Source organism: Staurois parvus, unplaced genomic scaffold, assembly GCF_062004578.1.
Source record: "Staurois parvus isolate SC_StPar_1 unplaced genomic scaffold, SC_StPar_1.0 ptg000719l, whole genome shotgun sequence".
In the NCBI taxonomy this organism is placed as follows: domain Eukaryota; kingdom Metazoa; phylum Chordata; class Amphibia; order Anura; family Ranidae; genus Staurois; species Staurois parvus.
Window position 1 is genome coordinate 7,608,438 of NW_028318515.1, and position 123,173 is coordinate 7,731,610.

Sequence of the window (123,173 nt, forward strand, 5' to 3'; positions counted from 1 at the left end):
ACAACACTGCATAATTTTCTGCCAAGGCCACGCCACGCTCGCTGTCTGTACAGCAATTTGTCACTCCAGGGCTCTTTTCCAGCATCATACTAATAAGTAAGAGAACTTTGGTGGGCAATGGTGGCCTTGTTCTGTCTCACTTAATATGTACAGTTGAAGTTTTTCCCTGCAGCTGCAATATAGTATTCATCACATGTAGCTAATATGCTAAGCAGTGTCAGTTTAAACCCAGTGGTTAATAATTATATACCTTTCTGTGGTGCATATTCGGCTGAAGATTTTTCTGCTGCTACCTAAAATTGCACATCTAATAATTATAGTCACAAAGGTAACAAATCCAACTAATAGCTAGGATTATGTAGAAAAGCAATTAACCACATCATTACCAGGCACTTTCACCCCGTTCCCATCCAGGCCGATTTTCAGCTCTCAGCGCTGTCACAATTTGAATGACAATTGCGCGGTCATGCAACAGTGTATCCATATGAAATTTGTATCCTTTTTATCACACAAATAGAGCTTTACTCAATGATATTTAGCCCTCATGCACACTGGATGTTTTACAGCTGCTGTTTTTGGCTTTTGACAGTTTTTTTTCTACAGCCAGTAAACCCCCCAGCATGTTATCCTATATGTCCATGCACACATAGACTGTAATCAACTTTTTTTGGCAGGGGAGTTTTTTGGCTGGGAAAAAACCCCAGAACTAGTGGGTTTCTAGTGGAGTTTTTCAGCTGTAAAATGCTGAAAAATGTGGCAAAACACAGTAAAACTCCGCAAACCAGCATTTTTAGATGTTTTTTTACCCCCCAAAGAAATTCGGGGGTAAAAAAACGTTTTTTAACGTGACTTTACACAGCTAACATTTCCAGCGTTATCAAAATATCCAGTGTGTATGAGGGCTTAATCACCACTGGGGTTTTTAATTTATTTGCTAAACAAATGAAAACAAAACAAAAAAAAAAATGTGAAAAAACACATTTGTCTTCATTTCTGTTTCATTCTGTTTTCAGATAAAAACATCTTTCTTCATAAATTTAGACCAAAATGCATTCTGCTACAGTTCCATGGTGAAAGTAACCCAAATCAATGTTTATTATTTAGTTTTTATGAAAGATATAGAGTCTACCAACTATGGGATATATCGGAGAATTGATCAGTCCTGATATACTGACGGCCTATCTCATTTCTTGAGGCTCAGAAATGCCAGGACAGTACAGGCCCTGTGCTGATCACATGTGCTCTCCCAAGAAAAAAAAACCTCTCTGTATCAAATGGTCATTTCCTTCTCGCCTAAGGGTAAAACAAATCTAAATGCCTAAGCACAATTTTGCAACGTTGACATGTGTTAGTAAAACCGTACATATCATCACAACTACTTTGTACATCCAGGTGAATTATACCACCTTTTTTTCAGGACAAATTGGGCTTTCATTTGCTGGTAAATGGTAATGGATATCCCCTGATTCTTTTTTCATTATCAAAGGAAAACTGGCCCAAAATAGTAAAACAAAAATGAATTTATTTTATTTAGCTGTGTGTTTCTTGTTACTACCATAACCTACCACCAAAGAACAACCCATAATAAATTATCCAGCTCTTGATGATCACAGCAATACCATATATGTGTATGTTAGTTGTTGTTTGTATCGGTAGTACAGCCCAGAAACAATAGTGCACATTTTGTTTTTGTCTTTTTTTTACCTAAAAACACACTGACATTGACACTAAGTGACACTGATGCCAATTTTTTTTAAAATCCTGACCTTTACCCCTGACCTTTTGAACTTGATCTTTGACCCTGACCTTGACCCAAACACTAACCCTGGCGCTGAACTAGATCAAACCTTGATCTAGGTATTTTTTCTATTATTTTTTAATATGTATTTATTTATTTATTTTATAAACATTCGTTTCCCCCTATGCCAGGAGTTAGAGAGATACAATGTATATCTCTCCTCCATTCATAGAGAGAGAAAAATAACAAGGGGGCCGGGCTGCACAGTGACTGATCACTGTGATAGCCAATCAGAGACTATCACAGCGATCATGTGACCTGGAATTGGGAGTCCCAGATCCTGTTCGTGCTCTCAGTGACACCACGGTCTTTGCGCACTCCCAGCACAAAGACAGGTACGCAAATATGTGGACCCACGGAAAAAAGCCCAGTTCTGTGAGGCCGCATATTTGTGTTACATCGGCGTCAAGGGGTTAAGCTGAATTGCAGGTATGGATTTTTTGCATAGTTATATTGGTCCAACCTGGAATGGGACTGCCTGCACACAGACGCCTTGAACGCCCGTATACCCTGTGCAGGCAAAGCCGGCCCTTCAGACAGATGTACACTTAAGTATGCTTGTATGAATGAGACCTAAAAGAGCAAGTTTTTCTGCATATTGTTCTGTGTGACTTTACTGTTGTTCATTCAGTCTTTACATGCCTTTTTTGCCTGTTTTTGCTCTAGACAGCTTCTGTTAGTCTTAATCTAGTCTTACATGGCTGATAATTTAGGACTATACACTGTAGATCATTGTAATTAGAATTATAACTACTAATATAAATAGCATTCCGCTTTAAAGCAAATTATCTTCCAGACACAGGGGCACTGACCCACATTCAAATTAGTAGCCCTTTATTCATAAATTTGTATTCGTCTAACTTGTTCTTTAATAAGGTGCATTGTAAAAATGTGCATTATTTATTATGCAACACAGCGCTCACATTCTTGGTCCAAAGCGTTCGCCAGGTCCCCAATGCTATTACCAAAGCTCTTTCCCTAATAAATATTGTCAATATTTGGACAGTTGAAAACAAACAGCAGACTATTTTCTGTTCTTATTCCCAACACCCGCCAGTTAGATGGTTATCCATTTGCTTTGTACAATGGTTCCCTCTTCGGAGACCTTGCTTAGTTAAAGTGAGCTATTATCAAAATGAAGAACTGCAGAGAATTGCCAGTTTCAGTACTCTGCGGCATCAAACTAACAAATCTTCTTCATAGGCTGTAACTGGATTACCCATCAGTTTTCATACACAGTACTCTGAAGTGAGTTACATGTGCACAAATTATTCTCCAGGCTGAAAGTAGGTTCCCTGTAGGGAGGCCAATGATGTGGCAGCCCACATACGTCTTAAATAGACTACATCAATCAAGTGTTTTGGACAAGTTTCACAATCTTTGCAATCAGCATGAAAAACTAGAAATAGATGGTAAAAAGAGAAGAACCACATTTACTTAAGCCAGAATGAGAATATTTCTTCTTTTACTGTTACTTACAAAGGCAAACTAAAAGCAGAAAAAACTGCTTATTATTGGTTAATTTAATACAAATTTACTTAACATTAAAAAAAATTGTATATCATCTGTTATAATACATTATAATTGTTGATGTTAAACCATGGCTTTAAAGCCTGTGTCTTGTATTTTAGGAATAATCATTAGATCAGTGGTTCTTTACCTTTTTTTGAGTCACGGACCCTTTTAAGAATCTGATGAAAGCTATGGACCCCCTCCTCAGATATATTTGCATAAACATAACTTTGCATGCAATGAATATATGTGTTTTCTGTTGAAATTTGATTGCCTCATACTGTACATATATGACATACACAAAGTTTAAATAAAGTGAACAGTCTTGGAAAAAAAAAACTCCTTTCATGCAGAAAGTAATGGCCACTTATTACGACAATGAAATACAATTATCTTGCACAAATTAAACAGAACAATTATAATTCTGCTCCAATCTACTACTACTACTACTATTAGAAAATGAGAATTAGCACTTGCTATTATGGAGTGGCACAAGATGATGGTTGTGCAGAGAATGTTGACTCAAATTTAAATGGTAAACATGGGATAACAGTCAAGAGATGCTTAGTGGTCAGCCCTATGAGCAGTGGCAGGGTATGTTTTCTTTAATTTTTTTAAATGGCAAACCATTGATTGGGATAAGGGGGAGGGCTGTATAGTGAATGTAAATGTTTTTTTTTTTAATCTGATAAAACCACTTCTATGGCTGCCTATGTGTTGCTCCGAGATAGATGCACATGCAGCAAAAAGCAGCTCACAAGGAAGACAAGTCTCAGCACCTGCCTGAATAATCCCTTGAAAAGGGCATGCACTTTATCCAAGGTTATTTGATTTTTACGGGCTACTAAACAATTTTGCCACAATTATCCAGAGGTGGACAGAAGAGAGAAACCAATTAGGAAACCATCATAACAATTTGTACATTTGAGTCCTGGCCCTGCCCTCTCTTATCCTGCTGTTGGCACTGTGCTTTATGATAAATTGGTCCAAATCCATGGTTGATTTGTCTAGTAGAAATAAACAGGTCACACACTGATGTAAAATCAGCTTTAATATAATGAATAGAGGATACACAACATTTAGTTTCACCTGTCCACCTCCCGCTCCAATGTGTTTCACCCCACAAAGGAATTAATCATGGAGACTAGGGTCTATGATTAGTTGTGCGTGTACTCCCAAACATTGAAGTACCTTAACTAGCCCTATAATTGTATTCATAAGGTTACTCCAGTAACTTAAGCTGGCCATAGATGGAGCTATTTTCTTTCCTGCAGCCACAGATTTGCAGAAAATGAAATAGCTCGATTCCCCAGAACAGACAGTGTTGGTGGGGGAATCCCTCCAATGGAGCTATTGTGTTCTCCCGGCGGGGGGGCAAGGAGAGCCATCCCTGTTGACAGAACTATAATAGCCACTAGCAATAATCACATATATAATCCAACAGACTGGTTGTACTCAAGTTGATCAATCGACATTCAGTCTGCCCATACATGGTTAGAATCTTCAGTCCCTGCTGAACCGACCAAAATTCAAACTGTCTATGGCCCGCTTTATTGTTACCATCTGTAAAAAAACCCAAGTGATTGTTTATTCATGGAAACTTAGAAAGCCTGCATTTTATTAATCACTCATATGCAGTGTGGATAGCACTGCTCTCCCTTTTTAAATACCGCACTTAGTTCCCCTCTTAATATATATTTAGTCTAATCTCTTCCCACTCTTTCACCCTTTCTATAACAATCCAGACTCCTACCACACCTTACAAGCCACATTATTGTTGTGCTTTCGAGTTGCCTATGCCAGGAGAACCTAAAATAAATACAGGATCCCACAAGATCCTCATTTGTAGAATAAAACTACTATTGCCACCATCAGCAGTGATTCCCCATGATTAAACAATCAAGGTCATAACAGTGAAACAGGAGAAGCTTGCTAATTAATATTGTTTCCTTCTTTTTAGTCCCATCTTTGGAAAGCTTAAACTCTGGAGCCATCTAGCTATCCTCAAACAGCTCCCACAGGAAGAACCAACCTTGTTCCTCCTCCCAATGAAGCTGATGGATGAGTGTGACGCAGGTAGGCTTGGGTAGTGAAAGCTGTGTTCTATTTTCTCTTTTGAAATGAGAACTAATTATTGATCACAAAAAATGCAATAATTTATGCAATAAACACTGATTCAGTTTATTGAAAATGCCTATTACTCAACAATATACAACCTATCACCTAAAATACTTAAAGCGGATCTTCACCCATAAATTGAAAGTCTCTCTTGTCCATCCCTCCTCTTCTCTGCTACCTATATAGAGGCTTTTTTTTGCTTACCTTTTCTTCAGAAAAAGGGTTCGGTCCTGCCTCCAAATGATGTTTACTGTGCCCGCTGTGCCTCCTGGGATATGTATGTCACTTAGTCACTTAGTAAGGCCTTAGTGTTTCATTCACAGAGGAGGAGGAGGGCAGGCCTAGCGGTGCATCATCGGGAGCCCTGCTGGCTGCAATGAATTGAAATGAATGGGCTGCCCTATATGTGATGCAGCAAAAGGCGTAAACACACGTGTACTGTTGCACCTGTATAGTGTGAATGGAGCCTAAGATCAATAGTGTTTAAAGTTTAGTGTTACCATATCAATAATTTTGGCCACTACAGATCTTAAGTCAGATTGGCCACTACAGATCTTAAATCAGATCGGCCACTACAGATCTTAAATCAGATCGGCCACTACAGATCTTAAATCAGAGGACAACATGGGCTGGGAACTGCAGTCTACATTACGCTGGGTGGCGTCCCTGGTCTCCGAGTCACAGACTATGTAGTACTTGTAGTATTTGCTAAAAAATTGCAGCTTGATTTAAACATTTCCCAATCTAATACTCAAAAGTATTATCAATGTAGCGCTACCCCTGCAGGAGCTGCTTGGTAGATTGGTTTCTCTGTTCTTCTGCTTTGAGTCTGAGAACAACGTCAGCCCCACTGACACGATAGGTTAGGCAAATGGATAGTACAGTGCTACAGGGAGCACAAATACAGATACCCTGCACACAACTAAGGTTCGGTGTCAAAAAGCAAACATCAGACTGATTATAATCATTAGTGGTAAATTAACCCATAATATTGTCACAAGTTGTAGTAAAAAGCAGTATGCACAAAAATGCAAAAGTAAAAGATAGGTCAAAGTTTACTAGACAATATGTTTACTAGGCTATAGCAGCAGAGAATGGAGTTCTATGAAGCTAAACTAGAGTAAACCTGGTAATCCTAAAATGAGTAATAAGTAATGGCATTAGGAAACAGGAACAAAAATAATAATCAATACTGTGATATTTGCTCTGTGTAGGCTATATCCACTTTTGTGCACACTCTATATGAATGGCAGTGATGAAATGTAAAACTCCCCAAAGAGGAAGCTCTTACCAGGGCCAGGACAAGAGGGGGCTGGAGGGGCTGATGCCAAGGGGCGCCTATAGCATGTGAGGTGGGGGGGCACAGTCAGGACAATTTCTGCCATTACAAGCTGACAGGAGTAGTGACAGCAGCATCACTACTCCTGTCAGCTTAGTGCTGGATTACACATGCCAAATCTTTAAAGAGTTTGTTTACCCACCCCTACCCACAATCTTTGCTGGGAGGAGATGGGACGGGTAAGCAAATTGTAAAGTCCCAATTTGACAGTCTCAATGCTCAATGTAAGAGCACCACAGTGACAGCAGTGTGAAGGAGAGACCCAGAAGCAGGCGCAGGATGTGCTCTCCAGCTTCACATTCCTGTCACTGTAGCGCTCCTCCTCCCGGCTTTCCCCTTAACACTCCTATCACTGTAGCTCTCCTCCTCCAGGCTCTCTCCTTCACACTCCTATCACTGTAGCGCTCCTCCTCCCAGCTCTCTCCTTCACACTCCTATCACTGTAGCGCTCCTCCTCCCACCTCTCCCCTTCACACTCCTATCACTGTAGCGCTCCTCCTCCCCCCTCTCCCCTTCACACTCCTATCACTGTAGAGCTCCTCCTCCCAGCTCTCTCCTTCACACTCCTATCACTGTAGCGCTCCTCCTCCCCCCTCTCCCCTTCACACTCCTATCACTGTAGAGCTCCTCCTCCCAGCTCTCTCCTTCACACTCCTATCACTGTAGCGCTCCTCCTCCCACCTCTCCCCTTCACACTCCTATCACTGTAGCGCTCCTCCTCCCCCCTCTCCCCTTCACACTCCTATCACTGTAGCGCTCCTCCTCCCAGCTCTCTCCTTACACTCCTACAGTTTGCTTACCTGCCCCATCTCCTCCTAGCAAAGAACGTGGGTATGGGTGGGTAAACAAACTCTGTAAAGTTCCAATTTGACATCCAGTGGTGTCCCGAGCCACTTTTCATACCCCTTCAGCAGCGGCATCTCTCCTGCCAGATGCTTTTGCAATGGGTTAGATATTGGCCTCTCCTAGGCTCCTCAGCAGCTCTGACATGTCAAGATGAGGAGGAGCCTAGGCTGAAGGGCTTCAGATAGCCATGTGCCATGCTGTATCTGAGGTCTGTGTTTATAAGGGAAGGGAGAATTGCACTGGGGATAGAGTATTAAATATTTGTGCAGGAGGGGTACAAGAGATGTGCTAAAATGAGTGACTTGGGTACTTTTTCTGGAGGGGGGGGAAGAAGATTTGAGCTAGGAAGGGTGAGGGTGTGTGCGAAAAGGGTGATTTTTTTCAGGGGGGGAGTTGTTCTAGCAGGGGAGATTTAAGGAGAGACTTAACCTTAGAGGGTGGATGGGGGGAAGATTTGTACTGACAGAAAGGAAAATTTCTGTTTGGGGAGAATTTTTGGTTTGCAAAGAGAATTTATGCCTAGGGGCTTAACATGCCGATTAGTGCTTTGATTTTTTTTTGGGGGGGTGGGGGCGCTAGAAGACCTTGTCCCAGCACTGCCTCTTATAATGAACAATAGGCAAAGTTATTGTGAAGCAGCTATCTGAGTAAGCAGTCTTTAGCCCTAGTTCTTCATCTGGCTAGTGTTGAGGCCCAGTCTTTATGGTGGTGAATATGAGCGCAGCCCCAATAAAGCCTGCATGCAGTAAATAATGCTGCTAGTTAGATTGTCAGTCTCTATATGCTCCATCTCCACTAGCAGCAACAGATTAATGGCAGCAGTGCTCTCTCACCAGTCCCAGCGATACAGCAACAGGGGTCACACTGTTCAGATGTCAACTCAATTCAGGATCTGCCTGGAGTGACTCCAGTCTTCAGCACGTCTTCAGGCTAGTAGCAGGTTGATGTGCACACCTTGGTCTCCTCACAGCAGAAAAGGAAATCCTTCTGTATTCAGCCTGTGAAAATACAGCTTTGGCTTGCATTGGGACTCGTAGTCCAATAGTCCATTAACTGCCATAATAAAGTTTCTTTCTTGAATTTCATCTCCCATGATTCAATGCTGCCAACCATCAAGTCTCTTAAGCCCTAGTGTTAAATGTCACAATGTTCTGAATCGCTTTCTGTCTCTAGCCAAGCACCTGGCTAGAATTATCCCCCTGACCACTTTCTAAAGAAGAACATCAGGATGTTTAGGTATGAAGCCATGAGAGGATAAGTATACTGTGTAAAATACACTTACCTCTGTAGTACCTTTCAACTGTAAAAGTTTGGCTTCCTCCACTTGCCTAGCACATTGCACATATATATTATATCATGTGCATCATATGGAAAGTTTCCATAGACTCTAGGGGCTGCCTATTTTAAATGAAACACTGCAATGTGGAGAAGGTAAAGGAAGCCAGATTTTAAGCTGCATACCTAGTGAAGTATGACATGAAGATATATGTGACTTACAGTATGTGTATAAAATCATACAGATACAACTTTCAGTAATACTGTTTCCATCAATGCAGTTACATACTATACCTCCCAACTTTCTGAAATGACAAAGAGGGACACCTTTTAGCATACAGGCGACAATTCACAAAGCGGTATCTTACTGCATCCAAGTATATGGTATTATCCTGCACACATAGTTTATTGGCATTCACTAAAAATCACTACTAAAATACCGCATGAGTTATTTTATTAAGTCATGTGGTATTTTAGTAGTGAAAACTTGCAGTAATGTAACCAGTCATCAGCTGTCAGCGAGTTCCCCGCTTACAGCTGAATGTAAAAAAAATAATTGCCGGCAAATAAAATTAAGACAAAAAACAGTGTGACAAAAAACAGACCCTTCAGGTCTGGTATGGATTTTGAGGGGAACCCCCACGCCAAAAAGTCCATACCAGCCTTATCCGAGTATGCAGCCTGGCAGGTCAGGAAAGGGGGAGGAAGAGCGAGCGCCCCCCTTCCCCCCTGAACCATAATAGGCCATATGCCCTTAAAATGGAGGGGGGGTCCTCCCCAAAGCACCTTGTTTCCATGTTGATGGGTACAAGGACTTTTTCCCCACAATCCTGGCCGGTGGTCTGCGGGCGGGGGGCTTATCAGAATCTGGTAGCCCCCTTTAACAAGATGGCCCCAGATCTCACCCCCCATGTGAATGAGTATGAGGTACATCATTAAAAAAAACAAAAATTAAAAAAAGTCTCACCCACCTTTTTTTTCAGTGAATGAGTAGGGGTGTCATGTACTCCATACTCATTCACATAGGGGGTGGGATTTTGTTAAAGGGGGCTTCCAGATTCCGATAAGCCCCCCGCCCGTACACAATAGAAAATATAGCAGTGTGACAAGGGCAACACTGCCTACAAAAAGTGGTTAATTGAAAATCCAAGCAGAGTAATGTAACTGCATTCAATAGCTACAAAAATATTTTATTTGATCCCATGGATCGTAAAGAGCTTGGACATGGACACGGTGAACAAATCAAAATAATATTACAAAGTTAAAAGCATTTGGCGTCTTCAAATCTGGATAATTATCGGCAAGCAGGAATCCACATAAGGTAATGGAGTTCCCTAACTACGTGATCATAGGTTTCCATATATTTCCGCATTGTATCTGGATAAGGAAAAGATTCTTCAAAGATATTCTTTGGTAAACACCACAATAAGCGGAATGACTTCCTATAATGGAAACCAAAAAAGGATCATAGTAGTGGAAACATAAAAATAATGTATGCACAAGTCATATACTAGAGCAAGGCAGCCAAACAAAATAGTAAACTAATGATTCCATTACCTTCTCATGAGCTTGACTGTCATGACAAAATGGTGAATGCAAGGCCTTCCTGGGTAACCACCCCAAGTGGAAATGAATCCACAATAACAAGTGATTCTGAGAATGTATAAACATAAATCGTGAATATCAGACAAAATACCTGAATGGAGTAGATATAAAGGTAAAAAGTATATATTACCATAAGTAGGATCAAGGAGACTTCACCTCACTTGAAATGAGATCAGGTCTTTGTGTTTCCAATAGTGAATATGGGGGTGGAGAGCCAGGTGGTCTTAGTATATAAAATCCAGGCTGATTGTAACAGGCAAAATATACCCCCGCCCGTACACCCTCACAACCACCCTGCCCCACAGCACCCCCCCCACGTTGACTGCATGCTGTCTAGTATGGTTTGGGGGGGCTCACTTATCCCCTCGCTTTCCTGAACTGCTAGGCTGCATGCTCAGATAAGGGTCTGGTATGGATTTTGTGGGGACCCCATGCCATTTTTTTTTTATTTTAGCATGGAGGTTCTCCTCAAAATCCATAACAGCCCCGAAGGCAATTTTTTTTTTACATTCAGCTGACAGGTGATGACTTATTGGTTATTAAGGATGCAGCAATTGCCTACTCCTTAACAACCATGACAGTTACTGGTTGCTAAGGACACTCCTTAAGAACCATGCTATTTAATTCCCTAAATAACGTATGGCTAGATCACGACTTATCCAACAAATTTATTTATTTATTTAGCTTTGTGAACTGACTTTAAAGTCAGTTTATGCAATATTTACAGTGCATTTTTTACTTGAGCGGTAAATACAAGATAAATTGATTGTGAATTGACATTTTGAATATATCGCATGAAATAATTGGAAAAAACGTGTCATGTGATCAAATTATCTCATGTGATCTTCTTTAGTGAATTGAGCCCACAGTATGTAGGCTAAGGACATGTCCCTGCCAAAGCCCAGGTTACATGGACTACAAAGATCTGATATGCAGAAAATAATTGGCTAAACCACACTTTTGCTATTTGACCTCTTTTTCTTTATAAAAAAGTTTAGTGCAGCATAATACTTTTGGTAGTAAAATAGCACTGTACATTTTGTATAGATGTACACATCAGACCAAAAAGAGGGAAAACTGAAGCTACAAGAGGGACAGAGGGATTTGGTCCCAGCAGGCTAACCAGGAGCAAACATAAAACAAATCTGAAAGAAAATAGTAGGAAATTACATTTTCTTTAAAAGAACTGGAAATCGATCTATTACATTTGAACTATTTCCCCAAAGATTCACACCCAAACTTTCTGCATGTGTTTTATGTGGAAATCCACCCTTGTGCCATGAAAATTCTGTTTCAAATGTTTGCAAAGCTGTTCAGTTTTCATGGATTCCAGGCACATGGATAAAAAACAAAAATGATACAATTCCATTGGTAAATGACACATAGGGGTTGATTTACTAAAAGCAAATTGGCTGTTCACATGTGGTAAAGTTGCACTTTGCAAAGAATAACAAGAAAAATTAAAAAAACTGTATTTTTGCTTTGCACGTGAGATGATGGGAGTGAGCAGATTTTCAACTCATTAACTAAGCTAATTCAAGCTAAGGGACAATTTTCTGGCAAAGTGAACAGACTATTTACCTTTAGTAAATCAACCCCGAAGCCTCCAGAGCAGGACTGGGAGAAGGAAGGGTGTTGGGGCCCTGGATTTGGCAGATGTTGGCACCAAGCTGTACAAGTCCTGCATCTTCTTGAATGGAGCACCCCACATACCTGTCCTTGTGGCCCAATTTCTCCTAGCCAGAGGCCTACTCACAACTGGGCCTGAGGCCTAATAGTTGATATAAAAGAATGTCCACATTCAGATGAATTTTCAGACCTTTACTGTAATTACTCTTCCCCAGTTGATACATCAACATGCTGGCAGAACTTGATGCAGAATATCAATAACATTCACATGTTCGCAAAGAAGTCTTATCAGTGCAAAACATAGTGATTCATCTTTATCCATATTCTCATTAGTCCTCTCCTAGGGAGCACCACAAGAGTTGGAGCCTCTTCCCCAAAGGTATGCTAGTTCTTGAGTCCATGGCCATTTCACACGACAGGACAAGCAGCTGAGGGTCAGGATTGGTAAGGTTCCTCCTTCAGCATACCACCACTCTCACAATGTCCCCTCTGTAACTCTGTCCAGCTGGACATGTTCCCTAATGTTCCCTAATGTTATCTGCTCCCACGTGATCAGATCCCACTCATTCTAGAGGACTCTGACACAGGCCACAAGATGATACGCACCAAGCTACAGGACCTTCAGAAGAGGGTCAGGGGTAGACAAGGTGACTCCAGATAGTCCTCACATATTCAGTACCACTCTGTCTGGGAGTTCAGCAGGGCCGTTTTATCCAACAGGCACCCCTGGGCACTGCCCAGGGGCCCCAGGTTTGCTGAGGCCCCATCAAGGCTGGCTTGGGGAATGCTGGGTGGCATAGTAACACCATGGGTAGCACTGCACACCAATTGAGCTGTCAGTGTCACCTCTCTTTGATCATTGCTGGCAGCTCCGCCTCCTCTCTCCACCTAGTCGGGAGTCTGTCTGGGAGTGGGTGCACAGTGCATTGTGCTGTCTGTGGCTGTGCCGATCATGTTACCTGGTATCTCACTCACACAAATACTGTGAGTGAGATATTGAGAGATAGGATGAGGAGTGAACAGCCGCAAGGGTACTAAAAATGGCTTTTCATTTTTGCAGCCTCTGTGTGATTCAGTCAATCCCTGATTTTCCTCCATCAGCAGCCTGATCCATACTCCACTCGCTGATGTGGACACACAGACACATCCACATAGCTGTGCTGGAAGTATGGTGGAAGGTGTGCAGCAGGCAGAAAGTTGACACACACAGTAGAAGCTGCAAAATTGGTGAGTTCCCTGTTCAAACACCCCCACACCTCATCTTGTCAATTGCATATGTCCCTCAGTATGCTTTCTGATTGAAAATGACTGCCACTCCTCTGAAAAGCAATCTACACACTGATTGCTTTTCAGAGCCATTTGACAGGCATCACCATCTGTTTGCACTCTCTAAATGTTGCATCATCCCCACCACAACCATGTGCATTGCACACTATTGTGTGGAAGTTGCAGCATGGACCTTTTTATTTGAATGGGTTGAGTTTAGTGAGCAGTAGTGCCCACCAAATGTAACTGGGGATATAATTCTTGCCATAGTCATGAAGCAAACCATTGTGGCAGCAGCATGTGTAGACCACCAGCTGCATGCAGTACTTTTTTTTCAACATGCACCACTGAAGCGCAGTGGGGTGAACTGGACATACAGTCCCAATACATCTGGTATGAATATACCTTAACCGCTTGCCACCAATTCATAGTAGTTTTATTGAGGGTGGCGGCAGAGGCAGGCAAGATAACATACCCTATGTCGCCCTCTGTCTTTCGGGTTTTTGGGGTGTGCACACGTGCACCTTGCCAACCCATGGTTAGACACAGCACAAATTAATCAACAGGTTGCAGCCAACGATTTTGGCTGAAATCTGCTGATCGCCTGTGTTTACATACAGGGCTCTGTACACAGAACAGTGATCGATTGTTTCTTCTCCCTGCAAAGCAGGGAGAAAAAGCAGCCAGATCTGGAAGTAAAAGCAGCACATATTACACATGGTTAGGCACACAGTAACCCCTTAATTGCCCCTTGATGTTAAAACCTTCCCAGCCAGTGTCATTAGTACAGTAACAGTGTACAGCATTATATCTGATCACTGTATTATTGTCATTAGCGATGTCAGTGTCAGTTAGTGTAACTCTCAATGAAAGTCTGTCACCAGATTGCCCACCACACTATCACAGTCCCACTAAAAGTTGCTGATCACTGCCATTACCAATATAGCATCATACCTATGTAAATTCCAGTATATATACTATAGTTTACATACACAAACCAATTAATATGCACTTATTGGCATTTATTTTTACCAAAGATATGTAGCAGAATAAATTTTGGCCTAAATTTATGAAGAAATTTTATTTGTTTTCTTTTTATTTCATGTTTTATAACAGAAAGGAGAAAATATTGTTTTATTTTTCAGAATTGTCAGGATTTTGTCTTTTATATCATACAAAATAAAAAAATCCAGTGGTGATCAAATACCACCAAAAAAACTCTATTTGTGGGAAAAAAAGTTATATAAATTTCATTTGTGTCCAGTGTTACATGACCAAGCAATTGCCAGGTAAAATATTGCAGTGCTGAATAGCAGCAAATGCCTTGGTCATGAAGGGGGTAAAGCCTTCAGGAGGTCAAGTGGTTAGAGGAAGCAGTAAAATCAAGACTCAACTGAATGACTCTACGGCCCCCAACCACATGACTCCTGAAAAAAAAAAAGTAAAGTTGAAGAATGGATGAGAAATGCTGGCCTATGCATGTGCTTTTCATTGTGTGGTTAGAGGAAGCAGTAAAACCAAGACTCAACTGCATGACTCTACGGCCCCCAACCACATGACTCCTGAAAAAAAAAAGTAAAGTTGAAGAAAGGATGAGAAATGCTGGCCTATGCATGTGCTTTTCATTGCAGCTATAAGGAGATGTAGGGAAGTAAGAGAAGAGAGAAAAAAATTATAATGTGTTTCTTATTGTTTTAAAATCAATTTTATTGAAAGTACTAAGAAATGTATGTTCAAATCTATCAATTATTTATCCTTTAATTCATGAGAGTAGGTGAGTAAATTGGGGCAGGCTTGTAGGGGCCCCAGTGCCCAGGGGCCCATGATGCTAATAAGATGGCCCTGCTGTGCACGGTTCTTTACAGTGAGTTCTGCACACCTTAAAGGGTCAGGGTATTCCAGTTCCTATACCCTGTTCTCACTGGACCCCACCCACGGCTGATATTACATGGGCACTAGCTCCACCCATGACATCACTACAGCCGGGGCAGAACTTAAGGGGACACTACACCTGCTAACAAGGGCAGCTCTATATGCCAAACAGACTCTACTCCATTACAGTGCTTTAGTCTAACACTGGGAGCTTTCTGACAATAGACGGGAACAGAGATAGGGTAATGTCCTCATCAGTGTGCTACTGCTCCTTCATGTAGTATATTATGTTATATATATATATATATATATAATGTGGTGTATTCTCAAGTTATTGACCAAGCCAGAATATGACTGAGTTAGATGTATTTTACTCAAAAAAAGCAGCCCAGAACCCTTTGCTATGTTAATTTTATGCAAGATAACCTGAGCACTCAGGGGCCAACTTGTTACTTTCAAAGTAGGTAATTTGCAAATTTGCAAGGGTGATAAAATGCAGATAGCTCAGTCAGACTTGAAAGGAGTTGGCCAACAGAGGTATTAAGTATGGTAAATAGCATTCTTCAAAGGGTAACTTGTTTATCTAATTAATAGTAAAAGAATGCAGTTTAGGAAATATCTAAACTTTACTTCAGCTGTCAAGCCCAAAAGGCATTACCTGTCACCCAGAAGATCAAATGGCTCCTAAAAGTGGCCAGAGTGCTTGCCATTGTACTGAATGGGAAAAATGTGTATATTAAGGAAGCTTATTTTTGGTTAAATGTGACAGGACACAGGAAGGTTCTCTGAAGGGTTCTAATGATTGCATGAATATTCTAAGTATCCTGTTATCTGCCCTGTCTGTACCTCTGTCTTATGAACTTTCGCTGAACTGATTAAATGCATCTCTCTGGAAAAGAACTGTTAGTTACTGCAGGAAAAGTACATATATAAATATACACCATGGTCATCCTGAGAAGGGCTGGATCTCCATGTTTGATATGAAGTATCTTTTAATATTTACAACTATTCACCTGGATTTATGCTGGATGGATGTCTCTCTGGAAAAGAACTGTTGTTATAATCATATATGATAAGACAACACTTCATTGCCCAATCATCAAGCTGAGGAGCCCGTTCCAAAGCTGTGCCACCTGACTGTAGTGCAGAAAAGTGACGTAATCAACCTGTATACTGTGTTTAGCTAGATTCCTGAATCACAAAACTAATTGAACATAATTTTGTGTATTTAGCTATTTGCCGGGAATTTAGCTTTAATAGTTTTATTACTACTGAACTCTGTGGTCCTGTTCTTGCAATTCTGTAGTCCTAAATTCCAACACTACACTTTTTATTTAATCACATCCCCACCACAGCTCCTCTGCTTAGGAAATCTCCAGCAATGAGACTAAAATTTAAAATTCCAGAGTGGGACAGTAGCTTTAAATGTTTCAAGTGGAGTGTTAAAAGGGGGGTATTGCAGGAATGGGATATAGATTGTGTAAAGGTAGGTCCTCTTAAAACATTATTCAACTCTCACAACTACACCCAAAAAGATATTTCAGCTATTGGTGGATGATTGAGGGATTAATCACCTACTGTCAGCTTTCCACTACCCCCTCGGCCATAGAAAGACACTCATCTTCATCTCCAGACTTCCCCAGAATGAGAGTCGGGCTCTACATACACCATTAAGCAGCCCACAGCCTCTCTCGGATCCCACTTGATTCCCATGGAGCACGTGTCCCTTCTTTTATCCCTTCTGTGGGGAGGTGCTGCCCCCCTGAAAAATGCCGCCCTAGGCAAGTGCCTTGTTTGCCTTGTGGTAAATACGCCCCTGCGCTTAACCCTAACGCAGGTGGTCAGGCACTATTGTTAGCTTCTGTGTTCTTCACCTATAGCAGCCCACTTTCCCATAAGGCAAGCAGGCCTACCGGTACTCGGTTGCCCCCAGGTCTTATACTCAATGATTTAGTGTCTGGCCACCACACTGAAGCAGACACAAACTGAGCACAGCAAGCAGGTACTTGCTAGAGACATGATTAACCCTTTTATTGCTATCAGATGCTTTCTGGTTGTACATAATTAACCCCTTCATTGCTAGCAGATCCTTGTTGACTGGACATTGTTGGTATTCTTACCAACTACTTTCAATGATCATTTGAAGGATGTATGATAGTGGACGTTTTTAGTCCCCAGCACTACGCACACAGCAGACGGGACTGTGCTGTAAACAATGTTGTTGTGACAAGTGGCACCCCACTCTCCCCTTCCAGACAAACTTGCTGAGCGATCCTGGCTACAAGCTCCATCATAGACAGCTCTCACCACACTCCCACCGGCATCAACAGCTCGGCATCAACAGCTCTGCCAAGTTCACATAGCCAGCTGGAGCCCCGACACAGACACTTTGTCAGCCACTGACACCCTCACAAATACTCACCTCTGTTCACTCTCTTTGCAGCCTGAGTGATCACTGCTGTGGGGGAGTTGGTGGGGGGAGGGATCTGCCTGGCAGCACTCCAGTGAGCTCACAGAGATTCTCAGCTTTCCTTGCCTGTCTGTGACCAGCCGTCATTTCCGGGATGGACCCCGGGACAAGGTGTTGTCGGGACATACTTTAGGAATTCGTGAGTGTCCCAGACAATACGGGACAGTTAGCAACTATGAGTTTACCAAACACCTGTGCAAAGCTAGAGATCACCTGGGAAATGTTGAAGTGACATCATCACTGGGCAGTACATAGTCTGTGCAAAGAGCAGAGCTTTTGGAGGGGATGGGAGCAGGCCCAACCACCACAGGCTGGCTGCAGAAAGCTACAAATGAGCAGGTACAAGATCCGTCACTCAGCACAAGAATGGAGGGCAGCAGTGACTAGAGTTTTTTTTACAGGAAAAATACACATTCTTGTATGTAGGCTCTATTTGTTAAGCCAAAAACTAAGTTTTTGATAACAGCAGATACAGTATATAAGCTTATCTTTCTGCCAGCCCATATCCTGAAACTCCACTGCATCGCAGATCTCTGTCAGCTGCAAGTACCCAAAACTTTTGGGTATTGCAAATGCCTGCTCCCCAATGCAGAGTTTGGTTCCTCCCACTGCCATCTATGCCCTGTAGTGATGTGGGAGCTGGCAGGAGGAACCACAGGGAGTGGTAGGGGAGCTAGTATTCCACTTATCCAGAAGTGTCAGATGCCGGTGGTGACTTGAGATCTGCAATAGCAGACTGCTAGAAAGGCAAGCATAAATGATCTTCTTTTACATGGTGGCTTTGTTTAAAGTGTTACTAAACCCACAACAGTAAAATCAGTCTGTATATGCAGTAAAGCATGCTTGTTATACTCACTATGGAACCTAAGGGGTAAATCCTCTGCATTGAGTAAAAAGGCTGTTTGATCCTGTCTTCTCTGCCCCTCCTCTTGTTGAAATGACTACCTGATACAGACTGAATCCGTAGTCACATACACATGCTCAGTTTGGTGTGTATTGCTAGAGAGGTTGTTTTTTTTTTTGTCGTTGGAGAGCACATGTGATCTGCACAGGGCCAATCAGCACTGTCCAGATAAAGGGTCAGGGGGTTTCACATCCTCCTAGTGCAGAAAGAAAACTCCTCCTACAAGCTTAACCAGTGCTCTGCTGAAGTCACAAGACTGCTCTAACTGCTGATGAGAAAATGTATTTAGTAGTTTATATTTGCTAAAATAATTGCATTTCCGTGCACTGTGGGAGATCAGATATAGTGAATGCAAGGTCTTAGGTTTAGTATCACTTTAAGCTGTACTTCTTAATTACAGGGTCACTTTTAACATGCTAATGCAATTTTAAAAGTAATTTGCAATATTTTTAAATATGCAGCTTTCAATAAATGTTGTCTAGTGATCCTGCCAAGTAAGTCATTATTCTTCCTGTTATAGGTGACAATGCTCTGTCCCTGTCTCTCATTTGTGTTCCTACATTGTTACCCTTTCACATGGGCCTCCAATAGAAACTACAAGAGGCAGTGTCAAGACACATTATGCAGGCGTGGCCCACTGTTGTCACAATCAGGTGACCCGCAGCCATTACTGGAGTTCACGTAGGAAGTGGGTCCTGATCTCCTTGGGTAGGAAGTGGCTCCTGATCTCCTGCCAAGCTGCAACAGAATCAAAAAAGTTTCAAGGAAGTTTTTTATTATAAGGAAAATGGCACTTGTTTAGAATACACAGTGTTTTAGGAAACTAAATGTCATTCAGTCAGGGTTTACAATTACTTTAAATATTTCTCTCCTAATTTAAAATAAATTTGCTTCCTGAAATCCTGCAAAGACATTTAATAGGGGCACTTAGTAAGGTCTATTACATGAGCACCCTTTACATATTTTGCCTAAATCCCTGAGAACAGGATCAGAAGAGCCTGATACGACTGGAGAAATTTAATATGCTTCACATCAAACTTTTATTGCTTCTTTATTTTAAATGTGAAGTTCCTTGGTGATATACAATGCAATTTTAAAATGATTAAACTGGGTTTAAATATTTCAGACACTTTAAATATTTGGTCAATGAGGGAAGTAATGACTGCAGGCTATAAACTAAATACAAGGATTTACTCCTGCTATAGTTTCCAAAAGATAATGGCTAAAGTTATATTCCCCAATAAACCATATGTCTGCTTAAGATTCATGGTCTTTTCCTTGGCAAAACTGCAAATAGTATAACAGCAAGTCCCGAATGATGGAGATATAAAGGAATATTATTGAAAAAAAATACAGGCTCTTCTGATTTGTGCCATTAATGTTTGACCTTTTTTGTCATTTTAAACATGGCAAGAAAAACGTACTAGCTAAGTTTCTTTCTAGAAGCCAAGCAAAAGGAGCTCTAAATATGAAATATTTGCTGTTCTAAGCCATTGCATCACATAGTTTCCTTAGGTATACCATTCTGTCTGTTGAATCACAGGTGAACCAGTAAGAAATAGATGTTGATCTTTTAGACTGTGGGGGTATTTAGTTGGAGAGTGCAAAATCTGGTGCAGCTCTGCAAAGAAACCAATCCGCTTCCAGGTTTTATTGCCAAAGCTTAACTGAACAAGCTAAACTTAGAAGCCGATTGGCTACCATGCACAGATGCACCAAGTTCTGAGTGCTCCAGTTTTAGTAAATCTCTCCCTATGCCTTGCATTACAAATCATATTCCTTGTAAGTTGGAAATGGTACAATCAGGCCTTTTTTGCAGCGGGAACGCAGTTCTGACACCTCCACCACTGAATGTATGTGATGGCAGGATGTGCTGTGGTGTGCTTGAGGGGCTATTGATGCTGACTGCTGGGGGATCTACTGTTGTTTGGGGGGGTCTATTGTTGCTGACAGGAGATCAACTGTTTCTAAGAGAGGTCTGGGGGGTATTGTTCCTTGGGGGTGTGGCAGGGGTGATCTATTTCACTCCTTCTTTGTTATTATTAACAAATAACATACAAATTACTTAGCGTCACAAAATGATACTTGACTCTGTATTCTCTGAAAAGGGCAAGTGGGTGGGAGTTGAACAAAGAGACGGTGCTTGGAGGTGGGTAAGGGGTAGAGACCAGAAGTAATTTTGAAATGGGGAGTACCGCACCTACACTCTGAGAAAAAAAGCCCTGGGTACAATGTACCATATAACGCACCAAAGAATTCATACCACTCTGAAATCAGAGAATGAACCCCTGAAGAAAAAAAAAAAAAGGCAATAACAATAGACATTCTAGAACAAGTTCAAATTTAAACTCCAGCTAAAACACTCTGATTAGGTTTAGGCAGAGCACAGAGAGGTTAGAACCTCCTTCAGTTTTGTATTGCCTTTTTGAGTCCCTTTTTGAGAGAGTTTCCCTCACTAATTAGATCTGTGCTACCCATCGCCAGCACAGGAAGTGAAGGTGAAACTGCACAAAAAGGATACGGTCAGCAAAGGGTTGTTCCTAACCTACTCCATCTAACCACTTCAGTCTCAGCAACGTACCTGTACATCACCAGGTTGAAGGGTTATACCTGGACGATGTCCGCAGCTACAGGCATCATCCTGGAATCTTCTTTTAGCTGGCGATGGGCTTTATTGTAAAAGCTATCCTATTTTCTAATTAGTTGCTGGGTCGCTTTTACAGGTGGTGAAAGTGGGAAACCCTCCCCCCCAATTTCCGGGCTCCCTGGTGGGCAGGAAATTGGAGGGGAGGGTTTCCCACTTTCACCACCTGTAAAAGTGATCCAGCAACTAATTAGCCGCTAGGATCGCTTTTACAATAAAGCCCATCGCCAGCTAAAAGAAGAAAACTGAAGCTAGCTGACCATAGAGATGACCAAGGACTGGAACGTCTCAGATCATCTGCATAGTCTAAGAAACTGGAATCAATGAGTATTTTGTCACATCTGGTTTTCGGCCTCATGTAAACAGTTACTGGCCTGTTCAAGCATCAGAACAAATCGATCTGGGTTTGATCTGATGCTTTTAAGGGCAGATGAGAGATCTGGAGTCTAATAGACCACAAATCTCTCCATCGGGAGGACCTGTCACTGCTCCAGCTATCACAAGGGATGTTGCTCAGTTCCGTGAAGACGGAGACTGAGCTCTGCAGTCACTTTTGCAGTAGTTGTTTTCTTATTCTGGGTCACAGTCCTGCGCAATGTCCTTTTGTCTCTTTTGGTCAGTTGACCATGTCGACAGTGCTTATGCTTATCAGATGAAGTTTTCCCGGAAACTGTATATGCCATCATAACCTTTCATGCTGTACTTCGCGACACGGCAAATAAATTGGCAACTTCAGTCACAGAGGCATGCAAATCATATAGTGTTTCCATTTTTTTCCATCCCTTGTATATATATGTTGCTGCTGCTTTATTCACCTTGATGGGATTTCTTCTCACTTCATCACTTCATGTTCTGTCCCAGATCTGGGACCAGAAAAGGAAGGGAGCTTAAATGTATCCAACAGAATCACAAACATCAACCAAACCTAACAAAGGTTTTTACTTTTCCCTACTCGTAAACTAAAACAAGAATGTTTTTGTTGAAGCGTTAAGGCTCATTTTAATGGTGGACACCACACCACAGCAGCCTACTCAGCGGTTATGGAACCAGAGGCAGTAAAAGGCAACCCACCAACCAAACAGACACAAATAGGCAGAGACTGAGCGATAAACTTTTTTCTTTCTCCTTTAGTGTAAATCAGCCTCTCTCAACCGGGGTGCTGCCTAAGGTACTCAGGGGTATTCTGACAGCAAGCTTTAATGCACCATAGTTCATTGAAAGCTACAAGCCCACGTCCACTAAGGCTGTTGGGACTTGCAGTTCATTCATTCACAGATGTCTGTGGATGAATGACATGGCCGTGTGGGCAGAGTCAAAACAGAGTCAGTTTTCAAATCTGACAGACAGTACGGGGAAACTTCTAGAGGTAGAGGGGGCAGCGGGTGAGGCTGCAACTATGGGAACATGTTACATGTTCCACCCTAAAAATGGGTGAAACATGTAACATGTTCCCAAAGGAGAACTTATCCTTTAATATACTTTTCAAGGGCGCCCCAACTGGAAAAAGGTTGACAAACACTGGCGTAAATGCATCAAGAACTGCACTGCTCAAAAATATTAAAAGAACACTTTTTAATCAGAGTATAGCATCAAGTCAATTAAACTCCTGGGATATTGTTAAGTTACAGAGAGAGTTGTTAATCAATTTCAGCTACTTTGGTGTTAATGAAATTAACAACAGGTGCATTAGATGGGCAAAGATGAGATGACCCCCAAAACAGGAATTGTTTTACAGGTGGAGACCACTGACATTTTTTTCCTACTCATCTTTTCTTACTGTTTTTCATTCGTTTTGCATGTGGCTAGGGTCAGTGTCCCTGTTGGTAGCATGAGGCGATACCTGAACCCTACAGAGGTTGCACAGGCAGTCCAATTCCTCCAGGATGTCACATCAATACTTGCAATTGCCAGAAGGTTTGCTGTGTCTCCCAGCACAGTCTCAAGCGCATGGAGGAGATTCCAGGAGACAGGCAGTTACTCTAGGAGAGCTGGAGAGGGCTGTAGGAGGTCCTTAACCCATCAGAAGGTATCTGCTCCTTTGTGCAAGGAGAAACAGGATGAGCACTGCCAGAGTCCTACAAAATGACCTCCAGCAGGCCACCGGTGTGAATGTCTCTGCCCAAACAATCAGAAACAGACTTCATGAGGGTGGCCTGAGGGCCCAACATCCTCTAGTGGGCCCTGTGCTCACTGCCCGGCACCATGGCATTTGCATGGCATTTGCCATTGAACACCAGAATTGGCAGGTCTGCCACTGGCTTTTCACAAATGAGATCAGGTTCACCCTGGGTATATGTGACAGATGTGAAAGTGTCTGGAGAAGCCATGGAGAATGTTATGCTGCCTTTAACATCGTTCAACATGACCATTTAGGTGGTGGGTCAGTGATGGTCTGGGAAGGCATATCAATGGAGGGACGCACAGACCTCTACAGGCTAGACAATGGCACCCTGACTGCCATTAGGTATTGGGATGAAATCCTTGACCCATTGTCAGACCCTATGCTGGTGCAGTGGGTCCTGGGTTGCCCGGACCCATGTGGCGAGAGTGTGCAGGAAGTTCCTGGAAGATGAAGGAATTCATACCTTTGAATGGCATCCAAGCTTGCTGGACCTAAATCCAATAGAACACCTCTGGGATATCATGTTCCGGTCCATCCAACGCCGCCAGGTTGCACCTCAGACTGTCCAGGAGCTCAGTAATGCCCTAGTCCAGATCTGGGAGGAAACACCCCAGGACACCATCCGTCGTCTTATTAGGAGCATGCCCCGATGTTGCCAGGCATGCAAATAAGCACGTGGGGCCATACAAACTCCGGAGTACCATTTTGAGTTGCTGCAATGAAATTTCAGCAAATTGGACTAACCTGCTGCATAATTTTTTCACTTTGATTTTGGGGTGTCTTTGAATTCAGTCCTCTGTAGGTTGATAATTTTTATTTCCATCAAACAATGGGGCATCCTCATGTTCCTAACACATTACCCAGTCCATATCAGTATAGATATCCAGCATGATATTTTTCCCTATTGAGATCTGATGTGTTTTCAAAGTGTTCCTTTAATGGCTTGTGAGCAGTGTATACGTTTTTCATGTCTATTGTCAGCAATAGATTACTGCAAACAATGTTTTCAGACCTTACAAAACATAACTCGTTCATCTTCTAAGCAGTTATAAAACAGACTAATTTGATTTGTATAGTGAGCCACTTGCTGTAAAATTAGACATTTTAGAAAACCAATGAGTTCTTTGATGCTTTAGCTGCAATATATTCTAGCTCAGAACCTGTTAGGACTCCATTTAATGTCAGAAACCTCATCTGATAGGATGCTCACAACACACACACACACACACACACACACACACACACACACACACACACACACAGACACCAGGGGCGGACTGACAACTCATGAGGCCCCCAGGCAATAGGGGATCATGGGGCCCCTGTGTCCTTGCCCAAACTCAAAAAAGCCTATGAAAAATGTACCAGGGGCATCTCATGGGGCCCCCTACTGACCCGAGCTTCCAAATGGTCAGTCTGCCCCCGATATATACAATGGGGCAAAAAAGTATTTAGTCAGCCACCAATTGTGCAAGTTCTCCCACTTAAAAAGATGAGAGAGGCCTGTAATTGGCATCATAGGTAGACCTCAACTATGAGAGACAAAATGAGAAAAAAAATCCAGACAATCACATTGGCTGATTTGGAAAGAATTTATTTGCAAATTATGGTGGAAAATAAGTATTTGGTCACCTACAAACAAGCAAGATTTCTGGCTTTCACAGACCTGTACCTTCTTCTTTAACTAGTTGCCGACCGCAGATAGCCGAATGACGGCTGCACTGCGGCCGGCCAGTTCTGAGTGGACGTCATATGACGTCCTCCCAGAACGCGCTCTCCTGCGCGCCCCAGGGGGCGCGCACCCGGCGATCTCCGTGATCGCTGTGTCCTACGGACACAGCTGATCACGTGATGTGGTAAAAGGCCAATCACAGCGGCCTTTTACCACGTGATCAGCGGTGTCCAATGACACGCTGATCAGAGGGAAATGCAAGTGCCGGTTCTCGGCTGCACTTTCCTCACGCTGTCAGATCGTGAGGAAAGTACTGCCGAGAACCGGCAGTTGTCAGAGCGGGGATCGGCACCGATCATCAGGGCACTGATGATCAGTGCCCTGATGATCGGTGCCCAGCAGTGCCACCCGCAAGTTCCGCCCACCTGTGCCCTGCAGTGCGCCCACTAGCTCCGCCCACCTGTACCCAGCAGATCACCCGCCTGTGCCCAGCAGTGCACCCACCTGTGCCCAGCAGTGCACCCACCTGTGCCCAGCAGTGCACCCACCTGTGCCACTCTGCAGTGTCACACACCTGTGCCCAGCAGTGCACCCACCTGTGCCCAGCAGTGCACCCACCTGTGCCACTCTGCAGTGTCACACACCTGTGCCCAGAAGTGCCACCTACCTGTGCCCAGAAGTGCCACCCACCTGTGCCCACCCACCTGTGCCCACCAGTGCCACCCACCAGTGCAGCCCAGCAGTGCTGCCAGTCAGTGCCACCAGTCAGTGCCCAAGGGTTGTGCCAGTCAGTGCCACCAGTCAGTGCCCAGCAGTGATGCCAGTCAGTGCAGTCTATCAGTACCCATCATCAGTGTCACCTATCAGTGCCGCCTATCAGTGCTGCATATTAGTGCCGCCTATCCGTGACACATCATTAGTGCTGTCTATCAGTGCCGCCTATCCGTGCCACCTCATTAGTGCTGCCTATCAGTGCCCTTTAGTGCCGCCTATCAGTGCCCATCAGTGCTGCCTTATCAACGCACATCAGTGAAGGAGAAAAAATACCTGTTTGAAAAATTTTATAATAGAAACAGACACTTTTTTTTTTTTCAAATTTTTTGCACTTTTTTTTATTTATAGCGCAAAAAGTAAAGTGCCCAGCGGCGATTAAATACCACCAAAAGAAAGCTCTATTTGTGAGAAAAAAAATTATCAAAATTTCATATGGGTACAATGTTGCATGACCGCGCAATTGTCAATCAAAGTGCAACAGCGCTGAAAGCTGAAAATTGGCCTGGTAAATAAGGGGGTATAAGTGCCTGGTAGGAAAGTGGTTAACCGTTTCAATACCGGGCAATTTTACACCTTCCTGCCCAGGCCATTTTTCAGGTTTCAGTGCTCTCACACTTTGAATGACAATTGCGCGGTCATACAACACTATACCCAAACTAAAATTTTATCATTTTCTTCACACAACTAGAGCTTTCTTTTGGTGGTATTTAATCACTGCTGGGGTTTTTATTTTTTGCTAAATTAACAAAAAAAGACCAAACATTTTGAAAAAAAAAACACATTTTTCTTTGTTTCTGTTATAAAAGTTTACAAATAAATAACTCATCTTACATTGTTTACAGCAATATTAATATCTTCATTGCTCCGTTGTTGTACTACACTGTTGGTGCAAGTTGAAACAGCCTTGCCCAAGTGGCTTTGTATACCAATTTATTTTCTTTTCCTTCCTATTTGGTTTATGATTTAATAATGCTATTCCTTATTCACTCCAGGTACTTTTTGTCCTTTCTAGTGTCTACTGTATCTCCTTACGACTTTGATATCTCAGCGTAATTGTTTGGTGCAGTGAATGTAGTTTAATGAGGCTTTCTTGCATTAACTACTTTAATGTGCTGAGAACTTGAAAATAGCATCCCAACAGTGACATGTGGTGGTGGCAGCTTAACTCTGTGAGGGTGTTTTTCAGCAGCAGGGACTGGGAGACGAGTCAGGGTTGAGGGAAAGATAAATGGAGCAAAGTACAGTGATATCCTCAATGAAAACCTGTTCCTCAGAGCTCAGGACCTCAGACTGGGCCAAAGGTTCACCTTCCAACATGACAACAATCTTAATCACACAACATATGAGTGGGTTAAGGACAACTCTGTGAATTTCCTAGAGTGGCCCAGCCAGAGCCCTGACAAGAACCCTATTGAACATCTTTAAAGAGACCTGAAAATGGCTGTCCACCAAAGGTCCCCATTTTCAAAGAATAATGGTGCAAAATCCTCCAATCCAGATGTACAAAGCTTGTCATGTCATACTCAAAAAGACTCAAGGCTGTAATTGTTGCCAAAAGAGCTTCAACAAAGTACCAAGTAAAGGATCTGAATACTTAAGTACATGTGGTATTTCAGTTTGTTTTTTTCTTTTAATAAATCCACAGGCATTCCTAAATTTATTTTCACTTTGTCATTATGGGTACTGAGTGTAGATTAATGAGAAAAACAATTAAATTAAAAAAAGTGAGAGAGTCTGAATACTTTATGAATGCATTGTACCATTGTAGGATCTCTACTAAATGTAGCTGGTTAGAAGGTCTACAAGATGTCCTATCTGGCAACACCCATGCCATGGCCTCGTCATCACAAAACCACATCCTTTTTACCCCATAACAGCAAGCAAATGTGTCACCTACAACGCTTTTGATGTAGTAATTTCCAAGATATTTCCCAGTTACTTTCTCCATTATTTTGCTCAATAAGTTTAACTAATAAAAAAAAGTTAGAGTTCAAGCTACAGTAATGAAGAAGCACGTGTTGTCTTCTAGAGCACCAAGTTCAGGTGCTCTAGCAATTACTTCAACTGCTTACAGAAGAAGGGATTTGATTGTTCCCAATTTTCTTGAGTCACTGGTGTGCAGTTTAGTAACTGGAAAGAGATTAAGCAAAAGCTTAGCACAACAAAATGTGTCCTATTGCTTGAAATTGAAGTGCAGAATTAATCTTCATAAAACTTTCATATCGGCTTGTACATGGAATCAGGCCAAGACATAGGAAATGAATCATGATAAATCACAAATTGAGAATTTGCTCTGAGGAAAAAGGTCAGAAAAATATTCTTAACCACAAACATTGCACACATATGGGGGGAAGTATGTAGGGATAACAGGATATCCCTATTTGACCCTCATAAATTGTCCATACTTACACTGACAGCCGTGTTTTGTGGATGAATCATCTCTGGGAGAAGAAGAAACAGGCAGGCGGTTAAAATTGTCAGAAGCCCTAACCCAATTTACTAAAAGTGTGTTTTTGTTTCTTGCTCTTTCCCCATTGGGATAGATTTCTTATTACAAACACTCCTGACAGGAAGTGTATGAAAACTGTTACATAAAGAACACATACTACAATAAATATTTGACAGAAACTCCAACTCTTCTATACCCCATTCAAAACATTTTTTTTGGCTAGAGTTAAGCTTTTATCTTTGCCACCTGACCAATATAATGGGTCTGGCAGCCAATAGAAGAGAGACCAGAAGCCATGAAAAGGAGGCAGCCTTAGCAAGGGTGAAGTATACACAATTTTGAAAAACCCCATTATAAAATATGATCAGTTTTTGTGCACCTAATGGCCTATGCTTGTGGATGACGCTATAACCCATGAGTTCTAAATCAAAGGCTGTGTCCTCAATGAAATCAGAAATTAATTTTGTGAGAAGTGCAAAAAAACAAACAAACTCCAAAACAAACATTATTATGCTTACCAACAATTGAATGCATGTGTAGAGAGCAACCACAAATATCAGGACTGTTATGCTTTCCTAGAGTCACAAATTATTATAGCTGTCCTGTATTCCAAGACTTTAACCACTTGCCCTCCTGAGGATTTACCCCCTTTCCTGATCAGGCCATTTTTTGTTACAGCGCTGCATAAATTTAACTGACAATTGCGTGGTCATGCACAGGGGCGGACTGACAACTCATGGGGCCCCTGGGCAATAGGGAATCATGGGGCCTCTGTGTCCTTGCCCAAACCCAAAAAAGCCTATGAAAAAAGGTACCAGGGGCATCTCATGGGGCCCCCTACTGACCCCAGGCCCTCCAAATAGTCAGTCTGCCCCTGGTCATGCAACGCTGCACCCAAATGAAATTTATGTCCTTTTTTCCCCCCACAAATAGAGCTTTCTTTCAGTGGTATTTGATCACCTGTGCCATTTTTATTGTTTGTGCTATTAAAAAAAAAAAAAAGTAAATTTGATTTTTTTTTTTAATTTTTACTAGACATGTTTAATAGCAAAAAGTCAAAAATATTGTTTTATTTCCTTCAAATGTCAGAAATTTAGGTCAAAATATATTCTACTACATGTCTTTGCTATAAAAAAAAAAAAAAAAAAAAAAAAAAAAAAAAAAAAAAAAATCGCAATACGTGTAAATTAATTGGTTTAAGTGAAAGTTAGAGCATTTACAAATGGTGGTATATATGCACTGGGATTTTTATTTTAAGGAGTAATGGCAGTGATCAGCGACTTATAGCAGGACTGCAGCAGGCATTCTGACACTGGGGGGGGGGGGGGGGGAACAGACTTGGTGACATCCCCAGTGACACCAATACAGTGATCAGTGCTAATAAAAAGCACTGACACTGTACTAGTGGCACTGGGCAGGAAGCGGTTAACATCTAGGGCGGTCAAAGGGTTAACTGCGTGCTGTTTTACTAACGGCTGTGTGTGTGCTTCATTGTAAGCACACTGCTATGTATGGCTCTGTTATGCAGAGCCATGCAAAGCAGTGTGCAGGAGCGAGAGAACTGTATTGTTTACATACAGTTTTCTCCCTCCGCTGGGAATGCTCCTGAATCACCAGCTGGGACCCGGTGACTGACAGCCAAGGCTGCAAATAGCAGCATGGTTAGTGAACATGTGTGCCCCCTACCGAGAAATGCAAAATAATGTATATACACATGATTTTGCACAGCCCTGCCACGCTGTAGCAGTATATCTGGTTAAAGTGAATGTAAACAAGCTTTTATTTTTATTTTTCTCCTCCTTCATAGTTACCAGCTCTTCGCAATGGTTATGCACAGAGCAGCACCAATCCTCTTGTCAGGTACCCCTCTGGCACTCCCAGCTGCACTCAGGTTTTTTTGTTTTTTTTTTATCTTAATGCAGAGAAGGGATATTAAAGCTTCAGATTTTTTTTTTTAAACCTATACTTACCAGCTCTGTGCAATGGTTTTGCACAGAGCAACCCCAATCCTCTTCTTGGGTCCCCAGGCAGCCCTGCCGGCTCCTCCCCCTTGACCAGTGCCCCCAATAACAAGCCACTTGCTATAGGGACACTGATGTGTGCTCGCTGCTGAGCCCCACTCCATGCGTCTATAAGACAAACCAGTGGCTCAGCCCCACCCCCCCAACTCTCTCCTCATTGGCTCACTGGCTGTGATAGACAGTAGCGGGTGCCAATGAGGACAGAGACCCCGAGACAGCTGAGGCTCCCGTGCACATTGCTGGATCAAGAGGGGGTAGCACAAATTTATTTTCATGCATAAAAAGGTAAAAAAAAAAAAACCTGCAGCCTTTACAACCCCTTTAAAGTGGAGCTATACCCTTCTTCAATCCAGTGATGTGCTGTCCCAGAACTCCCTGCCGACCACTGACATCTTCGGGCGGCTAGCTTCTGGTTCTTGATTGTCAGCCACTGTCATTGACCTCTTAACAGCCAGCTTTAACCACTTGAGCTCCTGAGGATTTACCCCCCTTAATGACCAGGCCTCTTTTTGCTACTCGGCGCTGCACTAATTCAACTGATAATTGCACGGTCATGCAATGCTGCACCTAAAGGAAATTTACGTCCTTTTTTTCGCACAAATAGAGCTTTCTTGCGGTGGTATTTGATCACCTGTGCGCTTTTTATTTTTCACGCTATAAACAAAAAAAGACCAAATATTTTTAAGAAAAACAATACTTTTTACTTTCAGCTATAAAAAAAAAAAAATAGTAAACTCAGTTATAAATTTAGGCCAAAATGTATTCTGCTACATGTTTTTGGTTAAAAAAAAATCCCAATAAGTATATTGATTGCTTTTTGTGAAAGTTATAGCGTCTACAAACTATGGTATAGATAATGGAATTTACATACTGTAGCTTTTACTTTATGACTGCCCATCACATTTCTTGAGGAGCTAAGATACCAGAATAGTACAATCACCCTCAAATGACCCCTTTTCAGAAATTAGACACCCTAAGCTATCTGCTGAGAGGCATATTGAGTCCATGGAAGATTTATTTTTTTTTTTACCACCAGTTTCTGTGTGTAAAAAAAAAAAAAAAAATTTTTTTCAAAGTTGTCATTTAAATGATTTATTTCTCGCACAAGCCATGTGGAATTACACCCCAAAATACATTCTGCTACTTCTGCTGAGTATGGGGATACCACATGTGTGAGACTTTTTGAGAGCCTAGCCACATACAGGAGCCTGAAATCCAATGACCACTTTGAAAGCATGAAGGTGCGTAACTTCCTCATTACACTTCCTCACTACCCATCACAGTTTCGAAGGCCCTGACATGCCAGGATAGCCCCAAACCTTCAGGCTGGCAGAAACACCGGCTGCATTCTCAGGTTCCCCTGATGGCACGGGATTGCCCAAGAAGGCCGTGGAAGGCAGCGGGGAGGGGGGGGCATCATCTCCCACTGCTTGTAAAAGCAATCTTGCCGCTAATTAGCCACTAGGATTGCTTTTACATGAAAGCAGATTACCGGCTGCAAAAAGAAAAAAACCAACACCAGGATGATGCCTGCAGCTGTAGGCATCATCCTGGTATAACCATTCAAATCCAGTGATGTACCAGTACATCGCTGGTCCTTGTTGGTTATATATGCTATGTTTTTTTTGTATGCAGCCTGTGGACTGAATGAAAAAAAAGAAGAAATCTCTGCCAGAAAGTGTGGTATGCCCACCGCCCTGCATCCAACCACTTCTAATGGTGGGCACACTAGGTCACACTTTGCCACAAGTGCCAGTTCCAAGATTGAATAAATGTCTAAATAGTGGCATGCTTGAATAAAAATTGTCCACGTATAAGTGGTACCCCATATGGAGAAATGATGACACCAAGTCCCAAACTATCTTGCCACTACTCCCCATGTAGTCTGGGCATCCGGGCGGGCTCCACATGACTCTTTTCCCTCGTAAACCCAAAACTTATAAGTATAGCCTGTTGTCCTCTCACAGGTCTTCTACATCTTTTTTTTTTAATTTAAATATTTGTTTTCAAATATAGCAATATAAATATTTCCCACACAAGAAGTAATAAAATACAACATAACAAATTTCTTCTAAAAAACACTTATTGCCTATCATTTTCTCCCCTTAACCCCCTTCCGTCAACCCCCCCTCCCTCCCACCCCTCTTCAATAAACCCCTGACATCTGTCCGATTCCCATCTTTATTCTTATTCACTGAGTAACTTCTTTCTTCTTTGCTCTAAATTCCTCCCATTTTGTATAATAAACCTCCATCTTGTCTTCCTGTATATAGTATAGTTTCTCCATTCTAACAATCTGATGCACTCTGTCTATCCAGTCACCTACCTTCGGTGCCTCAACTTTACGCCAAAACCTAGGTATCAATCCTTTAGCTGCATTTAAGTAGCACTCTATACCCATATCTTTAAATTTTTTCATTGATATTTCTGTGATATGAAAAAGGCATATTTCAGGGTCCAAACCAATTTTGATTTCAGTGATATTCCTAATTTGATTTATAACCTTTCTCCAGTAAACTTGTATTTTTGGGCACCCCCACCATACGTGATACGTTGTGCCCCCCTCTCCACATTCTCGCCAACACCCAGGTTGTTTCTCACCACTCATTTTGTGCTCTACCATCGGAGTGATATACCACCTACTTAAACATTTATAGTTCAATTCCACCTCCCGCATGCTAACATTTCCATGTACCATTCTATATATTTTTCTTTGTGTATGTTCCTCCCACTCCACCCCCAAATCCCTTTCCCATTTTTCTATATATCTTAATTTTACCTTACTATCTAAATCAGTGAGAATTTTGTATGTTTTAGCAGTGCTGTTTCCCCCATCACCTCGAACTTCAAAAAATTTCTCAAATAAATTCCAATCTTTTCTAATTCTAAGGGGCTTCGTCAGTTTCCCCACGAATTGTTTAAATTGATTATACCTCCATATATCTATCTTAGTGAAAATCCCTCCCTCTTCCCTTTTCAAATCCTCTAGTGTTCTTAAGTTTACCCCCTCCATTACGTCTCTCAACTGAGCATCCTCTTTCTTTTTCCATTTACCCGTAATTTCCTCTTTACCTGGGGGGAAAAAACTCTGAATTTCTTAATGGCATTAACAGTGAGTTAAAATCCCAATTCCTCTGTTTGTGCAATCTATCCCATTCTTTCAAAACAATCCTAGTGTATGGACTTGTGCTCTCAGCTAATTCTCTAATTAGTAATTTCTACTTAGCACTTCATGTGATACTCTAGAACAATTAAGCAAATGGTAACAAGATATATATGGAAAAATAAAAAACCTAAAGTATGTCCCTGGGAGTTTAATGGGAATCATTTGGAGTTTATACAAAACCTTAGGGAGAATTACCATTTTTTTTTAAGTTAATACGACCTAACGATGAAGGATTTCCTCCTCCGATTCTCTTCAATTCCTCCCTAATCTCATTTAACAATGGTATATAATTTGCTTTATAAAGATTTTTCTGTGAAGTAAGTTAGTTTCACTCCCAAATATTTTATTTCTCTATCTTTCCATATAAAGGGGAACTCTCTCTGTATCATTTCTTTTTCGCTCTTTGGAAGATTTATATTTAATATCTCCGTTTTACTCGGATTAATTTTTAGGTTTGCCAATTCTCCATATTCCTTCAATGTCTTCATTAGGTTAGGGAGCGTTATCCTAGGGTTACCAATATAGAATAGGTCATCCGCGAATGCGGCAACCTTGTGCTCTCTCTTTCCTACGTTAATTCCCTTTATATCTATATTTTTCCTGATTGTTAATAGCAAGGGTTCCAATGACAAAACAAACAACAATGGGGATAGTGGGCAACCCTGTCTAGTTCCGTTTGTCATTAAAAAAGACTCTGATCTCTCTCCATTTACCATTATCATCGCGGAAGGTCCTTCATACAGTCTTCCAATCCATCTCCTCATCCTGTTACCCAGTCCCAAAGCCTCTAGCGTATCCATCATGAAGCTCCAATTAACCCTATCAAACACCTTCTCCGCGTCTATTGAGAGCAACAGTACTGGATTTTTTCCCGTTCGACTTTTCTGAATAAGCATCAGGGATCTCAACCCATTATCTCGACCCTCCCTTCCTCTGACGAAGCCCACCTGGTCCCCATGTATCCAATCTGGCATCAGATCCCTCAACCTATTCGCCAAAACCTTTGCATACAACTTCGTATCTGTGTTCAGCAATGATATCGGTCTATAACTTGAGCACTGGGAGATATCTTTACCTTCCTTATGTATCAAAACCACCTGGGCCTGTAGGGATTCCTGTCTCATCTCCATCTCTCCTCCCAATGCATCCATATATCTCTTTAATTTAGGTAGTAGTAAGTCACTATATTTTTTATAGTACCTCACAGTATACCCATCTGGGCCCGGGCTTTTCCCCGACTTAAAGCTTTTTAATGCTGTTTTTAGTTCTTCCTGTGAGATTTCAGATTCTAAGGAGTTTAATAATTCTTCGCTTAAATTTTGGTAATCCTGCATTTCTTAGATATTCTCTTCTTTTCGATCTTATTTGTAGGGTCGTTGGGGGTAATATTATATAATTTACTATAGTAATCCTTAAAAACTTTTTCAATTTCTTTAGTTGAGTGGACTAATTCTCCCTTGAAATTTTTTATTTTATCTATATAGTTTCTATTTTTTTTCTTCCTCAGAGTTCTCATCAAATATTTTCCCCGGTCTATCTCCCCATCTATATCTATCTTTCTCCCGTGATTTTATAAAAAATTCTCGTTTTTTCTTCCTCCAATACTTTCTCTAATTCTTCCCTCTTTTTTTATCATTTTTTCTTCTCTTTCATTATATTACTTTTATGTAGGAGTTCCAACTCAGCTATTTCCTTTAAAAGCTCACTAATCCTCTCTCTCCTTTCCCTTTTTTTCTTTGCCCCAATCGCAATTAGGATTCCTCTGATGTATACTTTGTGCGCCTCCCACACTGTAGCCCTTGATACGTCTCCAGTTTCATTTTCCTCAAAAAATCTCCCTATCTCCTCCTTAATTTTCCATTCAGTATCTTGATCCATGAGAAGTGCCTCGTTCAGCCTCCATGTCAGTCCTCCCGACGACCTCCCTCCCCATCTTAATTTTAATGCAACGGGGGCATGATCCGAAAGGGTCATTACTTTATCTTAACACTAGACAAATCTTCGATGAGACGATGGTCTATCAATATAAATCTAATCTGGAGTATGTTTTATGAGCGTTAGAATAAAAGGTATAGTCTCTGTTTCTGTTATTTGCTATTCTCCAGCTATCCACCAATTGGCTCTCTCTCATCACCTTCTTCAATATTCTCATCGACTTGTTTCCCTCTCTCGGCACTGTAGAAGTTGTGTCTATTTGTGGGTCCATACATAGGTTGAAGTCTCCTGCCACTATTAAATAACCCTTCGAGAAATCCATCAATTTCTTCAGAACCCCTTTCAAAAACATCTCTGGTTTCCTATTAGGGCAGTATATATTTGCTAGCTTATACTCGATATCTTGCAATTTGCCTTTCAAAAACAGAAACCTCCCATCCGGATCGGTATTCCTATCTTCTAGTTCAAACCTAACATTTTTTGCAAATCCTATAGCCACCCCCTTCGCTCTCTTAATTGGGGAATCCGCATAATACCAAACCGGATGGTATCTAGATTTCAATTTAAGATTTTTTTTTAACTCGAGGTGCGTTTCTTGCAAGAATACCACTGAGACCGCTCTATGCTGTAGTTCTCTAAATAACCTAAATCTTTTACTTGGACAGTTCAACCCATTTACATTATGAGTTATGAACTGTATTTCCTCCATATTTTGTTTATTTGTCGTCTTTCTATTTTACCATCTCCTTTCTTCTTCCATTTCCCTCTCTCTCTTCTTTTATGCCAGATGTCAGTTTTAAAAAAACCCTCTCCCCCCTCCCCTTCCAATTCCCTCCCTCCCGCTTTAGGCCTGTAGCTTGCCTTCCCCCCTCCTCCCTTCCTCCCACCCATTTTAGACTTGTAGTTTGCCTATAAATCTGTTGAGGATCTAAACCCTTCATAGATTTTGTACCTTGGGGTTGAGCTCCTCCCATGAACGGCCTCTCCCACCTCCCACCCCCCCAGATGCCCCTTGTCTATTTCATAAACTCAAGATGATTCCACTAAGATGTACTTCATTCGAGCGAACAGGAAGTAGGGAAAAAAAAAAATCCTCTATCTCCCTCTCCGAATTAACGGCCAGTCTTCCTTTACTCTGGCCCCACTATCTCCTACCTCCTCCTCCCAACCAGAAATTTCTATAATTTGCAAATCAAGTCCATCACAAAAGTCTCTTAAATCCTCAGGAAATCTCAAGTTGGCTGTAACTCCATTCTTCCATCCGATTAGACACTCAGGAATACCCCATCTATAGTGCACATTTTGTTTTTTCATTTGCTCTAACAGGGGTTTCAGAGATCTTCTTCTCCTAAGTGTCTCTGTTGTCAAATCTGCAAATATCTGTATATTTATTTCTCCATATTTAATATTTGATCTTCCCTTAATCTTTCTCCATATCTCTTCTTTATCACACATCTTTTGGAATTGGACAATTATGTCTCTGGAATTCTTTTCTCCATTTCCATATTGAATCCTTCCAATTCTAAAAACCTCTTCCAGGTTCACCTTTTCTGTTTCTGGTCTCTTATGGAGTTTAGGATTTTACAGATAAAATTTCTCACTTCCTCTCCCTTTACGGACTCCGGGATACCTTTTACCCTAAAGTTCTTCCTTCTCTCCCTGTTTTCCTGTACTTCCATCCTATACAGCAGTCTTTTTTGCTCTTTCTTAATATCTTTTGTCCTTTTTTCTAAAGCAGAGATAGATTGGGCGTGATTTTTAATTCTTTCCTCTGTCTCCTCCATCCGCAATAGCAACTGCCCTAAATCACTCTGTATGATTGTCAGTTCTTGTTTTTTCTAGACTTTTGAACATATCTGCCATCTCTCTTATTTGGTACTTGTAGTTCACTTTCCAGATCTTTCCTCTCCACATTCTCTGATATTTGTTGGCTATTATGCTTTATTCCCAGGGAGAGTCTCAGGCTAGCTTCCAAGCTCGTTTCTAACTCACTTTTATCACAGATATCTTGAGATCTTTCTGGCGTAACATTACCTTGAGACGTATATTTTTTTTTATCGTGCCTACTTGGGACCCCTTTAGCCCACTACTTTTAACGGTTTTATTCTTCATCTCTTCTGTGGGTTTTATTCAGTTAAATACAGGAACCACCTTTGTTTACCAGCTACAGACCAGGTACCTAGATTTCAACACGTGCTTATTTTCCACTTTCCCACTATGCTCTCCTTCTTCCAGGGCTGCTAGTTCCTCTTATACTCAATCTTCCCCAGAGAGTCTACCCCTCTTTAAACATACAGTCACCATATAATCACAGTTTGCTAGGTCGTGCTGCTCACACTCACCCTCTGGTTGCTTTTCTTCTGGTGAGGCAGCCACGAGTCACCAACTGCTAGCTTCAGCTTCCCACTGCTCTCTTCAGGGGGACTCCTCTGGGTCTTCTTCCTCAGACCCTCCTCCCCGGTGTATAAACTTAACACACACGGGGAGCAGGTCATCCATTAAACAAGTGGCTTCTCCTGTATGTTGCAAGGGGGGAGCGAGCCGGCGTCCTCACTCTCACTTAAGATGCCGGCCGGCTTTCTCCCCTTCCCAGTAGTGCTCTGCTGTTTCCCACGTGTCTGCTCCGTGACGCCCCGCACGTCAGTCCAGACCTCCTGCAGCAAGTCCCGCCGCCCAGCACACCTTCCTCTCTCCACTCCCGGGCCGCCGGAGCTGCTCTAGAGCCGTCGCTCGTGGGTAAGTCCCCGGATCACTCTTGTGCAGGCATCTGGGATGGTGTAGGTGATTCGGAGAGCACCCGCTCCGTGCTCTCCTACGCCGCCATGACAAGGCTCCTCCGAGCTTGTTCATTTCAGGTCTTCTACATCTTGACCCCATATCTGGCATGCTTGCAGGGGAGAAATTGTTTGAATGCAAGGTGGCCAGAAACATTAAGGGACTCAACGCAGATGTTTTGCTGGGGAGTATAGACATCTGCACATTTTAGGTTAAGGTGATTTGCGAGGGACTGAATTTTGTGGAGCCGGTCAAATACAGGGTTACCCCGAGGATGACAGTGTATTGTCGCTGAAATGCATAAAACATTATACTCTCATATCTATGCCTGGCCATGGCAGCAGAGAACACGGTATATGATGAATCGGGTCTGCAGACCAATACAACCGCAATTCATTTCTTTTAGTTTTGCCCATGTTGAGGGTTAGGCCCAAAAAAAAAAAAAAAGTAAATTTGAAAACCGAAATGAGGTTTCCATGCAAATGGTCTGGCAAGGTTTGAATTTGGGTTGGCGGCGATAAATTGTTGTGCATATAAACTGCTTTGATTTACATGAAAGTTATAGAGTTTATAAATGGCGGGAAAGATACTGGGATTTAAATTTTTTTTATACTAATAATGGCGGCGATCAGCGACTTATGGCAGGACTGCAGCGTACATTGACACGGGGGGGGGGGGGGGGGGGGTGAAAAAAAAACCACTGACACTGTACTAATGGCACTGGGGAGGAAGGGTTTACTGTGTGAGGGGAGTGTTTTACTAGGGGGCGGGGGTGTGTGCTGGACAGGGACAGGCTGAAGAGGGAGAGAAGAGTTTCTCTCGATCAGCTTGTCAGGAGCTGTCAGGGAACTGACAGCAGGACTGCATTGTTTATACGCAGCCCTGCTGTCAGCGATCACTGCGAATCGCGGGGAAACGGCTGGTAATGACCAGCGGAGACCCGCTGCCAACACCCGCGGGACAGGTAGGGCGGGCGGGCACGCACCCCCTACCAGTTTTGCAAAACCACGTTTTCAAAAGTGGTTTTGCGCAGCTGTACATATGCAGTGGCTGGGGCTGAAGAGGTTAAATACTGGAAACCCGCAAGGGCTGTGCACATTTGCACTGCAGTCCCATGCACTTGAACAGGTTGTGTTCAGCAGGCGATATGGTTGAGCTACCTTTTTGCTTTACTGCTTTGGCAAGAATTATTTTTTTTAACCATTGCCAAATCGCAAATGTAAATAAAATAAGCCCTAAATCATACTAGAACTTTCTGTGCTCTCTGCCTGTGCTCTAGTTTTATCAGTTACATTGTTCTCAGTTATCTATAGAACCCCACCTATATGGAGAAGAGGGTGAGGTGTTTAAACGTCCTCATTTTTGTTACTTTTCTTTATTGAAAGTGGTCGCCTCTGTACGGTTAGCTACAGAATACTAGATCTCCAACTGGTAAGCAAGTCAGTCTGTAATAAAAATTAACAATCCCTTTCCCCAGGCATTCAGATACTGCACCAGATTATCACAGCTGCAGTAGTAAGGACAATATGAGCTGCTGGACCTTATTCATAAAAGCTATAGTACTGTCCTGAACTGAAAGGGTGCTCTATAAATTGAGGGTGGGCAGATGAATAAAAGGTTTCAAATGAAGAGAGCAGGCACAAGCAACACTTTTAGTCACCAAGTACCACCCCTGATGCCGATTTAAAGTGTTGCTTGTGCCTGCTCTCTTCCTTTGAAACCTTTTATTCATCTGCCCACCCTCAATTTATAAAAGTGCCCTTCAGTGCAGGACAGTAGTATAGCTTTTAATGAATAAGGTTCAGCAGCTCATTGTCCTTACTACTGCAGCTGTGATAATCCTGGTGCAGTAAGGACAATGAGCTGCTGAACCTTATTCATAAAAGCTATACTACTGTCCTGCACTGAAGGGCGCTTTTATAAATTGAGGGTGGGCAGATGAATAAAAGGTTTCAAAGGAAGAGAGCAGGCACAAGCAACACTTTAAATCGGCATCAGGGATGGTACTTGGTGACTAAAAAAGTGTTGCTTGTGCCTGCAAACCTTTTATTCATCTGCCCACCCTCAATTTATAGAGCGCCCTTTCAGTTCAGGACAGTAGTATAGCTATTATGAATAAGGTCCAGCAGCTCATAGCTTTTATGAATAAGGTCCAGCAGCTCATATTGTCCTTACTACTGCAGCTGTGATAATCCTGGTGCAGTATCTGGATGCCTGGGGAGAGGGATTTATTTTTTATTTTGTTAATGCTTTCCCCCCTTAACTGTGTGCTGTTTTTTTTTTTTCTCAATATGCACTCACTTTAAATTGGCATCAGGGATGGTACTTTGTGACTAAAAGTGAAAGATTAGCTATAATTTTTTTTTCTTCCTCCATCTATCCCACCCTCTCCTACAATTAAAAAATAAAAAATCAATGGATACCAAATCTTGTACCATCATAGGTTATTTTAAAATACTATAAGACAAAACACTTACAAATGAAAATAATTTTATTTTGACAATACATTAAAAAAGTTCACTACTCAAAAAAGGCAAGAAACAATGTAAAACAAAATACAGGTATATTTCTATATACATATCCAAGCAATAAAAAAAAAAAAAAACATCTCAGTTTATATTTTGTGCAAAAGAGACTTAAGCAAATTACTTTAAAACCCTGACATTCAGCATTAATCAAGTCAAACTTACAAACAATTACTGTATATTGTTATTAAGTGTTTAAGAGTACATATTCATAACTGCAAAATGATATCACATGATGGAGCCAGCAAGATTTTAAATTGTAATATGCATTAAACATACATTATAGGATTTATTTTAAAATAGGAAAAATTTTAGTACTGGTTCCGGCGACTTTTCCCTTAGCCAATGGTAGCAATATAAAAAGATCCACAAATAGCATGAGGGCTTCTATTTTTCTGTGATAGTCTGCCTTTCAGGCATTTCTACCATTAATGTGTAGCGGAAGTGTACCAGTCTCAGCCCATCACTGGGAGACAATACCTCCGAAATCTGGTTGGGGCATTCAATTTTTTTCTTTATTAGGTGAAAGAGGACAGACATTTATGAATGAAAGCAATAGGTTTTTATAGAACCACTAGATTTTTCCTGGCAAAAATTCAGTTAAAAACACACCAAGAAAACCCAATGACAAGGTGGCAGTCAGTGGAGAAGGAAATCCCATTTCTGAGCAGCCTTGTTAAAAGCAAGAAAAGCCCTTTCAAAATCATATGTGGCTACTTATGAATTTGTCTGGCACATATCACATTTAATTTTCTGGTTATGGTTAATTTTAAAATACATTTAATAAAAAAAAGCAATTTTGTACATCATGTCACGACTGCTACAAAGAAATCGAAACATTGAGAACTATTCATTTTTGCATTACTATGCTACTTGCAGTACAGAGGAACATCTCATCTGTAATAGAGATGGACAAAGCATGAGCAATAATTAACATTTTTTCATATTTATTCATTGGTCGCAGTTCAAGGACTTGCTCCTGAGGAGTAGAGTGATGCCGATCCAGACACCAAACCCATGATGTAACAGACAACTAAAACCAGGGGAGTGTGTTTTAGGAGAGCTTTGGTGGTGCACATAAACATGTTGCAGTGGTTAAGGTGCAGTGTACCATTCAGCCCTCACTTTGGATGCTATGTGAATTGCCTGGCCTTTTCTCTGTATGTTTAGCTATACCAAGTTTGGTTTCATAGAACTGCAAAGACCAAACAAAACAAAAAGCCATTACAGCATCTGTGAACACCAACAGGTAATTTAGAAATTCAATGCGAGCACAAAGAATGTTCAAAATATCTCAAGTTGATAACCAATTTGATTTCAGAGCCACATTGAGTGTGAACCAAGGCTTGGTGATCTGTAATCAAAGCTGCTGGTCAGTGAATTCATGTTGGCTTGCTGGATATCCGTTCAACTTCACACACAGACATCTATGCAAGTTGCACATGAAAATCAGCAAAAATGCGGTATGGCACCGATTTTTGAAAAAAAAAAAGAAAAAAAAAAAAGGTTCCTGCACCAATTTGAACAGTTTCATAGGCACAAATAGGGTGCGACTTGGCATGTGATTTGGAATTGTAAAAAAAAAAAAAAAAAAAAAAAAAAAAAAAAAATAATATTAAAAACCACACTGGTGTGAACCAGGGCTACAACTGATCAGTGAAAAGAGGAAATCTGAATATTGTACTTGTGCACCGTACCTCACCTTTATGAATAGCCAGGTATGTCTGGTCTGAGCAACACTAAATATATATTTACATCACCAGAATACTAAAAAGTACCATGAATATTCTATGATAAGCATAAGCCAGGTTATTATTGCTGGTCAAAAACTAATACAGGATTGAGATCAGCATTTAACCACAAAAAAACTGCTTCAAGTCAGTATATAGACCACCTTGCAGACATTTATCTTAATCATTATTTAGCAAAGTACAACCGTTAGAAGAACACAAGTTATATAGCAACTGTAGTCAAAGCTCAGATGTAGCTAATCCTGACAAGGAGTTCAGGTAAAACCATTACCCCTAAAACACCATAAATACATTCACTTTGCACAGTTTACCTTTTTGATGTAGCTTTTTTTTTTTTTTAAATCAACTGCAAAGAGGATTAATGGGGAGATGGCTAAACAGCAAATGGAAAGATCTCCATATGCTGAATATAAAGGTTTTAACAGAACAGATTTCCCGTAACTTCAAACATGTATATGGGCAGGTTGCATACTATGTGAACAGAACAAAAATACTTTGTATGGGACATTTTTTCTTCAGCATTTAGGGGTTGATTTACTAAAACTAGAATGTGCAAAATCTGGTGCAGCAGTGCATGGTAGCCCATCAGCTTCCAACTACAGCTTGTTCAATCAAGCTTTGCAAACAAAAAAAAACAAACAAACAAAAACCACAAACAAAAACAAGGAAGCCAATTGATTTCTATGCACAGCTGCAGTAGGTGTTGCACTCTCCAGCTTTAGTAACATCAACCCCTTAATGTACAGAATTACTGCTGTATATAAATACTCAACAGGACAGAAACAGACCTTTAAAAAGTAGAAAAGTTTTACAATGGCACGCCACTCTGCTAAAACATATATTGGCACTTTGAGTGTAATTATATAGGTGACAGACAAAACTGCTCTTACAGCTGTGTAGTAGCATATTAAACAGTAATTTATGCTTACCTGAGAATACCTCGATTCACAAGGCAAAGTGAAATGAATTTCCCACATGGAAGAAAACTTTAATTTTGGCCATATTCTATATAGCAATATATTTGGGAAGACTATTTTTTATAGTATTTCAAATATATGGCATGTTGAAATGTGTTATTACAAAATAAATTAAAATTTTAAAAAAAAACTTAAATATATACTGTGTCTTTTAAAAACATTTTAGATTTTCGGAATGTATTTACAATGTGTAAAAATATATTTTAAAATGACTTATAGGTTAAAAAAACTCCATTTATATAAAAAAAAATATATATATATATAAAATATATTCGTTTTTAACATCTAAAAAAGTCGTTTAGCATATTTTTACACATTTGTAAATGAATTTCAAAAATGTAGAATGTTATTTTTAAAGACAGTATATTTGAAATAAAGTGTAAAATTTTCATATATTTTGTAATAAAAACACATTTCAACATGATATAGAAAATATATAGAGATATTTATTTATTATGGCCAGAATTTTAGTATTTCAAATATGGCAATATATCTTAAAAATATTCTTCCCAAATACATTTTTCTTCCATATATGGGTGGGTTTAGATTTTAGGTTAATAAGAGTTTAATTCTGCCCCATCTCACATCTCAGTGAAAATGCAAAGTTTTCCTAGTCTAAAAAACAACCTTAATTATTTTTGCTTACCAGGGCAGTAGGGTAAACTTACTACAAAAATGCAAACTCAAGACTCCTGTCCCACCATAGGCTATGTTTGCTAGAAGGACCAAAGCTGTATAATTAGGAGTGTGTGAAATTGCCACGGATGACGAATATGATCTCGGTTCACCCAAGGCACTGCTAAAATTGACATCACTATATCTTCGGTGTAGGAGCTCTGCTCTAAATCATCCTCACTCTGCTACCTCTCACCTAAGGATATGGTTTAGGTTGGAAGATTAAAAAATTACAAGGATTTTACTATTAACAAACCAAAGTGTCAAAAACCGTGAATATGGCCACAAACCAAAATTGTGCAGATTCCCAATAGCATTATCTCAGAATTCACCAGTTATGCAGGAGTATCATCTTCGACCCCACCAATTATTATGCAGTGACCCAACGGCCCAGTAGTAGAATAAGATATAAAACACACAAGATATGTTAATGTCAACACCAGTCATTCCAAAAGACGGCATTGTAGATACCTGCAGGTCTGCAAACAAAATTCAGTGCTTTCTAGAGGCTTGGAACAATCCTGCAGTATCCAAGTAGTGCAAAGTAAGTGACCTATAAAATAAAGTCTCCACTTTCCAAAAGGGCACTTGAAACGGTGTACACAAAACATGGACATCACACATACTAGGAAGAACATTGCAGGCACTTTTTAAAGTCAAACTGCCCACGTGCTCCATATATCGTTTAGCTTCTCACAAAAGCTCACAGCTTTCCATTTGATTTGCTTTGTTGGCGCTCATATTTCACAGAAATGATGAGAAAGAGTAGGAGTGTCACTGCCTGCACAGCAGCCAGCAGGAAGAAATAATAGTTCAGATGACAGTCATTGATGTTACCTGGAATCAAAGAATAAAAATTAAGTTACACAAACCTATTTAAAACAAACTGGATGTTAAATAAATAAATCCATTCTTCAAAATCGGATGTTATATAGGTGACTGACAATTAAAAAAAAAAAAAAATCTACATCTGATGTAGATTTGGTGCCCAGAGCCAGTTAAACCATTGGAGGTGGCCAAACACTGACTTTTGGCTGGTTTATTAGGAACCACACAATTTGATCAATGGGTGGCCCCACCTCTACCCAACATCCTTCATTTGAAAACACTGAACAAGCCAAGCGGAAAATAGAAAGAAAAAAAGAACCAAGGTAAATCCTTGACCCTCAAAAACCAAAAAGCGTTGGTCGCGATATACCTTTAAACCACCACAGGTTACACAAAAAAGACACTACCTAGATATTCCAAGTGGCTGGGTTCTACATGACTACTGGGATTGGTCATCACAGCGATCAAGTGGTCTTGTTTACAGTGCTGGTCCCTCCTTATAACAAGGGGACGGAGAGAAATCAGTACTTCTGAATGTTTACAACAAAATGAAAGGATCCGCAGCCACCGATCATTTTATTCGGTGATGACAGGGTTGGTTTTCGAATCCTTTCATGCCCCCCCTCTCCTAAACATATCTCCAATGCTGTCTCTACGTGACCTGTATATTAACCCTTTCACTAACCTTATCCTACACAATTGAATACTATCCCCTTCGTCTCAAGACGCCACTTTGTGACCTGTATTTTAACCCCTTCACTTGCACCTCCCTCAGTGTATGACCTGTATAATTCATCTATTGCCCCTTTCTCAAGCTCCATGTCAAAAGGTTTGGTCTTTATTATGACTTAAATAAACCCAGCGGTTATTTGCTTTATTTTTTTTTCCCCAAGTACCACCAAAAAGGGAGCGCAGTCTCAAAAAAATAAATTATAAAATTGTCAAACTATATAGTGGTGAAAGCTGAAAAATTAGCTATGGAGAAATGTGTAGGAGAGGAAAAGTACATAAAGTGTGAGTACTTTGTCCACGGAAGTTGTGTGCTGCTTTTAAAAGTATTGTTCTTTATCATCGTTATTTTTATCTTTAAACACACTTACCTTGATCTACATGACTGCTCATCCATCCAATAGAGGGTAAAGACACCAAGGCTAGCAGACCAGAGCCCACAAATGATCCAATACCAGAAAAGAAAAAGAAAAGGCCCATAATAGCACTCTGCATAGATTTAGGTGCTGCAGAGTAAGCAAATTCCAGGCCTGTAGAGAAAAAACAAAAAACAAAGAATAGCATTAATCTTTCTATATCACATCACTAATATTGGCTTGGCTATGACACAGTAGAATGTACAACATGTAGCAACCAATGAGAATTCCCTTTAGTGAAGCTAGACCAGCACATGACCAATCTGTTGGCTTGTTATATGCATTGCAGGTTTTATCAGAGAACCCAAAATCAAGTAAGCTACATTGAAACACTGCAGAGAGAAGAGCAGTTCTTGGCAACAAATATAGTTCATAAATTACTGAAAAGCATAACGCCTCTGCTACAGGAGAAGAAAAAAAAAATGATAATCAGCTACCATTTGTCACTAATGTCACTCCGTTAAGTGTTTTCACACCATTAACTGCTGTTTGTGTCCGAAACAAGCTAATGGCATGTTTATAGGGAGTGTATCAATGAAATACTAATTATAAGAGCTGCAAGCATATACACTGCAGAGGAATTAATGGACATTTTGACATTAATTGCAAGTACCTACACAGCATTACATTTTCTGTTTCAAAATGTGCAGAAACCCGTCACATTTATGTCTTTTCTGTACAGAGAAAGGGTATACCTCTTTTCAACAGGGGAAAAAAAAAAAAAAAAAAAACACGCACAACCCCCACCTCCAAGTGCATATGCCTATAAAACAGATTTATTAACTATTCCAAAAGATAAAAGCAGCACTCACATGGCTGAGCTTGTCTTGTCCAAACCATTCAAGCCTTGTGAGTGTAGTCTCTCACTTTGTGCGTGGACACATTTTTACGCATGCTAAAATTACTATGCATTTTGCAGGTTATTTAATCTGACATCACATCCTGTTTGTGGGTTGGGTGGAGTGAGGGAGAGAGACAGACCAACACATTTGTGTTTTAGAGAGGTACTGGCAAACGGGATATCTAGCTTTACAACCCTAATTATTGTGATTGCGCAGATGAGAAGACTGGGACAAGCCAAAAACTGCATTGCCTGCACAACATGAGAGTAAAGGTCAGTGAATGGGCTGCCCTACGCACATAAGTGTCAGAACGCAATGGGGCCTTAGACCCCCACTCTATGTGCATACAAAACTGCTCACCAGAGCTCTCTTGCCAAGGAGGAGACATGTCCCTTGAATTTTCAGTTCGGCTTAGGATTTTAAAAATGAGTCCTGTTTAAGTGATCTGCATTCCAACATGCCCAGAGATGTCCACTGACAGACAATCGTCTCTCGATCTATGGTCTTTGGTATACTACAAATAGGGGCATTAAAACTGGGGAATACACAATCTGGAGCAACTATGTGCCTACCAATTTCCTTATATTGTCTACTAGTACCCATGGTAGTCTTCAAATCCATCCCTGAAGTACCACTGGATCCTAGGCTCAGATTGTACATGAAGATTTGACTTAAGTCAAGATTAAGGCTGCCAAATTCCTGGGTCTAGGATCATTTCTGATGCCAGCACAGTCTATTTGAAGACCATCACAAGTACTTGAAGGTACCACAAATTGCCTGTCCTTTAGCACTCTGAGCTTAGCTGGACCTGAATGTTCAGATAACTTTACTTTGGCATAATTACATAGCGTATCAATCTTTAATGTCACCAGCTACACGTGTGAAATGTTTCTTACAGTTAAGTCATAGCGGCTACTAACTGGCCTTTCTGCAAAACCCATCATGTTTCAAAAAGAATTACAAAGTGAACATGATAAAATATGCAGAACTACTGTGTAACTATGTACACGAGTTTCACTTCCTCAGCCATTACATACTTTCAGTGCATTTTGGCCACTATTATGAACTAAGTAAATAAAGACTTACCCTTGTTCAGGATCACATGCTAACAAAACGGAAAGAATACATCACTAAAGACACAATCACGAGGTTTACATTTCCTATATGAAGTCTACACATGATATTGCATCTTGCAAAAAATAATCAGAAAAAGGTGAGGAAATTAAAATACTTCTACAACTCATTACAAGTTATCTTCTTCGAATGCCCACGGTTCTTCAGTCTGTCCTTTTATTAAAAAGTCAGCAGATGCAATCATTTTTTTTTTCACTTACCTGTCCAGGGATCCAGCGCCATCCTCACCCAGGCCAGTTCAATAGTCTTTGGGTGCACTGTGCCAGCATCTTTAGTGCAGGAAGCCGACTGACTTCTTGCGGCTTCATAGCCAGCTTCCCATTGCGCAAGCATGATCCTCGCTGTATTTTGTGACTGGTCTCACAGCCTTCTGGGACCTGTGAGGTGTCCCAGAAAGCAGCAGAGAGGGAGGCGCGAGTGGGAGCAGGTACCCACTCTCAGACCACAGACATGTGCTCTAGCTTTCAAACAGAAAAACTTATAGAGGTATGAGTTGAAAGCTGGAGGACATACCTGAAGGAGCCTACATTGCACCTGTGATCTAATGATTCCAGGCTCCTGCAGGAAAGAAAAAAAAAAAAAAAAAAAAAGAAGAAGGGGGGGGGGGGGGGGGATTATTTCACTTTCTGTAAAGGTGAAAGTGTCTTTTAAATACTCAATGTGTTTGGCAACTTGTGATTCAGCGGCATTTCAGAGAAAAATTATTCATTAACCAACTGGAGTGGTCCATCCTGTGCTTCATGAACATTAGAAGGATGCAACTGGCAAGGATGGACACAAGAAGCTTGTGGGTATATCAGTCAATGGATACAAGCTAAGAGCTACAGATGTTAGCTGACACCATGAACTATGATCTCCACCTTTATTTTTGTAGCAAAGTTCCCCTACAATGCCACCTGAACGGTTGCCCTATAATGTCCAGGGCCTGTGAAGTCTATCATTGGGCTTGGCATTGTCATATGACAGGCAGAAGGATGTTTTTATGGATATGACAGGCAGAAGGATGTTTTTATGGATATGAAAACAGGAAATTAAGGAGTCTCTAGCTGCATAGCCACTTCAGGTCAGCAGGTAGCACTACAGAGGGGCACAGATCTGAACGACAGGAGGTCACAGTTTATTCTGCAGGCTCAGAGGTCAAAGACACCGACAGGTTAAATTGAAAGAAGTCGTCCAGGTTTCAATTAACAATAGTTTGTTTAGGTCAGTCTGGCCTGAAAACGCAGCTGCTATATGTGCTGTAATATACCATAATAGAATCAGTGGCATACAAAACATAACCCTGTGTTCTGGTATACACACTTCCGTTCTGCTGCTGGAATTAAAGAGTCGAGCTGGACACTTCTCTGCCATTTAGTAGAAGCCTTGTATTTTAAGCAAGGACTACAAGGCTTCCCTCCCTTACTGGCCGAGGTGGACAGGAGGGCAGATGACATCATGAATGCCACCTCGGGCCTATCAGAGGAAAGCCTTGTAATCAATGATAAAAATACAAAAGCTTCCCTGAATGGTAGAGAAACTCAGCCCAACTTGAATTCTGGCAGCAGATGGGAAGTCACCTGTTCTGCTGCCGGAAGACGGTGCCACCTACTGTACGTAGCTAATACTATTACAATCTATTATAACAGATCAGCCGCATTGTTTAGTAATGGAAATAGTCTGAGCCTTCTTGGAGTGTATTATATGCACAACTGTATATGCAGTTTTCAGGTTTGCGTATTTTACATTAGCCAATGGAGAAATGTGTTTTTCAGGCTCTCCCATTGAAGTCTATAGGAAATTTAAAAAAAAACAAAAAAAAACAGTACTTTTTCCAGCTACAAGCAACACAGTACTTAGTTTTGAATTACATCTACCATAAGACACGATAGCAATCCTCAAGTTGGAGGTAGAAAGCGCTTCCAGAAAAAACGCTCAATACTGAGCCTTAAGCAGGTTAGACAAAATAATGCTAGTCTGGTTTGAAATATGAGCAGATTTGCATAATAGCTATCCTTTAATCCTTTCCCGCCCAGCCTGGTGATACTTTAAAAAAAAGTTATGAACGCTGGAGGGGGTGGGAAAGAACAGCCGATCAAGAGACCACTGTTTGGATGTCACAGTGGTCACATGATTGGAAGCCAGTCCTGCTAGCCATCGATAATTAGCGGGCACAAAGCTATTTTTCAAAGCTTCTCTGCTGGGAAGCACAGTGAGTAAACATCAGCTGCCCAGTGATTCATATGTGCAGTGTGTGGGCCTTAAAGACTACCCTTTTGTCACCAAACATATGTGTTTGGCAGTCATAAAGGGGGAAATGTAAAAAAATTTGACAAAAACAATTCTACCCTAAGGAGACTATAGAAAAATTTGTTTGTAAGAAAAAAAAAAAATTTTACACTTGACAGTATAATCTAGAAATGGATTAAAAAGTATTCCTTTGATTTTTTTTATCAGTTTATTCTGGGTATAAGTAACAATAGGGCAAGTGAGTGCAAAGACAGACAAGAAAACACAGCAGCTAGCATACAAGGTAAACCTCAACACCTTAGAACTACGAAAAACATACAAACAAGGTATGCAGCGCTAAACAGATGCTATAAAGGGGGACACACACACACACACACGGTTCCCAATGGTTCTGTAGGAACAAAATGATGATGTTAATAGCCTGTCCAAGATCCCAGTATGGTAATTAAACCATGTAGACTTGTAGGAAAAAATGTTAACAGCATAACATCAGCGTGCAATCCTGAAGATTGCAACAAAATTATGCGCTTACCACAAGGGCATACAAACTGAGCGTTGTATGTATATACTCAGGTGTGTCATCAATGGAAAGAGGAGCCTGGTTCACACTGCGGACAGCATCCGGTCACTAGGATAAGCACTCAGGGGATGTCGGCACACGCTCTGGGGGTCACATCCAGCTCACCGGTAGGTCCAACGGCGTCCAGCCTCACGGTATATACTCCTCCTATGGTGGTCCACCTTTCATGACTGTCAAATAAAATCCTTTAGTACTGCACACTCAGCACACCAGTTGATCCCTAGGGCTTCCATCTTTTCCCGGTCTTCATTTGAGGTTTGCACTTTGTCCATTCAAATGGACAGCAGGCTGATGAAACGATAATTGGCTTTAAAAAAAACTTGATCTCCAGGGAGCAATACTCTGCAACACTTTGCTGCTCTTGATTCCTTCATGTGTATTGGTCAGCAGGCCCACATGTGAGCACAATCACTCCCAGAGCAAAAGCGCTTTATGCTGGTTTATAATATTAGCATTTAGCTCTGATTATTCTCCCTGCCTGGCAGCAATATACTGTGAGCTGCACATGCACTGCACAGAGTACGTTTATGGTCGTGCCCTGATAAAGTGAAACCAGAGCACATTCAAATGGACAAAAAGAGCAAACCTCAAATGAAGACCGGAAAAAGATGGAAGCCCTAGGGATCAGCTGGTGTGCCGAGTGTGCAGTACTAAAGGATTTTATTTGACAGTCATGAAAGGTGGACCACCATAGGAGGAGTATATACCGTGAGGCTGGACGTCGTTGGACCTACCGGTGAGCTGGATGTGACCCCCAGAGCGTGTGCTGACATCCCCCGAGTGCTTATCCTAGTGACTGGATGTTGTCCGCAGTGTGAACCAGGCTCCTCTTTCCATTGAGGACACACCTGAGTATATACATACAACGCTCAGTTTGTATGCCCTTGTGGTAAGCGTATAATTTTGTTGGTATCTTCAGGATTGCACGCTGATGTTATGCTGTTATTAACATTTTTTCCTACAAGTCTACATTGTTTAATTACCATACTGGGAACTTGGACAGGCTATTATCATTTTGTTCCTACAGAACCATTAGGAACAGTGTTTTCTTTATAGCATCTGTTTAGCGCTGCATACCTTGTTTGTATATTCTGGGTATAGCATCAAGTCAATTAACTGACCAGATCAATATTCCAGGAGCTTAAGTAGTAGACAGGGTTGTTAGTTTCAGGTGCTTTGGTGAAATTAAGAGGTGCACTAGATGGGCAACGAGACTACCCCCAAAACAGGAATGGTTTTATAGGTGGAGGCCACTGACATTTTTTTTTCCCTACTCATCTTTTCGGAGTTTAACTAGTTTTGCATTTGGCTAGGGTCCAACTCCTCAGGATGGCACATCAATACTTGCCACTGCCAGGTTTGCCGTGTCTCCCAACAAAGTCTCAAGAGCATGGAGGAGAATCCAGGAGATTACGACCCATCAGCAGGGCCGGTATCTGCTCCTTTGTGCAAGGAGGAACAGGATAAGCACTGCCATAGCCCTACAAAATGACCTCCAGCAGGCAACTGGTGTGAATGCATCTGAACAATCAGAAACAGACTTCATGACTGTGGACTGAGGGCCAGAGATCCTCTAGTGGGCCCTGTGCTCACTGCCCAGAACCAGAGAGCTCGATTGGCATTTGTCATTGAACAGAATTGGCAGGTCTGCCACTGGCACCCTGTGTTTGTCACAGATGAGAGCAGGTTCACCCCGAGTACATGTGACCAATGTGAAGAGGGTCTGGAGAAGCCATAGAGAAAGTTATGCCACTTGTAACATTGTTCAGCATGACTGTTTTGGTGGTGGGTCAGTGATTGTCTGGGGAGGCATATCCATGGAGGGACTGCACAGACCTCTATATGCTAGACAGTGGCCTATAAATGATGGTCCAGTGAGAATCATCCAATTCGGTACACATTGGAATGAAGTACGCAAGATCTTCAATAGGCATTGGCACATATTGACACGTTTTAAGGTTTGCAAGCAATTGAGGGCCCAAGACCCTTTAAAAAGGTAGCCAAGAGGGCCAAAAACCTAAAATGATATGCTGGTACAGTCCGAGTCCGTTAGAACAGGCAGAACCTGGCTAACTGACCTCCGAGAATTAAAAGGAATGTTTCCTTGGACATGGAAATATTTGCAAATTTGTGCAAAGAACTAAGCCGTTCAGACTCTGAAGGGAAGAAAAGCTACCAAATTGGACAATTTAAACTGCGCCACAACTAGGGCATTTTATATTCTCGAGTGCCCATGTAAAAAAAAATAAATAATATTACGTGAGCAAGACAAGAGCGCCAACTTCGTATTAGAGTTGAGCACTTTAAAGAGTCATAGGCTAAATGAGGCTTTGGCCCAACATTTCGCTGTATTTCATGAAGGTCAAATTACAGGGTTGAGGGTCAAGGGCTTTTTTTGCCCTCAAAATGTCTCACAGAAAAAGGACACATTAATACTGTGTGTTACTGAAAAAATAAAAAAGGAGCAGGATATTCAAACTTCCAACTCGGATTCCCCAAGGACTTAACAATGAAATGAGTTTAAAAAGTATTCCTGGAACCATGACCCCACTCTTTCCTTTCTAATTAAAACTTTAATTTCAAAAGTCCCTACATAAGGGTATGCTCTGTGTTATGTTAGATTAAATATCCCTTTTAATGTCACGGATGTTTATGTCCAGTTTAGAATGAAAATGTGATGTTGAATGAATAGTGTACTTCGGCTATGTATTTGGTCTATGAGTTTTGACAGCCTTCTGAGACATGTTAGAATCCAAATGTCACGTGGTTTATTGGTTTTCCCTTTCAATACCATTTTTATATTCTATGACTGCTGTTTTTAAACATGGGACCACCCTTGGCCACTACAATTGGTTGAAAAGGCTGTCAGTCCCTTTAAGACGCCGGTGAGGTGTAAATCCAGACAAAGCACACAATCACCTGGGAGAAACGTGTTGACATAGGCAGCGTCAACTAGCTGGGCACCACCACCCACCGACAGCGATGTTCCTAGCCGCCCATCGCTAGCATTACTATTGCTTTCCCACTCATGAAGATTTTTGGATCCCTTTACCGAGCTACCGCTTGACAGCAGGTTCTCGAAACTTTTGGCTGGCATATAGAGGTGAACTGGAAAGCATCAGCCGCACAAAAGCACCACATTCGCTTCCAAAGTGCCACATCCACAGTAAGGAGGACTGGATATCACCGAGGGGAGCCTAACTTGTACACTGGAGTGTGAGAGCCCACAGGCATTTTATGCAGCGTAGCTGCTACCGTGCCAACATCACCAAATATAATCTTTGGTCATTGGACCCTCCACACTATACAGGTAACACTTTACCCATAATTTACTGGATGACTTCGATCATTCCTTTGCTGTCAAATGACAGACAATTGTGCTAGATGCACAGGGTGCTAGCTGTACCTGGACAGATGCGAATTCCATCCAATTTTTCACTATCACGCCCATGCAGTGGGCTAACAGCCTGCCCTACCCATCAGTACTTCCATAAGGGAAATAGGACTATATTGGACACTGGTGTACCAGAGTTCAATCTGTATTGTCTCAGCTCTAACTCTCTGGGGATACACTAACCTTGCATCCAGTGCTTTGATTTGCTGTATATGATAAGCATCCTGTTATTGCCCTAATATCAGGCCACCGTTCTCAGACTCCAGTCACTATATCACTCCATGAGTGATTTTTAACTGCCCAAATACTGTATCCTCTTTAGCAACATTAACTGATGTAGACTGTTGGCCTGAAAGCATGTGCTTTTAAGGAGACTCCGATTACATTTTGCAGTGCGTGTGGATGAGTGGATCCCCGGGCTTGATTTTCAAGGTGACGTTATCTTACTTTATTTTAAAGTGTCTGGAGGATCGTTGGACATATGGCCTAATTTTACACTGGTTTGATCTCAATAAAGTTGTTTAAATTTGCTTACACTGCAGATTGTCCCCATTTTATTTTTCTTTAAAGTCCCCATAAAGAGGCTTAAAGGAGAACAAAGTTACAGTGGCACCCTGACTGCCATTAGGTATTGGAATGAAATCCTATTGTCAGACCCTATGCTGGTGCAGTGGGTCCTGGGTTCCTCCTGGTGCACGACAATGCCTGGACTCATGTGGAGAGTATGCAGGCAGTTACCCAGTCCATATCAGTATAGATATCCAGCATGATATGTTTTCCCATTGAGATCTGATGGTGTTGTCAAAGTGTTCCTTTATTTTTATTTTGTACATTGCTCAAAAAAATATAAATATAACAGTCTCGATATTAATGCATTTCTGAAATTTGTATTTTTTTAGTTTATGTAACTCTCTTTCCACCAATGACACTAATTACAACTACATGGGGAATGGTTTTTGAAAAACAACAAGGTTTCATATTTTACAGTCCTTTATTGCCAATTCTGTCATTAACTAATAAAGCCCATAAAATGTAAATCCAGAGTGCTATTGTTTGCTGTAAGTTTGAATTCTGGCAACAGTCTTCAGCAATGATGCAGCTCTGAGCAATATTATTAGGTGTCCTTACTGCAATACCAGTCATAGCCTGCAGACAGCAATACAATACAGCACAAAAGCAATCTGCAAGCAAAGACCTCAGTGCAGTTATGTTTCAATGCAAAAAAAAAAAAAAAAAAAAAAAAAAAAAACAGTAACAAAAACTCTCCACCTTCCATTTCACGCATGCTTTAACAGAGTGAAAAGGGGAAAAAAAAAAAAAAAAAAAAAAAAAGCAATGGTGTGCTAAAAAGGTTAACAGAAAGCAGATAGCCACCAGTGGAAAGGGTTTTCCCCTTCCACACCCATGACTAGGACACATCCAGTTTTTCATGTTTTAGTTCGGATTGAAAAGTACACAAACACATTGCAAATCACTTACCTGCTATACTTGCAAATATTTCACTGATTCCAATGAGAAGGTACTGAGGTAGCTGCCACCATATGGGAAGTTTAGCAGCATAATATGTGACATTTCCAATCTGTTGGATCTCCGTATCCCCCCGTTTTACAATCTCCAGTCTCTTACTTTCCAGAAAACCTGCAACCACAGAAACAAAAGTAAACACTGCAGTTTTATTTGGAGAGAAAATGATCAATAAATCGGCACTATCAAAGTCCCAGTTTTATCTGCACAATGCTCATCTCAATGGAATCTACTTCTGGAGCTTGGGTGGTTGTCTTAGAAATCTTCGGTTTATTAAGCTGGTATTCACAAAACTGCACCACTGCTCATGAATTAAGAGCAGGGTCCGGTGACAGACTTCAAGTAAATCTGTCATGAGAGGCTGCCATTGTCCACTTCCTTATTGAAAATACTAGATATCTGGCCATGTACCAGCTTACTGGCTACTTATCAATGACAGAACAGATATGTGGATCAATAACGTCAGAAAGAGAAGTCAGCAGTCTAACTGCATACCTGTTCCAGTTAATACTCAAAGTGCCAAAACAAGAGGATAGGGAGGACAGCCAGATAAGCAGTATTTCTCCAGTGTAATGATCAAAGAACTTAAACAAAAGGGGTAAGGACAGCCAGGTAAGCAGCATTTTTAGAAGTAGCAATTTCAGGTTTACGCTAAAAAGTGAATTGAATCTGCAAGCCTCCAAAATAAAGCAGAGACATTTACTGTCAAAACAGGATACATCCAAGAAGCTGCCATATCACGTTGCATCTCCTGACTCAGAAATCACTGTCCCTCTGTTATGCACACAGTGATGAGATTCTGTGTTTGGCTTTGACCCCCCCTTTCACTTCTTTTCTCCCCTATTAGTTTGCTGATGGACATGGGGCTCTTTCACACTGGTAGCCAGTAAAAACAGTAAGTTGGTAAAATGTTATGCCCGCCCCCCAAATCCTAGCAACAGTCAGACAGGGCTGTTCACATGCTGTATATGCAATGCTTTGCAGCCTCAACTTTTTTTATAAACTTGGGGAGCAGAGTTTGATAGACAGAACTGCCCTTCAAACTCACCCATTGACTTCAAAGGGGCCGAGCCACAACTGCGTGCAAAGCACTTGTGTTGTGGCAGTGCTGCATTTACAGGAGCAAAATACACAACCTCACCACCTGTTAAATGCTCTCTGAAAAGCAAATGGTGTGATCATTCTCCAGAGGGCATCACAAATGTACAAGGGCACCAATATTGAAGTGCACAAAAATTGTAGGGGCAGAACAGAGCCAGAAACCACAAAAGCGGACCGCTACTTGCATAAACATGCCAGGTTCACTTTATTAAAAAAATTGGCTATACATAAACTTTAGTTTTTTTAACCACTTCAAGTCTGGACACTTTCACCCCCTTCCTGTCCAGGCCAATTTTCAGCTTTCAGTGCCATCACACTTTGAATGACAATTGCAACACTGTACCCATATGAATTTTTTTGCTATGTAAATGAAAAAAAATCCAAAAATGTAGAAAAAAAAAAAGTTAACCAAAAATATATTTTTATATTAATGTTTTTTTTTTATACACTGTCACCCTAGCAGTACAGTGTTACCATAGTAACACTACTACTTGTGGGGGGGTGGTTTTTTTTTTTTTTTTAATCCACAGCTTGCTTTTACACCCATAAAGGCTGTAAAAGCAATCATTCCTCCTTCTCTGGCTGCATTCTTGCAGCCATTGAGAACTACAGTGTGAGCTGTGATTGGTCACAGCTTGTCACATGGCACAAGGCTGTTGTGAATAGCCTTGTACCATGTGACCTCTGGCCCAATCAGTGATCACATGCAAAGTAGTAAGCAAGATGTCACTTCTGACGTTGCTCACTACGTGTGAAATCTGTGATTACAATCAGTGATGACATGATCGGGAACTCGCAGAGAGGTCCCGTCCGACGAGCGATGTTCCCGTGTCTGGAGGACACTGGATCGAGGTGCTGGGTGCTCCTAGGGAGCGGGGAGGCCATTTATAAACAGCCACCCATCCCTGCACTGCCACCGTCCAGCCGTTTATATACAACGGCCGGACTGGAGGTGGTTAAATGTAGGCTAGAGTAGGGAAGGGCTAAGCCTCTGGTTCACACCAATGCTACTTGTCATGCGACTTCAAAGTGGCAAGTTGCATGACAAGTCACATCCCATGTCTTTCAATGGACAGAAAGGGTTCCTGTACCATTTTTGTACGACTTCATACACATTAAAATGCATTATTGAAGTTGCACTGAGTGGCAGTAAGTCACAATGAAATCATACATCATAGTCAGATCTCAGTTTTCTTTTACTTCCTGTCTTGGACACACCACAGGAAGAGGAAATCTCTACAAGTCTGGGGAGTTACTCTTTTAGACAGTTGTCCCAATTGGAAGATTTCCCCTTTTCTTGGTTGCAATTATAAAATTTGCCTTTTGTGTCAGTGACAAATCTGCAGAGAAGCATATAGATAAGTATCCTTATCCTCATTTCTTCTTTTCCCCCCCATTTCAGAATTAAACAATTGTGGCTTTATATACACTTTAACCACTTGCTTACAGGGCACTTTTGCCCCCTTCCTGCCCAGGCCAATTTTCAGTGTTCAGCGCTGACGCACTTTGGGTACAGTGCTGCATGACCACGCAATTGTCAAACAAAATTTTCATCATTTTTTAAAGATAGATAGTGCTCTCTTTTGGTGGTATTTAATCACCAAGTTTTTTTATTTTTTGCTAAACAAAAAAAAAAAAAAAAAGTTTAAAATTTTTTGTCAAAAAGTCTTAGTTTCTGTTATACAATGTTGTAAATAATAATTTTTCTCCTTCACCGATGTGCCCTAATGAAGCTACAGTGATGGGCACTGAAAGGCAGCACTCATGTATGCCACTGATAGGCAGCACTGAAAGGCAGCTTTGATGGGCACTGATGTGGGATTGATGGATAGGCACTGACAGGTGGCACCGATGCCCCCTCTGAATGCTGCTTACCGGCTCTCCCCACGCGCTCAGTGGGAGGAGAGGACTGCCGATAACCGGCATTTCCTTGTTTACATGCTATCAGCTGTAATTGGACACAGCTGATCACAGGATATGGTGTGTCATTGGATCTTTACTGTGATTGGCAGGGACCGGGGGGAGGGGATTGGTGCATGCACAAGCAGTTAAAGTGGGAGGACGTCATATGACACTCAGAATGAGAGCCGCCACCAGCCCGTCATTACCTTATATAGCGGGAGGCAGTTAAATAAGCACCTTAGTTGGCACAGGATAAAGATGATCTATGATGCTAATGGAAATGTGGGTTTAATGGCTGTAAAGCTCTCAACAGGAAAACTCCTGTGACAGATCGATCAGTTTTAGTAGTCCCATACATAAATAAATGCCCTACAACAGTAGAGAATTGTGGATGGAAGCAACGTATACAGACCTGGGCACTCCATTCTTACCTGCAGCCAGGACTGAACAGGTTACAAAAAACATTCCCACAGCAATCCTCTTTAGTGATGATGGTAACAAGCCTTTCCTTTTCAAAACTGGGTCCACCACCTTATCTTTAAGGGGGATTAGGATTAAAATGAGAACTGCATCAAACATGGTGAGCCATGCTGCTGGAAACTGAAACACAAAATGGGTTACAAAGTTAAACCGGTCATCTAAATGACTAGCTGGTTCAGTAGTCCATTAACAGTTTTGCAGACCAAGTCTAAAAATTCAGCTTCTGTCAACATTGGCAGATGACTGATGGGAGTCTATGCATAAAAAGTGTCTGAAAAAGGTATGCATAAAAAGTGTCTGAAAAAGGTATGCATAAAAAAGTGTCTGAAAAAGGTATGCATAAAAAAGTGTCTGAAAAAGGTATGCATAAAAAGTGTCTGAAAAAGGTATGCATAAAAAAGTGTCTGAAAAAGGTATGCAAGATTTAAGTGAGTGGAGTTTAAAAATGTTAAAATAAAAAATCTGAAACTATGTTTCAATCTAAAAAAAAAAAAACTTTTACTCCCTGCACCAATGCTGCCAGTTATTCCTAGAATACGTACTTTACAACGGTATCAAACCCAAAAATGTAACATTGCAGCTTTCTAGTCATTAAATGTGGTGGCTGCATTTGTTTAGACTCCATTTACCTTCTAATTACCTGCAAACGTGAAAAATGCACCTTGTAGTTATCCTGTTGACATGTCCGTAACATTTTAATTCATGTCATACTATCACATTAGGTGGTTATACCTAGACGCTATTCTATGCGTTTTTCTACTGTACTGTAAAGAAACTGCTTTTTAAAAAAAAAAAAAAAAAAAGGATTTGTCCTCTGTGCTGAAAGCCATTGTATTGGCCTTACGGGAAACCCACCAAGTTGTACTTTTTGGCTGCAAGTTCGATCATAATGGCAAAAAAATTCAAACCTGTATTTGTCTACAGAGTCATTTTTCAAACAGCATGTTGTCTAGACACAGAATAACACAATTGCCCAAATTTAAATGACACCTTGTGCCCAGACACTTTTATTAAGGTGTTCCAATATTCTGGCAGAGAAGCTGACATGTCTCAAATGTTGGACTGGTATAGATTTTGGAACAGAAACTGCAGCAAAATCCTAGTCTGCCAGAATAATATTGACATGTTTAGATTTATGAATGGCAAAATCAAACATTTGCTATGTTGAATATTTATAGGAATACCACTTGAATATACTTACAATAACTCCCAGGAATGTCCTAGATTGTACCTAAGTGACTTGATGCATTTAGGAAAAATTAGGTAAATGCACTAACTGAAAGCCATCAAACACAAAATTCAATGCTCTAAATTAAATGCAATGGATTGGAAAGGGTTGCATCAGTTCAATAACAGCATTTTGTAGCACACTTCAGGAGGCAGTGGTGGTGGTTAAAGTGTGGTCCAGCTTGTCAATATAAATGCTTCTAATATCTGCTTTTTGTGGTTCAACTGCATGATACAATGTTGAATCAGATTGTGATTTTATGAATACCCAGAAGTATTACTCAAAAGATTCACTGCCATAATGCTTCAGCTTTGGGTCCAGGCTAAATGTCCTTCCTGACATTTAAAGTGAACCTGTGCTTTGCATGCTTTCCCATGCAGGAAAAAGCAATGTTTACTTGAAGGTGGACCCCACCAGTTGCACATACCATGTACATACTTCCCTAGCACTTTGACCACAAGAGAAAGCCCTATGTAAACTGCAAATCAGAAAAAGGAACTTGCACAGGGCTGAGGTCTCTCCCCCCATCCCATGTGACAGCACTGGGTACCCGATAGCCAATCAACAAGCATCAGCACAGTCATGTGGAAGTCACCCTTTATCCGGTAGCAGGCAGTTTCTTTATGCCCAGTGGCCAAAATAGAGCAGGAAATGAGTGATGTTAAGATGGGACTATGCTGCTGGTGGAGCCAACATAAAAAGGTAAAATTGTTAATTTTCCTTAAGGCCTGTGTCTGTGGTGTTTGAGACATTTCTGAGATCATTCAGAATTCATCAACAGGTGCACCTGACATGCAATGGACACAGGCATAAAGAAATGCAAGGCAAAGTTTCACATTAAAAAGAAGAACAGCAAGGTAATTACAGCAGAAGGGGAGGATAGCAAATTCTTGGAGCTAGTTGATTCTTTCCTTGAAAATTAAAACATCAAACAAAACACAATGTTCAATGGAACTGGCACTTTTTGTAATTAAAAGGTTCCAATTAGGAACAACTGCTGAAGGTGAAATATAGCTTTTCAGTATTCATTGCCAAGGGAGAAATTTGATGGGAAAAAAAAAAAAAAAAAAAAAAAAAAAAAAAAAAGAAATGCCACAATGGGAGAGGAATGTAAAGAAATCAGCGAGACAGGGTTGTATGAAGACCACATAAATGATTATAATACACCATTCTGATATATTTAAATAAAGCTTACCGTATGATTTTCACGGTCAAATATCTGCGGGATTAACAAGTGGAGGCTCTGAAGGACGTATGTGGTTTGCATCTACAATAGAAAGCATTGTTTGTACTTCACTATAATTACTAAAGTACGATTTGAAGGCTTTAGGTCACAGACATTACAATGCACATTTGCTAAATAAAGCTCAGTTTAACCACTTGCCTACTGGGCACTTTTACCCCCTTCCTGAAAAGGCCAAATTTCAGCTCTCAGTGTGGTTGCAATTTAAATGACATTTGCACGGTCATGCAACGCTCTACCCATACGACTTTTTTTCCCCACAGAGCTTTCTTTTGGTGGTATTTAAAACACCACTGGGTGTTATTTTGCACAAAACAAATTTTAGTTTCTATCAAAAAATTGCAAACAGGTAATTATTGTCCTTCACTGATGTGTGTTGATGAGGCTGTACTGAAGGGCAGTGACTGGCAGCACTGGTAGGCACAGAGCAGCAGCACCGATGGGCACTTTTGGGGCTAGACGGATAATCAGTGCCCAATCAGTGTAGATGTCTCCTTTCACACTTCATGGTCATCGGTAGTACTTTCCTTCTGCTGTGACAGCATGAGGAAAGTACTGCCGATAACCATCAAGTGCGTTTACACAGTGATCAGCTGCAATTAGACATAGCCGATCACATGGTAAAAAGCCACTGTGATTGGCCCTTTACAGTGTCATGTGATCAGATGTGTCCAAAGGACACAGCGATCACAGAAAGCGATGAGAGCGTGGTTCTGGGAGGTCATCATATGATGCCTTCCCAGAACTGAATGACCGTGCTGTAGCAGTCTTTCCGCTATAGCATGGAAAACATGTGGCTAGAAAGCAATTCCACTTTTGTTGAGGGAAAAAAAAGCATTCTCCTCTGGGTGATCTATGTGCATTGCAAGGATTTTAACAAACTTCATTGCAGTCTCTCTGATTTTGCGCACCCGTGCCGCCTTGTAGCAGCATTTCTGCTATAGGGTTAAGAAATCAGCTGAACCAAACTTATTAAAATCAATAAACACCTTAAAAAAAAAAAAAAAAAAAAAAAAACACCACACACCCTATGCTGAACATTAATGTACTTGCGTGGTGCCAAGCACATATTGTAAGAATATTTTATAGGTCATATGCATGAAAGAAGGGGCATTAAGGCAACCTATACCACGTAATATAACATGCCCATAGATGCTGCTGTAAGCTCTTTATTGCCCCCTCCATGCCACAGCTCATTAGCAATCCCTAAAAAAAGGAACTGAACACTAAAATAAATAAATAAAAAAGGGAATGATACAGAATGACCCTGTACAGAAAAATTGCAAAGCTAAAATGACCTCATTTCTCTTTCCCTTAACGGCTACAACAATTTTGTTCACTACTGGCTTACCTACTGTTTAATGGGACAGAAGGAAGAACAACATTGGTCACTTAAATTGATTATAGTGATGGCAGGTTAAAAAACTACCCCAAGTTCCTCATTTCCATCATTAGGCAAGTTTTGGCAGATACCCAAGCCTAGTCAGCAATGGGAATAACGATTATTCTTGGGGTGTGTGGTGAGGTGTTAAGGCAAGCTGACCATTTAGTTATTAAATTAAAAAATACTAATAGTAATATATCCATAATAGTAAGCATAGCTAGTTGATTGTAAAGGGCCCAGAAGCAAGAGTATTAAAATATATGGCCTAAGAAAGAAAATACTAACCTGGAAATACACAGTCCAGTAAGGAATTAGGGCCAAAAAGACTGGTATTATCTTCACAAGGGCTTTAACATCTTCTACCTTATCATCTCGGAACGGTCCTCCACGAGAAGCTTTGGCCATATCCAAGATACTTTGATTAGGCCGATGAGAACCATTTGTTTGGCTGCTTAAAATAAAGATCTGTTAATATCTTACACCAATATAAAAATACAATATAGCATGTCATCTCTTGAGCAATCATTAGGGACTTAACCACTTCAAGTCCGGACACTTTCACCCCCTTCTTGTCCAGGCCAATTTTCAGCACCATCACACTTTGAATGACAATTGTGTGGCCATGCAACACTGTACCCATATGAATTTTTAGCATTTTTATGAGACAGATAAAATTTTGGTGGTATTTATTCACCACTGGAAATTTTATTTTTTGCTATGTAAAATTAAAAAAGTCCAAAAATTTTGGGAAAAAAAAAAACCCAAATTAGTTCATAACCAAGAATTTAATTTTTTTATATAAATGTTTTTTTTACAGACTGTCACCCTAGCAGTAGACTGTACTACTTGGGGGTGATGGATTTACATACATACATTGCTTTTACACCCATAAAGACTGGAAAAAATTTCTCCTTCTCTGGCTGCATTCTTTCAGCCATTGAGAACTATTGTGTGAGCTGTGATTGGTCACAGCTTGTCACATGGTACAAGGCTGTTGTGAATAGCCTTGTACCATGTGACCTCTGATCATTCACAGATTTCACACGCAGTAAGCAATGTCAGAAGTGGCATCTTGCTTACTACTCTGCATGTGATCACTAATTGGCCAATCAGTGATCGGGACCTCGCACAGAGGTCCCGTATGATGATTGGTGTTCCACTGTGTCCGGAGGACACAGTGGGCACTGATTTGCGGTGCTGTGCGCTTCCAGGGAGCGCGCACAAGCAGGGGGCAGTTTAAAAACCGGCCGGACGGGAGGTGGTTAAAAATATAAAACTACACCTATAGTACTGTCCATGAGGATAATGTGCACTGTACAGCTCCCTATAGCACTGACAGATCAGTTACCAGGCATCTTTTATCAATATGCAATCTGCCAATGCTTACCTCTACCTGAATAGGCTAGCTGGCTGGCTGTTATGCTGATTCTCTGGCTTCATCATTTTAAGTCAATGAACAATTCTGCAGATCCAGAGGAGCTGGATTCATAAATTGCTTTTCACTGATAGCTTCTATAAATGTGTTAGTTTTCGCATTTCCGGAGTCCAGCTTTAACCACTTGAGCTCCTGAGGATTTACCCCCCCTTAATGACCAGGCCTCTTTTTGCTACTCGGCGCTGCACTAATTCAACTGATAATTACGCTGTCATGCAATGCTGCACCCAAATGAAATTTACGTCCTTTTTTTTCACACAAATAGAGCTTTCTTTCGGTGTAATTTGATCACCTGTGCGCCTTTTATTTTTCACTATAAACAAAAAAAAGGCCAAAAATTTTGAAGAATAATATTTTTTACTTTCTGCTATAAAAAAAAAAAAAAATATAGTAAACTCAAAGTTGGTTATAAATTTTGGCCAAGACGTATTCTGCTTCATGTTTTTGGTAAAAAAAAAATCCCAATAAGTGTATATTGATTGCTTTGTGTGGAAGTTATAGCGTCTACAAACTATGGTATAAATACTGCAATTTACGCCATTTTTCTGCTATACAGCGCTGCGCTAGTTTAACAGACAATTGCATGGTCATGCAATACGGTACATAAATGAAATTTACATCCTTTTTTTCCCCTCACAAATTGAGCTCTCTTTTGGTGGTATTTGATCGCCTGTGCGGTTTTTATTTTTTGCGCTATAAAAAAAAAAAGACAATTGAGGAAAAAAAAAAAAAATATTTTGGACTTTTTGCTATAAAACATGTCCAGTAAAAAAAAAAAAAAAAAAAAAAATGCAAAAATCAAAATTTAGTCATAAATTTCTGCCAAAATGCATTCTGCGACATGTCTTTGCTAAAAAAAAAAACCCAATACGTGTAAATTAATTGGTTTACGTGAAAGTTATAGCGTTTACAAATGGCGGGAAAGATACTGGGATTTTTAATTTTTATTTATACGAATAATAGCGGCAATCAGCAACATATGGCGGCGACCAACGACATATGGCGGGACTGCGGCGGACATTTTGACATGGGGGGGGGGGGGGGGGGGAGAAACTGACTTGGGGTCACTGACATAGACGGTGACACCAATACAGTGAAAAAAAAAACCCACTGAAACTGTACTGTCACTGGGGAGGAAGGGGTTAACATTTTTAGAATTTGCTGTGTAAGGGGAGTGTTTTACTAGGGGCGGGGGTGTGTACTGGACAGGGGGAGGGAGGGGGAGATGATCGAGGGAGAGAAACTCTTCTCTCCCTCTGCAGCTTGTCGGCGAACTGTCACAAAGCAGGCTGTGTGTAAACAATGCAGCCCTGCTCTGCGTCAGTGATTACCGCTCATCGCGGGAAAACGGCCGGTAAAAACTGGCCGTGACCCGGCGGCGGAGACCTGCTGCTGACACCCGCGGGACAGGCAGGGCGGGCGCGCGCCCCCTACCTGTTTTGAAGGCAGTCGTTTTAAAACGTTCTTTTGCCTACGAGCGCCGCCCTGCCACCGTTTATATGCGGTGGCTGGGCAGCATGTGGTTAAAGGGTTAGCTTGCCTTTATATAGAAAAAAAAATAAATTTCTATGCAGGTTTTTTTTTTTTAACTACAAACTACGCAGCTGACTAAAGTTGAAAACCCTTTCTATAGGTGTAGGCCATTTACATACCTTCCAAAGCCTGACTGGAATACTTCCAGGTCTCCCTCCCTAATGGAAACCTACTTGTTACTACTCACCTTACCTGCTAGTATGTTTTTGTCTACATGCATAGCTCATTCAAAGAGCTCTGTGAATGAAGGGCGTGTCCATGTGGGCGTAGCCCCACACGGCCGCACTGTTTTCAAAAAGTCAACAGGTACAGGGAACTTCTCCCTGTACTGCTGTCACAAGGAGAAACATGTTACAGGTTCCATCCTAAAAAACAGGTGGACATTTTCACTTAGTGGTGTACTCAGTTCTGTTTCCAGCGGTTTAGACATTAATGGCTGTGTGTTATTTTGAGGGGACAGCAAATTTACACTGTTATACAAGCTGTACACTCACTACTTTACATTGTAGCAAAGTGTCATTTCCTCAGTGTTACATGAGAATAAAATATTTACAAAAATGTGAGGGGGTGTACTTCTGTGATGGGCTGAAAGTACACTCAGGTTTAATTTGATGGTATGTACATCCAAATTGGAGAAAGTGTTTAGGAATTACAGCTCATAAGAGTAGCCATCCCACCTTTTTTCAAGGGACCAAAAAGTAATTGGACAATATAATCATAAATAAGATGTTCATTTTTAATAATTTGCTGAGAATCATTTACTGGCAATGACTGCCTGAAGTCTGGAACCCATGGACATTAGCAAGGACTGGGTTTCCTCCTTACGGATGCTTTGCCAGGATCTAACTATAGCGGTCTTCAGTTCTTTGTGGGTCTTTTCTGCCTTTAGTTTTGCCTTCAGCAAGTGAAATGCATGCTCAATTGGGTTGAGATCAGGTGATTAGCCTGGCAATTGCAGAATATTCCACTTTTCCTTCGAAAGCTCCCGAGTTGCTTTTGCAGCGTGTTTTGGATCATTGTCCATCTGTACTGTGAAGCGCCGTCCAATCAACTTTGCTGCATTTGGCTGAATCTGGGCTGACCGTATCTCTAAACACTGCAGAATTCATCCGGCTGATTCTTGTCACAAAAAACACCAATGACCCAGTGCCACTGGAAGCCATGCATGCCCATGCCTTCACACTGCCCCCACCATGTTTTACAGACGACGTTGTGCGATTTGGATCATGAGCTGTTCCACGCCTTCTCCACACTTTTTCTTCGTCATTCTGGTACAGCTTAACCTTAGTTTCATCCATCCAAAGACTGCTTTTCCAGAACTGCTCTGGCTTGTTTAGATGTTTTTTGGCAAAGTCTAATCTGGCTTTCTATTCTTCAGGCTTATGAATGGTTTGCACCTTGTGGCGATCCCTCTGTATTTGCTCTCGTGAAGTTCTCTTGATTGTAGACTTTGACAATGATACGCCCACCTCCTGGAGAGTGTCCTTCACTTGTCTGGATGTTGTGAATGAGTGTTTTACCATAGAGAAGATCCTATGATCATCCACCACTGTTGTGTTCCGTGGACATCCATGCCTTTTATGTTGCTGAGCTCACCAGTGCATTTTCCTCAGAATGTACCAAACTGTTAATTTGGCCACTCTTAATGTTGCTGCTCTGATGGATTTGTTTAGGTTTTGAAGCCTTACAAAGGTCTGTTTCACTTGCATGGACAGCTCCTTTGAACACATGATGTAGGTTCATAGCAATAGATTCCAAATACCACACTTAGGCTGGCCATACACTATACAATTCTCCTTTAGAAAAAGGCTTTGAATTTACCAAAAACATGAGGTCAAACCTAAACACGTTCATTTGTATCCAATTAAGCGGCCCTTGCACTACACAGTTGAAGGTAAATCTAAAGAAAATTGGGCAGAAAATTGTATAGTGTATAGCCAGCCTTAGAATCAACTCCAGACCTTTGTTCCTCAATTAAGCAGGTAAAAAGGAGTAGCCCACACCTGGCCATAAAACAGCTTTTGATTCAATTGTCCAATTACTTTTGGTCTCTTGAAAGGGGGGGGGGTTATCTACTCTTAAAAGCTGTAGCTCCTAAACCCTCTCCAATGTGGATATTTATATCCTCAAAATTAAACCTGAGAGTGCGCACTTTCAGCCCATATCCATTATATAACTATAGCTTGAATATGTTTTGGTAAATACCTGAAAAATCTATAATTGTACCCGTGTCCAAATATATATGGACGTGTGTAATATATATAAAGATATTTTTTATTTAATGTTCACATGTTCCTACAGTCAGAACATTATACATACATGTGCCTTGAGTTTTCCGTTGATCGTTTCCGCCTACAGCAGGAGTATCCCAATATTCTAAACAGGTCAGTGAAGGCACTTCCATCAGCTGGTTTGGTAATAAAGACGGCATGTCCACACAAAAACACAAGAAAGGAAACACAGATACAAACTGTAGGGATAATGTATCCAATGAGAAAGCTCACATTCTGCTGAACATAAGCTATCCCACACAGAGAGACGATTGCACCCAAGTTAATGCTCCAGTAGAACCAGTTAAAAAATCTACGCGTTGCTTCCGGTCCACAGTCTTTGACCTAAGCAGAAAACAAAAACAAGAATTCATTACTAAACCGCCATTCAGATAATTCCCATTATTAAAAACAGTTCACAAACAGTACAGCAGGGAAACAGGACAGACGCGCATCAGTGCAGAGTGCCTTTACACAGAATCAACTTGAGGATTTAGGAGAAAGCAACAAAGTAGGACTACAGCTGCATTTTATGCAATTGGATAGGACAGTGAAGTTAGGCTCTCAGGCAGGATTTTATGATAATCCTTTTCCCCACTGGGAAGGAGACTTTCCCTCACTGGTTCTACTATTGTGCCCATAAATTTACCCCCCTACCCCCAATTCCTATCTTGTAAAAATGTCAGAAGGATAGGAAGCAAAGAGAAAGCAAAACCAAAAATGTAACATAGGTTCTAACTATGGTTGCACCGATACCAGTATCGGTGCCGATACTAAGCATTTGTACAAGTACTTATGTTTGCGACTTGCATTGACTTCTGATAAAATGAGTCACAAGCCACAATGAAATCGAAGTTCCAAATCGCACTGAAGTAGCACTATTTCAAAGCTACTGATCAATGAAGTCACATGGGGAGGGGGGGGGGGGTCACTTGGGTGATCCCGCCCCTTACATATTTAAGAACTGTCAAACCACGAGAGCAGGTAGGTGGCCAGGTGCCATCATCAGAAGCGGAGCTTTTTTTAATTCTTTTTTGGGTCGGCGGTGGGCAGTGATTGACGTTGGATCTACTGCGGGGGACATTTTACTCTTTTCATTTAATAAAGGGCTTGTCAAAGACAGTGTCCTGTCTTTTTACGCACTACACTTTTTGTGAATGAGTAGCAGGACCATGTACCCCATACTCATTCACATGGGGGGGCTGGGATCTGGGAGCCCCCTTGCCCCAAAGCACCCCCATGTTGAGGGCATGTGGCCTGGTATGGTTCGGGGGGTGCTCGCTCGTCACCCCCCCCCAACCCGCATGCTCGGATAAGGGTCTGTTATGGATTTTGGGGGGACCCCCACACCATTTTTTTATTTTGGCATGGGAATTTCCCCTTAAAATCCATACCAGACCCGAAGGGCTTGGTATGGATGGGAGGGGGGACCCCACACCAATTTTTTTTTTTTTTAAATTGCAGACAATTCTTTTACATTCAGCTGTCAGTGGGGAACCCCGCTGACAGCTGAAACATTAACACATGGTTGTCACTACTAAAATACCGCATGACTTGATAAAATAACTCATGCGGTATTTTAGTAGCGTTTACTTTATTTTTAAACTCCGGAGCAGATTAGAGGTTTTTCAATGCATTCCTATGGGAAAAAGTTTACAAATGTCATTTGTTCTGCAGGACTTAGTGTTTCGGTTTACAAATTCCTTGCTATACAGAGGTATGCATGTACTTTAAAGTGACTGTAAAAGGCTCTTTTTTTTACCTTCATGCATTCCATACTTCAATCCAAAAAACACCCCCTAGTGACTTCAATGCAAAATTGCCAGGCACATTTTTAAAAAAAAAAAAAAAAAAAAAAAGGAAACCCACCACACTGTTTTGGCCCAAGTGCATTAAGAATTGTTTCAGTACCAGAATTTGCATTTTTGGTGCACCATTCCATTTTGGTACTTCCATTACTGCCTGTCAGTTCCTCCCATCAGAAGCCAGACTTGTGGGTGTTCCTATTACGCCCACCCCCGTTTAGGGAGTGCTTTTCAAAGCTAAATTTGGAAAATATGGATATCGGTATAACAAGCACAAAACACCTGTCCAAGCGACTTTCCAATCAGTAAACTTCCATACTGTGCATTGGTGGGTACATTTCCCAGACTTGCCAGTATAACAGATGATCACACAGCCCTTGCAGCCAACTGTCCTCTATCAGTAGGAAAGGCAGGCAAGTGTACGCACGCACGCACTCTGTGTGAGCAGACATTGCTGTGGAGTCCAGGTAGGGCTCAAACCCGTCTTTGAGAAGACATACAACATTTATAGGCAGTCACTGACACTTGTGCTGCGATGGAGCTGGCACTTATCAAATCAGGACTAATTATTAGTTTCCTACAGAGCAATGTGGTCAGACAATGGGCGGTGGAGGGACCTTAGTGTACAGAATAGTACCTGTTGATCCACTAGAAATTCCCAGTTAGACTTACAATCAGTAAATTGTATTTCTAGGGATCTTCCAGGACAGCAACCTGAAACGTTCCTCTAGGGAACAACAAGTACAGGGAAAAACCCCTCCCAGGCCTTTTGTCTCATTTGCCTAATGCAGGCCATAGATGGGTCGAAAATCGGCCGATTTTTCTTTTAAAAAACAAAATCAGTCGTTCAAGCGGCCGACGTTACCAGCAACGGTTTAAAAAAAAAAAAAAAAAAAAAAAAAAAAAAAAAAAAAAAAAAGGCCCGATTTTCATCCCGTCTACAGCCAGCAAAAAGTGTCCCTGCAGAGAGCTCCGCTATTTCTTTGACATTTATAGCGGTTGCAACAATGTATTTGTATCCATTTAGGATACAGATGTTTTTATTCAGAAACAAATAGATACATTGTTGCAACCGCTATAAATGTCAAGGAACTGTCAAAGAAATAGCGGAGCTCTCTGCAGGGACACTTTTTGCCGGACTGGAATTCTTCCTCTTCCAGGTCACTGCTCATGCGCAGATTTTATCGGTAAAGAGATCGGCCGATTTGCCCATCATTGCCACAAAAATCGGCCGATTTTTTCCAACTTTACCAAAAAAAAAAAATCCGCCAAAATACCGAAAAACGGCCGAAGAATTAGCCCACTAACGATCCGAAAATCGGCCGATTTTCGACCCATCTATGGCCTGCATAAGGCCCCATGTACACAGGACACTTCTGAACGATGGAAACTGACTGCTGGAAAACGTAGGTTTTAAAAAAAAAAAAAAAAAAAAAAAAAAAAAAAAAAAAGTCTGTTTAGACATGTTTGCATAACGTGTTTATGCGCATTTGCGTTTAGAAGCATTTTTTTTTTTTAAAGATAAGCACAGGAGACTCTCCCACATGCCCAGAAAAGTGGTAAATTATTAACCATTTCATACTGTTTCAGAGAAATAGAGAGTAGAAGCAGAGAACAGTATGTGTTGAGATTAGCTTAGGTGTGAGTTGTTAATTAACATTTTTGTTTCCAGGGTGGGAAAGGTGTCTGGTGGAGTCATCAAGCCACCTGGCAGGGGGCCTTCATGAGGAATTTGAAGTGTGAATGGTCATTAACATATGTTGTTTCCAAGGGTGGGAGAGGTCTGAGGTGTGAAATCGGTCATTAAGGTGTGAGAAGCTTGGTAGAAACATCCTTTGTTCAGTGTTTTGAACATTTGAATACCTTGAAAACGCTTTGCATGCATTTTTCATGAAAAAAAAAAAAAAAAAAAAAAAAAAAGCTCTGGACAGCATTGAGAACCAGAAGAGTTAAAAAAAAAAAAAGAAAAAAGCAAACGCTTATAAATGCGCTTTGCCACGTTTACTGGCGTTTGAAACGCTGATATAAGCAACTGCTGAACGCAAGTTTTTTTGCATTAAAAAAAAAAAAAATGACTAAACGAAGATGTGTACATGGACATATAAGAAAACATTAGGGCGAGTTCAGGAGCTGCTGAAAAATAAAATGCTGAACAGCTCCTAAACGTGAGTTTATCACGTACATGAGCCCTAAAAATTAGGGAAGTGACCAAAACCATAACTAGATAGAGTTACTGTTGGGTATTTAATCAATCATCTTTCAGGAAGATAACCGAGGAGAAACCACACACACACACACACACACACACACACACACACACACAGAAAAAAGTCAGTTTGCATATCGGGTAGTGGGTGCACACGAGGCGCGCGCCTGCCCTACACGCGCCGCCGATCTTGGTCGCGGGTGTCAATCGCCGGGTCCCGGCCGGTCATTACCCGCCAGATCCCAGCGATTACCGGCAATCACCGACAGGGAGCGCGGCTGCAGTGTTTACACTGCAGCTCTGCTCTGTCAGTTCACAACACACTGTTCTGGAGAGTGGAGTTAAGCTCTCGGGATCAGTGTGTTCCTGTGAAGTACACAGCCCCCTGCCACTAGTAAAAACACTCCTCCCACAGTTTCCTTTAAAAAAGCCTTTTAAAAGCCTGAAGGTGCTTATTGGATTTTGGGGTCCTGTACTTGGCTAGACTGCCAAAATGTCTATCACATGTGGTATCCCCACACTCAGAAGTAGCAGAATGTATTTTAGGGTGTAATTGCACATATGCCCATGGCTTGTGTGAGAAATCAATCATTTAAATGACAACTGTACAAGAAAAAAATAAATAAATAAATTCTATGGACTCAATATGCCTCTCAGCAGATAGCTTAGGGTGTCTACTTTCCAAAAAGGGGTCATTTGAGGGTGTTTGTACTACCCTGGTATTTTAGCACCTCAAGAAAAAAAAAAAAAGTGTTGAGCAGTCAGAAAGTAAAAGCTGTGTAAATGCCATTATCTATACCATAGTTTGTAGATGCTATAACGTCCACACAAAGCAATATACACTTATTGGGATTTTTATAACCAAAAACATGTAGCAGAATACATTTTACCTAAATTTATGACGAAAAATAGTTTTTGGATATTTATGACTGAAATGAGACAATTGTTTAAAAAATTATTTCATAAAAAATGTTGCCTATAGCGCCAAAAATAAAGTGCACAGGTGATCAAATACCACAAAAAAAAAAAAAGAAAAAAAAAAAAAAAAAAAAGCTCTATTTGTGTGAAAAAGGACAAATTTCATTTATGTACTGTATTGCATGACCGTGCAATTGTCCGTTAAACTAACAGCGCTGTATAGCAAAGGCGTAAATTGCAGTATCTATAACATAGTTTGTAGACGCCATAACTTTCACACTAAGCAATCAATATACACTTATTGGGATTTTTTTTTTTTAACCAAAAACATGTAGCAGAATACATTTTGGCCTAAATTTATAACAGAGTTTACTATATATATTTTTTATAGCTGAAAGTAAAATTGTTTTTCTTCAAAAATTTTTGGTCGGTTTATAGCGTGAAAAATAAAGCGCACAGGTGATCAAATACCACCGAAAGAAAGCCATTTGTGTGAAAAAAAAAAAAAAAAAAAAGTAAAATTTTGTTTGGGTGCAGCATTGCATGACCGCGCAATTATCAGTTGTATTAGTATAGCGCCGAGTAGCAAAAAGAGGCCTGGTCAGGAAGGGGGGGTAAAGTCTCAGGAAGGCAAGTGGTTAAAATATGATTAGTCTACATTTTGTAAACATGGTCATTACTATATAGGACTGGACTTTTGCAACCCCCACCCCTCCCTCCCCCCCCCCCCCCCCCCAAAAAAAAAAAAAAGTCTAACAGTACAAAGAAAACGGTTTTTGTTCAAGCCATTGTGTGGCTTGGAGCCACCACTAAACTATTCTTTTCAATACGTGAAAGTTTAATCCAGATTAGCATTACTAAAAGCCAACCTCTTCAGTAGTACAATATTTGAGCATTTTCGGCACTGGAAGCACAAGTTTCCTCACTATGCTTTAGTTGAACAGCCTTAAGGAATTGTGGCTTGTTTTAAATAATGGGGAATTGAAGACCTAAGATCTAGTAAATCCAGACCCAGAACTGCAAAGAGCCATCATTTTCTTCAAGATGAGCATTTGATTGCAATAGTTCTGTCATTCCGGTAACTACCTATTATAGTAAAAGTAGAAAGCGTTGCTAAACAGACAAGTAGGAAAGACATCTCATGATTGTGATGCTTCCTTTCATTATGCCTGAGTCAGCATCATGTGTCTAGAACTATTTTGAGACTGCTCATTCATCCCTTGCTTCAATCCTATTGCACAACTCATAAAATTCTGTTTTTTGGCTCAGCCAAATACACTATACGCAATTCCTGCCTCCAATGGAAGAGAAACAAGACTGACTTTACAGTTATTGGTTATTCTATACATAGTTAGATCTATGGAACACAATTCAACGTTCTGTTTAAAGTGGAATTCCACCCAAAACCAAACCTCCTCCCAGCCGCATTCTAAGCCTATAGACCTTTGAAGAAAAGATTACACTTGCCTATTCTGAAGCTGCTCTGGTCCGGTCTCCAGTGGCAGTTTGTGTGCAGAGAGTAAGCAGACAACGGCCGGGAAAAACAGATGTCACCCATAAATTTACAAATTGGGCAGCCGTTGTAGGATGCCTCTGCTCTGCACAAAGCAGCAGTGGATACCTCAGCCCGAGGCGGCTTCAGAAAAAGTTAAGTATAGCAATCTCTTCTTCACAGAGCTAGATAGATAGATTAGGCCACGGGTGTCAAAACAGGCGGCCCTCCAGCTGTTGCCAAACTACAAGTCACATGAGGAATTGCAAGATTGACAGTTACAAGCATGACTCCCAAAGGCAGAGGCATGATGGGGCTTGTAGTTTCCCAACAGTTGGAGGGCCACCAGTTTGACACCTCTGGATTAGGCATAGACTGGGTGTAGGTTTAGAGTTTGTTAGGCTTTGGGTGGAATTCCACTTTAACCACTAGCCTACAGGGCACTTATACCCCCTCCCTGCCCAGGCCAATTTCCAGCTTTCAGCTGAATGACAAATTGCGCGGTCATGCAACACTGTACCCATATGAAATTTTTATCTTTTTGTGACAGCTTTATTTTGGTGGTATTTAATCACCTCTGGGTTTTTTATTTTTCTTAAACCAAAAACTATTGAAATTTTTGAAAAAAAAAAAGTTTTAGTTTGTTATAAAATTTTGTAAATAAGTGATTTTTCTCCTTCACCGATGTGCGCTAGTGAGGCTGCAGTGATGGGCACTGATGAGCATTGACAGGCAGCTCAGATGGGCACTGAAATATGACACTAATATGGCACTGGCAGGTGGCATGGATGAGCACAGCTGGCACTGATGGACATTGACAGGTGGCGCTTCTGGGGCTACACAGATCAGGGCACACTGATCATCAGTGCTCTGATCAGTGTAGATGTCCCCTTCGCGGAATGCCGATTACCGGCTCTCCTCTACTCACGAGCTGTCAGCACGACAGCTTGTGAGGAGAGAAATGGCGATAACCAGCATTTCCTGGTTTACATGTGATTGGACACAGCTGATCACATGACCGCACCAACATCTTCGGCTCTTTCCGTGGATCGGTGATCCGCTGTGTCCGAGGGACAGTGCACCGCTGATCGCCGCACGCTCCCGGAGCCGCGCATGTGCGGTGAGAATTGGAGGACGTTATAGAACGTCCTCCCAGATCGAGAGAACCGCCTTGCTTCCGTCATATTACTATATAGCGGGTGGGAGGTGGTTAAGGACACGTGTACACTGGTTTAGCCTGTCTGCATCCAATTCTGGCATTTTCATGCACCCAGGAAGCACAGGGCAGCACCCAGACCTACTGCCTGCCAAAGTCCACGACAGCTTGGAATGTTCCAGCTGGACCCTTTACCAAGTGATACTTGAATTTAGGGCTGTATGTGTTCAGGAACTGGCTACAATGTAGATGCCCAGGCTTTAGTCTCTTCCACCACCCAAGAGACCGGTAGCACTGAAGTATAAAAAGTTTGAAACTTAACTGTAGTGTGGAGGTCTGTTCTGACTAGTCTTCCCATCTATAGGACCTACTGACCTGTGGGAAGATAAAGCCAACACTTAAACATTCAGAAAAGTGGCATATCAAAAGCACTCTGGGATGAGTAAAATTCAAGGCACTCTAAGATTTAGCCCTGTTGAGTGCCTGCAGTTCATGAACATTTGGAAAATTACAGCCATGAGTCAAGGGTAACTTTTCTGAAATATGGGGGCCATCTTTTCGCACCTTCCTCTGAAAATGCTAGTTGCCTGGCTGCTCTCACCCCTAATTTGTGTCACAAAAAAAAAAAAAAAAAAAAAAAAAAAAAAAATGGAGCATGCAACCAGCAATGTCCAAACTCCTAATTTCTATATCTGTCCCAATTTTTTCTTTTAAGATTCGCATGGTAGCCAGCAGGGTGGATAAAAAACAATGATAAATATAATTTTTAGATCTGATTTTTATTTATTTAAAAGTTGGATTTTGATTTTTATTTATTTAAAAGTTGGATTTTAATTTATCAAAGTTATTTTAAGTAAAAGCTTTGAGTAAAAATCTAATTATAGTTTTCTATTTAAGATACATTAATAAATTTAGTTTATTAAGCATAAAATGGAGCTTAGTCATGTGGCTTTATATTCTGCCTTACATTTTTGGTAAACTCATTCAATAAATCCAAGCTCTGCAAGCTGAGATAACATGCACTGCATTGATGCATTCACACAATTTCACAGTAATCATGAGAAAAAGAAAAAAAAAAAAAAAAACACAACACATGAAATAAGAATTTGTGTGATTAACCTAAAAAAATCGGTTCCGATATCGCCGTTTTACTAACTGGACAGCTTATTCTAAAAAGGGAGACCTTCATTTGGTTTGCAAATATTAAAGATTCTAACTACCAGCAAGAATTAGTCGGATTCCTTTTTAAAGAGCACCTGTCATTTTAAATCCATCATGGCAACGTCTGTTAGCGGTCATCCACTCACCTGCTGCCGCCACTTTCCTCACCTTGTGTCACTGCCGCATCACCAGCCGTCCCATTAAAGTGAATGGGATTGTCGGTGAGTCAACAGCGGGTCAGAGGAGGAGCCGCTGCAGGACAGAGATGACAGCTGCTCTTTAAAAATTATGATTTAAATCAAGCCGTTTCACTAGCGATTTAAATCAAATCCAGCCTGGTAGCCAGTCAACCAACATTTCCAAATAAAGAAGCTAGCAACAGCAGGCTTCACATTTTCTCAGCATAGATCTTCTCAAAAGAACATGTGTTATGAAAAGAAACATGGAGTATGCCATGCTGCCCTTGCCTTCTAAAGATACAAATTCCTTGGTTATCAAGCTGATCCAATGGCTGTAACAATTCTGAGTTACTGACCTGGAACATAGTACAATGATAAGGACTGACTAATCTCCAGCCTTCTGGATACATTTTTTCCCAGCATCAGTGACACAGAAAATGCTTAGAGATTTTTACAGCGATTGGAGGCTAGACCATTTAGCCTGGCTGTTGGGAAGAAGTCATGTGCTCTCCCATACCCAGAAGCACTGGGTTCTTTACCTGGCAGCACAGAAGCGATAGTAATGTAAATATAACTGGTGAAACCCCTTTGAAAATACCCTTGAATGAACAAAGCAATAGCGTGTGTAAGCCAGTGTTTCAGCAAGCTAGCCATGTAACCAAGGTTAACAGTGGTAGACCCTATATTTCTACCACTAGTCTAACTTTTAGCTTAGGTTCACATATGCGCTGTTAAATCACACAGTTTTGTAGTGCAATTCAGCTATGTGATTTACACGTGGTTGTGTATGAATACCAGTGTTTTGATGCGGTAAGACCCCTCCAAATCATTAGCTTCAGGTGTTCCAATCACCTCCATGGCTACAGGTGTATAAAATCAAGCACCTAGGCATGCAGACTGCTTCTACAAATATTTGTGAAAGAATTGGTCACTGTCAGGAGCTCAGCGAATTCAAGAAAGGTACTGCAATAGGTTACCATCCGTGAAATTTCCTTGCTACTAAATATTCTAGGGTCAATTATCAGTGGTATTATAACAAAGTGGAAGCAACTGGGAACAGCAACTCAGCCACAAAGTGGTAGGCCATATAAAAATGACAGAGCAAAGGTCGGCAACTTTCAATAGTTAAAGACCTCCAAACTTTGTGTGACCTTCAGATTAGCACAACAGTAAATAGAAAGCTTCATGGAATGGGTTTCTATGGCAGAGCAGCTGCATCCAAGCCTTACATCACCAAGTGTAATGCAAAGCATCAGATGCAGTGGTGTAAGGCACGCCGGCACTGAACTCTAGAGCAATGGAGTGACAAATCACACTTATCTGTCTGGGAATCCAAGGTACGTGTCTGGGTTTGGCGGTTGCCAGAACAGTACTTGCCTGACTGCACTGTGCCAAGTGTAAAGTTTGGTGGAGGGGGGGTGTGGAGTTTCAGGGGTAGGGCTTGGCCCCTTCGTTACAGTGAAGGGAACTCTTAAAGGTGCCAGCATACCAAGACATTTTGTACAATTTCATGCTCCCACCTTTGTGGGAAGAGTTTGGGGATGGCCCCTTCCTGTTCCAACATGACTGCACACAAGTGCACAAAGCAAGGTCCAAAGTCCAAAGCATGAGTCCTGACGTCAACCCGATAGAACACCTTTGGAATGAATTAGAGCGGAGACTGAGCCAGGCCTTCTCATCCAACATAATTGCCTGACCTCAAAAATGCGCTTCTGGAAGACAATGCTAAACCTTGTGGACAGCCTCCTAAGAGTTGAAGCTGCAAAAGGGTGGGCCAGCTCAATATTGAACCCTATGGACTAAATATGTGGATATAAAAAGTCTACACACCCCTATTAAAATATCAGGTTTCTGTAATGTAAAAACCAAAAAATAAATACATTTCTGTTTGCCATTTTTAATGTAACCTATAAACTGCACAACTCAGTTGAACAAACTGAAATCTTTTAGGTGGAGGGAAGTAAAAATATGACTGCATAAATGTGCACACCCTTAAACAAATACTTTGTTGAAGCAACTTTATTTTAGTACAGCACTCAGTCTTTTTGGATACGAGTCTATCAGCATGGCACATCTTGACTTGGCAATATTTGCCCAAATTCCTTGCAAAAACTTCATATCTGTTAGATTGCAAGGTCATCTCCTGTACACACCCTCTTTAACCCCACAGATTTTCGATTAGATTCAGATCTGGGCTCTGGCTGGGCCATTTCAAAACTTTAATCTTCTGGTGATTTGGATGTATGCTTTGGGTCATTGCCACGCCGAAAGATAAAGTTCCTCTTCATGTTCAGCTGTCTAGCAGAAGCCTGAAGGTTTTGTGCTAATATTGACTGGTATTTGGAACTGTTCAGAATTCCTTCTACCTTGACTAAGGCCCCAGTTCCAGCTGAAGAAAAGCAGCCCAAAAAAAATTATGCTGCCACCGCCATGCTTCACTGTGGGTAGGGTGTTCTTTTGGTGATGTGCAGTGTTTTTGCGTCAAACATATCTTTTGGAATTATGGCCACAAAGTTCAACATTGGTTGAATCAGACCAGAACACATTTTCCCACATGCTTTTGGGAGACTTCAGATGTGTTTTTGTACAATTTAGCCGGACTTGGATGGTTTTCTTCTTGAGAAAAGTCTTCCGTCTTTCCACTCTACCCCATAGCCCAGACATAAGAATAAAGGGAGATTGTCAGATGTACCACACAGCCAGTACTTGCCAGATATTCCTGCAGCTCCCTTAATGTTGTTGTAGGCCTCTTGGCAGCCTCCCAGACCAGTCTTGTTTTTTTCAATCAATTTTGGAGGGACGTCCAGTTCTTGGTAATGTCACTGTTGCGCCATATTTTCTCCACTTGATGACTTCACTGTGTTCCATGGTATATCTAATGTCTTGGAAATTCTTTTGTACCCTTCTCCTGACTGATACCTTTTAAAAATGAGATCACGCTAAAGCTTTGGAAGCTCCCTGCGGACCATGGCTTTTGCTGTAGGATGAGACTAAGAAAATGTCAAGCAAGACCTACTAGAACAGCTTTATTTGGGGTTAATCAGAGGCACTTAAAATGAAGGCAGGTGTGCACCGACTCCTATTTAACATGATTTTGAATGCAACCACATTTTAGTTTATGTTTAACCCCCCCCCCCTAAAAAGATTTCAGTTTGTTTTTCAATCAAGTTGTACAGTTCATAGGGGACATTAAAAAAAAAAAAGATGGAAAAAGTTAAAGGATTCATCTGTCTCATTTTTTACTTCACAGAAACCTGAAATTTTAACAGGGGTGTGCAGACTTTATATTCACTGTGCATCTCTCCATCTCAAAAACCGGATCGCATTCCTCAAAAGTCACACACAACTCTTTTCTATAAGTGCAGGTCAAATGCACATATATAAAACACCATCTATAGAAAATCATGCTATCCTGATTCCAAATCGGGCGGCTAAAAATGCAATGCAAATCGCATATATGAACCAGAGCTCAGGGCACATGAGGTTTTTTTTCTTAAATCTGCTAGTATTTAATGCCCACTATTGCAGCATTTCTCCCAAAACAATGCTATGCATACGACCCCATCAAAACATTTAGCATTAATCCACACTGAGATGAATTAGAAGATAAACACAACGTGAATTTTTTCTCTCTAACCGACATCTCAATCACTAGCAGCAAAAAAAAGAAAAAAAAAAAAAAAAAAAAACCACGTTTTAGTTTGTTATAAAACTTGGTAAATAAGAATACAGCGTACATGTCCCTTCTGAGGAATGCCGATTACCAGCTCTCCTCATGAGTTGTCAGTGTGAGTTTGTGAGGAGAGAAATGCTGATAACCAGCATTTCCTTTACATGTGTTCAGCTGTGATTGGATACAGCTGATCACATGACAGAGCTGACATCTGCCTTTTTCTGTTGATCGGTGACCCTCTGTGTCCGAGGGACACAGCACACCCCTGATAGTCGCGATGCGCGCCCCCGGAGCCACGCATGCGTTGTTAGAGTGGGAGGACGTCATATGACATCCTCCCATAACGAGAGAACCGCCTTGCGCTAGTCACTTCCTTATATGGCGGGTGGGAGGCGGTTAAAAGTAAATCCACTAAATAAATGGGGCAATTAACAGATACAGGTAATATATACAGAAACAGATACAGCTAAGTGTATACAGAAATCTTGACTTTTCCTATAGAAGTTGCTCTTAACCCTCACCTTCCAACTAGCCAACCAGGTCACCCATTTAATTAAAGGGCCAATTGGAAGACTTGGGTGGGGGAGGGAGCGGAGGCCAAGATGGAACTAAATAAAAATTATGCATCTCTCAAAATTTGCATATTACTTCATATCACTGGATCTGTTCATTTTAACATATGTTCATACGTTCTCTCGATTTATGCATTAACCATGATGAATTTGAATTGCCCAAGTACATGACAGATTTACGTTACTTTTCACTGTAACTAACATGACAGATTGCCTCTTTTAAAAGGAGAGGCTAGGTCATTTTCTAGGTGTATGAGCTTGCTGCTCTCAGTCATATTGTCGAAGGCCTAAGCAGGCTTCCTGCATGTTTAGCACGGTTACACTTCAAGAGGAAATATGCCTAGTGAAGTGAAACAGTGCTCGTACTGCGGTTATGTTCCCCAAACTGAAGGAGTAAAAACAAATCTCTGCCAGAAACCATGTGATGTGCACCCAAACAGTAGACATCCTAAAAGAAAGATCTTCCTCAGTCAGTTGGCCAGAAAAATTAAACTACTCGCATTTATGTTTAAAAGTTACTATAAGAATTTCTCCTCATCTCCTGTCAGTAAGCTTGCAGTGTTAGACTGACAATCTGGAGAATGCAGTATAGTCTGAATGGCCAAAACTGCTCCCAACTTTCCTTTTCTGAGTCCTGGAAAAAGTTAGAAAAATCATTAAAGCTGAGCTCCAAGGAGCTACCTCCTATCCCTCTTGTATTGAGCTGTACTGTTGCTGCATTGTCTCCCCTTATATTGTAAAGCGCTGAGCAAACTGTTAGTGCTCTATACAGTATTTTCTGGCGTATAAGACTACTTTTTATACAAAATATACCCCAAAAATTGGGGGTTGTCTTATACGCATGGTATAAAATGTGAACCTCGAGTTTGTTTGGGTCAAGCTGGCTGGATGTGTGGTAATACTGTACATACAGTATACCGCGCTGAGCCAAGCTGGCTCAAAACAAATGTCCCTATGACAGATTAATCTGTCAGCCCGCTGGATGCGAGGTATAGACAGTATACTGCGCTGAGCCAAGTGGTATCGAAACAATGATCCAGTGCAAGTATGCTATACCAGTGTGATCCCTGTGAAAGCTGGAAATCACTTTTGTATTCGCCACCACTTCCATGATCCCTGCTGTCTTCTGGGTCCATTGCCAAGCAACTACCCTCCTATTTGGTGAACAAAGGTGGGGGGGGGGGGGTTCACTTGCTCAGCACCATTTACAGAACATTTTGCTTTGTATGAGATTTAGATTGGGATGTCACCACCCCCCTTTCAACCTCATCCAATAAGAAAGATGCAAGGTGTTCTGTGAATGGTGCCCATGTCAAGCAAGCGGCACAGAAACTTTAGACTACCGCAGTGATTTCCAGCTTCCACAAGGATCCTAGAAGTATGGAATATGCATACTTACATTTGTCCATGCTGCACTGATGTAACTATGTTATAAAATACGTATCTGGAATCTGGGCACTGACCTAGAACAAACCTTGATCTATGTATTTTACATTTTTTTTTTAAAGTTATCTAGAGCCCGTTCACACATATGCAGATTGGATGTGGTTCAAACTGCATCCAATACGCATGACATATGAAAAAACATTGCTTCTTATGGTGCCTATTCACATATGTCCGGTGAACTAGTGGTGCAGATTCAGTGCGGTCTGAACTAGTTTAAAATAATATTGTATTGTTTTACTGAGGGTTTAGATATTCATTAACCTCCCTAGCGGTCTGATTATGTCAGTATTTCTGTGCTCAAAGTGGTAAACTTTTTTGCATGGAAATATATTTTTTTATTGTAAGCCTGTAATTTTTAGGAATAACTCACTGAAATCTGTCCAAACAAGAGTCTAGCAAACATCCCGGGTATGAAAATTTGAAACACGAAATCATAAATTATAATATAATAAATCATAAAAAATTTAATTCCATATAATCAAACCAAAAACATTGAAATTTGAAAAAGTGCCAAGTTCGTACATCACTGAGCAAAGTCACAAAATTGTATTCAGTGTCTGACGAATTTCCCCACGAATCATTATCACTCAATTCTGCAAGTAGTTCTAATTTACTATCGCTGTTCTCTAGCTGGTCTAAAACTGCTTTTGACCTAAAAGGGACGCTTTTTGGACGCCATGTACGTTTCTCAGTTTCCAGGCAGAAAAAAAAATTAAATATGCAGGCAGGGCACAGGACAAAATGTATGTGAAATGCTTTGATACAGTAATGTTTTACTATGTGATTTTAGTGAATATCACTTTGTCATTCAAATGTCCTGCTGTTCCGTCCCTGTACATCGACGCTCGCAGGGGATGGAACCCAGAAGACAGATGTCGGCATCCGCCAGATTACATTGCCGGGGACACTGCAGAAAGGACATCGTGGGAGCGCAGGACAAGGTAAGTGATCGAGGGATAGCAGAGCAGCGCCGCATGGTATTTCCGAGTGTAGCTCGGGGTTACCCCTTGTGGTACTGAAACTTTACCCCGAGCTACACTCGGGAATACCACCAGGGAGGTTAAGGTAGAATTTCAGGTTTACTTTGCCAGCTTGGACGAAACGATTTCCATTACTCAGTCATGCGATCGCTGTGTGCTGTACTACTCTAGAAGCGGTGCTCTGTAACAGTGTGGGAACTTCCCATCTGCTGCTGGAACTAGAGTCAGCCTGAGTGCCTCTCAGCCATTCAGTAGAAGCCTTGTATTTTATCAATGAATGCAAACTCTGTGATTGGCCATGGTGGAAACAGCAGTAATCCACCCGCCTCTCCACCTCGGTCAGAGGAAGCTTGTATTCATTGATAAAATGAAAGGCTTCTCCTGAATAGTGAAGAATCATTCAGGCCGACTTGATTTAGTTCTAGGAACAGAAGTTGTCGCCCATACAGCAGGGGACCACAGTGCCCCTTTGTGTATGCAGTGGATCCTAGTAAAATGCAGTATATTACAGAGCATAGAGCAGTCACATTGGTTTTGAATTAAAGTGAAGTCCCACCCAAAAGTGTAAGCTCTGCTTTCCTGCTCCCCCCCGCTGCCACATGGGGGGGTGTTGACAGGTACCTGCTCCCATGTCTGCCTCAGTTCCCGGAGGTCCAGCACCCCGGGACACTTCCAAGGTCCCAGAGGACTGCAGACCACTCACACAGTGCAATGTGCTTTGTGTATGGGCATTAGGAAGCCTACCGGCTTCACCTAGTCAAGATGACAGCGCCAGCACTCAAAAGCACTGTGCACAGGTCTTCTCCCTCACAGGACACACAGGCAGCAACAGAAGCCATAGGCTTATGCCACTGTCAGTTAAAACCTACAGCCCAGCTCATGCGCAAGTGCCCCAACAGCACATGGCTTGCTAGGAGGGCACACGTGGGACCCCAAAAGAGCATGTACAGGGCTGCTCTTTGCAATACCACTGCACAGAGCAGGTAGGTATATTATATATATATCTCCCTAAACACACTTTAAAAGTCAAAGTAAACTTGGAATTCTGCATGAAGCAATGAATTGTTCTGGTCCAGCCAATAAGCTTGCCTTCCACCTCTTCCTCTCATGCCTCCTCAATGCACACTGAATCAGCACTATCACCAAGAAAGTGGACCTACTGTAGGCACAGTGACAAGGTCTCGCAGCAATACTAAACTAGGAAGCATGACTGAGCTTACTGAAGAGAGCATGTGTACATTTCCTGGCAAATTCGAGGCCAAGTCCACCTTTTGCCAAAAAAGGAATGCATCCATATTTGCAAATAAATGTGCATTTTTTGCGCTTCAAACCCACAAAGCATTGCAACTGTAATCAGTGGATCATGGGTGCAATGCACAGGCTCCTGTAGAATTTTTCTGCAGCCACTGGTCCATACTGGAGGTACAGACCTTGGATAACAGGGTCAACAGGATCCTAAATATTGGTGAACCCTTTGTAAGAAAGGCTTATCTGGAAGTTTTCCATTTGTAAAATATTCCCTGCTTATGATCTATAATCATATAATTCTACCTAAGCTGTTGCTCTACACTGCTGACAAATTCAACGAACAAAAACACCTCTTTAAGGCACATGAGCAAGTTTGGGTGGGCATAGCATGTGTCCAATGGTGTGCATTGTAAATGCATAATTGAACTTAAAGTGATCCTAAAGGTTTGGGTTTTTTTTTTTTTTTAAATAAAAAACAAACATGTCATACTCACCTGTTCTGTGCAGTAGTTTTGCACACAACAGCCCAAACCTCTTTGCCTCGGGTCCCCTGTTGATGCTCCTGTATCACCCCCCAACCTGCTGAGTACCCTCAACAGAAAGCCGCTTGCTATGGGGGCACTGGTACTTGCTTCGCTCTGTGTCCATAAGACTTTAAATATCTTCACGTACCTACACAAATTAAAAAGGATGAAAATCTAAAGAACATACACTATGCAGATGGGAAATTTGTTTTCTTTGGAGGAACTGAAAAGGTACTTAGTACATCCCCCACCCGCAGGATAGGAAAGACCCTATCAATACCAAGTATGAGTTAGCAGCAGTAAATGACTCTTATGAAACCTCTGAGCAGGGAAGAAGAGAAGACGCTGCAAGTATGACAACACCATGGTACTATTATAGGCTACTGATTAGGTGAAATCAACTAAAAAGGATCAAGGTTTACCTTCATGCATTCTATTAATGAAGGTTAAAAAAACAAAAAAAAAAACCCCAGACCTTCCTTGCGTAGCAGCCCCTATAATTACCTGAGCCCCATCCTTATGCGCATGAGAGCCTCAGCTCTCCCTCTTCATTGGCTGAGACAGCAGTGGTAGCCACTGGCTCCTGCTACTGTCAATCACAGCCAGCAAGCCAATGAGGACAGAGCTGGGGCAGGGCAGGTCCACACTCCATGTGTGAATGGGTACATAGAGCAGCAGCTAAACAACGAGCCTGCTTGGATGCTCCCATAGCAAGCTACTTGCTCTTAACCACTTGCCCTCCTGAGGATTTACCCCCCTTAATGACCAGGCCTCTGTTTGCTACTTGCCGCTGCACTAATTCAACTGATAATTGCGCGGTCATGCAATGCTGCACCCAAATGAAATTTACGTCCTTTTATCACACAAATAGAGCTCTCTTTTGGTGGTATTCTATCACCTGTGCGCTTTTTATTTCACACTGTAAACAAAAAAAAAAAAACCAAAAATATTGACGAAACAACTATATATTTTTTACTTTCAGCTATAAAAAAAAAAATATATAGTAAACTCAAAGTTGGTTATAAACTTAGGCCAAAATGTATTCTGCTACATGTTTTTGGTTAAAAAAAATCCCGATAAGTGTATATTTATTGCTGTGTGAAAGTTATAGCGTCTACAAACTATGGTATAGATCAGGGGTCCTCAAACTATGGTCTGCGGGCCACATGCGGCCCACCGAGGACATTTATCTAGCCCGCCGGCAGGGTCGTATTTTCGACGAGGAAGGGACACCAAGTACAGGGGTGGGCAGGGGGCTGTTGTACCTTACCTGGCTCTGGTCCCAGCCCAAGACAATCCAGTCCAGGAAGTGCTGCTCCTTCACCCTGGCCACTCACTCCTGATGCTCGGCTCCACCTCATCGGTGATTGGGCGCCAGAACTGTAGCTCAGGAAAGGCACACAGGCGGCCAATCACATGTAAGGAGGCGGAGCCGAGCAGCCCCACGAACATCGAGTGAGGGAGAGGCCGGAGTGAAGAAGGACAGCTGACAGGCAAGTGTGCCGTGCTGATGGGGCTGCTGCAACCAGGTATGCTGGCTGCAGCAGCACCATGCTGGATTAGGGGTCAGCAAGTTAAGTGTCATTGGTGTCAGTGGGAGGAATAGTGCCCCATCATTGGTGTCACTGACACCAACGATGGGGCACCATTCCTCCCACTGACACCAACGATGGGGCACCATTTCGCTCCATAAGCGACACTTGTCCATGCGTCTAACAGAGCAGCTGTTAGACGCATAAACAGCGCTGCGCTAGTTTAATGGACAATTGTGCGGTCATGCAATGCGGTACATAAATTAAATTTACATCTTTTTCCCCCCACAAATTGAGCTTTTTTTCAGTGGTATTTGATCGCCTGTGCGTTTTTTGCGCTGAAAAAAAAATAAATCAAATTTAGCCATAAATTTCTGCCAAAATGTATTCTGCAACATGTCTGCTTAAAAAAAAAAAAAAAAAAAAAAAAAAAAAAACACAATACAGTACAGTACGTGTAAATTAATTGGTTTAAGTTATAGCGTTTACAAATGGCGGGAAAGATACTGGGATTTTAAACATTTTTGATACCAATAATGGTGGCGATCAGCGACTTATGGCAGGACTGCGGCAGACATTCACACACTGGGGGGAACAGACTTGGGGTCACTGACATCCCCAGTGACACCAATACAGTGATCAGTGCAAAAAAACAAAACAAAACAAAACAAAACAAAACAAAAAAAAACACAGACACTGTACTAATGGCACTGGGGAGGAAGGGGTTAACTTTATTTACTGAAAGGGTTAACTGAGGGGAGTGTTTTAAAAGGGGGCGGGGGTGTGTACTGCACAGGAACACGCTGATCCGGAGAGAAACTCTTCTCTCCAGATCAGCATGTCAGGAGCCGACAGGGGACTGACAGAAAGCACAGCTGCAGTGTAAACACTGCAGCTGTCCTCTGTCAGCGATTGCGGCTAATTGCCGGGACACGGTAGGTAATGACCGGCCGTGACCCGGCAACTGACACCCGCGATCGGTGGGCCGGGTAGGGCGGGCGCACGACCCCTACCTATTTTGCAAATGCACTTTTAAACGTGGTTTTGCCCAGCCGTGCCGACCTGCCACCGTATTTCAATGGTGGCTGGTCGGCAAGAGGTTAAAGGAACTCAGCAAGGAGGAGCTAGGAGCACCAGCACAGGATCCGAGAAGAGGATTGGGGTTGCTCTGTGCAAAATCACTATACAAAGCAGGTAAGTATAACATGTCAAAAAACCCACATGCAAGCCTTTAATGTCACTTTACAAGGTATTGGACAGTTTTAGAATTCTTTTCATACCTGTTAAGTTCTGCTGGATGTGAATCACAAAAATGTATTAAAACGAATCAATGTTTAAAATCACTTGGGTGGAACAAAAAAAAAAGTGTAATTTGTGTAAATCAGCCATTACGCAAGTTCTATGTGTTGCTGTGCCAGCCACACCAAACCACTTTAAAAAAGGTAATACGTGACAGTTTCTATTAATTTCCATTATCGTGCACCACAATCTAAAACTTGATCCAAAATGTACACCATTACATCAGTGGTGTAAACACTATAGCAAGAAGGGGGAAGAATGGGAGATATACACACGTATTCCATGATGCATTTTCCCAGTTAGGCAGTCTTCAAATGGTAGAACTCTTGAGTCTTTTATTAAAGGAGGTATAGACACCAGAGAGATTTTAACCCTGTACAAATCAATACCTCATCTGGAATATGCAGTTCAGTTTTGGGCATCAATTCACAAAAAGAACATTGGGGAACTGGAGTACAGAGAAGGGCAACCAAACTGATAGGAGGCATGGAGGAGATCAGCTATGAGGAAAGGTTAGAGGAACTGAATTTATTCTCTTGAGAAGGAGATTAAGGGGGTATATGATCAACATGTACAAATACATCAGTGGTTCATATAGTGAAGTCTGTAGAGTTATTCACCCTGAGGTCATCACAGACAAGGGGGCACTCTTTTCGCCTGGAAGAAAAGAAATGTAATCTCCAAATACAGAAAGGTTTCTTCACAGTAAGAACTGTGAAAATGTGGAATAGACTCCCTCGAGTGGATTGCTTAAAAAAGGCCTGGATTCTTTCTTGGATACACAATACAACTGGATACTAACATTGATAGGTAAAGTTGATCCAGGGAATATCAGTTTGCCTCTTGGGGGCTCAGGAAGAAATTTTTTTCCCCTGCAGGAGCAAATTGCATCATGCTTTGCTGGGTTTTTTGCCTTCCTCTGGATGAACTGTGGGTATAGGAGAACTTTTTTTGTTGAACTGGATGGACTTTGGTCTTTCAGCCATTAACTAAGTAAATATCTGTTCTGCTATAAAATAAACCTACCTCCCTGCTCACTGTCTTCTGTATCATGCACACAGAGCTGCGCATGCCTGGGAGTGATAATATCCCACACCAGCCAATCAAAGCATACTGAAACCAGCACCCAGAAGAAGCTGGAGAAGGTGCCAGTGAGGGACCTTGTGGGTGTCAGGCCATTGAAGCAGAGTTTAGCTACTCTAAGTTCAATATGTCCATGCACATAGAGGAGTTTGGTTCTATTTACTAGTGCACTCAGTCAAAATTTTGAAATTGAGTATTTTGTTGCAGATGCACTCTACCAGAGCTGCCTGCCTCTAAGCAACAAAGGAAACTAGGCAGCAAGAGTTAGGAGGCAGGAGACATTGGCTATGACCACTGCTTACATAATAAATAGCATGTAAAAGGGCAGTGGACAGGGAGGTACCACTAGTCCTGTACAGGACCCAGGCCACCCAGCAGGTGGAGCAAGGGAGCTGGGTGAATCCAATGTGGGCAGGGAGGGTGACTGGCATTGTGAGGGAGGGGATTACTGGAACTAATACATTGTGTGGCTCTCTTCAGCAGCATTGGGGGGGCCTGTTAACCACCTGCCCTCCAGAGAATTTACCCCCCTTCCTGACCAGGCCATTTTTTGCGTTACGGCGCTGTTACTTTGATAGTTGCGAGGCCATGCAACGCTCCACCCAAAATGAAATTTACAGCCTTTCACACGAATACGGCTCTGTGTATTTAGGCTATAAAATCTAATCTAATAATTAGTGTTTTTTTTTTTTTTTTTTAGTTATAAATTTAGGCCAAATATATTCTGCTACATGTTTTCGCTTAAAAAAAAAAAAAATCCTAATACGTGTAAATTAATTGGTTTACGTGAAAGTTATAGTGTCTACAAATGGCCACACACACTTTTTTTCTTCTATTTTTACTGGTAATGGCAGTGATCAGCTATTTATAGTGGGACTGATAGGCATTCTGACACTGGGGGGAACTGAGTCACTGACATCCCCAGTGACACCAATACAGTGATCAATAAAAAGCACTGACACTGTACTAATGGCATTGGGCAGGAAGGGGTTAACATGTGGGGCAATCAAAGGGTTAACTGTGTGCTGTTTTACAGTGGGCTGTTAGCGCTTTCAACTGTAAGCACATTGCTTTGCATGGCTCTGGTATGCAGAGCCATGCAAAGTAGTCTGCAGAAGCTGACAGGGGAGAGAACTGTATTGTTTACATTCAGTTCTCTCCCTCCCTCGGTAATGCTCTGCAGTCACTGGGTGCCGGCGAGTAATCACCAACCAAGACCCGGTGATTGACAGCCAAGGCTGCGAATAGAGGAGTGGGTAGTGCGCATGCCCCCTAGCAGGTAAGGCTAAGGCAACGGGAAAGTGGTTAAGTTGGTTGTATGGGGACCTGTGGCTTCTAACAGCAGCCTTGGAGTAATGTAAACAATGAAAACATTGGTCCAGCAGTAAAAGGGTTAATATTTGATTAACTTACAAGCATGCTCAACCTCAGTGACTCAAAGTTCTGAAGCCAGGGAATCAGAACAGCCAAGCAACTACATTTTTCAGAAAGAGGAAAGCATTAACAACCCCCACCCTCCACTTCTCTCATGACAGGTAAACACCATTAAAAAAAAAAAAAAAAAGGGAAAGTACAGAGAGCAAAATTAAAAAACACACAACTACTTCCCTTGCAAAATAATTCAATTGTGACCATGAATGTCACAGCTAAGGGTTTCTTGTTTATTGCGATCGAACAAAAGATTATACATTAAATGGATAGCAATTTAGGTATAGGCCACAAAAAAAAAAAAAAAAAAAAAAAAAAAAAAACACGACCACTATTGTATTTGTTGTTCTGCAAATGCTAAAAGACTGGCCATGTGTGGCTTTACTAGTCAGGGGCCAGGAACTAATATGGAGCAAACGAGTGTCAGAAATCCTTCTATTGGTCCCATTACTAGGAACGATACTGGCAGATTCCATCTTATAGGAGTCATCTAATCCAGCCCAGACTAATCCAAGTGATACCCCCCAAGCATCATTAACCCACATTTGACAAGTCTTAGAGCTCCTACATACAGCACAGACCTGTGGTTGTCAACGTATGAGCTAAAGGGGGCATCAAATGTAGCCACTGACATCACCAAAGGGCTGCACATAATGTCCAATATATGTAATGCTTGAGAACACGGTCAGACATTGGAGGAAATGAAGGCCAGTAGTTTGAGATGGTGGAAATGCTACATTTCTGGCTGGGGATATGCAGCAGAAGACAAATACAAATCTGAGAACATGTTACCGGAGGATAGTGGAGATCAATGCCATTACCCAAATCAGTGTTCCCACCACAGACTGCTGAGGGCCGCACATCATATACCAAGGGGCACATAGGTTGGGAACCGCGGTCACTGAAACACTTTCGTGTAATCAGAAAGGCTAAAAAGTAATACAAGGGCCTCCCATTATGTCCAGCAGCACTTCTATGCGAGCCCTCACCTTGTAAAAAACAAGCAGTTCAGTTCACACATCTGTGTGTGCGTATATACACTCACCAGCCACTTTTTTTTTTAGATACACCCGTTTAATTGTTTGGTAAAGCAAACTGCTAATCAGCCAATCACAAGGCACCTCAATGCACTTGGGCAACTAGATGTGGGAAAGATGACTTGCTGAAGTTGAAACCGAGCATCACAATGGGGAAGAAAGGGGATTTAAGCGACTTTGAACGTGGCATGGTTGATGGTGCCAGATGGGCTGGTCTGAGTATTTAAAAAAATTGCTGATCTACTGTGATTACCATGCACAACCATCTCTAGGGTTTACAGAGAATGCTCTGAAAAAAGAGAAAATATCCAGTGAGTGGCAGCTGTGTGGACGAAAATGCCTTGTTTATGTCAGCAGCGCTATAAATTATGGCAGGTGTGTACTGACTCCTATTTAACATGATTTTGAATGCAATTGCTTAATTCTTAACACAGCTACATCCCCAGTTATAAAAGGGTGTGCACACTTATGCAACCACATTATTTTAATTTGTTTATGTTTACTCCCCCCGTAAAAGTTCATTTTTTTTTCTTCAATCGAGTTGTACAATTTATAGGTCATATGAAAGGTGAGAAAAGTTCTGAAATGATTTATCTTGGTCTCATTTTTTTTACATCACAAAAACCTGACATTTTAACAATGGTGTGCAGACTTTTTATATCCACTGTACATGGTACAACAGACAACTCAATACCAAATGTTTGGGTAGTATTTAATTGGAAGGGTACACATGCTTTTTCAGTTATCTTAGTCCCACTACAAAGTCCCACATATACCTGTTGATCCTGCCAGTGAAGTCCACCTAATGTTTCCTGTGATTGTGTAGCAATGGTGCTGCACTGTTCCTGATATCCGAGTTGTCATTCTCATGTGTCTGATTGTACTACAGTGAGGTGAGCAGATTCACAAGCCTGTAGCTGGTCAATCAGCACCTGGCCACCCAGACTGGTAGTACTACCTGATGTTAACACCTTCCCACTGTGAGCTGCAGTGTCTGGAAGGGGAGCTGGCGATTTCTGTTTACTGTCATTCTGGACTTTTAATCACACTCTAACTACTTGCCCTCCTGAGGATTTACTCCCCTCCCAAGCCATTTTTTGCATTACGGCGCTGTGTTGCTTTAACTGACAATTGCGCAGTCATGCAACGCTGCACTAAATTTACATTTACAACCTTTCCAGCCCCCCCATGACTAGAGCTTTCATTCGTTGGTATTTGATCGCCTGTGCGTTTTTTGCGCTAAAAAAGAAAAAAAAAAAATAGAGAAAACAATATTACTGGGGGGGGGGGGGGGGGGCGATGTGTAAAGCCATCCAGAGCAGTGTGCCTGAGCCGACAGGGAGGACTATTCGTAAACAAAGCAGCCCTCCTCCCCAGAGATACTTAGCAATCACCGGCCAGGACCAGGTGATTAACAGCCGTGGGTAGGGCACTCCCTACCCGGAAATACAAAATTTTACACATACATACCCCTGCCACCCTGTAGCAGTATTTCTGCTATAGGGTGGCAGGGAAGCAGTGAAAGCCCAACTCTAAGAAAAGGAGGGGGGGGGGGGTCTGGGAGGAAACCTACCCTTGCAGTCGGGTTTCTATGCACTGCAAGGGTTAATTGCACATTATGTCTAGGGCGGTTTCACAAGAGGCTTTAGTATTTACTGGTATACCTGCTGAAGCTTGGCTCCATCTGTAAGCTGAGCCTCGGTGTAATCAAAGTACACTACAGAACTGGCGGGAGATTGAAAAAAGTAAAAATATGACACTCAATACATTGTAATCTGTTAGGTGAAATGGTTTGATACAGTAATGTAATACTAAGTTTTCTCCCTAGTGCTTTGTCCTGCCTGCACTTTTACGGTTCTTTCTGCCTGGAAACTTGAGAACGTCCACGGCATCCAAAAAGCGTCCCTTTAGGTCAAAAGTGGTTTTAGATCAGCTAGAGAACAGCGATAGTAAATTAGAATCACTTGCAGAATTGAGTGATAACGATTCGTGTGGAAATTCGTCAGACACTGAAAACGATTTTGCGACAGAGCTCAGTGATATGCGAACTTGGTGCTCTATTCCAAATTGCAGTGTTTTTGGTTTGAATACATTGAATTAAATTTATTATTATAATTTTCACACTTTATGATACCCGAGATGTTAAAGCCTAACACGACATTTATTGTCCCTTAAACAGTTTGTTTGGGCCATCTTGGCCCAAAAGGTGTTAATTCATTTCATTGGCCAGAATAATTTATTCTGGCCATTGAAATTAATGTTCAAGCGCTTGATGCGCCTGGCGTTAAACACATTTACACACGGCAAGCTTTTTTTTTTTTTTTTTTTTTTTAAATCCTGCTGTTCCTGGATGCACTAGCAGTGTGTTTTATGCCACTAAAGGCCTATGTATGCATGGACACATAGGCTAACATGGGGGGGCTTTAGAAGCAGGGAAAAAAAAAAACAAAAAAAAAACAAAAAAAAAAAACAAAAAAAAAAAAAAAAAAAAAAAACACAGACACCCCTAAAATCAGCATTTTTAATGTTCAGGGTGCACGAGTCAAAGCGACTGTTGCTAATCTTGTCCATAGAACACAGAACATAGATTACTCCCTCCCCACAACAAGTCTCTGCAGTAGTAAAAGTCACCCCCTGCTGAAGAATCATTAGAAACTGAAACTTCTGGGAGTGTGAAAAGTCTAGACTCCTCACAGCGGTGCCTCCCTCCTACCCCTGCTTTAATGCCGGACACAGACATCAGAGTGCTTGGAGTTCAGCAGTCAATACATTGTAACTGACCAGGAAATCTGCAGATCAGAGTTCTGACTTTATGAAGATTCAATCACACCAGGTCTTCTGAGCAGTGTTCACCTGCATAGATCACAGACTAATAGTCAGTTCACACACATTCCCGTGTGGTTCGGTTTTGCAGCCCATTTATTTGAATGAGTTGCAAAATAAACAGGACTGCAGAAAAGTAGTGCAAGTACTACTTTTTACGAACGCACTGCACCAAACTGCATGGTACTACAATACCATGAGATGTGGTTCCTGCAAACACAGCGTGTCTTAATCAACATTAAATGTTTTTAATATTTATATTACTAGCATTAGTATTTAAATAGGAACATATAGCATATTTTATCTTTTAGCTTACCTTCAATTGCTTCCTGGTTTTTCGCCTAAGCAAATGATGTTATACATTCCAAGAGTCTTCATGGGCATTGGTTTCTTTTAACTAGAGGAAGGGAGGAGGGGCTTTCCCAGCCAAGCACACCCTCCTGCTGGCGCTAAGGGCAGACGGATTCCAGGAAGTTCTACATGAATCAGCTGCCCTTGATTAAGATGGCCACGGCTAGAAATGCTAGGGGGTGTTTTTCAAAGTGAGTTCTCAACAAAAAGCATGGAAACATGGATGGAGTTTCACTTTAACACAAAGGCACATCAAAATCTATTTATGTGGCCTGAACCTCTGCCCATATTTACTGCAGAGACACTATGAGTCTCTAAGATGCTCATTTTGTACCGAATCATGTTGCTGACCTGCTGCCAATTAACCCAACTAGTTCCAAAATGTTCTTCCAGCTCTTCCTTGTTAGTACCACTTTTTGTGGCCTTGTCCCAACATTTCTGAGATGTGTTATTGCCAATTACAAAATTACCTTTTTTTCCTTTAAAATTGTCAGGTTGCTCAGTTTAAACATTTGATATGTTCTCTATTGTGAATAAAATATGGGTCTATGAGATTTGCAAACCATTATAGTCTGTTTTTAATGTACATTTTACACAGCGTCCCAACTTTTTTTGTAATTGGGGGTTGTGTTTCCATGGCACTGATAGCCAGGCAACTAGCATTCTTAAAAGGATGCCAGGCACTGTATATATCTCCGTAAAGGTTTCCTTGTGTGGGGATCATACAATCAGACTGTATGAAGCCCATACTCATTAAAGTGGTTGTAAAGGCTCAAGGTTATTTACCTTCATGTACTCTATGCATGAAGGTTAAAAATGTTCAGTGTGCAGTAACCCCCCCCAATCCTTACCTGAGCCCCCTCCGATCCAGCAACATTCTCAACAGCCTCTGCTGTCTGGGGACTCTTCCTCATTGGCTGAGGCAGCAGTGGGAGTCCATTGGCTCCTGCTGCTGTCAATCACAGTCAGTGGGATAATAAGGAGAAAATGGGGAGGTGGGGCCACAGCTCTGTGCAACTTATGAACGCAAAGAGCAGCGGCTCGGGGACAAGAACTTAGCAGTGCCCCCAGGGTGAGCAGCTTTTCCTGGGGACACTGCTCGGGGGGGGTGGGGGGGGGAGCCAATAAAAAAAAAAAAAAAAAAAAAAAAAAAAAAAAAAGAAGAGGATCGGGGCTGCTCTATGCAAAACCACTGCACAGAGAAGGCAAGTATGATGTGTGTTATATTGGGGGGAAAAAAAAAAACAAAAAACAAAAAAAAAAAAAAAGTGTTTCTTTAAAGTTTTGTAAATGAAGTAATTTTTCTCCTTCACCGATTCAACGGATGGGCACTGATTGCCAGTTAACATGAGCACCGATGGGGCTACACTGATCACCAGGACACTGATGGTCAGTGCAGATGTCCCCCTACGAAATGTCACTTACCGGCTCTCCTGTTGCATGAGGAGAGGACTGCCAATAACTAGCATTTCCTATTTACCCTGGGATCAGCTGTGATGGGGCACAGTTGGTCACATGGTAAAAGCAGCTGAGCTTGGCCCTTTCCTTAGTCACGTGATCAGCTTTGTCCAAAAAGCTGAACGGTCACCGATCCGATCGCGCACCGTGCACACCCCAAGTGGTGCTCGGGGGGGGGGGGGGGGGTGAGTCTGGGAGGACCGCACTGTAGTCTTTTGGCTATAGTGTGGTCGGGAACTGGTTAGAGTATAACCAAAAAAAAAAAAAAAAAGTGACCTTTAAGTTTTGGATGGAGTGGAGAGAGATTGTCTGTGCCCCTGTTAAGCTGGCCATGCACTATACAATTTTCTGACCAATTTTCTTTAGATTTACCTTCAACTATGTAGTACAATGGCCCACCTAATTAGATACAACTGAAAGTGTTTAGGTTTGATCCTATATTATAGGTCATTTGGCAAATCAAAACAAAATACTCTAGAAAATTGTATAGTGTATGGCCAGCTTAAGGGAGAGTCCCTCTCTAGTTGTCCTGTTTACAGTTCTCATTGAAAGTAAATGAGAACGAAAATCCCAAGTTTTGGGTTGTCCCCAAAAAGTAAAACCAAAAATGTTCCATTGGGGACACTAGTTATGGTGACCTGGGGGTCCCCAAGGAATTCCTTTAATTTGCAGAGAATTTCTCACTTACCATTTTGGCTATGGGACAGGAAGTGAAGGTAAATCTCTCCAATAGGACACAGATGCCAAAAATAAAATTGACAAAGCTTATAACCCCATCTCACCATAAAAAAAAAAAAAAAAAAAAAAAAAACCCACACAAGTTTTACCTATAGTTCTATACTTTAACCTCTTCCTACTGGGGTCACATGTGCAGCAACATGGAGGTGGCCATTAACACTGATCATATAAATGGTGCCATGCTGTGTGCGCAGACTTGGTGCCTCCAGATCAGTGAGAAGCGGTTATGGACAGTTCACGGTCAGGCTGCATGCACACCTGTGCAGAGTAATTTTCAGGCCTTTTCATTGGAGAGTTTGAGTGTTTTTAGAAGTATATTTCAAGCGTTTTACAGCTTGAAGTGTTTTTATTTAGCCCACAGAAAGCACTAAGGGGGAGGAGAGGTGGAGAAGATAAGGCATAGAGAGCTGCTGTTTGCACAGAATATGCACAACAAAATGCTTATACGCGGAGCTCATGAGCAGGTGCTATGATTGCACAGAGTGGCGACAGTCAGGAGCCCCTCCTACAAGACCGCATTCAAACCTGAGCGATTTTTTGCTTGAAGTTTCAGGCCCGTTCACATCCTGTGATTTGAGATCGTGGGCAGAATTGTCGTGACTCCAAATCGCACTGCAAAACATGCATGCATGTTTGGGTACCATTCATTTTTTAGTGCGGTGCAGTTTTTCTGCAATTGTGGAGTGGCAAAATGCATTGCGCAAAGCAGCTGGTCAGCCAAAAAAGGGGCATGACCTACTTTTCGGCGACAAGGCAGGCACAATTGCACCACAAGTGCTTTGCAGGCACAATTGCACCGCGTTAAGGTGCAAAAAAAAAAAAAAAAAAAAATTATGAACGGCACCTAAGCATTTTGCTGAAATTGCAGTGTGATTTAGAATCAGCGATAGTGCCCGCGATCCCAAAATGTGAACAGGATCTGAAGATTTAAAGTGTTGCTAAACCCACAACAGTAAAATCAGTCTGTATATGCAGTAAAGCATGCTTGTTATACTCACTGTGGAACCTAAGGGGTTACTACTCTACATTGTGTAAAAAGGCTGTTTGATCCTGTCTTCTCTGATCCTCCCGTTCTTCCTGTGTCCCCTTCATCTCCTGATAAGACATATGGTGTGTGGAGACTCTGCACATGCTCAGTTTGGTGTGTATTGCTAGAGGGTTTTTTTTTGGGAGAGCGCATGTGATCAGCACAGGGCCAATCAGCACTGTCCATACATAGGTCAGGGGTTCTGCATCCTCCTAGAGCAGAAAGAAAACTGCTCCTACAAACTAACACACGTTCTGCTGGACACTGGAGAAAAGGAATTTAGCAGTTTATATTTACTAAGATAATTGCACTTCTATGTTCTGTGGGAGACCGGATATAGTGAATGCATGATCCTGGGTTTAGTTCACATCAGTGCTTGCGGTACCAGTGCGCTACAGGTGCAGAAAGAAGAAAAAAAAAAAAAAAAAAAAAAAAAAAAAAAAAAAAGGCTGGATTTTTCTCTGTACAGAAGTGTACTGGAACGCGGTAAAATGCATCAAACAAACAATGGAATGCACATGTCCCTAATTAAATTGGAAAAAAAAAGCGCACTGTAACAAACGCACCTGAACGCGTCAAAAACAAAAATGCGTAAAAGTGGCTGGAATGCATCTGGACTGAGTATCTATAGTGTGACCCGTCCCTGGGGTTCTGCATCCTCCTAGAGAAGAAAGAAAACTCCTACAAGCTTTAACGTGCTCAGTTGAACACTGATAGAAGTCACAAGACTGCTCTAACTGCTGATGAGGAAAAGGATTTAGCAGTCTATATTTACTAAAATAATCGCATTTCCATGTTGTGTACTGTGGGCGACCGGATATAGTGAACGCGGGACCCCGGGTTTAGTAAGGGCTTGTTCACCCTGGACTACACTTCTGACTCTTCAAAAAAAAAAAAAAAAAAAAACCCTATAGTGCGAGTATGGGCATTAATGAGCTTTAGTATGGGTACTTTACAATATTCCCAAAACTCCTTGTGCGCGGTTTTGAGGCATTTTATAAGCATTTAAAACTGCACCAGAAACGCAAATAAATTGCAATGGTATTAACGCTCCGCAACCGCACTGCATACGCCTGCCAGGATGTTTGTGGAGCATCACCATAGCCTTAAATTGGAGGCGTTGAAAGGCATTTAAAATGCGGGACTTTAAAAGCCGGAGTGAACTAGGCCTAACACTTTAAGAAAAAAATAAATAAAAATCGCAGAGGTGTGACTGACACCTTGTAGGCGGGGATCCCGACTGTCATCACTTTGTGCCAATCACAGAGAGAACCTACTCGTGAGCCCCGCCTACTAGTCCCCAGTATGACAGGCATTTAAAGGGCCAGCAGCAGGAGGTATACTACCTGAACACAGGAGATCAGAGTGATTTTCTGGGTCAGGCCCCCCCAATCACACCCCAGTATTGTGCATCACATGACGGCTATACTGCTCGGTCCTGGCCTCTCCCCATTACATGTCATCACAGATCTCATAGGAGGTGACCTCCCGGGTGCCGAGTACCTGATCCGCCCCGAACGGGGTGATGTTGGCCTTGACGGATCCGACTCCCAGCGCCACGACGACCAGTCCTGCGAAGAGCGGGGCGGCACAGTAGCGGAGGCCGTGCTCGGGGCACGGCACGTAAGATCCATTGATGGCGGAGGCATTGGCGGTGGTGCAGTTGTCCACGATGACCAGGTGCAGGTCCCCGCAGAAGACGGAGCGGGTAGCGGGGTAGGTGATGAGGGGGAAGAGCAGCATGCCCAGCAGGTAGAGCACCATACTCAGCAGGATGGTACTGAAGCGGCCGGCCAGCGCGTCTGCCAGCCACCCCCCGAACGGAGACACCAGGTAGGTGATCCCCATGAAGAGCAGCAGCGCTTGGCTGGCCTGGGTGCCCTCCCAGTTGTAGATGGGTCCATTGAGGAAGAGCACCAGGTTGGAGGTGATGCCATAGAAGGCCACTCTCTCCAGCAGCTCGGACAGCAGGACGGCGGCACAGGCCAGGCGGCGGCCCGAGAACACGGATGGAGGAGGCGACTCTGAACGGCCGCTCAGCAGCGGGCTCAGCTCTCCCGAATCTTCCATGGCTGCGATCACCCAGCCCGGCCCGTACACACTTCTCCTCCGGACTAGACTGAATCCACCGTCCCTGGCAGCTCTACCACGCCCACCGCGCTAATCACAGGCTCCTCAATCCTCCATATTTCACTGCGGCACCGCCCCCATGACACGCCCACTAGCCACAGCTGTCAGCTGCCCACCAATGAGGCAAGTGCGGTCTACAGGGCTGCGGGAAGGCTGCTGAGCTGGCTGTCATGTGACCGAGATCAGGCTGATTGAAAGTACACAAGCTTCACGTGCTTCTTAGTCGCAGCGTGATTTCCAGGGAGCCAGGATTGTGTCATGCTGGAGACATAAACATTGATCCTGATCATCAGGATGTCCAGCGAGGCGCCTTCAACTGTGTTCATCAGCAATAAAGGATACGTTCACCTTTTAACCCCTTACCTACCGTGCACTTTTACCCCCTTCCTGCCCAGGCCAATTTTCAGCTTTCAGCCCTGTTGCACTTTGACAATTGCGCGGTCATGCAACACTGTATTCAAATCAAATTTTTATCATTGTTTTCACACAAATAGAGCTTTTTTTGGTCGTATTTAATCACCGCTGGGTGATTATTTTTTTGCACTATAAACAAAAGCAACAAATTTAAAAAAAGGGTTTTTTTGTTTCTATTATAAAATTTAGCACAGGTAATTTTTCTTCCTCACTGATGTGCGTTGATGAGGCTGCATTAATAGGCAGCACTGATAAGATGGCATGGATAGGCGGCAGTGATCAGCACCGATAAGGTGGCACGGATAGGCGGCACTGATGGGCACTGATAAGATGGCATGGATAGGCAGCACTGATAAGGTGGCACGGATAGGCAGCACTGATAAGGTGGCACGGATAGACAGCACTGATGGGCACTGATAAGATGGCATGGATAGACAGCACTGATAAGGTGGCACGGATAGACAGCACTGATGGGCACTAATAAGATGGCATGGATAGGCAGCACTGATCAGCACTGATAAGGTGGCACGGATAGACAGCACTGATCAGCACTGATAAGGTGGCACGGATAGGCAGCACTGATGGGCACTGATAAGATGGCATGGATAGACAGCACTGATAAGGTGGCACGGATAGACAGCACTGATGGGCACTAATAAGATGGCATGGATAGGCAGCACTGATCAGCACTGATAAGGTGGCACGGATAGACAGCACTGATAAGATGGCATGGATAGACAGCACTGATCAGCACTGATAAGGTGGCACGGATAGGCAGCACTGATGGGCACTGATAAGGTGGCACGGATAGGCAGCACTGATGGGCACTGATAAGGTGGCACGGATAGGCAGCACTGATGGGCACTGATAAGGTGGCATAGATAGGCGGCACTGATGGGTACTGATAAGGTGGCACGAATAGGCAGCACTGATGTGTACTGATAGACTGCACTGATAGGTGGCACTGACTGGGGGCACTGATAGGCAGCACTGATGGGCAAAACTGATGGGCAGGGCATGTCTGGTGGCACTGACTGGGAGCACTGATGGGTGCAACTGCTGGGCACCACTTATGAGAGGCACTGGTGGGTGACATTGATGGGCACTGATCATCAGTGCCCTGATGATCAATGCCAATCTGTTCTGTGACAATTGCCGTTTATCGGCAGTACTTTCCTCATGACAGCGTGAAGAAAGTGCTGCAGATAACCAGCAACTGTATTTACTTAATGATCTCCTGTGTCATTGAACATAGTTGATCACGTTGTAAAAGGCCACTGTGATTGTCCTTTTACCTAATTGCGATCAGCTGTGGAGATCACCGGGTGCGCGACGCTGGGGGCGTTCTGGGAGGATGTCATGTGATGCCCTCCCAGAACTGGACAACTGCGCTGTAGCCATCATTCGGCTATAGCACGGTTGGATAGAGGTTACACAAAAATAGTAAATGCACATTTTTTGCAGGTAAAAAAATGTGCATTTATTATTTTTGTCTACAGGAACCTGGAAAGCATTGCACCAGCAATCAGTAGATCGCTGATGCCATGTAGGTCTCCTGCAGACCTGTCAGTATATCTGCTTGCTGTACAAGATGCATGAGCAAGCAGATATACTGACAGGAAGCTTCAATGAACTATTATTATTATACAGGATTTATATAGCGCCAACAGTTTGCGCAACGCTTTCCATGCACATTTTTGACGCGTTCTGGTGCGTTTTTGATCCATTCCAGTACTTTTTTATGCGTTACAGTAAATTTTTCCCCACTTTTTCTTCAATTTAATTAGGGACGTGTACATTCCAGTGCGTTTTTGATGCGTTTTACTGCATTCCAGTATAGTTCTGTGCAGACAAAATGCAGCCTGTTCTACTTTTTTTTCTGTATCCGGAATGCACTGGAACTGCAAGCACTGATGTGAACTATGCCATTGACAACCATATAACCTACTTTCTGTGCATTTTGGATGCACAAAAAAAAGCAACTGAAACGCATGTAGTGTGAACTGGCCCTAAAAACCGGTGGAACATATAACGTTCTCAAAGGTGAACTTATCCTTTAAAGTGATACTAAACCCAGGACCCTGCATTCACTATATCTGGTCTCCCACAGTACACACAACATGGAAATGCGATTATTTTAGTAAATATAAACTGCTCAATACCTTTTCTCATAAGCAGTTAGAGCAGTATTGTGACATCTATCAGTGTCTAAAAGAGCACTGGTTAAAGCTTGAAGGATGAGTCAGAGAATGCCCCAGAGGCTTTGTTTTGTAATCCATCTTTATTGAAAACAATAAAAAAGAATTAAAAAAAAAAAGCTTGTAGGAGGAGTTTCTCCCCTGATTGTCCTATGAGGCTGCATAACCCTTGACCCTCTGTCTGGACAGTGCTGATTGGTCTTGTGTTGATCACATGCACCCTCCCAACAAAAATATAACACTTTCTAGCAATACACACCAAACTGAGCATGTGCAGCTTTTCCCCCAAGGCTCTGTTCTATCAGTAGATAGACTAGGGACAGTAGAAGGGGAGGATTAGAGAAGACAGGATTAAACATCCTTTCTTACACAATGCAGATGATTAGGTTCCACAGTGAGTAGAAAAAGCATGTTTTACTGCATATACAGACAGATTTTACTGTTGTGGGTTTAGTAACACTTTAAAGTGGTTGTAAAGGCTCAAGGTTTTTTTTACTCATGCATTCTTCATGTGACTCAAAAAATCGCAATGCGGGTGTGTTTTTTGATTCGTTTTTCCATTCATTTCAATGGGGAGGTTTGTTTTTGGTGCATTTTATTTTACCACACCAAACCTGCACCAAAAATGCAGAAAGCAGGATTTTAAAAAAGACAGCAGACCCGCAACACATCAGTGTGAAGAGTTGCATAGGATTACATGGTCACATGGTTTTCTTCTGTTTTTTAATGCAAAAGTGGAAGAAAAACAGATCAGTGTGAAAGCAGCCTTATGAACCCAAAGGGGTTTACTAAAGCTGGAGAGTGCGAAACCAGGCTCAAATCTGCATAGAAAGCAATCAGCTTCTAACCACAACTTGTTCAATTAGGCTTTGGCAAACACACGGGCGTTCCATATGTCCGTTTTTCATCTGTCTATTTACAGATGAAAAACGGACACCCATGTATAGTATTTCTATGGATTAGCAGATGTAAACGGATGATCATCTGTTTCCATCCGTTAATATCTGCATCTGTTAACATCTGTTTTTTTGACTGGAAGAAAACCCTATTTTTCTTCTGTACAAAAAATGGAACGGACGAAAAACAGATGTAAATGGATGAAAAATGGATGTAAACAAATGAAAAACAGATGTAAACGGATGAAAAATGGATGTAAATGGACATACAGTCCAATTTTTGCATTGGTAAAGGATGTAAAAAAAATAGATGTAAACTGCTAAAAAATGGATGTAAACTGAAGTGAATTGATCCTTTCTTTCTTGGAAAAAACGTGCCTGAACTGATGAAAAAAAAAATGGAAAGCCCACGTGAAAGGATCGTAAAACTTGGAAGTTGATCAGTTTCTATGCAGAAGTGAGCCTCATTTTGCACTCATCAGCTTTAGTAAATAAACCTCATACAGTGGGATTTGGGAGCGAGCACACATCAGTGCCCCTGTAGCATGCAGCTTGCTATTGGGGGCACTGGTCAAGGGGGAGGAGTCAGGGATGCTGGCAGGAGACCCGAGAAGAGGAGAATCGGGGCTGCTTTGTTTAAAACCACTTCACAGAGCAAGTAAATATAACATGTCTGTTATTTATTTTTTTTAAACCACATTTCACCCCCCGGTTCACATATATGCAGCTGTGTGGGCCGCGTTTTGCACGGGCACGAGAGCCCATTCATTTGAAGAAGTCCCTGCACTTGTTTGGAAAACGCAGCCTGCGCGGGAACCTCGGTTTCCAGTATGGTTGCGTCTTCCAGTGCGGGCAGCGTGCCATTAGAACTAATGGCACCCACCTGCGGGTCCGCATTTCTCTGTGCGGGGGGTGCGGCTGCAAAGATTTACGTGCGGATCCGTAGAGGCACCACCCGCACAGATGTGAACCTAGGGTTAATATAACTAAAGTAGAACTACTAGCTTTTTTTCATTTTGTATAGAGAGCACATTCTAACCCCAGTTTTTTTTTTTGTGTTCCCATAGAGGAGATTTCCCTTCACTCCCTGTCCCATATCTTCCAAAACAAGAAGTGAGCAGAAATCCCTGCGAAGTGAAGTAATCCCAGGATTTCACCAGAACGTGTGTGCACATTGGAAGATTTTCACTCTATAAGGCTCCATTCCACTAGCTTTTTTTATGTTAAAAAAATGCTGGTAATAGTCTTTTTTAGTGGCGTTTAGGAGCGTTACCATTGTATTGGAGTTTTACAGTACACGTAGGAACAAAAAGTTAGAAAAAAGCTGTTAGGAACTATTTTTTTTCTGCTCCTAAATGCTGAAGCTTGAAAAACACTAGTAGCCTAAAGTAGTGTGCATGGACACTCAAAATAACACTTTAGCTTCTTGGAGCAGAAAAAAAATGCTGCTAAAAAAAAGGATAACTTCTAGGTGCTTAAAAAAATGCTAGTGTGTATGGCGCCTTAGGCTACGTTCACACTAGCGTTGTGTGCAGGCGGCAGAAAGGCATTTGGGAAGTGTTTTTACCGCTTCCCAAACGCCTTGGACAATTCTACACATTGCAGCACATGGTGCTGTTCTAACGGGAGCGTTAGCGTTGCGTCGCAGAAAAACGGACGCCTCTGGTCGAGTCAGGAGGAGTTGAAGCCTCCTATTCTAGTCTATGCTGCCGCTCCGCAAACGCCCGGCCTGCGTTTGCAGTGCGGTTGTGACGCGTTTGCGGAGCGGTAACACCATTCAAACTTCATTATAGGCGTTTGTAGGGCGTTTTAGGCAAACGCCTAGCAACCGCCGCTGAACTGCGCATGCGGCATTTGCGGAGCGTTTGCCGAGCGTTAAAAAAACGCTCTGCAAATGCTGGACCAACGCTTGCCAAACGCTATAGGGGCATTTGGCAAGAGTTGGTAAAACAGTCAAATGTGAACGAGCTCTTACTGTTCTGGGGACAAAGAAAAAATTGGGGATTTTCTTTCACTTTGGATGATAATAGCCTCCATGCACACTAGCGTTTTTTTACGCTGGAAAAAATGCTGGATAAAAAACGCTGGTAATAGCAGTTTTAGGAGCGTTTAGGAGTGTTAGCATTTTATGAGCATTTTTACAGTACATGTAGGGAAAAAAAGCTGTCGGGAGCGTTTTTGTAGCGTCTAGGAGCATTTAGCATCTTTTTTCTGCTGGAAAAACTCTCCAAGAGTCCTCATGCACACTGGATATTTTTACAGCGGCTGTTTTTGGCTTTTGACGTTTTTTTCTACAGCTAGTAAACCCCCAGCATGTTATCCTCTGTATCCATGCACACATAGACTGTAATCAACTTTTTTTTGGCTGGGACGTTTTTGGCTGGAAAAAAACCACAGGACTAGTGGGTTTCTAGAGGAGTTTTTTTTAGCTGTAAAAATGTTCTAATGTTGAAAAATGCGGCAAAATGCTGTAAATCGTGGTAAAAAGCAGTAAATTGGCATTTTTGGACTTTTTTTGACCAAAACAATAATTTTTTGGTAAAAAAAAGCTAGAAAATGCTGCTAAACACTAATTTAAAAAAGCTGAAAAACTCACGTTTGACGTGTGACTTTACACAGCTAAGGTTACCAGCATTATCAAAACACCCAGTGTGTGTGGAGCCAAAAAGCTCCTAGACACTGAAGCTCAAAAAATGCTAATAGTCTAAAGAAGTTGTGCATGGACACATAGGAGGACACTATTTAGCTTCTAGGAGCAGAAAAAAATATGCTGCTAATAGCTTCTAGGAGCTTAAATAACTCTAGTGTGATGGAGCCTAAATAGAACAAATAGAGTTGGGGAACAGGGACAGCAATACAAACCTGATATGTTTTATTATCTCTTCACTGTATACAAAACTAAAAACAAGTTTTATGTTTTGTTACATTTTAACTTGTTTGACCAAAACTTTAGTCCTCATACACACGTTTTTACAGCGGCTGTTTTTGGCTTTTGATGTTTTTTTTCTACAGTCAGTAAACTCCCCAGCATGTTATCCTATGTGTCCAGGGGCGGACTGACAACTCATTGGGCACCCGAGCAATAGGGGATCTGGGGCCCCTGTGTCCTTGCCCAAACTCAAAAAAGCCTATGAAAAAGGTACCAGGGGCATCTCATGGGGCCCCCTACTGACCCCGGGCCCTCGGGCAGTGCCCGAGTTTCCAAATGGTCAGTCCACCCCTGTATGTGCAGTCTGTTGATCTCAGGTGATGGGAACTGTCCCTGTTTTCTGCCTCTTGCACGCCATAGCTTTTGCGTTTCGGTCTTTTTGGTAGCCTTTTGCATGGTAGGTTGTAGGGGTCAGACGTGAAGATCTGCGGGTTCCTTAGCCCTCCCCTGTAGTGTAATAGTGTTGTTAGGTTATTATTGTATATAGTTTAGGCTATATAGGCCGTAAGTGGCAGGTTTAATATAGAAATTGAATATGGTTTATGTTTATATCTGAGCCATAAAGGCTCCTAATTATATGGTCTCGGCCATAAAGGCCTTGTACTGTAGATATTGTATATACCTTTAGATTTTCCTTTCAGGTTATGGACTTTTATTTATGAGCCGTTCAGGCTGTGTTTGAGTTTTTTTCCCCCAGGGACTGTTGGGACTTTTTAGTTTCCTTTGTGTTGAGTTTTGTATTTATTTATTTATTTATATTTTGTACTTTTATACATAAGTTTGATGGAAATGTATGACATTAATACATAAATAAAAAAATCTCCACCCCTGTATGTGTCCATGCACACATAGACTGTAATCAGCGGTTTTTGGCAAGGGCATTTTTTGGCTGGAAAAATACCCCAGAACTAGAGGGTTTCTAGAGGAGTTTTTTAGATGCAAAAAATGCTCTAACGCTGAAAAACATGGCAAACCAGTGTTTTTGGACTTTTTATGAGCAAAAAAAATTTTTTTTTTGTAATAAAAAGCTAAAATTCGTAAAAGTGGCAAAACGCCACTAAACACTATGCAAAAACACTAAAAAATGCTGAAAAACGCACGTTTTTAATGTGACTTTACACAGCTAATGTTACTAGTGTTATTAAAACGCCCCGTATGCATGGAGCCTTAAACTTAAAAAAACATTTTTCCAGAAAAACTACAAAATTTATTTACTGCTGAGAAAGCAGTCATCAGCTTCTACCGAACATGTGGAACCCCTTGGGCAAAGTTTCTTGAACATCACTATTGTTTGTACTGACTGCTCACATGTGCACCAGCCTTCTAGATCTTTTTTGCAGTAACATTTACATTAGTTATAGTTAGAAATGAACGCTCATATTCAGACTGAATTTTGCTTCTTTGGAGGTTCGAAGAACTGTGGAACTAAATAGGTGTTCAGCTGAGCCAAATCTCAGGTTGTGGCAGGAGGTCAAACATTTAGCTGCAGTATTACCACTGCTTAACCACTTCAAGTCCGTACACTTTCACCCCCTTCCTGCCCAGGCCAATTTTCAGCTTTCAGCTCTATAACACTTTGAATGACAATTGCGCGGTCATGGAACACTGTACCCATATGAATTTTTTAGCATTTTTTTGAGACAGATAAAACTTTATTTTGGTGGTATTTATTCACCCTGGGATTTTTATTTTTTTGCTATATAAATGAAAAAGTCCAAAAAATTTTTTAAAAAAAGTGTTTTTCTTATAAAACTTTGCAAATAAATAATATTACTTCATAAATCTTGGCCAAAATGTATTCATATTTCTTTTTAGTTAAAAAATAATAACCCAATTTGGTTTATAACCAAAAATGATAATTTTGTCAAAATTTTTTTTACATTTTTATTTTTTTTTATATTATTATTAATGTTTTTTTTTTTAAAACATACTGTCACCCTAGCAGTACATGGTGACACTGTACTACTTGTGGGGGGTGATGAAGATTTTTTCTTTCTTTTTTTACACTGATTGCTTTTACACCCATAAAGGCTGTAAAAACAATCATTTCTATTTCTCCCTGGCTGCATTCTTGCAGCCATTGAGAAATACTGTGTGAGCTGTGATTGGTCACAACTTGTCACATGGTACAAGGCTGTTGTGAATAGCCTTGTACCATGTGACCTCTGTGATCATTCACAGAATTCGAAAGTAGTAAGCAATGATGTGAGAAGTGACATCTTGTTTACTACTGCTCATGTGATCACTGATTGGCCAATCAGTGATCACATGAATCGGGACCTCACACAGAGGTCCCGTACAGCGATCAGTGTTCCGCTGTGTTCTCTGGATACAGTGGGCACCGGATCGCGGTGCCCTGCGCTCCCAGCAAGCGCGCACAGGCAGTTAATGCAGGTGACGTTTAGAAATGTAAACCTGCTTCAGCAGTGCTCGCATCCAGCCATTTATAGACATGGGCCAGACGGGAAGTGGTTACGGTCCCTTCAGGCTGTCCTAACAACCAGTGACATATCCTTTGTCAGATGGGGATTCTCAGCTGACAGGTGAGTGTCACCCAAAATCCTTAATATTATTATCCATCCAAGAATGCAGCCTGGAAGGCCGTGAAAGGGGGAAGGGGTGAGCATGCAGACCCCTCTTCCATCGGAACCATACCAAGCCACATAAACCCGACATGGAGAGGGTACCTTGCCAGGGGGGAACAGATATATCAGCAGTTGTTGTTCATCATGAATGACATGGATCTGCATTGCTGGATGATGTGATTGACAATGGATTTACATTGTGAGACTTTTTTTTTATTAACCACTTGCCCTCCAGAGGATTCCCCCCCCCCCCCGACTGGGCCATTTTTTGCGTTACAACTCTGGGTTAATTTAACTGACAATTGCGCGGTCATGCAATGCTGTGCCCAAATGAAATTTACATCTTTTTTCCCCACAAATTGAGATTTCTTTCGGTGGTATTTGATCACCTGTGCATTTTTAATTTTTTGCACAAAAAAAAAAGACAGACAATTTTGAGCAAAAAACGATATTTTTTACTTTTTTGCTATTAAATATGTCCAGTAAAAAATCAAATTTCCTCATAAATTTAGCCCAAAATGTATTCTGTGACATGTCTTTGCTAAAAAAAAAATCCCAATACGTGTAAATTAATTGGTTTACGTGAAAGTTTTAGCGTTTAAATATGGCGGTATAGATACTGGAATTTTTTTTTTTACTAGTAATGGCGGCGATCAGTGACTTATAGCGGGACTGCGGCGAACATTCTGACATTGTGGGGAACTGATTTGGTGTCATTGACATCCCTAGTGACACCAATACAGTGATCAGTGCTAAAACAAAGCACTGGCACTGGGTGGGAAGGGGTTAACATGAGGGGCGATCAAAGGGTTAACTGTGTGCAGGGAGTGTTTTACATAGGGGGCCGTGTCAGTGTGCTTCACTGTAAGCACACTGCTTTGGATAGCTGTGCTGTGCACAGGGCTCGTGTGCGCCCCCTACCCAGAAATGCAAAATCACGTATATATACGTGATTTTGTACACCCCTGCCACCCTGTAGCTTGTATAGGGTGGGGAGAAAGCGGTTATTAAAGGACTTGTCAATAATTGTGTATCTTTTTTTTACTACATTTTTTTTGTAAATGAATAGGGATACTTACTCATTTTACATTCACAGGTGGAGCAGTCTCTGGGAGCCATTTTATTTTTAAGAGGGTTTCCAGATTCCAATAAGCCCCCCACTACCAGACCTCTACAGCCATGCAGCCAGGGCTGTGGGGAAGAGGCCCTTGTCCTCATCATTATCAAGGTGCTTTGCCAGTGAGGTCCCCCCTAGCAAGGTACCCTACCATACCGTGGTTGTGGTAGAGATCATGACATCATCTGCCCATCTCTCCTTTTGTACGTAACTTGGATTTGCCGCTGCTTCCACCAAGCTTCCTGGGACTCCACCCTAACTCTTCACGTGATAAGGTATGCACATAACAGAAAGTCCACCATATTGTATCCCATACCCTAGGCCAGTGGTGGGCAACCTTTTTTTTCAACTGAGCCAAATCTCGCCAAAACCACGATTGAAATTTATTTTGAGAGCCACATTTTTAAAACTGAAAATACATAGGATGGTACACTGTTTTTAGTTTCAATAAGTTTTTATAGTAATTCATCCCCCATAGTAATTCATCCCCCATATAGTAATTCATCCCCCATATAGTAATTCATCCCCCATAGTTATTCATCCCCCATATAGTAATTAATCCCCCATATAGTAATTCATCCCCCATATAGTAATTCATCCCCCATAGTAATTCATCCCCCATATAGTAATACATCCCCCATATAGTAATTCATCCCCCATAGTAATTCATCCCCCATATAGTAATTCATCTCCCATAGTAATTCATCCCCCATATAGTAATTCATCCCCCATATAGTAATTCATCCCCCATAGTAATTCATCCCCCATAGTAATTCATCCCCCCTATAGTAATTCATCCCCCCTATAGTAATTCATCCCCCATATAGTAATTCATCCCCCCTATAGTAATTCATCCCCCATATAGTAATTCATCCCCCATATAGTAATTCATCCCCCATAGTAATTCATCCCCCATAGTAATTCACCCCCCATATAGTAATTCATCCCCCATAGTAATTCATCCCCCATAGTAATTCATCCCCCATATAGTAATTCATCCCCCCTATAGTAATTCATCCCCCATAGTAATTCATCCCCCCTATAGTAATTCATCCCCCATATTAATTCATCCCTCATATAGTAGTAGTAAGTAAGTAGCAAGCCAAGTCCCCCCTGTGTCAATTCACTTACCTTTGCTCCGCGCGTTCCTCTCGCCGTGTTCCCGCGCCGTTCCGATCTTCAGGGCGGACTGTGAGAGGAGCCTAGCTCCTCTCACGTTCGTCACGCTGCCCCGCCTACACACATCCTGACAGCCAATCACTGGCTATCAGGATGTGAGTGGCAGCGAGACTGGCCAATCATTGCATTTGAGCGCGCTGCCGTGGCTGTTTTTTTTTTGGATCACGCTGCAGAGTCCCTGCCGCCCGAGAGGAGGGAGGGGAGCGGGCGCCCGGCACACAAGAGCCGCGGCTTGCCGACCACTGCCCTAGGCCATATGCCCACCCTCTCAGAACTGACATTTTCCTGGCCCAAAGCCCACCTTTTCGAAAAAATAATGTTCTCAGGATGCTTTTTCAACAATTAACAAAGTCATAGTCATGGAACTGGCACAACAGCTTCTCAACTTCACCCCTTTCTATTCACAGTGCAGAACACATTGGTGCCACCATTTTGAACTCTAAGGGCTCGTCCACACCATACATACAGAAAAACTGATGGAAACTGATGTGCAGATTTCACTTGCAGAGACATCGGTTTTCATGCGTACTGCAATGAGTATTATATAGGTTGCAGATTCTTGCATGGAAGAAATCTGCACGTGATACTGGTTTTGTGGTATAAACAGCGCACATAGTGAACAAACAGCTTAGGGCCCATAGGCCGGTGCCTACTCTGCCTGTTTGGTAATCTGGCACTGCACCTGTTTACAAACCAATCAGAGGAACTCTTGCTTTCATTCATAAAATACAAAGCTTACTGGTAATGGCTGAGCAGAGCTCATCCCGACTCGATTTTCTTTTCTAGGATGGGTAGTTTCAGCTTCAATGCTGGAACACAGTGCTGTATATTGTATGTTAGTGATGGAAATAGCTTATTTGTACCATATGTTTGGCTTTTTTTCATATTAATAATACATTTCACTTATTTATTCATTTATATTATTATAGGCTGTCTTGTTATAGGCTGATTTTGCGGTTTTTGTTGCAATATATTGTTTGTGTATTTTGTGCAACAACCTTCATCAGGGATGACCAACCTTAACCGCCTCCTGATGAACGGGCTGCAATCAGTGGGACACAGCGGATCACCAATCAGAGTAAAGAGCCAATGACACAGGCTCTGTCATGTGATTAGCCGTATCCAATCACAGCTGACCTCATGTAAACAAGGAAATGCCGGTTATTGGCAGTCCACTCCTCATGCTGGCAGTGTGTGAGGAGAGGAGAGCTGGTAAGCGGCAGTCCTCAGGGGAAGCATTCTTCAGCACTTGTCAGTGCCCATCAATGCCACGTATCAGTGCCTACCAGTGCACATCACTGCCACATATCAGTGTCCATCACAGCTGCCTTTCAGTGCCAACTATCGGTGCCAGTCAGTGCCTCCTAACAGTTCCAATCAGTGCCGCCTATCAGTGGCAGTCAGTGCCGCCCATCAGTGCCATATATGAGTGCTGCCTTTCAGTGCCCGTCAGTGATGCCTGTCAATGCCCATCAATGCCACCTACCAGTGCCTCCTCATCAGTGTAGCCTATCAGTGCCCATCAGTGTAGCCTCATTAGCGCACATCAGTGAAGGTGAAAAATTACTTATTTACAAAATTTTATAACAGGAACTAAGAAAAAACTATTTTTTTTAAATGTCAGTATTCTTTAGTTTGTTTAGCAAAAAATAAAAAACCCAGAGGTGATTACATACCACCAAAAGAAAGCTCTATATGTCTCAAAAAATGCTAAAAATTTGTTTGTGTACAGTGTTACATGACTGCACAATTAGCATTCAAAGTGCAACAGCGCTGAAAGATGAAAATTGGCCTGGGCAGGAAGGGGGTGAAAGTGCCCGGTAGGTAAGTGGTTAAAGAGGTGGAGATCTACCTGAACAACATAGGAGAAGTCAAAGATTACCGAGCACTATGCTACCTCACACCTGATATAAACCTCTTATTGTCATACTACCGCACCGCAATCGCGTGTATTGCAATCAAGGGTTTAAATCAGGTGGTGTGGAGGCAACATATCGCCATATCCTCCCCAATACACTTGGGTTGCTTTTCAGAGGAGCAGCAGTGCCTGCTGCACTTGTGAATGAGCCCTTAGTTGGATTGGGCAGCTGCACGCTTAGGGCTTGTTCACGCATTAAAATGGGGAGTGATAAAATCTTGAGGTTGAGTCACGGTTTTATCACCCTCAATCCCTACGCCCTTTAGCTGCTAAGGCAGCAAATAAAGGTGTACACATGCCACAAGAATGAATTAAACCTGTTGCTTTTGGTGGGTGCTCCCGCCTGCCAATCGCAACCCATTCAAATAAATGGGGCTACTCTGCAAGCGTCCCGCTACTGCATACTTCTGCGGGGTCCAAGGGGTTAAAGCAGGTGGTGAGAAAGCAACACAACACTACCTGATTTAACCCCTTGTTTGCTCTACTACACAAGGTTGCAGGCAACTTACAGAGTGGCTTCATTCACTTGAATGGGTCATGTTTGGCAGGTGTTACACCCAAAAACCATGACAGGGCGTATAACTCCTGCTGTGGCTGCGACATGTGTACACCCCTGGCCACTGCAGCTAAAGGGGGTGAAATTGGGGTGGGGGTGGTAAAAACACATCTTATAAATGAGGTTTTGCCACCCCCATACTACAAATATAAATGACCCTTTACTGTTCTCAGCCCTCTATAAGGCTGCTTTCACACTGGTGTGCTGTGGTTTACCTGCACCATGGGTGCAGTGCAGTACATCTGCCACTTTCCTGGGTTTGCTTTGCTTTGCCATAGACATTTGTTATATCTTGCAGGTATGGTGCACTTTCTGACAGCGCACCGAAACTCCTGCATTCATGAGTTTTGGTGTGCTTTCAGAAAGTGCACCAAACCCACAGGATATAATAGAGGTCTATCGTTAAGCGCAGCATACCTGCAGGAAAGCCGCAGGTACACTGCACTGCACTCGTGATGTGGGTAAACCGCAGCACATCAGTGTGAAAGCAGCCAGATAATGTTATGCCCAGTGTATTGCTTCACACTGACCTGAAAATTCTCTGCTGCTGGCTCTGGAGACTGTTAGCTGGGATAAGAGGTGGGGTGCAGTTGGTATCACTCTGCATGGGACAGGATCCAGCACTACAGAGGAGGCATCAGCTTATACGGCTCCTGCTCCCTACTACAGCTCCAACTTTACAAGTACTCCCTCTGTTACGCACTCTGTTTGATGCTCTGGGATGGCGGGTCAGCAAGCCCATACTGCGATCCTCCAGTCACCTGATTGCAATCTACCGGTATATTGCAATCTATGGGTTGCTGACCCCCAAGTACATCAACCAGTAGATGGCAGTGTTTATGAGTTTTTAGCTGCATCTATGACTACACTCTATGCCTTCTACCTGAATTAAGTTCCTGTCTCCTGTTAGCAGAGAAGCTGCAGCTAAACAGATGTAGACTGTGCACTGCCTGTTCTGCACGGCAAAATCTCTAACAGTTTTATATTTTTATAGGTGTGTAAGGGATCCCCTTTATTATTTATTGATTTTTTTTTTTTTATTGTATTGATGTACTTTGTGGGATAATAGTGATGTTTATGTTTGGTTGTTGTCTTCATACTGTATTTCTTTCAGTAGGTTTTCTGGAAATCAGTGACAACAGTGTTCAGATTTCATTTAGCCTCTTAATGCTTAGTAATTTCTTATTCTTAAGACATTTACAACCACAAAGTAACACGCTGTTGTGAAATTACAAAATGTATTTTGCATAGAGTATTTCGGTAATAGAAATGTTTAGAACAAGACATGTAGAAATCACCACCCACTAGTGGGGATGACGTTTCATTCTTTGTAAACAGAAACCTGTTTTGAGAAAGCTGAAATTATATGGAAAAATCCATTCCAAGAAACAAATTGAGTAAGTACATTTATGTTTCATGGGCACGATATTGGAGAAGCACAAAAATGTAAAGAGGGAAGCAAACAGACCACAGGTTCAGTTAGAGGTAAAAATGGAGAAACCAGCAAGTTTTTGTTTTCACTAATACTTTTCAAGCTAAGACTACCCAATTCTGATATTTAAAAGATGAGTCCCAGGGCCAGATCTAGCCTGTTTAATGTGGGAGTGCAGTAAAAAGTGTCAGGGGGGCAGAGGATGCAAGGTCAGTACGGCAGTATATAGCGGTAAGTAGGGCAGTATACAGGGGATCAGCAGGGCAGAGGATAGGGTCAGTAGTTTTTAGGGACGTGTATAGAGGCCATTAGTTTGTAGGGCAGTGTACAGGGGTTAGTAGGCAGAGGACAGGGAGTCAGCAAGGCAGAGGATGAGAGATCAGCAGGGGAGTGTACAGAAGTCAGTAGGTCAGTATACAGGGGTCAGCAGGGCGGAAAATGAGAGATTAGCAGGGAATGTACAAGAGTCAGTAGGGCAGTGTACGGGGGGTCATCAGGGCAGAGGACAGAGGTCACCTTGGTGGAGAGCAGGGGTTATCAGGGCAGAAGACAGGGGTCAGTAGGGCAGAGTACAGGGGTCAGCAGGGTGGAGGAGAAGGGTCTGCAGGGCAGTGTACAGGGGTCAGCAGGATGGAGGGCAGGGGTCACTATGGTAGAGAAGAGGGATCACAAGCGCAGAGGACAGAGATCATCAGAGCAGAGGACAGGAGGCATAAGGGCAGTGTACAGGGATCAGCAGGGGAGAAGGGTCTGCAGAGCAGTGTACAGGGGTGAGCAGGACAGATGATAGGGGTCAGCAGGATGGAGGACTAGGGTCGGCAGGGCAGAGGACAGGGGTCAGTATGACAGAGGACAGGGATCAGCGGGGCAGAGAAAAAGGGGTCAGAAGGGCAGTATATAGTGGTCAGAGGACAGGGATCAGCAGGATGGAGGACAGGGATCAGCAGAGTGGAGGAGAAGGCTCTGCAGGGCAGTGTACAGGGGTCATCAGGATAGATGACAGGGGTCAGTAGGGCAATGGACAGGGGTCAGTATGGCAGAGAAGCGGAGTCACAAGGGCAGAGGACAGAGATCATCACGGTAGAAGACAGGAGGCACAAGAGCAGTGTACAGGGGTCAGCAGGGCAGAGGACAGGTGTCACAAGGGCAGAGCACAGAGATCAGCAGAGGAGAAGGGTCTGTGGGGCAATGTACAAGGATCAGCAGGACAGATGTCAGTAAGGCAGAGGACAGGGGTCAGCAGGGCAGAATACAGAATACAGTATATAGTGGTCAGAGGGGCAGAGAACAGGGATCAGCAAGACAGAGGACAGGGTTCAGCAGGACGGAGGACAGGGTTAAGCAGGATGGAGAACAGGGATCAGCAGGGTGGAGGAGAAGGCTCTACAGGGCAGTGTACAGAGGTCATCAGGATAGATGACAGGTGTCAGAGGGGCAGGGTACAGGGATCAGCAGGGTGGAGGACAGGTGTCACAAGGGCAGAGCACAGAGATCAGAAGAGGAGAAGGGTCTGCGGGGCAATGTACAGTGGTCAGCTGGACAGATGTCAACAAGGCAGAGGACAGGGGTCAGCAGGGCAAAGGACAGGAGTCAGCAGAGCAGAGGACGGAATCAGTATGGCAGAGGACAGAGTTAGTATGGCAGAGGACAGGGATCAGCAGGGCAGAGGAAAGGGGGTCAGAAGGGCAGAGGACAGGGATCAGCAGGACAGAGGACAGGGGTCAGCAGGACAGAAGAAAAATCCCCCCATTCCCCCCAAGCCAGAATCCCCTCACCCCCATGGTTTAATTGCACATAACATGTAAACATTCACAGTGCAGGAGGAAAAAGTATGTGAGGCCCTAGCTTAATGACTTCTCCCAGAGCTAATTGGAGCCAGGAGTGAGCCAACCTTGACTCCAATCAGTGTGATGATATTGGATGTGTTGCTGACAGCTGTCCTGCCCTTAAAAAACACACACCTGTTTTGGGTTTACTGGTTTCAAGAAGCACTGTCTGATGTGAACCATGCCTCGCAGAAAAGAGCTCTCAGAAGACCTACGATCAAGAATTGTTGACTTGCATGAAGCTGGAAAGGGTTACAAAAGTATCTCCAAAAGCCTTGATGTTCATGTGTCCACGGTAAGACAGACTGTCTACAAATGGAGAAAGTTTAGCACTGTTGCTACTCTCCCTAGGCGTTGTCGTCCTGTAAAAATGACTGCAAGAGCACAGCGCAGAATGCTGCATGAGGTAAAGAAGAATCCCAGAGTGTCAGCTAAAGACCTACAGAAATCTCTGGCACATGCTAACATTTTTGTTGACACATCTACAATAAGGAAAACATTAAACAAGAATGGAGTACATGGGAGGACACCACGGAGGAAGCCATTGCTGTCCAAAAAGAATATTGCAGCACGTTTGAAGTTTGCAAAAGAGCACCTGGATGTTCCACAGCACTACTGGCAAAATATACTGTGGACAGATGAAACCAAGATTGAGTCGTTTGGGAAGAACACACAACATTATGTGTGGAGAAAAAAAGGCACAGCACACCAACATCAAAACTTCATCCCCACTGTAAAACATGGCGGAGGGAGCATCATGGTTTGGGGCTGCTTTGCTGCCTCAGGGCCTGGACGGATTGTTGTCATTGATGGGAAAATGAATTCCAGAGTTTATCAAGACATTTTGCAGGAAAACGTATGACCATTTGTCTGCCAACTGAAGCTCCGCAGAGGATGAGTGATGCAACAGGACAATGACCCAAAGCATACAAGTAATTCAACAAAACAATGGCTGCAACAGCACAGAATACGCCTTCTGGAGTGGCCCAGTCAGAGTCCTGACCTTAACCCGATTGAAATGTTGTGGTATGACCTTAAGAGAGCGATTCACACCAGACATCCCAAGAATATTGCTACACTGAAACAGTTTTGTGAAGAGGAGTGGTCCAAAATTACTCCAGATCGTTGTGCAGGTCTGATCTGCAACTACAGGAAATGTTCGGTTGAGGTTATTGCTGCCAAAGGAGGGTCAACCAGTTATTAAGTCCAAAGGTTTACATACTTTTTCCTCCCTACACTGTGAATGTTTACATGTTATGTGCAATTAAACCATGGCAACATCTAATGTTTGTGTAGTATTATGTTCAGCAGACTGTGTTCTTCTATTGTTGTGACTTAGATGACGTTCAGAGCACATTTTATGCCCAATTCATGCTAAACTGCATGTAATCCCAAGGGGTTCACATACTTTTTCTTGCAACTGTATATTTTACAAATGTTTGCAGGTTGAAAAAAAATGTAATTAACAAATCAAATTAAAATGAATAGGGTTTATTCATTTATTTTTTTTACTCAGCTTGATATGATTTAGAACAACATAACATTTTTTTTTACCACAACAAAGCAAATACATTTCAAATAAACTTGGGCCTATCAGATTCCCCCATTACATCAGAGTTCCGTCAGAGCCCCCTTACATCAGTGTCCCCACCAATGTTTACCTTTACATCAGAGTACCCCCTTACATCAGTGTCCCCACCAAAGTTTCCCCTTACATCAGAGTACCCCCTTGAGTCCCCATCAGAGTCCCCCCTTACAACAAAGTCTCCATTAGAGTCCCCCCTTATCAGTGTCCCTATCAAAGTCTCCTCTTAAACCAGAGGGCTGGATAAAATCTTGTAGTGGGTTGCATTTGGCTCACAAGCCAGAGTTTAGAGATCCTCACGTAGACCCTCAGCCTGTTTCAGCACAGACTGACGTTTCCTCAGGCATTAGTCTGTTCACAGTGCATGTCTATAAGGCCAGATAGCCCTGGACACATGCTCCTCACCAGGAATCTTAGTCCGAACCCACCTGAGCCTTCCCTGCTGTACATATATGTACATGCCCCTTGTATGCATGCAGCTGTGGGTCAAGGAATGCCTCGACTTCTTATGATTGAAGGTGTGCAGTGAAATCTTCCTGGCACAATAACTGGCACATCTAAGCTCATCCCTACTCATTTCTTGTTCACCTACACATGCAATTCTCCTGCAGCAAGTTTAAGGGGAATACTGGCTAACTGAAAGCACTCCGTTTTGTGAGCAAAGACCTTTTGCAAGCTAAATCATGCTCGATTCCTATCAGGGGCGTCCCTAGGGTTGGTGTCAGGGGCGGACTGACCATTTAGAAACTCGGGCACTGCATGATCCCCTATTGCCCAGGGGGCCCCATGAGTTGTCAGTCCGCCCCTGGTTGGTGTCACCTGGTGTGGTAACACTTGGTGACACCCCCTCTGATGATCCCTGGAGCGGGTCCGGTGTCACCCCGTATAGGCTGCATGCCGACGATCCCTGCCGAATGGATCGGATCTGCGGATTGAGCATAATGGATCGGACTCCGATCCATTATGCTCCCCAATCCACAGATCCGATCCATCCTGCAGGGATCGTTGGCATGCAACCTATATGGGGTGACACCGGACCCGCTCTACGAAAAGGTAAGTTGTAAAGAAAGCCGATGATCCCCACAGGATGGATCGGATCCATCCTGTGGGGATCGTCGGATCCATCCTGTGGGGTTCGTCGGCTTGCATTACAACTTATCTTTTCGTGGAGCGGGTCCGGTGTCACCCCGTGCAGTAGGTGTAGCGCACTTGCCTCGGGACGCCACTGATTCCTATCACTATTTGCATCTTTGCACTGTGACAGAGCATCAGTTCCTCACAACACTTAGGGCTTGTGCTGCGAACCGTCTGCACTGGAAGCACACAGGTCTCCACAAAGGGCATACAGAACACAATTGTTTTCTTTGTTAACTGTTCACACTTGAAGGCAGACTTTAGCCCTGGTTCACACTAATGCAGTGCAGGAAATGCAGTGAATCCTGTGCGTCTCCCGCATTGCAATCGCGCAGCATTCATGCGATCTGGCACGGGTGTCAATGGTAAATTAACAACCCCGAAACAGATCGCAAAATGCAGTGTGATTACTAGAATTTGCATCGCATGGGTGTTCACACCTATGTGATGCAAATCAGGTGCAGGAAAAAAAAGTGTCCTGCACCTTTTTGGTGTGGATGTGATTTGAGCCGTACAAAATGTATGGCTCAAATCGCACTGCACAGACACCACATGTAATTTGCACAGAGGTGCGGTTCCTGTGCGATGTGCTGCACCACATTAGAGTGAACCAGGGCTCAGGTGTGTGGACATCTGCAACATGTCTGATTTTTCTGTCCTGCATTGCACCTCCATTTTTTGCTGCATTTCTAGCTGTGCTGTGGTGTATAGAAATTAATGTTGCAGCCAGCCCGAGGCAATCTCTTGAGAGGAGTGTCCAGTAGGGGGCTGGAAAGGTAATAAATGGTCTGAAGCACTGGAGAGCTGGGTCTCTCTCCCCAGGAGGTTTCCAAAGCCTGAGGGGCTTCTGCCTTTAGACAGCCCATGGACTGTAAGAACAAAAGATCCGCTCCAGGTGAGTGATTAATCTGCATAACCCCTCCACAGACAAGCAGGTACTGGCCCGATCTGTGATTACAGATGCAATGGAAAAACAGAATGGTTGGCTGCACAGTCAGCAATGTAATCCTTTACATGCAATATGATAAGAACATGACAGCTCCAAGACAGGACAGAGGGGCAGTACTGCAGCAAATCTGTCCTGTCTTGGAGCTGTCATGTTCTTATCATATTGCATGTAAAGGATTTCATCCACCACATTGCTCTTTGGGCAGCCAACCATTCTGTTTTTCTATCCCATGGACTGTGCAGCTGTTCTAGAGGCCATAGCTGCGTCAGGACTGAGGGCCTGGGTGGATCTTTCTAGAATCTGAATGCAGGACCTCACCACAAGGGTTCTAGTCTGGAGAAGGACTGATTCACTCACTGGACCATGTCCAGAGGAAGCTGAAAGGTGGCAGATGTTGGAAACCCTACATTGATCCCTGTGACTGTGCAGTGTTCTGGAAATTGCATTGGCTACCAGTAGTTGTGCAGAGATGCTAGGTTACTGGATGCCAAAGAAACTTGCCTCATGGTCTCCAGATGTGAGGTCCTAGCCTGTTCAGAAAGCTACCTTGTGGTCTTCAGCTGTGGTGAGGGGGGGGGTTTAGACTGTCCAACAATCACATTTACTTAAGAAAAAGATTGTCCTCCAATTAGAATGAGCTAATCATTTTGAAGTATCCCATGTCCTAACCCCTCTCCTGGTAAAGTTTCTTCAAGTAATAAACATCAAAGAGGCATCGCCTAGACTGTGTTACTGGAGCCGGTGGGAATGGGCTGGTGCTTGCGGTGGTGGGCAGCCTCTGTACTTTGAGGGAAAAAAGAGATATATTCAGAGGCCTCTCTGGGGGGTAGAGCTACACGATTTTCATTAAGATTTGGCTTTTTGTAGTAAGGGCTTGTTCATACACGTGCCCAGGTAGCAGTAAACCCAGGCGGTTGATTGCTTTGCATTTTCTGAAGGAATCAAAGTGTTCTCTAATTGAATGAGATGGCGATTGTACCATGAAAACAAGATAAAGGGAAAGAAACCCTAGGAAAGAAGGCAACTATCATGATCCAAGTAGTTTGACTAGTAGCAAATTTTATTACAGAACCACGAAAAAATAAACATGAAAAAGATTTCCAGTACAAAAATATACACCTCCACCCATCAGCATTAAAAGTTTGACAACGTTGTTAATTAACACCAAAGAGTCTGGACTAAAAGTGATTTAAGGATGATGTCTGACAATCAACAATATCATGTTTTATATCAGGAAACTCTGCTCAAAACTGAGCATAAAGAGATTAAATAATGTATCAACTTTAAAGAAGGAAAATGAGAAGACCTAATGCTGAGGATAGCAGATCCTTTGCAACACTGTATCTCACATAAATGCAAAACAGCTGATATAATATATCCAGTGATAGTGAAGCAAAGGGAAGACTTGAGAATGGCCGGAGCAGGATTAAAGGCTGGATAAATGTGTTTACAAACAGTTATTTGCTGATGGAAGTGTCACAAGCCTACACATATATTATGGTGGGTAACTTAACCGATATACAGCGCAGTAGATGGCTTTAATGATATAGAGCCCATACATAAGCTGTCTCTTAAGTGCAGTATGAGGTAGAAACAGTCCTTCTGATGATTTGGAGGTGTCCCACTCCCAACAATATGGACCCAGATGAAAAATACTGAGGAGAGACTTGATAAGGTAATAACCACACAATGGCATACTGACTGCAAGTTCACTCAGAGGCACACACTGAAGGTAGCCAAGGCTTAATACTGCCTCCCTGTGAGCATGGAGCAACTCCTAGACAGTTGCCTACTGTGCACTTATACCCCCTTCCTGC

At 42.2% G+C, this 123,173-nt stretch overlaps 1 protein-coding gene across 2 annotated transcripts; it reads right to left on the reverse strand.

Moving 5' to 3' along the window:
* Positions 1-40,665: 40,665 nt before the first annotated feature.
* Positions 40,666-100,728, reverse strand: SLC15A4 (solute carrier family 15 member 4). Of its 2 annotated transcripts, none has more exons than XM_089653718.1 (8): positions 100,012-100,728; positions 68,422-68,717; positions 63,420-63,585; positions 61,703-61,774; positions 59,231-59,399; positions 55,752-55,910; positions 46,049-46,207; positions 40,666-44,957 (listed from the first exon to the last, which is right to left on the reverse strand). In XM_089653718.1, exons 1-8 carry the CDS (start codon positions 100,576-100,578, stop codon positions 44,824-44,826), a joined length of 1,722 nt encoding a protein of 573 aa, XP_089509844.1. In that variant the 5' UTR covers positions 100,579-100,728; the 3' UTR covers positions 40,666-44,823. The 2 variants fall into 2 exon arrangements, with proteins under 2 accessions (XP_089509844.1, XP_089509845.1); XM_089653719.1 differs by having other exon boundaries at positions 63,420-63,582; positions 100,012-100,727.
* Between the last annotated feature and the right edge of the window lie 22,445 nt (positions 100,729-123,173).

What these genes read in the sequence shown, in the direction of transcription:
- SLC15A4 (XM_089653718.1), bottom strand. Translation starts at nt 100,578, where the DNA reads ATGGAAGATTCGGGAGAGCTGAGCCCGCTGCTGAGCGGCCGTTCAGAG. An exon ending in ACGGAAAACTCAAGGCACAT is followed by an intron (nt 63,586 to 68,421) that starts GTATGTATAATG and finishes CTTTATTTTAAG; the next exon opens with CAGCCAAACAAATGGTTCTC. An exon ending in TTGACCGTGAAAATCATACG is followed by an intron (nt 59,400 to 61,702) that starts GTAAGCTTTATT and finishes TTTGTGTTTCAG; the next exon opens with TTTCCAGCAGCATGGCTCAC.